The following is a 123,736-nucleotide window of genomic DNA, read 5'->3' as shown; positions in this document are numbered from 1 at the left end:
CCAGGGTTCTGTCTTAGGGCCTAATACTCTTCAACATCTTCATAAACAATTTAGGTGAGAGGATGGAAGAGGAATTCATCAAATTTGCAGATGACACCAATCTGGGAAGAACAGCCCACAGTTAGAAGGGAGATCTCTTCTTAAATACTGGGCCCTCTCCAACAAAATGCAAGCCAGTAGTGAGAAAAGTAAAGTTTTACACTTAGGTAAGATAAACCAAATCACAAGTATAGAAGAAATTGTATGTAGCTCAACAACGGTTAACTACGAAAGAGATATAGGAATCCTAGATATAGGAATCCTAGTCCTAGTAGAAGTGTGCTGTAGCTGCCAAAAAAAGCCAATGACAATGACAGATGTCCCTCTAAACCAGGTGTTCCCAGCTGGTCAGCTCATTGTTCTTTTTATGAAGTTTGGTTATTTATCAACCCTTAAGCATGTATTATATGAAAATAATTTAATAAAGTCTACTTTAATAATCTGAATAATAATATTAAGCCCTTGGGTGTTTTCATTTACTCTTGGAGGTCAATACTGATGTTTTGGAGAAGCTAATCTAACAGTTAAATATCTTGTGAATTGAGCTTCAACTTGATGATTAGATGAACATCGCCATGCTTTGGTATCATATGATGTCTGCTACCTCCATTTTTGGGATATTTTATATACAGTATTAACAATTTTTGAAAGACAATACATTAGTTTAAAATTCACAGAGCCAAAGGAAACCTGGCACACACACTCTGAAATAATTTCCAGAAATGATAACTTCATCCAAAATTCCTAAATTATTTTATTTTGCTTTGTAATGTAAAATGAAGGAGCTTGTCAATAATGAAACAAAACTGTCATCAAGCTTACACAAAGCTTTAGAATACCCAAAGACATAAAAAATACCTATTCTAAGGATCATATTTTTAAAAATAATCATAGCTGGGGTTTGCAATATTTTCTTTATGAATTTTCTGATGCAAAATTCTATGGATGTGAAACTGAGTTGTATATTATTATCTGTCGCCATATAATATATAATTGATATGCTATGGTATTAAAACAAATTTGTGTAAAACAATGGAGTTGTTTTGCATAAATTTATTCTAACATCAAAACAATTTTTAAAATTATTTTTGCAGTTTTTGTTTGTATACTATCAAATTATGTTGGGCTCTATGTATTTAAAAGCCCCAATTAACATTTCAGTATTCCTCCAAGCTATACATTTAAGAATGTATTATTACTAATAAGATTCCCCCCCCACAGCCATCAGTTACCCACAGTCATCTCAAAAACAGAAGCGTTATTATGAAATGAAAAATGGATAATTTTATTGTTTGGCAAAATAAAATGAAGTTATACAATTAGAATAGGAGTACCAAGGAACTAGCAGAGTAATTAATAGACATTCTCCAACTTTCCAGGAACTAGAGAATTAATGAGCCGAACCCCATGCCCTGCCCTTTTTGACACATGGCTAATGACTAGAAAAATTAACGGACCATACCAGTGGTGGGTTTCAAATTTTTTTACAACCTCTTGTATAGGTGTGGCCTGCTTTGTGGGAGTGGCTTGCTGACCATGTGACAGGGTGGGAGTGGCTTGCCAGCCATGTGACTGGGTGGGCGTGGCCAACCTGTAAAATGTGGTGAAACTCACTTAATAACGCTCTTGCTTAGCAATCCAAATGTTGGCTCAGAAACTCTGGCATTTGAAGCACACAAGTCTTAAAGCTGTCAAGTTACAAGACCCTTGCACCCCTAGCCCTTTAGAAAAAAAAACCAGGGGTGTTCAAACTTGACAGCTTTAAGACTTGTGGATTTCAACTCCCAGAATTCCTCCTCTCACTCTTCACCTTGATGATGTGTGGATGGGCGAAGGGAGGGAGCTGGAACTGGTTCTAAACAGCACTGTAGATTTGTGGAACCTCTTCTATAGAAGAGGTTAGAACTGGCAGGAACCCACCCCTGGACCATACTATACTCATCATTCTCCCTTAGATATTTTTTTTTACTTGAAACATCTAAACATTTCTTAAATTAAAAAAAGATTCTGATATAATTCTTTGGATCTATTAGAGCCATTCTGGAACCACTGGCCTTTACTTTCCACATCCTGTCCAGTTTCTCCTGCAAGTCCTGGTAATTTTCCAGTTTCTCATACTCCTTCCTGATGTTGATGTCACTTGACACCACTATATCTATCACCATTATTGTCTTCTGATCTTGGTCTTCAACCACAATATCTGATTGGCCAGTACCTGCTTGCCTGTCTGAATCTGGAGATCTCATAGGATTTAGGCCCTTTTATTTTCTACAGCCTTTTATGGGATCTCCCATTTAAATCCGGGGGGAGGGGAGGTTATCTAGCCAATATTCTGTGTAGATGTTCCTTACACAATGCCAGATATAGATATTTGCTCGCTGTTTATGCTGTTTCTGCCTGCATCTCAGGTTCATCCCAGATATTGATCCCTCAACCACTGGCAATGGCCAATACTGTCTGAAGACCATTTGACAATTGGAGGGAATAAAGAAGGATGGAGATAGACCAATATGGACTGAGAGGCCAGGTCAGGATGCAGGAGATCCTCAGGATCCAGGGCTTCCACTCAAAGCTACCAGCCATCAACACACCAATCAGCCAATAGGAAGGCACCACATAACAGCCCAAAGCACATATTCCAGTAGAGACAAATTCCATAAAGATGGGCTCCAGCATGAGTGCAAAAGACCCAAATTCAATCTTATATCATTATCCTGGGACACACATCTTCACCTTCATTTATGGCAAATCGTTTTATTTCCAATTCTGCAAAGCAAGCTGTCTTCAAGAGAGGACTTGGAAAGGAGGAGGACATAGCAAAGGTTACATAAAACGAATTTCAGAGGGGAAAAAAATTGATTTAAACCAGAATGAAGGTTTCATTATATTAAATAATTATAGAAATAGAAGATTCCGAGGACAAAAGAAATTTGATGAAGTGAGCTGCAGCTCATGAAAGCAGATGCGGACAAAATAAGTAGATATTCCATAACAAACTGACTGCAGGAAATTTTGAAATAACATTTCCCATGATGGAGAGTGAATAGAAAGAAACTATTTTTTAAACACTTTAAAAAAAAAGAAAGGGAAAAGACTGCACACACACACACACACACACACACACACACGTACAATGCAAAATTCTTGCAGGAGAAATATAATGTAAATGTATTATTTTCACTACTCAGGGGAAAGTCTTCATGTCATCAGCTTCCTTGCAGCAAAAAGAAAAGTGTTTCATAACTCCAAAGTAAAACAGTAGAAAGAGAAACATTCACAGGGTTCCATCTGAGTCAGTAACCGGAACCAAAGTTTATTCTTTCAAGCTTTGGGGCTCATGCTGGAGCCCATCATCATCAGAGAACTTCAGAATATATGCACTGTCTATTATACTTATATGGCCTATTTGTGTGTAAATTATTAATTAGGGTGTTGACATAAAGTCATTAATTGTTGTTTCCTTGTGCTGCCATGCCTAAGCTACTAAGTAGCTGATAGGCAGGTGATTAATCAGCATTTCTATTGACTTACAGAGATAAATCACATTTACACACCATTCAAAAGAGAATATAAAAAGCTAAGAAGGAAGCCAAAAGACAAGAATACATCAATTCTGGCCATCTATATCCAATAACCATGGATCAACACCAAACTATCTAGCAGAATATAATATCCTTATCAAGGTATCAAATAACAAAACAATACCCCCAACAATGTCAGGGCAAATTACTGTATAGAAATTGGGAGCAAACCAGTGGTGAAATTCAATTTTTTAAACTACTGCTTCTGTGGGCATGGCTTGTTGGGTGTGGCAGGGGAAGGATCCCCATTCCCTTCCCACTCCAGAGGGAAGTATATTGCAAAATCTCCATTCCCACCAGACTCTGGGGCCAGCCAGAGGTGGTATTTGCCAGTTCTCCAAACTATTCAAAATTTCTACTACTGGTTCTCCAGAACCTGTCAGAACCTGCTGGATTTCACTCCTGGATCAAACCCCTTACACATTAACATTGATGATGTTACCTAGTCAGCAAGTAAAGAATGAAGCTCAGGGTACCCAAGAGCACCATAGTTCAACCCTGAGCTATAGAAATTCTCTTCTATCAGATCTTATCCTGAAAATACAGAAATGAAGGAATCATGTTTCCTCTGGGGCAAATTGACTATTGTCTTTCTTTCTTTTTTCAACGTGTGTAATAATTAAATATTGATTTAATACTGAATTGGTCTAAATCCAGAGGTGGATTCAGTTTTTCCAGGATTGCCTTGGCATAGAGGTATCTCTCATTTCTGCTGCTTCTAGAGTTAATTGCATCAAACTTACCAATCAAAAAAATGGAAACATATTAGGAAGTACTTTTTGTTGTGATTTTTCCGAATGTCTTGCTCTCCTAATGGAATATGCCATTGGAACATATGCTGTATAACCAATGAAACTTGCCATCAGCAATGGTGAATATCTAGATCAGAGGTGTCAAACTCGCATCATCACATTGTCACATGATGTATCATGACTTCTCCCCCTTTGCTAAAATGGGGGTGGGCTTCACCAGCGTGTGTTGCATCTGGCCCGCAGGCTGCGAGTTTGACACCCGTGATCTAGATGCAGCCTTGGTAGGAAAAGGGAGGGAGGGAGGGAGGCAAAATAACATAACTGATTCATCCTAGAGAGCCCAGATTGCCAAGATTGAATGTGACAAACATATTTTCTCTAATAGCTTAGAGAGCACAATCACTAGGAACAAAGAGAGCCAGGAATGATGCCAAGCAGAATTGGCTGGCAGAGTGCAGGGAGATAACAATCATTGTTAAATAGTTGTAGGGCATACTAAAATATAATGCTTGCTCTCTTGGTCTATCTCCCTTTCTCTCAATCACATTTTCCTTCCTTCCTTCCTTCCTTCCTTCCTTCCTTCCTTCCTTCCTTCCTTCCTTCCTTCCTTCCTTCCTCCCTCCCTCCCTCCCTCCCTCCTTCCCTCCTTCCTTGCTTCCTCTCTAAATTTGCTTCCCCTGTTTGGATTTTGCTTGTCATTTTTATTGCTTTTTAAAATTCATTACATTCAACTAATTGAATAAGTGGTCTATCAAAAGAAATGGCCTATTTATGCCTTCAGGAAAAGAAGCTAGAGAATAATATTTTTTCAGATGTTGATTAATATCTGTGCTTAATACGGAGTTTTAGAAAAATTATTGCTCACAAATGTAATAATATAAAACTTGGTGCTGTTTTGCATGTAAAACTAATAGTACTATATCCAAAGTTAATTCAACAAACTATTTTTTAAAAATCCTTTAAAAAACCCATAACAATATTTTTAATCAATATTCTGCTGAATTTAGATCTAGTTACTATATTAATAACATTGCTAGTTTTTGCTTTCAACTGAGATTAGAATTTCCGTTGTTAAGCAAGAGAGTTGTTCAGTGAAACACACCCAATTTTATTACCTTTTTTTTTTTTGCCAAGGTTGTTAAGCAAATTATTTGCAGTTATTAAGTTAATAACATGATTGTTAAGCGAATCTGGCTTCCTACATTTTCTTTGCTAGTCAAAAACATCCTGGGCAGGCTGCAACTAGCAATCACGTGATCCTGGGACACTGCAACCATCTTAAACATATGCCAATTGCCAAATGGCCGAATTTTGATCACAGTTGTAACTCACTTTTTAAAACGTTGTTGTAACATTGAACGGTCACTAAACAAATGGTTGTAAGGCCAGCACTAACCTCTAATCAAATATGTGTCTTTAGAAGCCATACTAGACTGAAATCTTACTCAAGTTTGAGATTAAACCTTTTTGAAATTGGTCAGTCTTCTCCTGTCTCAGCAAGCAAAGGATCAGGTTGTGCTTGTGGGATTCCTTGCTGTGAGACTAACGGAGGAATTAAGGTTTATGAAATGATATTTCACTGTTAATGAGCTGTGGTGGCGCAGTGGTTATAATGCAGTACTGCAGGCTACTTCTGCTGACTGCTGGCTGCCTGCAATTTGGCAATTTGAATCTCAACAAGCTCAAGGTTGACTCAGGCTTCCGTCCTTCTGAGGTGAGTAAAATGAGGACCCAGATTCTTGGGGGCAATTTGCTGACTCTGTAAACCATTTAGAGTGGGCTGTGAAGTACTCTGTGAAGCAGTATATAAGTCTAAGTGTATTGCTAAGTGCTAAATCACATGTGTGAGTGGCCAGCTGCACAATAAGCAAGCTTTTCTTCAGCGGTTTCCCCAATGGATTTTTACCACTGTGCATTTAATTCATTTTTATTACACATGGAGGCATCAGTCCCTATTACTTACAGTTTTTACTAGGAGATAAAACAGAGTTATTGTGGTTCCAATCTTCTTTAGGATATGATGTGAAAAATTATAAATGAATTTATTTAGGTGGTGTTGGATAAGCTACTCATTCTTAAACAGTTGCCCATGATGGAATTTGGAAATTTGAAGGCATAAGAGCATTCATAATTAAAACAAATAAACCTTTAGCAAATGGTTTAGAGGGTGGATGCTAGAAGTAAGGTCTACCAACTTTCTACGTTTGGCAAAAGCTCAGTGGTGGGACTTGGTGTCCACCACATGAGCGCGTGCCTGCATCCTTACCTCTTGCAATGCCTCTGTGAGCCCCCACGATGCTCCAGCTGCTTGGCGGAGCATTGCGCAGGAGCCATGCACTCTGTGCATGTGCACGGAAGCACCAAAGAGCTCAAATACAGGTAAGGAGTTTGGGCAGGCGGGTGGGCCCTCTGGAGCACTGTACCAAAACGATACCCAGTGCTCCAGGCAGGCACCGGTATGCCCATACTGAGGCATACCACCTGCAACCCACCACTGCAACAGCTCAAGGTCTTCTAAGAAAAGGTTTCTTAATATAATTAATGGATCTCTTGGTATTAGCTGGCTCAGTAGATTAAAGTACTTTTTAGACAAGGTCATCACCTTTACTGATTAAATTGCAATGAAATCAATGACTTTGCTCAATAAATATTTTTCCATCTGTATGTTTTATTAGTTAATCTTTAAATAATTAATTGGTTGTATTAGTCATTCTTATTTAAAAGAAGATCTCTATATGGAGCAGTTTATTTATTTCCAAAATTATTTTAAGTCAACTGTCTTGCTGCCATTCTTATCATAATGGTGTAGAAATAGGCTTGGGATGATTATAAATGATTATAGTTTGATATTTTGATATATTTGATATATTACAAAACTTACTTAAACTCTTGTGTTCATAAATCTTCCTACCCTCTAAATATACTGATTGGGATCTATCAATTAATCACTGATTTCCTGCCTTGTTTCTGAGAATTCAAGATGGGTTTCCCAATTTTATTCTCATAATATTAACCCTGTGAATTAGATTTGTTTAAGTAAACTATTTGGCCCAAAGTCATGTCTTGAACTCCAGGGTTATATAGGATTTGAACTAGAATCTTCCTGGTCTAAGTTAAGCATAATAATCATTGCATTCCATAAAATCAATCTAAGGAAGCTGGAAATGGTTGATGTAGACATAAATGATCTATAGATGTTTCAAGAATGAAAGCCCTATATACTGAGATCAACTGACTGAAATAGCAGCTCAGAGAAATCATAATGAAACTAATTTACAATTAAGTTGTCAATTGTTTCAATCTGCATATATTTGTAGATATAGATATAGCCATAATTGAGAATCATGGCCTCTTCTCTTCTAAACATTTTATCTAACACATGGAGACATAGAACTTCTTAGTTTGCATTAATTAATTAATAATTAATGAATTATTAATTGGTTTGTATTATTGGTTTGTTCTAAGCATCTGAGTCCCTGAGTCTGAATCTTGTCAGTAGCTATGTTTGAAGGCATTCTCCGGTCTCCTGACAAGATTTCCATGCTGGAGAAAGGATATGGGGAATTGTTGGTTCATATGTCTGTGGTACCTCAAGTTAAAGGTTCTTGCAATTAATTTTTCAGAGAAGCCAATGAGACATATATCTTACTCAGAAAGATGTTTATAAAGCTTTGGACAGTAATCTGAAATCTGTAGATTAAATTTGGGTCCCTGAATCTTCTATTTGTGTCATCAAAAAAACCTTAGGAATTTGGCTGAATATCTCTGAAAAACAGCAGGGTGGTTCCTTTTTTCTAGGGAGGCATAGAAAAAAGAACTTCTGGAATTTTGGAAATCCCAGCTCTGTTATTTCAATTATTGAATTCTACCATTGCTTTGCCTGCTTCAATCTTTTACTGCCAAAAAGAAAGAAAATAAATGTTATCTATTCTTGCCTGGGGGTGGGGGGAGGGAAAGAAACTTGAAAACCATCATTGCTATGTGAAATCCACATTTCTTTAGAGTTTTCATTTGATTGGCTTTTTGTATCAATTTATCTTTCTTTTCTTCCTTTGTCACTTTACACTCTGCTTTTGTTTGTATTGTGGGAACACCTGAATTAAAAAAAATGTAAAACATTGCCAGCCCTTATTGCACCAATTAAGTAATATTAATAATAGAATTAACACAATATTCTAGCTGAACTTGAACTCGAATTGTAAAGGGATGTTGACAGCTAAGAGAGTGATAGCTATTAACCATCTGGTTTTTGTTGTTTTTAATATTCAGCTCTGTGAAAGTGTGACACTTTGTCTACTGCTTAACTACCTTGGAATTTACATGAATTACAGATCATTGTCTTCAAAAGAAAATATTACAAATTTGTTTCAGGAGTCCAATTCACCCTTAACAAACTTCTTGGAAGAAATAAATATGTATATACTGGAATGTGCATATTTAAGAGGATAAAGTCCTATTGCATTCCAGGTGGCTTAATTCAACTTAAGATGCCCATAAAAACACATGATATGAGTAATGGAAGTTCACTCATTTTTAAAAAGTTTTTTTAAAAGCAACAAGACTGTTCTACCCCAAAATCAATCTCAGAAAGAGATTCCAGTACTATAAATCCAGCAAAAATTGAATGCTCAGATTTATGGTTAGGTAGTAAAGAATGATATCAGAGTTTATCCTCCCTATTCAACCCATCACCTTGACAACTTGTTAATATTGTTTTCTTCTTTAAAAATAAGCAAAGTCTATAGTTTAATTATCTCAGAGTTTCAGGCCCCCACCTAGAGCAGTTCTAGTGGACTTCAACATAAGGTTAATGCTGGATAGGGAATTTTGGAAGCTGAAGTCCACACATCTTAAAATTGCTAAGTTTGAGAAAGTCTGACTTAGAACTTTTGATGTGTTCCCTAAAGCCCGGTCAAACAACTGTTATATTGTTATTTTTCAATAGGGCAAAAGGGACAAATCAATGAACTCAGGGAGAGTAATCATACTTCTTTGATTAGTTACATTTTAATTAAGTAAACATTTTTCTTTGGTCTAGCACTCACTTCATCTTTACTATCTCAAAAAATCTGAGTAGAATCAGATTTAATTAGTACTAATAAGATACAATCAGAAATTCCCAACTCTGAAGGTGAGTCTGGGAAGTTGTAAAAGAAGGCAAAGACAACCACTGTTACTCAGAAACTATATGAAATTATCAAACACAATTCACGATGCAAGGACAACCCACAGCTTCAGAGTGGCTGAATACCTGAGCTAAATGGTAGGGCAAAGATGCATGGATGCCTGAACAGATTGGCTGTGTTTGCACAGTGTGTTAATTGGGTCAGTTAAAGAATCTTGCATCTATATCTCATACAAACGAAACTGGACTAATTTCCATTTCACTTTGGCATGGCCTTAACATCTTATACAAACCCAACCCATGTGATCATTTTATGTTTTTGCTTCTTAGCTTCAAATTCCATCTATTGGGTTTCACTTACATAGTTGCACAGATGCAGACACAATACACATATCAGTTGTGTCCATTTATCCATGGAGAAGTGTTGTCCGCTTCCTGCCATCTAGTGGCTGTTGTTTAGACTACAACTTTGCTTTTTTATTTAAAAAGTTTTCTACACTAGCATTGATTATTCTCTGACAGCTGCAGAACTATATATAATTCTCTCAAGGTCTTCCCCTAATTCCTGCTTTTTGATTGCAATTTCATCCAAGTCCCAGTCTTGTTTAAAATTCACATTTTTTCTTGGCCAGTGCAGTATCTTTGATTAAATATATATATTTAATCTATATCTATATCTATATCTATATCTATATCTATATCTATATCTATATCTATATCTATATCTATATCTATATCTATATCTATATCTATATCTATATCTATATCTATATCTATATCTATATCTATATCTATCTATCTATCTATCTATCTATCTATCTATCTATCTATCTATCTATCTATCTATCAGCCATTTATAAGTTTAGCATCAGTACATTAAATGCATATGTGGGAATCAGGTCTACAACTTGTAGTTGGGTGTAAAGATAAGAAGCCAAGCTGAACTTCATTCCTGATGAAATTAGGGGCACATGATAATAGATTAAATATATATGATATTGAAGTATTAATTATGCCTCTTGAGCTTTGTTTGTATCAATGCACTCCCATCTGGTGCGGAGCATGGATTTCAATCCTGTAGTTCTCCACTGTTAACACTGAGAACTACAGAACATGAAATCCAAAACATATGAATGGGGGGCATGTTTTTAATGCAATATTCTGATTCAAAAACAAGAATTTCAAACCTACGAATGGAAACAAAAAGAATCCCAATTTCAAAGAAAGAATGGGTCTTGTCCATAAAGCAGTCTCTACATACAATTGAATTTTTCTATATTTCCAGTAAGCTAGAAAGTTTTGTTCAAGGTCTTAAAAAGGAATCTGACATTTAACAAGACAATATTGAAAGATGTTGAAGATGGAATTTTCTTCCTGCGGCAAGTTAGAGAGGAAGTTCTCGCCCTCAAAGCAGAATGGGACAATTTGCTGTGGCCAACTCACTGCAGTCAACTCACCACAGTCATCTTGCCATGGCCATCTTGCCATGGCAAATTGTCTTAGCCCCCCCTCCCCCAAAAGATGCCTTTAGGCTGTTTTTTTCCCCCCTTTTGGTTTAAGTATATAACTAGCATTGCCTTGGCTCTTACACTTCAGCTTTCATCAAGTACATTGGAACTAAGTTTTATTGAGGTCAATGGGACTTAGGTCCAAGAAAGTATGTCTAGAAATAAGATATGGACCTTAAAGGTTTGTTTTCAGAGTGGAACTAGAGTGAAGAAAGCTCAAGACTCTCTTCTGTGAAACCATAGAGTGCAAGGGAAATGGATGGTAGGATGACCGACTGGAGTTGGGAGCCTGTGGCCTAAATGCAGACCTCCTGGACTGTTATTTCAGACTCCAAATCAATGTTTGGCAATTTAAGTTATATGGACTTCAATTCCCAGAATTCCCCAGTCAGCAAGATTGAGAAATACTGCCTTAGACTTTCCCTAAACATATATTTCCAGTTGTCTGCTCCAAGTTGATACTATTTACTGTATGCTTTTTCATCCCAACTATAAAAGTCATGCATCTGTATCTCTGTGTATGTGTGAATATCTCTTGGATTTTGATACACTAATCTCATGCAACCCTAACCCTAACCCTAAGTGTGTGTGTCTGGGTATGTATGTAAATATAAAGCATATTTTACAGTACTCTCCTTCAAGAGTAGAAAGAAAAGTCATTTATATTCTCTACAAATTTCAAACAAAATCAAGAAATGTTTGATAGGTAATTCATAAGATAATGTAATATTAAATTTATCAGATATATGAATGATGGTCTGTGTGCTCTTCTTAATTGAAACTGGAGCTTTCCACCAGTATTTGCCCATGAAGATGAAGATTCAAAATCTGAATTCTACCTGTCTTAATCTTTTAATATGTTGCATATTTTGTATCTATATTTTGCCTTTCTCTAAGTTGCTTGAAGAAATAACATGTGGTCACCCCTCATTTTATCATTACCACATGGTTTTGAAAGACTTTAATGTGAAGTAGATGAAAATAATATAATGAGTGTCACATTGAATCGGCTCAAACCTGGCTACCTCTGGTTCTCTGGCTGAACATATCATTAAATCAAAAAAGTATATTGAAATTCATGATCTATATTTGATAGCTGACTCCAATTAGTTTATAATTTGCTCCACAGCTAAATTTGGCACAGTGGTAATTTGAATATGATAAGTGAACTTAGTCCCTTTTGCATTTCAGGTGTGTTTTATAGGCTTTTATTTTCACAGATGAATTTCCAACGTTGCCAAATAAAACATGAGCCATTCTTTGTATCAAAGTGGATGCTGTGAGATTTTAAAAAGAAGAGACTCATAAACTAGATCTCTTCCTAACAATAGTCCAGAACATACAGAGATCTTGATCATACTATGGAGGTGATACTTGCTTAATCCGGAACATACATAGATCTTGATCATGCTATGGAGGTGATACTTGCTTAGTCCGAAACAAACAGAGATCTTGATCATGCTATGGAGGTGATACTTGCGTAAGTTATATTTTATCAGTTAGTGTTATTGTGATTTGCATCCTTAGGACCATTAACACTGCTATTAATCTTTGTTCCCATGGCTAGTTAACTCTGCCTGGCGGGTGACATGTGATTGGGTCATGCAAATACATCTTTAAGTGCGGAAGGAGGCAGTCAGTGGTACTACACCCCACATCCCACCAAAGAACCATTGATGGGTCCAACATGCTGAATAATTTTCATCCAGACTCCAACCTTCTCTTCTTAGGGAAGGGTGCCCAGCTTGCAACTACAGTGGGTATTGGAGGAAATTGATTATTTGAAACTTTCAGTCATGTTTCAAGCCAAGACAGTGTAGAATGAATATATCTTCATATATATCTTCATGTATGTATGTATGTATGTATGTATGTATACATACATACATACATACATACATGCAGGAGCGGTCTTGGCAGTTCTCTCCTAATGACTGCAAGAAGGACTACAAAAACTGCTGTTGCTAAGTGGTAATCGGATATTTTGCCCAATCACTGCATTGCTTAGTGACATAAATCCCACACCCGATTAGGGTCATTAAACAAGAACTACCTGTACTTTTCTTTGGCCTCAGGAAGAACTAGGGTGGTGTTGACATGACTCTAGCAGTTTTTGATTTTTCAGGTATTTCAATATCCCAAGTCCTATTCATACACAATTAAGAAGAGTCCCATCACATCTGTTATGATGTGTGTTCATAATGGAAGTGACAAAATTCTATGTAAATGGACCACTGCATTGTATATACATATTGTGCCTGAGCTGTGCCTGAGCAGTTACTCCTAAGTGCTACAGATATTTTTTGTCTGAGGCATTAAAAATGTGGCTCTAAGGATCCATGATGGTGCCATTTCCAGTTGTTACCTTATCCATTATTTGATCTTTATTTATTTTTAAAAGGAAAATGTTGCAGAAGTCATGCTTTAGGGCAGGTCAGGCCAGGCACAACTTGTGATGTGGTCGGATCTGGCCTGCAGGACCGTTCAGGTTCACTCAGTGCGAAGAGGAAAGATCAGGCCAGAGAAGCTTCAGCCGGGGCTACCCAGTGCGAAGTGGAAAAATAAAGTCAGCGTAGCTTTGGCCCAGTCTACCCAATATGAAGAGGAAACATGCCAGCAGTTTGGGGAGTAGCATCAAGCTGACCAAACCCATCCAGTCGGCAACGCCCACCCTTGAGGTCAAACATAGTCCTGATGCATCTCTCAATGCAATTGAGTTTGACATCCTTGCTCTAGGGCATTGAAGCAAAAAGGAGGGACTAGAAGCTTTTGAAGACCAGGACAAGGAACTATTGTTGGATCAAGGGTTTCAAAATGAAGGAATCTGAATGAGAAAGATAGGTCTCTAGAATTCATGAGATTCATTTCTGGTTCTCATTTGATAGTTAGAAATGATATTGTATGCTGAACACTGAATTTAAAATATCTTCTATTATCCAAGCCAAATTTAAATTATTTTGATCTTTGCTGTATTATTATCTGTAAACTATTTACTTGCAATGTAAAACTGCTCTTAATGGAAATAAGTTTTATCTTGAAGTTTAAATTTGTAAATGAACATTTCATTCACATCTGTTAACTGTCCAATTTATGACTTAGAAAATTATCATCTCACAACTTGCTGCTCATATTTGTAATACTATATATTAGCTCAAAATCCACAGGGCCAAGGGGGACATGGTACATCTATTCAAACTATTTTCTGAAGCACCAAAAGACAAGACAAGAAACAATAGTTTAAAACTAACTAAAGAGAGAAGCAACCTAGAACTAGGGAGAAATTTCCTAATGGTAAGAGTAATTAACCAATGGAATAACTTGCCTTCAGAAGTTGTGATTGTAAAACTTTCAGGAAGATACTGGACAACCATTTGTCTGAAATGATATGGGGTCTCCTGCTTGAGCAGGGGGTTGGTCTAGAAGACCTCCAATCTCCCTTCCAACTCTTTATTATTTTATTCTATTCTATCTTCTCTGAAATAATTCCCAGGAATGGTAACTTCCTCTAAAATTCCTGAAATATTTTACTTTTATTTTATTTTTGTAATGTAAAATGAAGGAACTTATGTTAGCAATGAAACCAAACTAAATTGCCATCAAGCTTATACAAGGTTTTAGTATGCCCAAGAACATTGTTTGCTTATAGCATGCTTGTAAAAATTAAAGGCTGTTATTTGATACGTAATCTCTAAAAATTATTTGTCCCGTTGATTATTAAAATTTGTAAGTATGTTCAAGTCAAAGAATTCACCCATCTTTCAAATAGAAAATCCCTATGCTATAACCTCTTTCAATTATCCCTTTTTATTTTATGCATTATATGGTCATGCAGATACAAATTTGGCATATTGGTTTATTATCTCTGTTAAATGAAAGTCAGTCTATAGAAGAACAATCAAAACCAATTTATTTCCAGTGTTTTAAGTGGATATACACAGAAGCATGTACAGATCTGGATTTATTAACTCTTCATGCAGAATTATATTCTTGGTAAAAGAAATCAGTTCTATCCACATATCCAGGATCTACTATCTACACTTCTATGTTACAACATTTATATCAAAGCTGGTGTTTGAGGAAAAGATACACTCATAGTGTATTTACACTTAAGTTATTTATTTTACAGAAAGAGTAAAAATTCAAGTCACATAATACTCAAAAACTGTATTAAAATCAGAATATAAAACTCAAAAATCCAAATGGAATGCCTAAATGGAAGCTCTGTATCCATGTGTGTTAAATTTTGAAAAATGTAATGAAATGTCTTAACAATAAAATGCAGCAATTTATTTTATGTTTAACATAAATGTCTAAATGTAACAACTATTATGGCACCTTAACAAACCAAATGAACTTTTTTTTAAATTTAATTTTTGATGAGGCACTTGTTAACGACTAAACTCAAATAATTTTTTTCTTCCAACTAACAATGTCATAGTTGCATTAATGCATAGTGCATACTAACACTGGGGGCAGGGGCAACATAGAACAAGAGAGGGGTGGGGAGAGGAGAATTATTGAATTGTGATGGTGACCATTTAATGGTTTCAAAGGTACTGGCAGAATCAAGTTATATCCTCCTGGGCCCAGATAACTTATGAGGGTGAACATCATTGTTCATATATTGGTAGCTTTTCCCACTGGAGTGATTTAGAAATCCAAGTACTCGGTGAGTATTATAAACCAGGGTCCAGAAGAACTCTCAGAACTGGTATTATTACCTCCTGATTATAACTTTGCAGGAAAAGAGGACTCTGTTTTTGAGGAATCATCTAATTGGTTTACATTCTCCCTTTCAATCTCTACAATAAAATGCAGCAATTTGTTCTTTACAGTTAACATAAATATCTAAATATAACAACTATTATGGCACCTTAACAAATCAAATGAACTTAAAAAAAAATATTGATGAGGCACTTGTTAACGACTAAAATAAAAACAATTATTTTTTCTTCTGACTAATAATATTGTAGCTGCATTATGCATAGTGCACACTAACACTGTATGTGGGATGGGAAAACGCATACAGAACAACTGAGGAAAAGAAAAAAAGAAAATACGCTACTGAACTGTGGCGGTGGCTATTTAACTGTGTTAAAAGGACTAGTAGAATCGAGACATAATCTCTAAGGTCTCAGATAACTTATGAGGGTGAGCATCAACAGCCAGGCTGATGGACTTCATTCATAGTTTGGTGGCTTTTGCCACTGAAATGGTCTAGAGTACTGAGTACTCCATAGGTTTTATGTACCAGGCTTCAGAGGAAGAACTACCAGAAGAAGTGGTACTATCACCTCCTGATGATAACTCTGCAGAAAATGAGTATTCTGCCTTTGAGGAATCATCTAATTGGCTTACATTCACCTTTTCAGTTTTATTTATTTTAAGGTCTACTGGGTTACTCCGCAGACGCTCTTGTGCAACATACTCTGAAATGGGTGTGTACTGGGATGGGGATTTTGCCTTCAACCGATTTATTGTTGAAGTGTCTTTCTCCATGCTTGGGTATTTCTCTTGAGTTTTCCATGCGTTCAGAACACTTGAGTCCATCTGTCCTCCTAATGTGTGCCTTCGCCTGATGTTCTTTCTTTTGGAGCTTTCTGCAGGAGTTGACTTCTGATTGCTAATTCCAAGCATATCATCAGCAGATGATTTGAGACGCATTTTAAATCTGTCTGGAATCTTGAGTTTCCATGTAGGCTCCTGTTTGACAGGTTCACTTCTTGTTGATAGGGTTAGGCAGCTGTCTGTCTTTCCTTTCTTTATTTCCTCCTCATGTTTTGCATCCCTTAAGCCCTCACTCTCCATTTTGTACCTACCCAACTTTTTCCGAGATAGAGTATCACATTCAATAAGTTTGTATGAATTGAAAAGTCTGCGACTGTCTAACTTTGGTGTGGAAGTTCCTCCTGAACAACTTACTTCACTTTCTTCAGAGTTCCTCCTAAGGTTCTTTGACATGTCTTGAGTCTTCTCCCTAAATAGCCTATCCACAGAAGAACTTGCTGCAAAATCAGGAAAATCATTTTCACTGTCTGTTTCTATGGGGCGACCTTCACTGATCAATTCACTACTTTCATCATCGGCCTCTTCTCCTTTACTCTCCATCACCGAGCAAAGCACTTCAGTACCCAGCACAGTGGAATCTACACCAGCTAAATATGTGGACGATGTTGTGGAGTAACCTGAAGTGATGGAGCCAATATCAGTAGTTAAAAATTCACTGCGTTTATTTTCAGGGCCTCCTAATCTTTTACAGGAGACCTTTTGCAGAGAAGTTTGTGAACTGCAGCTGAGAGTAGTGCCTGAGTCCAAAATGGTTTCTTCCAACACAGAAGCAATCTGGAAATTAGGGAGTTTATGGGAATCTTTTTGTGTATTCCGCCAAGGGATGGGATTTGGGGATCTCCTGTATTTCTGAATATAAGATGCTGAGAGTTCTTCAGAGAACAAATTCTCTTTCCACAGCAACATTTCATCCTTGCTTGTTGCAGAAGGACTGTTAACACAGTCTTCCTTTTCTTTCGGAAATTCTGCTCCCTCTATTCCCCCTGCGGTTTCCTTCTCTATCTCCATTTTAGATGAGTCCTCTTTTGCTGAGTCACTGAAATGGAGCTCTGTGGGCTCCTTCATGAAAAAAACACTATCCCACTCATCTTCAGAGCTGCTGGGTTGAAGTTTGTCTTTTGCTTTTTTCCGCTTGCGACTGGTTGTGGCAAATATAGAGGACTTAAGTAGCTCTCTGCTGTATTGATTATTTCCAGATCCCCAAGAACCCTGTATAGAAAGAAACCCATTGTAAGCATCATAGTTGTGGTTCAAAATATTTTCTTACAAAATTGTATGTATACGAAACTAGATATATGCTATTATTACCTGTCACCGCTGAGTTGTTCTTCATAAAACTATTCTAGCACCCACCATAGCATATCAATTACATAGGTTATGGCTTCTCAACCTATGGCTTAGGACTCTTCAGGAAGTCTCATCCATTATAAATGTACTGTTATTATGAGCCTGATCAGCCTTGCATAGCCATAACTAGATTGCTATCAAAACCTGTTCTCTTTACTTTGCCTATACTAGTGCTTTTGGGTAGTTGCTGTGACATAGAGGATTTTTTTCTTTAAATGCAGTCATTTATTATATTTACAATTACAAATTATAATTTGTAAACGCACGGTGGCCTAAATGAAATGAATGTAGCACCCTTTTTTTTTGAAGCAGTGCCAAATTAAAAATAACCTTGCCAGTATATTTTTAAAATGCAGTTGATTATTCATCAAATACCAATTAACATTAATCAGGATTGCAATTTTGACTGAATGACTTTATTTTAATCGAAATTTGCAATTGTCTCAAACCAATTAACATTGATTCTGATCTATCACTCTTTTTTTTTTTTTACAAAACTCATTCTACACTGCTTTAGAAATATTTTATAATATATTCTATATTTTTAATACACAATTTGTGCAGACTCAATTTATAAAAGACTCATAAACTCATACCAAGAATAGAAATATCTGCATAATATCCTTTATGTTACATGCCACCAATTTATACTTTTCAATGTAAATCCATATAGCATTTCAGGACAACAGGATTTAACTTCTTAACCTCTTCTCCACAATCTATCTTTAAAATTAATAGTTGCCTCTAGTCATGCTAATGAAACAAGATTATGCATATTATGCTTATACACAGCAACATTAAAATGAATGACATTTTTCTTACCCTTAATTATTAGGTCCAAGAAGTACATAGGGTGACTCATTTAAGTTCATGTATGAAAACCAGAGCCCAATTCCAGGGCTCCAAGGGGTTTAATAGAAGCAAGGGAAGCCCTTTATTGTCAGAATCTATCAACAGCACATGAGAGATCTAGCATAAATGAGCATGTGAGCCCTCTCTCAACATTGTAGTGTATAGGCTTTTAAACCTTGTAAAAACACAGATGAATAGTTTACCTTAAATTTGAAAAAGTCACCAGTAGCTGAATCTATTGGAGAGAGAAAAAAAAATCAACACAGCACTTTAGTTAACATGGCACAAAGTTTTACTTTTACTCTAGACAATGCTGAAGTATGAAAGAAGACAAGCACAACAAAAGGTGAGAGCAAACAGATAACAGAAAAAATAAATAATCAGAACAGTGGATAGTAATTGCTCACAAAGATGCAAGCTGCACCACAGAAAGCCACCGCCATGAAAGGATGCTGTGAGTTGGAGGCAGAAATCAGCTCAATGACAGAAATGGCAAAAAAAGCCCTTTCTTCTAAATAAAACAGAAATACTAATATTTATTTAATGCTCTAAGCGCACAACCCTGCAAAACCGCAGCTGGGGGCCCTTTTCAGGACTGTACTCTGTACATTCAGGCAAATGAAATGTACTTTTAAAGCATTATCTTCGTGCCTTAAACTACTTTCGAAAACAATTATTAATATTCTTTTTTGCAGCTCTCGTTTGTATGCTGTCAAATTATATTGGGCTTTATAGAGTTAAAAGCCCCAGTTAACATTCCAGTGCTCCTCTGAGCTATTTGTTTAAGAATTTATCATTATCTAGATTTTTTTTCCACAGCCATCAGTTTTGTACTCATCTCAAAACAGAAGCGTTATTATGAAATGAAAAATGGATACCATAATTGTACTGTTCGGCAAAATAAAACAACGGAGGTTATACAATTAGAAAGGGGGTACGGAGGGGCTAGCAGAGTAACTAAAAGACATTCTCCAACTTGCCAGGAGAGTGACCCCACTGGAGAATTAATGAGCTGAACCCCATGCCATGCCCCTTTTGACACATGGCTAATGACTAGAAAAACCAGTGGACCATACCATGCTATTTCTCCTCAGGGTCTGCTTCAGAAGTAACAAGAAACAGCAGAAATACTTTTAAAAAGTAGCATTGATCTGTTCAAATACTCTTGAAAGGATAAATTTACAGTACAGATCAACTAGTCCTTTGTGCATTTACAAGAAACGGGGGTTTCTGCAGACAAGGCAGCTACAATGTGGGCAACAATCCTCCTTCTTCCTACAGTTCCAGTTGTCCATCAGTGACACCACAGAGTCCACTAGTGACATCACCGTGTGATAGACTCCTCCCACTTCTCCTATTTCAACAGTAGGATAGAGGGACTGTTTCAATAAAATGCTGAAAAAAGTTTTTTTATAAACTAAAACACAAGCTAGAGACAAAGGAATAACATTTGGGGTAAAAACATATTTAATGAGACAGTATGGTGGCAGTTTGCAGTAGTAGTACTTAGCTGAATATTAAGGTGGCAGTCATAAAGAAGAAAAAAGCATTTAGTAATGAACAAACATAATTAGTTGCAATATAGTTTGGAAAAATATACTTATTAGTCGAGCAAAATGAATTTCAAAATCTTGATTTTGCCTTCCCTAAGTTTAAAAAAATACTACCATCAGAACAGTGTGTAGAAGTTAAAGCTTTCTGCCTTCTTCTCAACGTCTTAGAAAGTAGTAGGTACCTTCTCCATATGTTAAAAAGTACATGGGTAACTATGGTCAATGATACACACTAGTGAACATGCTGTTCTCATGGTCTAAGAATTCTACTGTTTGCTGAGAAAGCATTCCAACCTACATCATGCAACATGCTCAATTTACTGCTGACCTTTAAATAATACACCCGTTCATGTAGATAAAGGGAGAAATCGAGTTTATTAGCAAAGAAAGAAAAAGAAGACCATTATAAGAGATCATCAGAAGAGGGAATTTTCTAACCTACAAACTGTCCAGGCAAGAGTTACCTGATACATCTCCAGGATATACTCCAATCCTTCCAATGTTGCTGAGTAAATGATCTATGCTTGGCACTGGCTGAGACTCTACTGTGTTTGCTTCCTGAACTCCTGTCTATAGTTAATAAACAAAGATTTCTTCATCATCAAGTCACAATCTGTGGTTCATCACGATTCAACAGTATTTAGAAAAATTAGTAACCTGAGAACTGAAAAGAATGTCAATCTTCCTATGTAACATTTAAGGAAAAAGAATAATACTCAAGCTGGCATATTAAATGGAGAAAAAAAAATCCCTGCAAGAGAAATTTACACCTTCATTTTATATACTATTTCCATTATTTCATGATAAAAACCATTGATATGTTTTGGTATGGTGAACAAATGATACTGTTAAAATACATTGGAGAGGGGCAGGAATCATATATTCATTTGTATGCTCTGAATTAAAACAGGAGAAGAATCCATTTAGTTAAGGTTAGTACTTACAAAAGGTTGTTCAGCATCATCTTCTGCGAAAAACCAGTCATGCTACAATTCAAAATAAAAGAAGTGAAAAACTCCCCAGAAATGAAAGAATTAAAATGCGGACATTGAAGAGATAAGGAGTAGTTTATGAAAAAATCAAAATCCAGGCTGGTCTAACTAAAGATAAAGTTCTGTCTGAAAATCTGTCTAGCAACATGAAATGAATTCACTTACTTTTTGGATGAGTGTTTCTACAATTCTGTATTGATCTGGCATATGAGTAACCATATTAGTCATGTTATCCTCAGATGTCCTCACAAGTGTTGGACCAAATACTATTGCCAGGTTTCTTGGTTCCATCTACAGGATAAATAAAATGAGTATATTTACAGCACATCATTGTACTTACATAAATGTATCTGTCTCTTTAAAAAGCAGAAGCATCTAACAGTAACAGCCAATTTTGCTAAATTAACCTGAAATTCCTCCTTAGAATGAGGATTATAGTACCCTTTTCCCCCCTGCAATAATCTTCAACCTGTAACTACAGATTGCTAACCATATAATGCTGTGGGTTCTGTGTACATCATCTGTCCATCCAATATGCGTGGAAAGAAAAGAAATCTACAAATAACGCTTTCCCACAAATGTTGCAGATCAAGGTGCACAACTTAAGAAAAAGAAAGCAAAAATAGTTTTCACCTATAAGACTTCTTTGTTTCCTTTATTTCTATGTGGGAAGCAACTCAATAAGAAAGATTTGTTTTTCTCTCAAGGATAATGGCAGCCCTTTGCTTCTTGTTTTTCCCCCTCATACATGCTTACACTATTGGTTTTCCTCTATGTTCACCATGCTAAGGCAGCCACAGAGCCAGTGAGCTGAGAAAGCAAATGCAGACTACAATCTTGACATACCAAATAATCTGGAGTATGCCTTATAACCAGAAAAAGAATTCTATTACCACAGCTCCTTAGGAGCAAGCACTGAATTTAGTTATCAGAAATATAAACTCCTGGTACAGATAAGCCAGTTACCTTGTTCTCTTCTGAATGTTCTGCTACACTTTTCAGATGGGCACAGAGAAATTTAAGTGTTTCAAAATGATGTTCAGGTAAATCATGGATCTGAAATGAATGGTATCATAATTTTATGATAACGTAAAATTTTAAAATAATCCCAAAACATAACAATGGTATCTGATCCAATCCCTGTCAAAAGCAACATACCAAGCTTTTCAATGTTTTTAGTCGTTCAACGGGATCTTCTTTTCTGTTGGCGTCTATGAAAGCTGAATACCTCTCTAATAAGAAAGAAAATAATTTTATTGCAGGACCTGCATTACATCCCCTCTGCAGGAAAAAGAGGACCAATTAAGCATAAACAATGAACTTGGGTCACCAGAGTAATACAATGTTTTGCTTACTCTAACTTATTTCAATCAATGTGAATAGCCTGAATCCTCTGTATAAGAGTTCGAAAATACGACTTTGCAAAACTACGGATATAAACTAATACTGTGGGATTAGAAAAACATGATATGATTTGCATTTTGTCAGTGAATTGACTGTGAGAGAATTCATGACTGTTACATGGTAACAAGGTCAGCCAATGGGAGCTGAAACACCTTGGAGCCTCGGCGTAATTTAGCCCTGTATCTCTTGAGTGCTGTGCTGAGAATTGAAACTAAAACTAGTTTATCTGAATTAAGTTCTGTGCTGAGAACCAAACTGGTCTGCTGCTCTGATCTGAAACTGAAGAACCACTTGTTGGTATTATATATTTACTTATATGTTATATTCTATATAAAGAGAAGTTAATTAATCCTGCTGAATCAGATTACCTGTGCATGCTTTCTGGATTTGATTTCTGCAACAAACTCTGATACATTTGTAAAGAAATGGAAATGGCTTTTATTTGACGTTTATATATCCTCATCTAATTGTTCCCAATTTGTTTTAATAATCCACACAACTGCTTCTCATCTTGCCACAGAGAAATTATTCCTTGTATGTTTTTTCTCATGCTGAAATATGTAACTAGAAAAACCCAGTAGTCCAAATATTGCATATTAGCCGCAAATGCACAGAAATGGGGCCATTAAAAGAAGGCAAGAAAGTACAGTTCTAACGTATTTTTAAAATTTAGTTCCCAACCATTAACTTCTGACATAATTTATGACTCATCTATTAAAATCCAGTTCTCTAGCCACATATTGCAATCCACTGGGCTTCAAGGTATTTTAGTTTTGTTTGACTTGTTCATAGAGATGGAAAATGGATGCACCCTACAGGTTAATATGTGACTGGGAGGACTGTATAGTATTTGAATTACTGGCTGCAACCTGCATATGAGAATACTTGAAAAAATATAATGAAAAGTCCAACAACTGGCAATTGCAGCAACATGGAACAGTTTATTCTGCTTAGCAATAGTTGTTCATAGTCTTAGGCAGAGATAGGTCATTATGCACCAGCTTCAATATTTATTTATTTTTATTTCATTTTAAAAATTTATATTGCCCCCTATTCGCACATGGTGACTCAAGGCGGCTTGCAAAGATATATTTTCTAGGCTAGGGATGGCTCACACCCTGGACTCACTGGATGTCACTTTTTTACCCTCCTACAGTCAGGAAGGAGATAGAGAAGCATAGCCAGCCATACAAACAGGCTAAAGAACAGTTTTTATCCATGGGCTGTCAGACTCCTGAATGCAAAATAACATCATAACTACATAGTACAATGGACTTGCAGGGCTGACGTAATGTGTAACATGTTCCCACTGATGCAATAGGACTGGGTATTTGTTAATATGGACTAGGGATTTTTTGTCTTCACTGTGAATTGTATTGTGTTGGGTGTGTGTGCACTGAGGAAGCTCAACCAATCTCATTGTACAATACAATACAATACAATAGCAGAGTTGGAAGGGACCTTGGAGGTCTTCTAATCCAGCCCCCTGCCTAGGCAGGAAACCCTATACCCTTTCAGACAAATGGGTATCCAACATCTTCTTAAAGACTTCCAGTGTTGTGGCATTCACAACTTCTGGAGGCAAGCTGTTCCACTGATTAATTGTTCTGTCAGGAAATTTCTCCTCAGTTCTAAGTTGCTTCTTTCCTTGATTAGTTTTCATCCATTGCTTCTTATTCTACCCTCAGGTGCCTTGGAGAATAGTTTGACTCTCTCTTCTTTGTGGTAACCCCTCAGATATTGGAACACTGCTATCATGTCTCCCCTAGTCCTTCTTTTCATTAAACTAAACATACCCAGTTCTTGCAACCGTTCTTCATATGTTTTAGTCTCCAGTCCCCTAATCATCTCTCTTGCTCTTCTCTGCACTCTGCACACTTTCTTCACATCTTTTCTACATCGTGGTGACCAAAACTGAATGCAGTATTCCAAGTGTGGTCTTACCAAGGCATTATAAAGAGGTATTAACACTTCACATGATCTTGATTCTATCCCTCTGTTGATGCAGCCTAGAACTGTGTTGGCCTTTTTGGCAGCTGCTGCACACTGCTGGCTCATATTTAAATGGTTGTCCACTAGGATTCCAAGATCCCTTTCACAGTTACTACTATTGAGGAAGGTACCACCTATACTCTACCTGTGCATTTTGTTTTTGTTGCCTAAATGTAGAACCTTACTCTTTTCACCATTGAATTTCATTTCATTAGATAGTGCCCAATGTTCAACTTTGTCAAGATCCTTGTGTATCTTTAGCTTATCTTCTGGAGTGTTGGCTATTCCTGCCAGCTTGGTGTCATCTGCAAATTTGATGAGTTCCCCATTTATTCCCTCATCCAAATCATTTATGAAGATGGTGAAGAGTACTGGGCCCAAAACAGAGCCTTGGGGTACTCCACTGCATACTTCCCTTCATGAAGATGTAGTTCCATTGAGGACTACATGTTGAGTGCGATTGGTCAGCCAGTTACGAATCCATCTGGAGGTGATGCTATCTAACCCATATTCTTCTACTTTATCTAGTAGTAGGTTATGGTCTACCTTATCAAATGCTTTACTGAAGTCCAAGTAAACTATATCAACGGCATTCCTCTGGTCCATTAATTTTGTCACATTATTTAAGAATGCAATAAGATTAGTCTGGCATGATCTGTTTTGACAAACCCATGTTGGCTTTTGGCTATTACTTTGCTTCTAGGTGTTCGCTAATTCGTTGCTTGATTATCTTTTCCAGAATCTTTCCTGGTATTGAGGTCAGGCTGATAGGACTGCAGTTTCCTGGATCTGTTTTTCCCCCTTTTTTGAAGATGGGAACCACATCAGCTCTTTTCCAGTCCTCTGGTAGTTCCCCGGTGCTCCAGGATCTCTGAAAGATATAGTTCAGTCGTTCTGAGATCTCATCTGCCAGTTCCTTCAGAACCCTGGGGTGGAATCCATCTGGTCCTGGTGATTTGAACTCGTCTAGGGTAGAGAGGTGCTCACTTACCATTTTCTTCCCTATTTCAACTTGTGTTCCTAATCTGATTTTTATGGTGCTCTTTTTGATAGGTTGGACTGTTTTATCCTTTTGTGTAAAGACAGATGCAAAACATGAGTTAAATAGTTCTGCTTTCTCCCTGTTTCTTGTCACCTTCTTGCCACTTTCTCCCAGCAATGGACCAATTGTTTCCTTAACCTTTTTCTTGCTTTTAACATGTTGGAAGCAGCTTTATTTTGTTATTTTTTACTTTTGTGGCAAGCCTTTCTTCATTGTGAGCCTTAGTTTTCCTTACTTTACCTTTACATGCTCAGGCTATTTGTTGATATTCTGCCTTAGTTATGTCCCCACCCCCTTTCCACTTTTTATACTTATCTTTTTTGTCTTTCAATTTGTCAGTGAGTTCTTTATGCAGCCATGCTGGTTTCTTTTGGGAGCTGTTATTTTTCTTCTTCATTGGTGTTGTGCTAGACTGGGCTTTTGTAATCTCATTTTTCAAAATTTCCCAAGCTTCTTGAGTTGTTTTCCCCTTGAGGATTCTCATCCATGGAATTTTTCCCAAGCTCTCTCTAAATTTATTGAAATTAGCTCTCTTAAAGTCCAAGACTCTAGTTTTACTTTGTTCTACTACTTGTGTTTGCATAATGTTGAATTCCAATATTGCAAGGTCACTTGTCCCCAGGGTTCCGTGGCTTCAACACCTTCTATCATTTCCTCTCTGTTAGTGAGAATTAAGTCCAATATGGCTGATCCCCTTGTTCCCTTCTCTACTTTTTGGGAAACAAAGTTGTCTGCAAGGTTTGTTAGGAACCTGTTAGATCTTCCACTTGGTACAGAGTTTGTTTCCCAGTTGATGTCAGGGTAGTTAAAATCCCCCACTACTATTGTGGTGTGCTTCCTACATACCTTAGTTAGCTGACTAGCAAAAAGTTCATCTACTTCCTCTGCTTGGTTGGCTGGCCTGTAGTATAGACCTATGGCAATGTCATTTCTCCCCCAACCTTTAATATTGACCCAAATGCATTCAAGATAGTTCTCATCATTGTTGTGCTCTATTTCTGTAGAGAGGTAATTATTTCTTATATATAGTGCAACTCCACTTCCTCTTTTATTTGGTCTATTTCTTTTAAATAATTAGATCCTTCTAGCTGTATGTTCCATTTGTCGGTTTCATCCCACCAAGTTTCTGTAATGGCAACAATATCGTATCTGCCCTCTTTTACTTGAATTTCTAATTCACCCTGTTTATTCTTTATACTCTGTGCATTGGTGTATAGACATTTGAGTCCATTTTGACTGACCCTGTGTTTACTGTCTACATAACCTGTGTTATGCCTGACTGCCCCTATTTTCTTGCCACTTGTATGATTCATGCACATGGTATTGCATTCACTATTAAATGCTTGGTTTTGCTTGACAGTGGGAGTGATAATCATACCCGCACAAACATCTGTGTTACATGCACTCATAACTCTATGAATTTTAGATTGCTGGGGGCAGAAATGTTCTGTATCAATTAATTCTTTGTCCCCGCTGTTCAGTTTAAATGTTTATCCAGAAAATCTGTGAATTTAATGCCAAGTAACTCATCCCTTTCTTGGATGGGTGCAAACCATCTCTTTTGTACAGTTTTTCATTGGACCAGCTGCAGACATCATGACTAATAAAATAATTACACCACTCCTTTAGCCACACATTAAACTCTGCTACACACTGGCCCTTCCCTTTTTGTTCCTTATATACTGGTAAAACCTCTGAAAAGATAAGCCTATAACCTATACTACTAAGTTCATACCCCAAACCCTGGAAATCATTCTTCACAGAAAGTACATCTTTTGGGGACAGATCATTTGTGCCAAGATGTATAATAGCATCAACATACAGTACATATGGTGCATAACAGTACATAAAGTATTATTATTATTATTATTATTATTATTATTATTATTATTATTATTATTAAGTAGAATAAAACCGGTGTTTTCTGCATAAGCCAATAATATATATCTCTGAGAAAATAACCTGTCTTTTTTAGAGAAGTGCAAAATAATCCTGGTATTTCTAAGCAATACTAAAATTAAGGAGAACAATGCTTAATTGAATTCTAATACAACTGTCTTCTAATTTAACTTATCACAGAAAAGTTATATCATGTGTTTTATTCAATAGTTTTCTTTTTTCTTTTCTACTTTGAATCAAAACTTACCATTAGTAAAGAGTGGTTCTGGAAGCTTTCGGAGAAAGGACTTCAATAAGCTACTTATGACATTCAGATCTCGCCATTTCTAAAAATTGAGCAGACAAAACATTGTCATTAAAAAGAAATACTACGAGAATTTAAAACAGAGAGGGCAGAACTCACATCATCTTGAAGATCAATGTCAGTCATTCCTTTGTTCAGTTCTTCTTGCATATTTGAGATGGCAACATTATTTCCTGGAACCCTATAAATACCAGTATATTGAAGACCTCGCTCTTCAACTAGTTTGCAGCATATTTCAACAATTCTTGGAATATACTGAAAAATCCAAAAGGGGAATGAAAGTTTGTGTTCACTATGTCTCTGGAAGAATATTTTTCAAAGAGATTATCAATATGCATGACTTCATTGTTGTTGTTTTTTAAAAAGAATACCTTATTGCTCTCTGCAGGGGGACAATCCACTAGTTTGACACCAAAAGTGCAAGCAGCAGATTGTTTCTTTTCAAATGTTCTTTTCATGATGCTTGGAATGTTTTTTCGCCATATACCTTTATCTTTTGGTGGGCTTGTCTCATCTTTTTCTTCAAGGAAGAACAAAAAGGAAAACAAGTCATTTAAAACCTTCAGAAAGCTAATGGAATATAACTGGATATAATGATCAAATGCACCATCAAAATATAGATGAGTATAAGATACTTAATACATTTAAATCTTGAAACAGACTAGAGTCTACGGCTTCTCCGCAATCAGGCCACAGGTTAACCACAACCTTAGCAACCGATGTCTAGCAATTATATTAACCATGAACAGAATCAAATTTGGTGGCATCTGTAATCTATATGAACAGTACATAAATCAAACAATTTACAATTTGTATATTGACACAATCAACAAAATGATATTTGTATGTGTATTTGTGTGCGTGTTCATGTTTATATGCAAGCGCTCATGCCTATGTACATATGTGTGTGTGTGTGTGTGTGTATACATTCACATACCGAGAAGAGAAAATATATAAACAAGGAAGAAGAAAAGAGTAAAAGACTAGAGTACAAATGAGTAAACAAGGACTTTACAAATCTCATGTAATTTTCCAGTGTATCATTACTTGATTTTTGAATGCCTGAATACATTATTCAGTCACTTGGTTGCGATGGGTGGCTGTAGAAATTGAATAAATAAATAAATGTCATTTTAAAAGCTTGAAAAATCACTATTAAACTCTTAAGCAAACCGTAAATATCAAGGAGCATGGTTAGCACATTATAAACCATAAAATGAAATTGTGTACAAAATTCTGTCCGTGCTATTAAATCTATTCTAATTTAGAAGTCTTGTAAAACTAAAATACAATGTGGTACAAATCCATGTATTGAATTGTAATTCAAGAAGGGGTTCTTATCTGTATTAAGATTCTTACATGTTAAGATTTACTTTTGAGATATATATTTTTGTGGGGAATATATTCTTTATTAACCTAGTATCCATACTTAAATATCTCTTCTGACTTTCAAGTAACTACCTAAGCATAATGCAATATTTTTATGAGACCTAATTCAAATACTTAGCAAAAGAGCATGCTATATTTATTACATTTAGATAAATAAGAAAACAATTAGATGTAAACAAGCAACCTTGTTTTATAAAACAGGCTGCATTGAAAATTGCTACAATGAAAAACAAAATTGTAGTTCTGAGTATAGTAATCAGAGAATGATGGTTTTATTCCTACCGATCCCACTGCCATTTCCACTTTCCTTGACAGAAGATTGCAAATATCTCCAAAGCTTCGTGACTTCATAACAAAACAGAAGATACTCTGTATTTATCAACTTTCTTTCCCAAAATGATATGGAATTATCACAACTACAACTATAAAAAGGATACCTTTTTATATAGGTATCCTTCCCTCCATTTGCCCTTTTTAGTCTATTTCATCCCACACTCTTTCCCACTCCCTTTTCAATTCTACCCCACAGGCATGCACATTTCAAATCATAATTTTCCAGATGGTTTCTGATCTGGAGTTTCCTTATAAACAAGGAATAATCGAAAGTTCCCAGTGAAAAAGGAGTTTCATCATTACTTATCAAAGCATAGGTTGTTTATTCAATGAACTTCTTTTAACAATCAATGAAACTCCAAACCCCATGACACTTAGTGTCCTCACCATCAGGCTTCCTTCAGTATAATAGGAAAACCTAAAGTAAGTAATAGTATTCTTATATTCAATATACAATACCTTTAGTAAGGAATTTCTTTTCTGATTCCTCCTTAGGAGAATGTGGACTCTGAGTTCTTTGCTCAGTTTTAGTGCCAAGGAATGTCTGTCTTTTAATTAGGCTCGGTCGGGATGGTTTTGAAAGTGGCTCAGTTTTGCCACTAGAAGCACTGAAAAAAAAATATTTAAAAGCAGGAAATCCATGTACTGACTAACTGAGCTCTCAAATGGTACTGTGGTGGCTTACCCCATAATTGTGCTGTATTCTTTAATCCTCCGGCTAATTAGATCCCTGCTTGAGACACCTGTGTCCTGCAAAATGAATAGAGAACTATTTTGGAATTTCTGCTTTGCACAACTCCATAAATGAAAACTTCACTAGCCATATTTAGGACAGGAGCAGGACATCCCTCAGATGTGTGCAAGGCACAAGGAAATGGCTACACAAGAAAGATGGGGAGATGCCCAGCAGGTACAACTGAATCCAACTGAATGCAGTGTATATAAGGAATATCAAGGGAAAGGTGCTAGAGAAGACAGGCATAAAAGAGAGTGGTGAGCAGATTAAGGCCCAGAAGAGAAGGAGACAGAGGACTGCACAACTTTTGGGCAAGTTATACCTTAAGGCTCTTCCTTGGCTGAAATCCTGTCAATCTAAATGAGCTGTATTTCATTTTATCTGAACCATAATCTACTTGGAATAGTGTGGCCAAATGTCAAAGGTGTAAATGATTCTTTTTGCTTCACACAGACTCTTAACAATATCACTTTTTCACATTTTAATGGATGTATTATTTCCCTGGTTTGAACACTGAAATCTCATGCAACTTTATAAAAAAGCCTGTGAGTTTATGGATTTTTAATAGCATTAGCTTGTATTTATTGCATGTCAGGTTTACTATATGGAATTGCATAATGGGTCTCGAAAACATGAGCTCTGCAAAATATAACAAGTAAGTAGAATAAATTCTTAACAAGAGCCCAACCTCCTCATTGCTGTTTTCTCGTATAGCCTTAATCCATGCCAGCATGTCATCTCTATTTTCAGCTTGAAACAGGTATTCACAGTCTGATGTAGTAAGTCGAAACACATGTTTCTTCTTGGTATCACTATATGAAATGTCTGTTAAACAAGCATTGATGTTGATGGGCTGTTCCTCCTCACAAAGCATAGGTGGTTCTTTTTTATCCTTGTATAAGTGCAATGAACACCCTCTGAGAATGACAAACATCTGTTTCCATGGCCTGATGCTCCCACCAACTCTCTAAAAAATAGGATCAAGAATAATATTTATTTAAGAAAACAAGAGTAGTGTGCCCAGTATTTTACACATTAAAATTTGTAAATTTCCTACATTGGTGAGGTGGGTGGTGTAGAAATTTGATAAATAGATAATAATAAAAAATCCTGCCACCAAGCAAGCAGCCATGGTGGTACAGTGGTTAAAAAGCAGCATTGCAGGCAAACTCTGCCTGCTGCTAGGAGTTTGATCTCGACTAGCTCAAAGTTGACTCAGCCTTCCATCCTTCTGAGGTTGGTAAAATGAGAACCTAGATTGTTGGGGGTAATTTGATGATATTTGCAAACTGTTCAGCGAGTGATTTAAAGCAGGGGTCCCCAACCCCGACCTGAGGACTGTAGCATGCCAGCAACTGGGCTGTGCAAACAAGCTAAACCCCATCCGCGGGGTGCAGGCAGCACACAAAACTACAGCCCTGAGGGTCTGTGGAAAAGGAACTGGTCCCTGGTGCCCAAAAGGTTGGAGGCCGATGCTTTAAGGCACTCTGAGCAGATATAATCTTTTTAATAGGTTAATTGTCATAGTGCCAATTGAATATTTTCTGAATCAAAAATGACAAATTAACAAGGAGTACAAATAAGAGAGGACTTGTTTTTATATCACTGAGAATTTTACATTCAGACAGGAAAAAAAAATCCTAATAATTAATCTGTGTCAGTAGCCCCAAAATATCAATAAGATAAGGAATGGAATTGCAGAGCATTGAGTTGCAAAGAATCATTTAATCGTGTTTAATGTTTATAAGTTTGTTTTAACAGTTCAAGAACAGGAAGATTGCAACAACTGTACCAGGTCTATGCAGATTAACGGGAAAGTTTGAAAAGTTGAATTTCTGCCAAAAGAAAAACAAGCAAGTTTCGAGTATTTTTCACAGGAAATGGAAAAACCTGCAGGCAACTAAAAACATTTGAATATGTATAAGACAGGTTTTACACTTAGCTGTGGTTTGAAAAAACTGTACCTTTCCCTTGTCTGTAACCATCTGCCGAAAATGAAGATACCCTTCTTTGGAGGTGTTACCAAAGACTTCTGAAGCAGATGCTTTTCTGAATCCTGCATTTTCTGAAGATGCTTGGCTATTTGGAATCTAAAGAAAACATAATCAAACTGGCTTCAGCATACTCTAATAAATTCAAGATCTCCCTCTGCTTTCCCTTCCATCTGTCAGGTGGAAATACAGACAACTAGCATGAAGTGGGACCTAACACTAATAGTAGCTGACTGGAATGGTGTACAATGGTGTACATTCCTTCTAGCAGATCAAAGGAACCTCAATGAATTACAGAAAAGGCCTGCCGTATATCTCAATCAGTTGGTTTTCTTTTAATACGCAAGGAAGTAGTAACAATTCTAAAGTTAACTACAGAGTGTGCCATCCTATCTGTAGCCAAAAAGGACTTTTTCATCAAATGCTAGCTAATTTTTTTAATTGGCAAAAGTCAGTAACATCTGTCCACTAAGCTTGGACATTAATTAAAAAAAAAAACCTCCACCATTAAACTTTAAGCCGTCTATATTCGCACACACCTAGGTGCAATTTAATGTTTAATCACACAATATTAATGTTATTTACACAGCAGATAAATATTGAAAATAAAGTAACTGACCTTAATTTCCTTTAAGCTCGGTGCATGCTTTATGGCCCTATAGATGTAAGGTAGATATTTTAGAGAACATTTTTATTGAAATTCCTAAATAAAACATCTAGTGATGCACATTTATATTTTTATAGGAATTCTTACCTTTTTCCTTCTTTATAATCATCAAGTCCTTCATCATAAGATTTGGACCTTTCATTTTTTGCAGGGAACTGATCATCTAGGACACTAGTTCTAATTGATTCTGTAAGCAAAGCAAACGCAAAAACCCCATATTTTAAAAATAAGCAGGTTTTGTTGAATTTAGCCAAAACAGCTTGAAACGCTATACCAACCATGGCCAGAAGACAGTTGACGTCGAATAAAAGGTACAAGAGCAGTACAACTCAAAGGAACAGCACTGGTGGTGGCCATTGCTCGTGAAGGAGGTGGTGAAATAACAGCAGAAGCTGGAATGTGGGTGATGTCCAGGTCAATACTAGGACTGGTCAGTTCATCTACAAAAAGTATACAGCAAATTAGTATAAAAAGAGTTGGCTCAATATGGGGAAAATAGGAGGGTCTTCAGGAGTATCCAGAATACATGTTGTTGTAGCATGATGTCCTGAAATATACTGAACATACTGTATATGAGAGCTGCTTGCAATTATAACAGTAGAAGTACCATTCCTTCTTCCTTTAAAGTTTAAGAATCTATTCATTAACAACTATATTATCATACGCAAAATATAAATGGTTGCATTTGCACAAGATTTGGACAAATATTGAATTGAACAAAGACTGAACTGAATCAATACAGTGTCATAAAAAAGCTTTTAATAATAGGGTCATCTATATTTTAAATAAAAGAAATTTGTCAAAATAATCAACCTTTTAGATAGATCAATCTTTTTAATAGAGAGAATGTCAACTGGTAGGCATAAAAATATTTCAAAATTAATGCAATAGTAAAATAAAGCTGTTTTAAAAGTTCGCCAAAAACAACAACCCTATTTATTATAATGAACCATCAGCAAAAGAAGGGAAATGCTATTATTACAGAAAATCTAAGTAAGAAGCTAAAATTACCTAATGCACCTTTTAAAATAATCAAATCCACAACATGATTTCTGAAATATCAACATCTGCTATGCTACATGCTGATTATAGCTTCTAGTAACTGGTGATATGATTTGTCATAGGCTGTACATAGCCAGCATCTTGTAGTTTCTATTGCCACCAGAGCTATCCTTCATATTCTAAAGCATAAATGTTCTGAAAGCTTCTCAGAGTTGTAGAAATTGCCAAAATCTAAAATAGTTCCACAGCCATTTGCAAACAGTGATTATTTTTATTGTATGAACAAATATGCACATATTGCATTGTGGTTTCAAAGCAATTGGTGGCTCTGATTTAAGGAGACGGGGTTTATAACTCAAGTTTTCTAGTTCGCACATGCATACACCAACTTGCAGACAAAAATGTCTAATCTTTTCTAACCTAGGTAGATTTAGTAATTCTATGATTCCTTGTGAGTGTGGTTTCACAATCTAAATTAAAATATTATTTTCTCTCTCATATACATACAGATGTAAAATGTTTCAAAACTGCTGCTTTGAAAGCTTAAAAGCATGAATTAGGTTATTTTATTTAAACAACTGTAATTTATCAATGCTGACTTTATTTCTCAGACTTTAAAAAGCAGGTCCCCAAAATATATCTATAAAAAAAGAAAAATTTCTTATTAAACTCTAAAATAGGTTCTTATTATATTTTCTCAACGTAAGCTTCTAGAAATAATAATGAAATGAGGCATATTTTTATGCTTCAAGCTTCATTCACATTCAATATCTTGACCAAGAAATGCTTTATTTGGAGCAAATCAAGTCATACTGTAGACTATGCTTTTGTATTGCAGTGTTTCTCAGAATAACAGCATTTCTTTTTAAAGAGGTATACGGAATCCTTAAAACCAAAGCTAGTTATATAAATCTGAAAGTAAAAAGGTTGATAAAAATTAGTTCTATTGTACCATCAGGCAGAGAAACATGTTTATAGCTCCATCAGCTGATAGGCAAGTTCTTGACCCCAAACACTGTCTATTTGTTCAAAATATACAAAGCAGTACTCCTGCAATGAGCTTCACATTAGCCCATCTGCAATGAAGTAGAATGTGAAGGATATAGCTGAGGAAGTCATAATATCCTAAGAGTTGTGTTATTTCATGGCCTCTTTTTCACTAGCCAATAATTTAGATGTCCATCTTTTAGATGTCCACCTTCAGTTTTTTACTAAGAAAAACTAATCAAATTATGTTGAACAGACTCTATTTTTGTTTCAGTATGTTGTGTGATATTCTGATAATGGTATATCACCAGCCATTAGACAAAATCTTCTAAAAATCATGAGAGTTAAAGGTCAGCTTTAAAAAGCCTCTTGATGTTTTAAAAGTTAAACCAAAATTTTATTGTGAGGTGGTCACAGAGTATCAAATTTCCAAATGAACTTTGTATCAGATTTTTTAAAATATGTATAATTCAATATTACAATTAGGGCAACTTCTCCATGCACCTTACCTCATAAAATCCAAGGGACTTCAGTCTGTCTTGCTGAAAAAGAAAACCTTTGAGAAGCTTAAAGGGGCTTCCAAAGTAGTTTACAGCATGGTAGTTTCTGCTCTCCAAAACCTTAAACCCCTATGGGATATTCTCCTATCTATTAGATATGAATATAACTATATATTGCTTATAAGTATCAGTCAGAGGTGACATGAGAAATGATTTTAAAACAATTATTCTGGCTCTAAATCCTCATATGCACTTTGTGCAATATTCAAGAAAGCAGGTTGCAAAACAGAAATAAGGCAAACTCCAAAGTCTTTGTAAAAGCAGCCCATCAGTGAAGTCAGGAATTTTTTTTTTGAAATGGCTACAGTATTTCAAAAGGCTTCAAACAAGAAGTCAAAATAATCAGCACAAATTATCAGTTACCCAATTAAGAAAATGTAGATGGTTGTGGTGTCCACATGCTGGAGAAAAAAAGTAAGACATTATTATTGTTTCAAATCTTTATGATTTAAAATGAATTTGAAGCAATTTAACAATCTTACATTACAATTAAGGATACTGAAAAACCATGCTACATATTAGCCATATTAGACCTCAAAAAGGGAAAACTGGGATCGTTCTTCACTGGTTTTCCTCTACTGTAGTTATAGTCTTATTTATGTATGTATATTAGCCTTGGACTAAAACAATTGAAAACCTGATCTGAGAATTTAAGGATCCTAGGAGGCACCGTGGAGTTTGAATTCATTTTTAAAATTATTGTTTAGAAAACTAACCTACATTGAATAAAACTCTGTATTCGTGCCAAAGGATTAAATGAAAGATCCAAATATGTATCAAATTCAAAGAAATAAAAATGGTTTTGCTCACCTATGAAAGGAATTGATGCCAAGGAATCATAAGGTGTGCAGGAACAAGAGGCTTTCCTTTCTTCTATTTTTCTTATATGAACTTCTCGCCGTGCATCATTGGGTAACCAACAAGTGGTCTCAGAGGCAGAGTCCTGACCATTTACAGCTAAAATATAGGACTGATGTCGCAAAAGTTGTGGAGTTTGATGGCCAGAAGATGACTTTTCCCGCAAAACCACTTCTTCGTTTGTCTCATCTGTTGCTTGAACTTCAGCCTGTTTTATAGCTTCAGTTTCAAAATTTTGAATCTTTTCTCTGACAGAAATATCTAAATTAACCAAGGTAGTTAAGTGCTCGTTAACTTGTGGGACAAAATTGACAGAAGCTGTATAGGAAACGGGGGAAAGATTAGACTTGCTTATGTCTAGTTTGGGATCTGGTGGACTTTCTGCTTGTTTACTTGATTGGTGAATTGGCAAGCCACTATAGTGCACATAATTAATTTCTCTTTGGTCTGTGGCTGTAGCACTATCCAGACTCTGATTAGAAGGAAATGATGGCTTTGCTGCATAACGTACATGGGTCTTCAAAGAACTATTTCTTGTGCTTCTAGTTGTTGAGCGAGGTGATCTATCCTGAAAAGTGGTTGTAGAGTTTGAGCCTCCAGTGGTTGGCAAATCCTTGGAAGGCTGCAGCAATTTTACATCAGTTGAATTTTTCTGGAATTGAGCAAAAGGTCCTAAGACTCGGTTGCTTATTTGTCTGCCACCTGAAGGATAAACACCAGGAGCCACAGAATAAGTTGAATCACTAAGGGACCCCTGAAACATACGTTGCCATGAAGCTTCATAATTACCTTGACGATCATTTTGATCAGTAAGTCCAGTACATTCATGTGTAATTTTTTTGGCTGTGCTTGAATCTGCAATAAAGTCCTCACTGTGAACATTTTCCACTACTTCACCTTGTCTGCCTAAATAGTTCCAGGAGCGTGCCCTATGACTTCGAGGGCTGATAACTGGTGAACTTAAAGTATCTTGCGAAGCACTTCTTGGCCACCTTTTGATTAATACACTATCCTTAACTCTTTCCTGGGATATACTCCTTTGCCGAACAGATAGAGACTGTGTGCTCCTATCATGAGAGGTGCTTCTGCAGCGTACCTGTGAGCCAATACAGAAATCTATTGAATGTGGAGATGTGCCTCTTAAACTATCTAACCTCTCCTGTATGGTTCTGAAACCATATTTGGGAAAGCGTTTGTTATCAATATATTCTTTGTAGGTTTTGTAAGTTTTCCAGTCTATATTACGATGGGCACTTGGAGAAGTATTGTGATTAATATTAACAGAGGGAGAATCTCCACCCTGAGCAGGAGAACTACAACCTGAAGCTCCTTCTGGCTCTCCTTCATAGTTTCCAGAATCATAGGCTGTTTCTGGGGAATCTGTTGGTTTTGTAAGTGGAGTCTGAGGAAGTACAATGGCAGTGGACATTGGAGAGGAAGGTGAAGTGGTTCGTTGTTTTGCTTTTAGAGAGGTTTGTTCCTTGAAACTGTATTTTATATCTTCTGTCTGATGTGATGGACTAGTATGATTTGTTCTAACTGATGAAAAGTCTACATCATTCTCGGAAGGCACAACAACTGTTCTTATGGTCTCGTTACAAACACATACAGCTGTATTAGATTTTGCAATATCGTTTGGAGATGGAGGCACTTGTATTTCCTTTCTGCAGGCCTTTTCAGGTTGTGCTAATGTTGGTACAGCTCTACTCTTTGATTGCTTTCCCAGTGATAAGTCAGGAGGTGCTTTCTCCATAGGTAATGGCAGGACAGAAGATGGATATATTAATCGAGGATAACTTATTGGTGGAGGCTCAGGTATGTAAAGAGCATCACCAGTGTAGGCTTCATTGCCTTTCTGGTAGGCATCCTGGGAATATGCCTGTGCACAGAAAATTTAAAAAGAAATTAAATCACTTTAAGTATTTAGTGGAAAACCATCACACTATTTCAGAGGCATGAACATGGTAAAGTTAAATTCCTTGACAGAAATGGACTTCCTATTTAAAAAGAGTGAAATAAGTGCTCTCTACTAAGGGTTGTTTCAATATATTTTTTTATAATTGTTTTCCATGGATAAAATGTGCATTAAAAGTCTCCAAAAAGAAGTATGTTCTCGTTATCTCCCCCCTCCCCCTCTCCCTCTGTGTGTGTGTCTGTGTGTGTGTGTGTGATGTGTATGTATCAAATTGTAGCAAGTACTGCAAGTGAAGAAGAAAAAGACAGATTATAAATATAAACTATTTTTCTGCCATGACATTTTAAAATTTCTTCTCCCTCCCCCCCGCTTTGATATTTTTTTATATCTAGAGGCTAGGTTCTATAAATATCGACAGGTTAAATTTGCAGTTTGTTGTCACATAGAAACAGCAAGAAGCCTCTGCATTTGATCCATTGGCTTTTCTAAAAGGCACAATTCCTGTATCTAACATGACTAGACAGTGGCAATGTCTTTGTTGCAGCCAACGCCCACCCTCCCTCTGAATAAACTTACATGTTACTTATATAAATTCCATACTCTTCACAGTAGTGCCATTTTTTAAACTCAAAGATATCCTGAACGTACATTATTGGTAAGCATTTTCAAGCACTCCTTAAGCATGAAACAGAGTCTGTCTTAAGGTGATTTTTTCTTATATACTTCATCATTTTCAGCTAATACTTTAAAAACATGATTCTTAAAAAAACATTTATCTTAAATTTTGCATTATTTCTTTTATATTACATTATTTGTATAGCTGTCAACAATAGCATATTTTCAAGGTCTGGCCAGAAATTGCAAACACTATTATTTTATACTTTGCTACGACTTTCTGAAGTAGTAATTTAAAAAAAAATATTAAGAATTGACAATGCAGGAATCCTTTCCTGATGCTTTTAAAATAAACAAACACAGCTTGTGTGTGATACTGTAATACAGCATTTCCTGCTCAAACCATAACATGCTCCATTCAGAGAAATCAACATGCCCTGCCTTAGCATTAGACAGGTTGTACAAGCCTAAATGCAATCATAAACATTAGATCAAGAGCAAGTGCTAAGGATGAAAAGGCGACCCGTTTAAAACACATAGCTTAATAAATTTTACAGCGAGCAGTAATTAAATGCAAACAAAGTATTAGAAGCATTTTCTAAAAAAATAATAATAATAATCCAAAATTCTAACACAGGCATACATTAAAGTGATAACAGGATAGCTATTACAATTGAGATTCAGCTAACCAGCAGATCTAGCTTGCTTTCAGCAACTTGCAGGCTTTAACAATCCAGCTCCTTGCAAATTTACGAAGAAACACATGCCTTACAAAAAATCAGAGAAATGGCTACAGTACACTCTTACCAGTGCTCTGATATCCTTTGAAAACTGCAGCTGGCACAAAACAGGAAAACATAGTAAAAGCTGCCTATATATGTAAAGATAGAATTATGTTGTCATATTGAAGCCGAATATACAGCAAGCTAAAAATACAGCTACACCGATTTCTCTGGAAGGTACCAAGACGTATGAGGTGCACTGGAGTGCACACAATAACTTCAGCCTCCTTGTGAGCATGTCAGTCTCAGGGTTTGTTTTTTAAATACCTGCTTCTTGCATTTATTCCCTAGCTTTCCAGAAAAAAAGAAGACATGTTTGTGCTGTGTGCTTCAGTGCATCTTTCGTGCTGCAAACGGAGCCCTCTGCTTGTGCCACAAGGCATCCCTTCTGCTACAGCAACATAACAGTCTTTCATCTCCTCTGAGCTGCTACCATCCCTGCTTCCAGATGACGAAACAAGGGCTTTATTATGCATTTTAAATCTGTGCACCCCTTCCTCTCATAAATCTGAACAGAGCCACAAGCTGTCAGCTGACTCTACATCTGACATTAGAAAGATGATTTCAGAATAATTTTCATTAAAAAAAACACTCCCACCATGTGATTATTTTCATTTTTTATATCTTTGCTGTTCCTTCCCTGACAAATTAGGAATTAGCTGTGTTTCAATTGTAAGGCATCTTTGCATGTATTAGTTATACCAGAAAATATACATTCTGCATTTATGTGTTTCTCAGAATAGGAAAGCAGATACACTGGAAAAATGCATCTAGAAAATTAAGCAATAGTGCATTCTAAGGAAACAACATACTGAGTGACATGCTAAAAGATGCCTATACTGCCTCCCTAGTCTAATGCAGGTTCAAATATTTATTCTTAAACCTGTGTCTTTGCAAAATTCTGAAAAACAGGCATTTAAAAAAGGTTGAAAAAAGGCATGAAGCTGTGAGGCTGATATAATCACCAGCTGCAAGCCATTTCCTGATTCATTTCCTATTAGCACAAAGGGGAATATATTAAAAAATAAAAAAATCTTTAAAATATTTAAGAAGATGTCACGTACATCTGGAGCTAAACATTTTGGAAATCAGGATCTTTTAGAGGAGGCAGTCATAAGAAATTTAGATAATTTGTAATTTAGGTAATTAATCAATAAGTTATTGATGATAATAACAAATTTTGATTATTTTTCTTAAAAACTCAAATATGGTCATTCATTATTTCAAAAGAAAACGTCATATACAGAAAAATATATAAATCAAAGTCAATGTTTTACAGTGATATCAAATACCAAGTTCCATGTATAGATACAGCCTTTATGTTTAGATGATAGAATTTGCAGAAATGGCAAAATTGGCCTGATCTAAGTAATACAACAAAACTGGAAATCTTTTGTAGATCTTTTGCTGATCCCCTCCCCCTTGGGATTTATAGATTTGCTGATTAAAAAGGTTTAATGTGGAATATATTTGTTAGTAACTGTTGCAGAAAAGTCACTTTTGTATATATCTTTCCTTTTTCCTGTACTACTTTTCATGGCTTTTTTGTCTTTTCCCCCCCTTAGTTTTACCTCATATAAATTCATATTTATCTTTTATTTCTAGGTAAATCTCCAATGGTTAAGGTACCAAGAGAGAAGTCAGACGACTGTGAGTTCTAATCCTGCCTTAGAAATAAAAGTGAGCTGGATGACTTTAGGCCAGTCACTCCCTTGAAATCTGATTCACTTCACAGTTGTGGAGAAAATAGGAGGAGAAATGAGTATTAAATATGTTTGCTGCCTTTCACTATTTATAACAATAATAAAAGTGTGATGAACATTCTAAACAACAATGCTCAACACTGAATAGACAGCCAAGATGTCACAAAGGTGCTTTTTTTTCAAGAGGCAACTGGACTTCTGATTTTTTTCTTTGAAGACATTTTGCTTCTCATCCAAGAAGCTTCTTCGGCTCCGACTGGGTGGTGGGGAATGGAGGGATTTATACCCCACCATCCAGTCAGAGCTGAAGAAGCTTCTTGGATGAGAAGCGAAACATCTTCAAAGAAAAAAACCAGACAATTCAGTTGCCCCTGGAAAAAAAATCACCTTTAGGACAACTATGATCTGGATGACTGAGAATCTCCATAGGCATACACCCAAGATATTGCATTGGAGTTTGGATTGGACAAATGTGTTAATCTTACCATAAACCGTGACCCGTCAAAAGCGCGGACGGCAAAAGCGCGATCGAAAAAATCGCGCCTTTGACGTCATCACAGCGCGACGAAAAAGATCGAAAAATTCAAATAAAAATTAATAAAAATTAAATTAAAGCAAGCCGATTCACATAAAGGTAAGGGTTAGGGTTAGGGTTAGGGTTAGGGTAAGGGTAAGGGTTCGGGTTAGCTTTAGAGCGTTAGCGTTAGCGTTAGGGTTAGGATAAGGGTTAGCGTTACGTTTTTCGTTACTTTAACGGTTAGGTTTAGGGTTAGGTTTAGGGTTAGGTTAAGAGTTAGGGTTAGGGTTAGGTTTAGGGTTAGGTTTGGGGGGGTTAGGGGAAGGTTTTAGCTTTATTTTTACATTTTTTCGATCTTTTTCGTCGCGCTGTGATGACGTCACAGCGCGCTTTTGTCGAGCGCGCTTTTGTCCTACGCGCTTTTGTGGTGGAACCACCATAAACAAGGGGATAATAGTGAAAAGTAACAGAATCAAGATGCCCTGTAGAAATAGCATCAAAAGTACGGATGAAGAAGATCACTACATATATCAGGGATCCTTCAAGGTGACTACACCAGATACACTGAATTCAAGAAAAAGTTTGGCACAGGTAATCCTCGAATTACAACCACAATAGAGTCCAAATTTATGTGGCTAAGCAGAACATTTGCTAAGTGAATTTTGCCACATTCTACAAATGTTCTTGCCATAGTTATTTGTGAATCACTGCAGTTGTTAAATTAGTAACATGGTTTATTAAGTGAATCTGGCTTCCCCATTGACTTTGCTTGTCATAAAGGAAATGACCCTAGGGCACTGCAAACATCATAAATACTAGCCAGCATCTGAATTTTGATGACATGACCATGGGGATGCTGCAATGGTTGTAAGTGTGAAAAATGGTCATAGGTCACTTTTTTCAGTGCCATTATAACTTTGAACAGTCATTAAATGAACTGTTGTATGTCAAGGACTACCTGTAATAAATACATCAGAAAGTAAAGAAGACCTTAAAGTCCAAACTAGGTGGCAGAAATACCATCAAGGTGATTAATACCTGGGCATTCTAGTCATTAGATGTACAATTGAAAAACTGGATTAGATTCAAAATATCAACTGGAAGCCTTGAATAGGAAGACCAGAAACAATAAATCATCCCCTTCATCCACATAGCAATGTTGACAGACCAAGGAGTATTGGTGGGGGGGTGAAATGTTGCCAGAACAGTGGAAGGAAAAAGGCCATTGGAAGACTATCTGAAGGACAGTGAAAAAGATTCGCTGAAGCTAGGACACCATGAAGGTTTACTGAATAGCAGAAACCAAACTGGCCTTTAAGAAAGACCAAATGAAGCCAGAAAAGAGACATGGCAGCACCAACTTTACATAGCCTGTTCATAAAAAGCCAACAGGCAAAGTAAATAACAACCAGATCCGCCAATGGCTAAGAGCAGGAAAGAAAGAGACAGCTAATTCTGACAGAATAAAACTAAGCCTTAAGGGGAAAAAAATGCATATAAAGCCAGAATTAAGACGACAGCAGCTGACAGAAAATGCCCTCTCTGCAAAGAAACGGAAGAAACAGTGGACCACATCATTAGCTGCTGCATGATTGCACAGGCTGATTACAAAGTAGCAACATAACAAAGTAGCAACAATGGTGAATTGGAATAGCTGCTAGAAATAGTGTTTTGTTGCAAGCAAGATCTGGTGAGAACACAAAGCAGACAAAGAAATAGAAAATAACGACACTTGAATTATTGTCACCAGTTTTAGACTGTGAATCTCACTGCACACACAAAACATTTGTTGATTAGAAAGGCAAAAAAAAGGGTCTGGACAGTGTTGTTGTAGCAATACCTGTAGAAGCAAAATAGAAGAGAAAGAACTGGAGAAAATCACAAAATACAAAGTCCTGCAAATAGAAACAGAATGGCTTGGCCAAAAAACAAACAAAACCCCAGTGATAGAACCAGTGATAAAAGAACTCTTGGGTGCAATTCCAAAACATCTGGAGCATCTGAACACAATCTGCATTGACCCAATAATTTTCGGTCAATTACAAAAGTCAGTTTTACTTGGAACAGCTCGTATCTTGCAATAATATCTTTAATATTATTCAACAAAAACATTTCCCAGGTGCATGGGAAAGACTCAATAGGCAGGCAAAAATGCAGAATCCAGTCTAAACAACTGACTGTGGACCAACCATAAAAGAAAAAATGTCATGAAATCACAAACTCTATTAGATATGATGTTACCAAATCCCATCAAGCCAAATCCCATGTTCACCATCCCTAAATATACAGGTAGTTCTCGACTTACAAGTTCATTTAATGACCTTTTGAAGTTATAACAGTCCTTTAAAAAGCGACTTATGACCATTCTTCACATTTACGACTGTTGCAGTATCACCCTGGTCATGTGAATATTTGGCTGCAACTGACTCATATTTATGAGGGTTGCAGTTTCCTGGGGTCATTGATCTTCTGACAAGCAAATTCAATGGAGAAGTGAGATTCACAATAACTGTGGTAAGAATGGTTGTAAACTGGAGCAAAATTCACTTAACAACTGTCTCGTTTAGCAACATAAATTTTGGGCTCAGTTGTAGCTGTACATTGAGGAACACCTGTAATGACTGTTGATGTCTGATGTTAACTCTAAGACTTTAATATATTGAAAATACAGTGGGCATAGGATTAGGTTGTGGATTATTAATGTTGTATGCCACCTGGAGTCACTATGTGTGAGTTGGATGGATACATAAATTTGTTAAATCAATCAATCATTACATTTTGAAACCTATATTTTGAAGCAAAATTTTGTATTTTGAATGTGTTTAAAACCAGCACTTATACATAGACTACCTAAATGCATAAAAATTGAACTTTTAAAATCTTTTTTAAACGTTAAAGACATATACTCGTGCAAAGTTTAGGTAGATGTTAGGTCAAATTGGTTGGATAAATAGAGTTGTGGGAATTCATAAACCATAGGCCTCTTTTGCATGGGGAGAAATGATTATTATTGACATATACATATTTTGTTTAGCTCTGTTCTCTCCCCCTCTTTTCTTTGGAACTTTTATTTTAATGTTGTGAATAAAATAAAAAAGTTATTGAAAAAAAGTTAGACCCATACTTTTGCAAAGTTTAACTTAAAGTAATCCATTAAAAAGCAAAGAGAGATAGAGAGAGAGAGAAAAAGAGTGAAAATTACAGCATTTCCTATTTTGAACCTTTCTGAGGGAAAATAAAAGGTAGTAAAAGCTTTGGACTCCTATGTACAAAATTACTTAAGGCTAATTCCACCACCCTAATTTTATTTTACTTTGAAATATTTTTGTAAACAGTAATGACTCAGGATGTTAGCATGACCCAGACTCTAAAAGCCTACATTATAAAAAATACTTCATCATTGTATGATGAATTGTTGACGTGAGCAAGAAGAACAAATTAAGGGGTACATAGAAACCACTCATTAAAAACCTTTCTGCAGACTTACCAGGCCCAAAGCTCTCCGGATCATCCTAAGTATTCTAACAAGCTGAATTGGCAACCTTCATATATTGTATTGAGGAAGACAAAAAAAAGCACTTTCAATTTGGCTCCAATTTTTGATAATGAGGAAAGATTTTTTATGATTCAGGCTTTCAATGTCTGGGTCATGATAACACTTCAATCTTTATACTTGTTTCAAAACTTAGAATAACAGATGGTAAAACAGTCTCCACTATACTTGAATAGGATGATTGATTCATGAGTGCAGAGTGTCTTGTCTTGTCTTCTAGGCCTTTCTTATGGAGGCCCAAGGATGGATTTTACATCAAAACAAATCAGCCTCCATGCTGCTTGAACAAAACTTCTGCTTCTGCCCCAAAGCTAGTTAAAACCAAGTTAGGCCAGAAGGTTTCTAGGCGTTAACTATAATGATAGGTGTTAACATAGTGATATTGTATTGTGTTTTGTTCATTGCTGTAGGTAACTAGGGTGGTTGTTGGTTGTTGGTAGGTTGGTTGTTTACTGGCAAAAGCAAACATAGAGCTAATAGACCAACATCTAAAGAGGGATTACTGACTACCACCACTTCTCTTCTTCTGTTGCTGGGTCATGGGACAAAACAAAGAGCAGATGAAGGAAAGGAAATTTCCAATATCACTTCTAACAAATGAAAGCCAAGCAAAAAGAAGTGGTTTACCTATTAGAAGTATAGTCATAATCTCAGTTTACATTAAATTTCAGCAAAATTTTATATTCAAATTCTGTAAGTATTTATCTATCAAAAAAGTGAAAGAATAATCTACCTGAAACTTTTTGTATGGTAAAATGGAAGGCAAATACGTTTTTCTTAGTTCAAGAGGAAAATAATCTCTTCAACAAGTTTCTATCTCTATTTTTCTGAAGATTATCAAATTATTTGCATCTTCTTATTACGGGTATTCTTCAATTTACGGCCATTTGTTTAGTGAACGTTTGAAATTACAACAACAGTGAAAAAAGTGACTTATGACCATTTTTTACACTTATGACTGTTGCAGCATTCCCATGATTACATGATCAACATTTGGATGTTTGGCATTATTTATAACAGTTGCAATGTCTTGGGGTCATGTGATTTGTTCTGCAACTTTCTGACAAGCAAAGTCAATGGGGACAGGTTCACTTAACAAGTTACTAATACGTTAGTAACTGAACAAACACAGTGATTCACTTAACAACTGTGTCAAAAAGTTTGAAAAATGAGGCAAAACTCACTTAATAACTGTCCTGCTTAGTAACAGAAATTTTGGGCTCAATTATGGTTATAAGTCGAGGACTACCTATACATTTTTTAGTATGCTTTTCAAGCTAATAACATTTATAGAATATTATGTAAACTTTATTGATTTAGTCATTCTACCATACCAAAGTATAAAACTAATATTAATAAACAAGTAGATAGAAAGAAAACAATAGGACTTGTTCACAATAAATCAGCACCCCAACAGTTAATCCCAAAGTGATCGAAACTTTATGTCCTCTTTGAAATAACTCTTGATATAACTAAGGCAGTTTTGCTAATGACATGTAGGTTCATGCAGTTTCTCCTGGGTACCCCAGTATTTTTTAGTTTTTAAATGAAATTAAATGAAAAATGTCCACTGTCTTCAATGGCTGGTGTTCTACAAATACACAGTCTTTCTTCAAATGGAACTCCATGAAATCCCCCATATCTTACCAGGGAGTCTAGTTGTTTGAAACAAGCTCTTTTGAGACATTGAGGAGTATCAGTTTTAAATGTTTCTTCTAATTGGGAGGGTAATTTGTGTTGAGCCAGCCACTACAAAGACTTAAAATATTTAAGTGATGCAATACAATATTGGGACAGTCACATTAGTGACACTTCCTTTGAACATTTTGCTGGCCTTTAGATCTAATTAGACTGGAAATTGGATAGAGAATCCATGTTGTGAGATGACACATCTGAAAGCAGAATGACTAATCTCAAGGTAGCATGTCATGCAACTATTCCTCAAAACAGGCTTGGTAGTCGATCTGGATCCATAGAAAGGATCTTCAGCCAGCAGTTGAATTATTATTAGCTGGGTTTATATAGGGAGTAAACCCAAACATGTGTTTACTGCTGAAGTTGGTATAGACTTATCCACCCGCAAGATGCATTTTAGTAGACTGCATCTGTTCCATAAGAAGGCAACATAATTTATATTCATTTCACTAAAATGAACTATAAGAAACACAAAACATTTTTTTTTACTAAAAACTAGTTCGTTTTTACCTATTTTTATAGCACTAAAATTGCAAATAAAATTAAATAGAATAGAATAGAATAAGATGGGTGGGTGATTATTTATAAATACAGAAATAGTGTTATTCAGAGCTTCATTACATCAAATGTGCTAATTAAAGACTTGAATCCCTTTTGCAGGAATGTAATGGAGACTTTGATTTTAGATTTTAGATCAGAAGTATAACTTACAAGTTGAAGAATGTCCTCATCTTTTGGCATAACACTGAGTTCCAAATCATCATCACTATGGAAAAAATAAATACACAACTTTATTATCAAGGAAATAAATTAAAATGCTAACAATTTGAGAAGCATATCTAGCTACAAAAATAGGAATGTTAATAACTTTAATAGTTACTCTCTTAAAAACCAGAAAATATAACAAAAACTCAGCACAAAGTATATTTATTTCTTTTAACACTATCTGGTATGAGTCACTGGCATTTTTTTCAAGCACAACCCATGCATCCATAATTCAAAATTACCTACATGCAGATAATTTATTATGCAAAAATAAATGATGAAACTAATGTATTCCTGCCACTTAGAAAAATAAATTTCATTATTTAATTAAATTAAAAGAAAAGAAAACATTTAGAATATCTCCTGTTCATACTGTAGTTTCCAGTGTAAACACAAGTAGTCCTTGACGTACGACCACAACTGAGTCCAGCAATTCTATTGCTAAATGACAAAGTTCTTAAGTGAGTTCTGCCCCATTTTATGGCCTTTCTTGCTTGCCATGCCACAGTTGTTAAGTGAATCACCACAGCTGCTAAGTTACTAACACAGTTAAGTGAATTTGGCTTCCCCACTGTCTTTGCTTCTCAGAAGGTCGTTAAAGGGGAACACATGACCCTGGGATACTGCAAGTGTCATATATATGAACCAGTTGCCAAGCATCCAAATTTAGATAAAATGACCATGGGAATGCTGCAACTGTCATAAGTGTGAAAAACAGTAATAAATCACTTTTTTCAGCGCTGTTGCCATTTTGAATGGTAAATAAATGGCTGTAAGTCGAGGACTACTTATATGAAGGCAGTAGGTAGGGGCAAATCCTATGAAAATGTACTTTGGTTGTTTCATCTTCAATCTCAGGGGTTTCGTTTCGTTTTATTGAGCTTGTATGCTGCCCACTCCCGAAGGACTCCGGGCGGCTTACAATAAAACAAGGGAAGGGGATAATACACAAGACAACATATTAAAATATACAACAATCACTATTTCCGAGGGGCTGGATATTTCAAAAGCCCCCTGGCCTGCTGGAGCAGCCAGGACTTAACGGCTTTGCGGAAGGCCGGGAGGGTAGTGAGGGTCCGGATCTCCATGGGGAGATCGTTCCAGAGGGCTGGAGCTGCAACAGAGAAGGCTCTCCCCCGGGGAGTCGCCAGCCGACACTGGCTGGCAGATGGGATCCGGAGAAGGCCTAACCTGTGTGATTTAATCGGTCTATGGGCAGGAGGCGGGAGGCGGTCTCTCAGATACCCAGGTCCGATGCCATGAAGGGCTTTATAGGTAACGACCAGCACCTTGAAATGGATCCGGAGACTAATGGGTAACCAGTGCAACTCGCGGAGGATAGGTGTGACGTGGGTGTACCTGGGTGCACCCACAATCGTTCGCGTGGCTGCGTTCTGGACCAGCTGGAGTCTTCGAACACTCTTCAAGGGCAGCCCCATGTAGAGTGCGTTACAATAATCCAGTCTTGAGGTCACGAGGGCGTGAGTGACTGTCTGAAGAGCCTTCCGATCCAGGTAGGGTCGCAATTGGTGCACCAGGCGAACCTGGGCAAAGGTCCCCCTGGTCACAGCTGACAAATGGTGTTCTAAGGTCAGCTGAGGATCCAGGAGGACTCCCAAATTGCGAAACCTCTCTGAGGGGCGTATAATTTCACCCCCCAGCCTGAGAGATGGAATATTTGGTCAATCTTTGGGAGGGAACATCAGTAGCCACTCGGTATTGTCTAGGTGAGCCGAGGTGGCGCAGTGGTTAAATGCAGCACTGCAGGCTACTGCTAGATCAGCAGTTCAGCGGTTCAAATCTCACCGGCTCAGGGTTGACTCAGCCTTCCATCCTTCCGAGGTGGGTAAAATGAGGACCCAGATTGTTGGGGGCAATATGCTGACTCTCTGTAAACCGCTTAGAGAGGGCTGAAAGCCCTATGAAGCGGTATATAAGTCTACTGCTATTGCTATTGGATTGAGTGCCAACTTATTTACTCCTATCCAGACCCTAACAACCTCCAGGCACTGGCACATCACTTCTACCGCTTCGCTGAGTTGGCACGGGGCGGACAGATACAGCTGTGTATCGTCCGCATATTTGTGGTACTTAATCCCGTGCCAGCGTATGACCTCACCCAGTGGCTTCATGTAGATGTTAAATAGGAGGGGGGACAGGACCGAACCCCTGCGGCACCCCATAATTGAGGGGCCTTGGGGTCGACCTCTGCCCTCCAACCAACACCGACTGCGACCTGTCTGAGAGGTAGGAGGAGAACCACCGGAGGATGGTGCCTCCCACTCCCACCTCTCGCAACCGTCGCAGAAGGATACCATGGTCGATGGTATCGAAGGCCGCTGAGAGGTCAAGGAGCACAAGGATAGAGGGGTGACCCCTATCCCTGGCTTGCCAGAGATCATCGATCAGCGCGACCAAAGCAGTTTCCGTGCTGTAACCAGGCCTGAAATCCGACTGAAAGGAGTCAAGATAATCGGTTTCATCCAAGGACCGTCAACAACCTTCCCAACAAAGTGCAGGTTGGAGACTCGACGATAGTTGCTCAAAATGGCTAGGTCCAGAGAAAGTTTCTTCAGGAGGGGTCTCACCACTGCATCCTTTAGGAGGAGTGGGAAAGTTCCCTCCCAGAGAGAGGTGTTGACTATCGTCTGGTTCCAGCCGCGTGTCACCTCCCTGCTGGTCGAGACCAGCCAGGAGGGGCACAGGTCCAGTATACAAGTGGAGGCACTCACTGCTCCCATGGCCTTGTCCACTTCCTCAGGAGAAGCAAGTTGAAACTCAATCCATAAAGTATCCTCAAGACCTTCCCCCGGTACCTCGGCTGGTACCGTGCAATTGGAGTCCAGCTCTGTCCGAATCCGAGCGACTTTATCCGTTAAATACTGAACAAATTCCTCAGCTCTACCTTGTAAAGGGTCATCCGCATCCCTCCCTTTCAAGAGGGAGCGGGTTATTCTAAACAAGGTGGCTGGGTGCGATTCAGCGGATGCAATAAGGGTGGCAAAATGCGAACATTTCGCTGCCCACATTGCCACGAGATAGGCTCTGATAAAGGCTCTCATCAGTGCTCGGTCTGACTCAGATTACTGGCTCTCCAGCGGCGCTCTAGGCGTCTCTTTTGGCGCTTCATCTCCCGGAGTTCCTCGGTGAACCAAGGAGCCCTCCTGGATCCGCTGCCTCAGAGAGGTCGCAAAGGCGCAATCCAGTTTAGATCCCCCGCCGCCGCTGTATTCCAGGCAGCGACTAAGGACTCCACCAGACTGCGGACGAGAGTGTCAGGTATTTCTCCAAGCGCCGCCTGAAATCCCATAGGGTCCATCAGGTGCCTGGGGCGGAACCACCTAATCGGTTCCTCCTCCCTACAGTGGGGGATTGGTTTCCGAAAGTCAAGCCTCAGTAGGAAGTGATCAGACCATGACAAGGGCAAGGTCGTAATGCCCTTCAACTCTAGATCACATCTCCACTGCTCCGAGAGGAATACGAGGTCAAGCGTGTGACCCGCCGAATGAGTCAAACCCCGAATTACTTGGGTCAAGTCCATGGCTCTCATGGAAGCCATGAATTCCTGCACCCCATCAGAGCATTCACCGAGAGTAGGCAGGTTGAAATCCCCCAGAACCATAAGCCTGGGGAACTCTACCGCCAACTCGGCTACTGACTCGAGGAGCGAGGGGAGGGCTGTTGCAACGCTGTTGGGAGGTAGGTACGTTAGCAACAGACCCACTTGACCTCCAAGGTCCAACTTTATCAGCAGGGACTCACACCCGACAAGCTCTGGAGCAGGGATCCTACGAGGAGCTAAAGACCCTTGGACGATGACAGCCACTCCCCCCCCCTTCCTGGGATCGCGGCTGATGAAGCATCTGAAAACCTTCTGGGCACATTTCAGTGAGGGAGACTCCTCCCTCCGGGCCCAGCCAGGTTTCAGTAATACATGCCAGGTCTGCCCCCTCATCTAAAATTAGGTCCCGGACGAGGGGAGCTTTGTGAACCACAGACCTGGCATTTAGCAACAGCAGCCGGAGACCAGGGCCCTGACAGTTCTCGCCATCTGGCCCTGGAGTGGAACTAGCAGGGCCGGAAGGAGGGATCTCTGTGACGTAGCGAACCCTCCTTCCCCGGTAATGGCTAGCCCTGAAGTTCCCGCCATACCTGCCCCTCCCCATCATGACCGGAATGCTCCAGTCCACTCCCGTACCCGTAGACCCTGTTTCCCCCCCTCCCCGTGGCCTCCGCTCTCTCCGGCAGGCCATGTATTTCAGACATTCTGGGACGGGGGATAGGCCTGGGCCCCCTACCACTTCTGCAATGGCACTCAGTGGAGGGGGCACCAGGTTGTTCCCCCAGTCCCCTCATGCATATACAATCACTCACGCATCCAGTCCCCACAAGTCAGTTAAAATTATAAAAATACAATGACAATAGGAATAAAAGTGGGCACAAGCATCAAACATACATCACATGCATACCACATACATATCCCATACAAAAGAAAAGAAAAGAAGAAGAAGAGGAGAAAAGGAAAGAAAGAGGGATTGCGCAGCTGTTAAGAAATGTGCAAGTTCAAGTAAAGTTTGCAGGTAAAACTCTTGGCCCGTGGGCCGGATGCGTCATGTTCTGACCATGCCCACCCCCAGTATAGCAAAGGGGGGGGGGAAGTTGTGATATGTCACGTGACAACATGACGCCGTGACTTTGACACTCCTATTCTAACTCCATGTGGAGTAATACGATTGCCAAGGAGCTCTTTTAATGATTCAGAGAGCTTTTCTGCTTGTCTTGCCACATTTCAAAACACCTGTTTCAAAAGAATTAATCAATTCCAGAAGCAGTATTATTACACATATAGATCAGACATAGGCAATATAAGAATATAAGGTAAAAAAGTAGTAGTAGGATTTTAGTTAAAATTGGCAGTTTAACAATTCCAACTGTCATCATAAACTGTCTCAATATAAATTACAATACAGGATATGTTCATTGACTATTGATTTGATTGATGCCACAATCTAAAATTTAACTTTCCAATATAATTTTTAAAGAAATCCGTTAAAATAAAATTTCCTAAATTTTCTTTTTGCAGAAGTTTTTTTAGCAATAAATCTGTGCAAATTAATTTCACTTCATTAGCATTTTCAATAGTTTTATGTTTTCAAATCTTTATAGAAATATTACAATTTGTTTTCTTAATGCTACTAATAATTTATGAATGCTTTAAAATGTTTAAATTAAGATATGAACTACTGAATGTAAATTAGATCAAGCATAATTAAGCCTAATTTTAAAAAAAGAATCCTATATAAAATGCTGATCAAACACATGATTTGATTTTAATTTCACATCTGCTGCATTAAATTGATTCATGTATAAAGAGGTTGAAGAAAAATGCAATGACAATGCTAGAGGAGAGGTATCCTACATGCTTTAATCAAAATTAGAATATACTTCGAAAAAGTAGAAAACAGTGTTACCAATTAACATCTAAATCCTGACTCTGTATCTTTTAATCCATGTTTGATTCATTATATTGTTTTACGAAATTCTCAAAATCACATAAGGAATTCAAAAATTTTACATATTCTAAAAAATTTGCACATGAGTCCAAAAGTAAATAACATATATATTTTTGCACTATAAAACTACAAAATAAATTTTGGAGCTTATAACAGAATATTTCTTAATACAAATGTTTCTAATACTTGCATGCGGACTTTTAACATTCAAAGAAATGGTTGTCAATGAAGGTTGGTTTTTTCCATTATCACAATGCAATTATGCAATTTCTTTTTTGGAATGGGAGGGTGCTAAAGAAGAGGCAGGAGCTTGTGGTCTTTTGATTGCTGTCAGACTGCTTTACCTTGACTTTTGGCAATTCTATTAGAGTTAATTGGAAAATGAGGATCAGCAACATCTGGAAGTTAATGATTCTGGTCTTGTTCCCACATCATGGTTAATTAGGCCAACTGGGAAGGTCATTGTGTCATTGGGCTCAAAAAAAATATCAACTGACCTAATAAATAAATCCCAGGTCCTAAGCACAAAATAGACCCACACTTACAAAGGACTAAATTAATTCCAGCTATCTAGACATGTTTTGGGAACACCAAATCCCAGTCAACTGCACTTTTCGGCTTATACAGACCTGCAAGAAATAGAGGTGGAAAGAACAGACTGAATTCAATCCCCCAAACAACTTGCCTGGCCATTCAGAAAGGGATTAATAATGAACCTTGCCAGTATTTCTAAGGAGAAGAGTCCATTGGTGGATTACCAAGCATTTTCTAAATGAACATGTAGATAATCCTTGTGTCTGGAGCAGTTGTTCAGCAGTCATTCAAAGTTATGATAGCTGGTATCCTTATAATTGCAGCCCTCACAGTGTCCTTGTAATCACAAGATTGAAATTTGAGCACTTGATAACTGGCTCATAATTCTGACAGGTGCAACATCTCAGAGTCACACGAGCATCACCTTCACTGGTAGCCTCCATCAAGCAGTCAATGGTGAAGTTAGCAGCGGGAGGGCGTCATAAATGGCAATCAAGTAATTGCAGGATACCATGCCTGTGTAGGATTCATCTAGTGATGGCAATTAGAACTGCCACAATTGCTATTGTAAATTGGCATGATCAGATGACATTGTACTTTAAAACTGTGTTGCTTAGTGACAGAATTCCTAGTCCCAATTGTGGTTGATAAGCAAGGATATATATTCCTGAAGAATGACTTTTGAACCAACTTGTGTGATTGTCCATTAGCAAATCAAACGTAAGAAAACTTGACTTGGCTAATGAATGACTGGATTAAGTATACTATGTGCTGAAATTCACTTTAGAATTATTTTCATTCTTGTAAATGTTATCAATACGCAAAGCAAGAATGGAAGAGAGAAAAATTAGATGTTTTAAACCATTCACCTTCATTTGTCAACCATTTGATTTTGAGGTTTAATTATAGTTCATTGTAACACAGAACAAAACATATTTCATAAGTCAGTCAATACTTTTTGAAGATATATTTATATGAAATGTTTTATATGAAAAATTCAAATTATATTTAAAAATAAATGGTTTACCTGTTCTGAATTAAAGAAATGACTTGAGAAAATGTCTTTCCTATGACACTTTCCCTATTCACTTTTATAATTCTGTCACCTACAGATTAAAAAAAGGAAACAAAGTCATTCTATTCTTGATTTAAAGCTGACACAAATGTTTTAACAAAAAAGGGGGGAAATTAAAAACAATTCTAATTTTCTAATTTTCTTCTTTACATCTACTATAACACCAGAACTAGGATGATGATTCATGCCATGACTCCGTTTCTGGACAACTCTACCTGGATGACTGAAAATCTTCGATACCATAACTAGGATTATTCTAATACTACCAGATATGTTATCATGGATGAAATATGCAAGTGTGGAACTCATTTATTATTCCAGATCTCATGGCATTTACAGAACATGGATCTCACAATATGGAAATATATAATAACTTCTTGACCTTTTCTAGCAATATATGAAGTGGGTTATGTTTTCAAAACTCATTAACTCTTAAAAATCCACCAACAAAAACTAGCCATAAATTATTAAAACTGCCTAAGAGGAATTATCTAGATATCACTCTTATCCAAGAATTGTTCTTTAATTGTTCAGTTAACTGAAAAAGATAATTCTATTCATGACATTCCATTAAGCCTCAATTTTAATGAGCTAATGGAGGTGAAGAAATTTCCACCATAGCCAAACGACCATTAAACTGTTAATGGTTATATGCACATGTAAAACATATAAAATGTATTTCATACATATAAAATGTCTGAGAGTCATCAAGACCTGCCAAACAATGAAATTTGGCATGAAGTTTAAATTTGCCTATTGAATAGTTATCTATAAAATCCTATACCAGCCAAATTCAGAGATATGATTACTATATAAAGAAAAGTGAAAGATACCTGTGGATAGTCCAGCTTCAAAAGCAGGCCCTCCTTCTCTAACTTGTTTAACAAATATTGTATCCACTGACTCAGGCTTCTTTCTTGTTTTCCCTAAAAGATAAGTGGAACATAAATATTGAGGCAATATTTTATAGATATATAGAAAATTCTCATAAAAAGCCATTTCATTACTGAAAAATTCAGTTTATTTGCATTTTGCAGATAATAATTATTCAAATTTTGAATTATTAGTTTCATTGTAGTATCTGGTGTTATAATTTTTTATCCACTTTTCCCACAAATTGTAATATGTGATAGACATCTAAATAGCTTAGTTTGGTGGTAATTATGAAGATTTTCTAAAACAGCTTAAATAACTTTGTGGATTGGTTTCTTGATGTTTACTTTTCATTAATATATGTATAGCTAGAAACCAATAACAATCTTGAACAGCTGGATATTTGCAGCCCTATTACTAATAGTAATAGTAGTAATAGCAGTAGTCTTTTCAACAAGGCACATAACAATAGAAGCACACCTAGATGAATAGTAAAGCTGAAAGACAGAAATTAACACACACATAGAAAAATACAAACTGTATTTTATAGTGATCTGTAATAGATGAAGTTAGATACTTCTAGAAAAGACTATTTTTCTTTTTAAAAATTATATCTAAGTTTTATTACCAAAAATAAATTATTTGCTAATTAAGAAAAACAAGTGTTGCTTATGGACGTCACTTAAGCATAAATAAAACAAAGTAAATTGCAATGTAGGGATAAGTAATCTCAGCTGCTAATATCTAGAGAAACAAAAACATATATAACTTTTTTGATAAATGTTTAATGAAGTGCTAAACGTGCAAATTCATTCATATTTCCATATATATTTTCTGTCCTCCAATGTAAAAAAAAAGAATAGTTCAGTCTTTCACTAGGTCAAGTTTTCCACTATTTATAGAACATATTAGGGAAAAAACATACAAAACTAAATCTTGGAGGGACTTTCAGATACTCCTTAATTTAGGAAATCAAAGAGGATAGATATATAGCAGTGAGATAGCAGTAAGATAGTAAATTATATACCAAACTGTAATGCAGAAAATACTGAAAAGTATCAGTAATACACTACTATAAACTAAACATAATTACCCTATTTTAAAATTCTATACTTTTGTATTCTCTAGGTATGGTACATAGCTTACCATGTTCCAAACTCTAATTGTAAAAATGAATATGTTCATATTTGGGAATTTATTTATTTATTTATCATGTTCCAATTTCTCCCCTTGTCCCATAAATCTAATCTAAATCTCAAGATAAGGTGCAATTTTGAGAAACAGTTGCAAGTAAACATTTTTTCTAATTTTACTGCTTTACTGTTTTATGACCATCAAATTAAGAAAATATGAATTTAAAAATGCAAGAAGACACTGCACATAAAAAGTTTGCCATACTGACCATATTAGAATATAAATATATTTGTCTGGCAGTTAAAACAACTGAAGAAAATGGACAATAAATGATAATCTCTATATATGATCCATTAACACCACCTAACATTTCTCCTCTGCATTTGCATAGAATTTCTGCATTCTCTAGAATACCCTCCAACATCTATAAAGTTGTGAGAACTTTTCTGGAATTTTGCACATACTTGGTTGCCCTAGCATTTAATCTTTACAAAGATTATGCTCCCATTCCATGTCTTTAAATTCATAAACCTCTCCCAAAAGAAATATTTTTAAAATACAAACCTCGAGCTACTTCAGTGAAGTCTACTTCAGTTCTTGAGCAAGGGAAAGTGATGCATGCATCAGGACCAGAAAATTCTGAACCCATCTTTAGAAATTTTTACTCAACCACCATCGTCCCACTCTGCTCCACCCATTCTCAAAGCTTACAATAAGAAGTAGCAGCAGCTTCCTTTAAAGGTTCAAAAGAAATAGGGTCTGGCTGACACAGCTGCAACTAATGATGAAATTTAAGGTCACGCCATGGCTAAATGGTGCTGATGCAACCTGTGAATTATTCAATTAACTCCTTTTTGCTTCCAGTCCTAATATATTAACACTTGTATGCCACAGAGTTTTTGAACATGAAGCAGCATGTAGATGATGGTAATAAATAAACAAATATGCCCAAAAGTTGATTGGTGCTTTTTCCTTCCACGTTCTACAACTGATTAAGCTTTTTGACACACTTATTCTTTTTAATCCAGAAGAAAATCCATCATGTACTAGCTATATTGCTATAAATCGGAAAAAGATTTCATGTCTAGACAAGAATGAAACTGATTGTGCATTTTGTTAAAATTATTTGCGAAAATGTCAACTCAAGCTGATTGAAATAACTCATTTTTCAATCTATGAAACATACTTTCAATATCACAGAGTGAAGGAAGAATAGTTCTTTTTCATTTCAATAAACTTTATTTACACTATCTCCATGATATGAGATGAAAAAATGGTGCTAATGAAATGCTTGGCTATTTTAAGTAAAATTCAATTTATAAAATTATTAGCAATGGTGATGTGTAATGGCTATACATATATATTACTTTTCCATCTGCTGATTCTAATATAGGCAAACAGGCAAATCTCAAAAGACTTCCAAAAAAAATAGGGTTCTCAGAATGTGAAATATTGGGGTGCTCCACAGTGACCTGAAAAATGTTTAATAATTTACGGTAAAGATTTAATGGAATAGCTACACTGCATTTTCTAAATAAGTATGAAGTGACTACAGCTGCAGCAAAAATGAGATTTAGTAGCTCAAATCGCCTGAAAAACATTCATTGATAGATGAAAATAAGGAAATTGAAATTGCAGTTGCTATGGATACCATTACACAAAATCAAAAGGCAAATGGTTAGAAAGAAGTAACAGAAAACACGATAAGTGCACAAAAATATCTTAGAAGAATTATATTCTCTACTTCATTTAAGATGCTTCTCAAAGAGGAAAAAAGCTATCTTATTTAATTGAAATGAAATTGAATGAATGTATGTGTTCAACTAGTCCTCAACATATGACCACAATTGAGCCCAGTATTTCTGTTGCTAAGTGAGACAGTTGTTAAGTGAGTTTTGTCCCACTTATGACATTTCTTGCCACAAGTGTTAAGTGAATCACTGCAGTGAGTAACATGGTTGGTAAGTGAATCGGGCTCCCCATTGACTTTGCTTGTCAGAAGATCGCAAAAGGTGATCACATCACAAAGGACACTGCAACTGTCATAAAATATGAACCAGTTGCCAGGGCTTGAATTTTGATCAAATGACTATGGGGTTGCTGCAACTGTGTAAATGAATGGATGTAAGTTGAAGACTGCATACATATATTTCCACTTAAATAAGGTAAGGCTTACCATATACCCAAATATCTTTATATCATCATGCTGAATTTTAATTATCTAGTGGTGTTCTCAATAGTTTTATTTATTTTATATCCTGTCTTTATTATTTTCATAAACAGCTCAGGGCACTGAGCATTTCTAATACTCTCTCCCCAAAATTTCTCAACAAGGCTCCTCAGTTTCTCAGCTCCTGTGAGCTGAGTTAGGTTAAAAGAATGATTAGTCCTAGGTCACCCAGTTGGCTTTCATGGCTACGTTGAAACTAGAACTCACAAACTCTGGGTTAGTTCATAATAAAGACTAAAAGTACACTATTTTGATTTTTATAATTATAACTGATGTAAAAAGAAATTAAAGATACCTGTATTCTAGAAAAATCAATAAGCATTCATCACAAAACACATAGAAGTATTCTAATAGCTCAACATTATCTTTGAATGAAAAAGTAGATACAGAAAAGATTTGACCCAACTCTCATTACATTAACATTTCACATTATCTAATAATGTGAGATTCAAATGATAGAAAAGGAAACCACATTTCACACAACTTCTGTTCAGTTATGGAACTTACTACCTCAAAATATATTATGACCTAGTTAGTTGTAAAAGTGAACTTGACAAATTCACTGAAAATAGTAACTACTTATCATAATAGTGATACATTGCATCCTAGTTTCAAAGGAAAAACTAGTCACACAATCCAGGACAAAAGTACCCATGTAAGGTGAATGATGCATATCAACAACTTCCTAATTTTAACAATCTTAGATGTAGACATTTTTAAAAATTTTCAGATATAAAACCCCACAGCACCTGATTCTATTTCAGGAAACCTTTGGAATTAACAGTGTCAGGTTTTATCAGTAAAAGGATGAGTCAATCTGGCTTCCACTAAGATCTGGCTGCAATTATTAAAATAAAATAACTACAGCGAGTCAGGCTTACCCATTATACTTTATAATTGAACAAAAGGCTTTATAATTGAACAAAATGTTAACTTTTCAGAATGCACTTGACAGAATTATTTTCCTCATTTATTGCTAGCCTATGTTCAGTCTAAATGGCCCATAAGAAAATTTCATTAAAATGTATTTGTTTTTATACATGAAACTATTTCTGGATCCAGAGCACGTTAATTATGCTTGGGTAAGTCAATACCAGAAATGAATCACAACCATTTATGTCTCACTGATTGGTAATCAAGCAATAAATCAACAATGATTGATGGCTCTGAAGCATAATTTTCTAAGTTAGCTCCACCTATTACTTTCAAAGCACTTGCTACTCAAGTTTTAAAGAATTTCATACTTTTACTCAACTAAGCCACTAGGTGGCTCCTGAGCACATAATTAAAGCATCATCATAGCGGCAATTTCACATATAAAAAACCTATCTATCCACTATGACAAGTATGCTTACACGAACATTGCCTACCTTATATCTTAGCTACTACATAAGGATGTAAAAACATAAACTTTCTAATGCTACTTTTATACGGCCATAGTGAGCATGGATTCTGAATTATTTATTCCTTCAAGATACAGAATTTTATGGTGTCTTTTCTATGTTTTAAAAGTTAACTTGTTCTTAAAATGTTTTTAATAAAACACTTATTGGGGTATACTATTCATACATCTATAATTGAGAAATCATTAAGTTTTATTTTACAATTTTACTTTTTAATTTATCTGAAAATGTATGGTTTCAACACATACGTAATTATGTATTTATACGCATGAGGGGATGTTCAAAAAGAGGAAGATTGAAAAACTCAGACGGATTCACAACCAGAAAATCAAATCCTACTCTTTTATTTATTTATTCATGTTATTATTAAAGCAGATCCTGGGGGAGGATCACTTTTATGAGCTGATAGTCAATTGGATGGCCCTACAAATAAAATAAATACATGATCCAATAAAGTGAAGTCCATGCATAGGAGAGGTTGTACACACAGTAACAAAATAAACAAGCAATTCACTCTCTTTCTGAGCTACTAAAATAAAGGAGGAATAAAAACATAATAATGAAGGAACCTAAATAATTAAAGTAGTCCTCAATTTATGAACAGAATGGATACTGCCAATTATAGTCATAAGTTGTGACAGTTGTAAAGCAGATCATCATGTGATCAACCTGAATTTTAAGAATGTTTTTGTTAAGCAACCATGATGACTGTTAAGTGAACCCATTGTTTGCTATGGGTACTTTTTGCCAAAACCTAAGCCAGGTTTTAGCAAAAATGCTGTAAATTGCGGAATTGTAGAAAGTATGGCTGTTGGACCATAAGAAAGATTGAGCACCAAAGAATGGAGGCCTTTGAACGATGCTGCTGGAGGTGACTCCTGCGAGTCCCTTGGACTGCAAGGCGATCAAACTGGTCAGTCCTAGAGGAGATCAACCCTGACTGCTCTTTAGAAGGCCAGATCCTGAAGATGAAACTCAAATACTTTGTCTACCTAATGAGAAGGAAGGACTCACTGGAGAAGAGCCTAATGCTGGGAAAGATTCAGGGCAAAAGCAGGAGGGAACGACAGAGAATGAGGTGGCTGGATGGAGTCACCGAAGCAGTAGGCATGATCTTAAATGGACTCCAGGGGATGGTAGAGGACAGGAAGGCCTGGAGGAACGTTGTCCATGGTTTTGCAATGGGTTGGACACGACTTTGCAACTAACAACAGAAAGTGAAGGTCAACAAATATAGTTAACTTTCATGAAGCTCTCTATACTCACTGCTAAATGACTAGATTTTTTTTAATGTACCCAATGGCCAATAAACACTGATTTGATCAATATTTGATATCAGTTCCTATCTTGCAACTACCATCCATTTCCCTTCATTTTAATTCTTTTTTTAATTTACTCCATTTTTGTCCCTTTCAATCTCTTGAACACATAGGCTTCCATCTTTTTAAACTGCCAATATTTATCTCATAGTTCATAAATGTAAAACTAGGATCTAAATTTCATTCCACCACCCCCCACTATGTACGGGGAAACCTAAGCTGCTATTTATTCCCCTTAAAATGCATAATAACAGGTTCTTTTAAGATAGCACATGCTGACATACTTCACTATTAATACATCCACTTGGGACAGACTTAAATACTGAAAATCATACAAAAAAGCAATACCCTCTCTGTCTTAGCCTCCATTTTCATCTGCTTCATTTTCTTCATAGATATGTTGTCAAGGATGCAATTTCCTAGTTCCAAATATAACCATCACAAACTGTTGCAATTAGATTGGGGTAATAAAGAAAGTAGCATCGAGTTCTCAGCAAAGGCTAAGAGAAACTTTTATTTTTTTCTCCCAGCAATCTGTTGCAATGTTTTAATGATATTGGATAACTTGGAAATTGTATTTTTTCCAGATATCTAAGATTCGTGCACAAGGCCTAGCTATTCACCAAGAGAGACAGGCAATTGTAGAAAAGATAAAGGACCTTTAAATCATCCTTAGAGATGTTTGCCCTACATCAGATCTGTTAGTTTGATAAACAAATTGATTTGAATTTTATCTATGTTACTATGGGTTTTTTTAAATGCTTTATTGTGTTTTTGTATGTGCTAAACCATAATGAATCCTGTGATCAGGCAGCATACAAATTAAATTAATATTAAGTTAAAAGTTATTATTTGTCCATGTGTACCACATAGGTGGGTAGTAGCGGAGACGGTTGACTCCACTCACCTACCTAGGCCCTTCCGTGCATATGCAGAAGCGTCGCGCATGTGCAAGCGAACTGGTAGTAAAAATTTGGAAACCCACCACTGGTGTATCAATATGTCACCAGTTTTAATTTATGGCATCAGTTAAAATTGGCTTCCATGGGCTTTTGTTAGTTTCTACTGATATGGATTTATTATCATATTTATGATTGCAAGAATTCAAAGAGGAAACCCTTGTAAGGGAAAGGGAGAGGTTGTCTCTAGATATCTTCAGTTATTTTATATCATTTCCTACCCAAGGCATTTCTGTATATGACTTAAAATGAAGAAAAATATGGATACATTTCTTCGTAAAGTGTATTGAAAAAACTATTGTCATCAAGGGATCAAGATGAATTCGGTATTGAACAAACTCTGAATTCTCATAATTGGACATAACTTGATCTAGTATAACTTCGGATAACTTCTTTAGAGAAATCCTTTTTCAAATCTGTCCTTATAAAAATATGTACTGTATTTTTGGAGTATAAGATGCATCAATATTTTGAAGAGGCAAATTAAAAAAAAAGTTTTTGCACTCTGCAGACCTCCACCAAAACGGCCCATTTGAAAATGGGCCCATTTTTTTGTCAAAAACAGGGCATGAATAGCCCTTAGGAGGCTTGTAGAGTGCTCCTGGGGGCTGGGGGGTGGGCGCAAAAATGAGCAAAAAATGGCCCATTTTTGCCCTCCCCAACCCCCAGGAACATTCTCGAAGGCTATTCACAGCCATTTTTACAAAGGGGCGGGGTTTTGGGGGGCCAAAAATGCTGTATTCGGTGTATAAGACACACCCAGATTTTCACCCTCATGTTGAGGGAAAAGGGTGCATCTTATACTCCGAAAAATATGGTAATAGCCTACTATATCCCATTAAGGTTGAGTCCATCTGGACAATTCATACTTATGAATAGCCTGCCTATTAGTAAAAATGGTGGACAGCATTCTTCCTTGAGCTGAAGCTGCACAATGTTTTCACGAACTGCTTAATATATTTACAATATATTAAACATATTATAAATATATTAATATATACTTATGTATGTTGTATATTATAATATGTGTGTGTGTGTGTGTGTGTGTGTGTGTGTGTGTGTGTATGTATATATATATATATATATATATATATATATATATATATATATATATATATATATATATATATATAGTATATTATAAACATATTAAAATGTATATTAATATGTACCCTGTTTTCAGCAGTTCGTGAAAACATTGTGTGGCTTCAGCAATTTGTTGGCTTACTTACATACAAATTCAAGTTAAAGATAGACTTGGGAACAAATCTCATTCTTAACCCAGGGACTGCCTATAAAATGTCTAACTCTACTTACATATAATATGCAGTCCTAATATTCCTATAATAATTTTGAATTTCATAATCATTGTAAGATATTTGTAATATCTACAGCTGAACATGACTAAAGCTTGTTGAAGGAAAAAAGTTGAAGACTTACGGAAATGTGGGTATTTTCCAGCCTGCTAACTACTCTAAATTCAGCAATTTTTAAGGGTATAGCTCTTTCATGAGCTGTATAACTTTCCAATTAGCATCTTTATATACAAATTAACATAAAATATTATGTAAATTATTTTTGAATAAAAGATAGAGGGAAAAATAAAGTTTTGCACATTCTTCAAATCACAATGGTTGTATGGATGGCTGAATTGTTTTTTTGTCTTTTAATACTAAATTTTACAAGAGGGAAAAGGGAAATACTTGGGAGACTATTTGGTAGACAGAAAATGCTACATGGCATATATACATTTACAAATTTCATATATAAATTAAATAACACTGTACCAATATTTCATACAAATATTCTAAGTATTCACAAAAATGTGGAAGTTAAATACAAGTGTCAAAGAGAAAACGTACCAGTTTTATTTCCATTCTCTTCATCCTGTAAAAGATGCAGAAAAAATCAGTCACTCTTTTTTTTCTTACAACCCTCTTATAACAACAAAAGGTTTTATTCATAATTCATTTCACTCACTTTTAAAGATATCTGAACAGCAGATTCTGGGGGGTAAACAATAAAATGTCTTAAGGTAAAACCAAAACCTATTGGTGATCTTCGTAAAGCTATCAGTTTGAGTCCGGGCCAAGATAAAGTTTCTTCATCTTCTGACAACGACCCTGTTTCACACTGCCCTTTTTCATCTTCATGTTTGGATACCTAGTAAGGAAAAAAAAGGGGGGCGGGGGGAGAAACCAGTTAAATGTCTTTAATTTCATGCAGTACATTATGCTTTTGGAAGCAGTTTTACTCAGGGAAGTGGACCTATGCAAAAGACTCTTATTGTTTTTCTTGTTTTATTCTGTTTTTAATTTTTGTTATTCTGTTGTATTCTGCTTGTTATAACAAGCTGTGCTTTGATTACCACATTTTGATTCATTTTATTAGTTCATTTTATAGTCATTTTATAATATAAATGAAACAGATATAAGAAAATTTTATAGCATTGTTTCTACCCTATTCTAAATGACATTATACCATAAAACTAAATTCTTACATTAGCTTTTTGTTCATAGTAAAGATTTGTCAACTGTCCTGGCTCAACTCTTAATTTTAAGATGTTTCACATACTATAATGACTTATATTGTCAAGATCTCGCTGTAGTCAATCAAGCAAAGAAAAAAATCCTTAAGTTCTTTTGTTCTCTCTTTACCCACCTTACGCTATCTATCCAATCTCATATTCCTTTATGTTTTTCAATACCCACACGTTCATTTTGCATGTTCCTCTCTTGTACGCCTTTATTCTTATTTGTAAAATCTTAAGCAAAATTGCTGCAATGGTTCAGTAACTTGAACAATCCTGTGTATTTTATTTTATTCTATTCTATCACTTTACAGGTTATCTTTTTACACTGAGCAGCTCACAATAAATCATGAAAACATTCACTCCATATAGTTTCACAGCTTCTTTTCCTATAGCTTAAACAGTCCAAAGGATAGTTAATATATAACTAACGCTTTGATAGTTTATAACTGGTCTTACTGATTCTTATAAAACATTTTCCAATGTTGTTGGTTCCTGAATTAGCTTTTCACTAAATCCTTCTCTCATTCTATAATAATGTTGGAAATGTTACATAATCTTTTCATCTTTTAAAAAATCTCACATGCCTTTTTAAGCCACTTTTATAATTACACATGAATTGTCCTACCTTAATTTTTAAAAAAATCCTATGAGATCTCTGTTCTTAAATATTTGCTTTTGTGTAACTTTTTGCTGTCCTTATTACATTCTTCATTATTTCAGATTTTGCATTTAGCACTTAGTACCATTGTGTGTGTGTGTGTGTTTTCTAGTAATTTGTTTAGAATTCCCCACTCCCTTCCACAACTATATGTGTATTAGGTGTATACACTTCTATAACATAACATTAGAGCTGTGATGGTGCAGTGGTTAGAATATAGTATTGCAGCCTACTTCTGCTGACTGCCTGCAATTTGCAGTTCAAATCTCACCAAGCTCAAGGTTGACTCAGACTTCCATCCTTCTGAGGTCGGTAAAATAGGGACTTAGATTGTTGGGGGCAATAGGATGACTTTATAAAATCACTTAAGAGAGTGCTGTAAAGCACTGTGAAGCAGTATATGTCTATTACTACTATTACTGTTCAGTATATCCACTATTTTAATATATATTTTTCTATAATTTGTTAGAAAAACCTTCTAAGTATCTCTGCTGTTCTGTTCCTTCACATAGACTCATGTCCTGAATAATATGCATGTCATCTGATTTGGATTCCAACTCATTATATCTTTTTTCGATTTCTCTGAAGTACAGAATGACGTTATCTAAGAGTAACATGGAAACATTTTAGTTTAATGCAACTTGATTATATATTGAACCAATTAATTTGATTTAAAAAGTTAAACCCTAGCATTCTGATAATTTTATCAAAGGTGCTGTACATTAAGTATATGCTGTCTTGATTCATGTTTCTAGTTAGTAATAGTCAGGGTCAAAGGATTTCCTTCATGGCATACTTCCAAGATTTCCAGGCATTTGGAAGGAAACACCTTGAATTGCAATGGAAACTATGGCAAGGTGTACTGTATAATAGTACAAAACTATTATATCTGAACCTCTCACACAAAGAAGCAAAAAGTTTAGACTTTGCCTTACAGAAGGATAGGTAAAATAGTTTTAAGGACGTTTAATTTAAGCTGATTATTATTTGAATCTGCTGATTCAAAAAACAAATATTCAAGAATCGGTATTATTTGAAGGCTCACTGAATATTCACTTAAATATTAAACAGTCTTTTTAAATGTATTTATGAATCCTCTCTACCCAAGAGAACATTTTTCCTCATATTTCAAAACAGGGCTGTGGGATAGGCTACCTGCAGAGGCAATAAGGGTGAAAAAGTGTCATTTTATTGCCCTTATCACCACTAGATAATCTTAACAGTAGCTTTGAGTTTGTCCCTTCTTAAATGCCAGGAGCATTCTATACATCTCTTATGCCATTTCATCTCCTTTCATCTCTTTTGTGAAGTATGGAGGATGATGGGACCCACAAGAAGGTAGATGTGAGCCAATCAACTAAGGCTTCAGCCAGGCAGTGCAGCAGACCAGTAGGACACTTTCCAAACTCTTTTTGAAACCCATCCAGGTCCATCAGTTGTGAGTGCAGATTGATCTAATAGATTTGATCCCTAGAGTGAATAGTGGTGCCAGAGAACCTCATAATAATCAGTGCATGATCTGACCATGATAAGGGGTGTTTGTGTGTTACCAAAAGCTATCCCACCTCCAGATCATATTTCCACTGCTCCATTAAGAAAGCTAGATCAACTGTACAGCTGTTGTCTTGTCTTGGGTCCTGGATGACATGGGATAGGCCCATGGTTGTCATAGTGACTATGAATTCCTGAGCTGCATCTGATCCCAGTCTTAAAGGGGGCACCACTTAAAGACCCTTAAGGCCCGAAAATGGAGCCAAGCAACTTAGACAGGGAGACTGCTATACAGCACAGAGAATCTGTACATAGCAACAATTCCAACTGATCTTAGAACCCAACAAAATGAACAGGATATGAATTTTACCAACCTGGGGAACAGCATCCTTGGAATGAAATGCTTTTAAAAGATGTTTAAAAGTTGGAGCAATGAAATAGATGACTTTGCAAAGCTTTCTCATTGTGGTGACAAAGTAACATTATCTAGTAACTATCCACCACCCCGAAAATCAAAAAAGCAGTTTTGATCTGAGATTAATGCGTTTACATGGTTACCATATTTATAATGGAGGGATAAAAAGCAACTAATTTTAGACATTGAGAAACCACTAAGAACATCCAAGCTTGTGTGCACAGGTTGATCTAAAGAAAGGAAGCTTAATATCCCTGGAACAGAAATATTAAAATTGGTTGTCAAAATATGTAAATAATCATTTAGTCTAAGTATTTTCATATTTCAGATACCATATTGTCTTCTATTACAAGAAGTGTGTTGCCATTTTTCGTTTCCCCTGTATAGGAAGCAGCTGATCCCAAATCCTAAAGATTTAATCTAACATATCTGTTTTAGACTGAGATCAGAGAAGATCATTCTATAGTACAATAGTAACACAACTCTTTGAAATTGCAAGATAACTGAAACTGCCTCTCTAAAACAGACGTAAAAGGATTGAAAGGTGAACAGTATCAACTCAGTGCTACTATCTTCAACTGCCTCTCACATTCATTCTTCATTAAAATGGCTACACCAAAGTCTGTGCTTTTGTGACCATGGAATTTAAAATGGCCATCAATGGTTCATTAACGATGTTCATCTTTATACTCTCCAGTTTTACTTGCACAGTCAATTCAAGATCTTTATCAAACCATAAGAATGATACAACTAAGTTTTGAGAAGGTAATATAAGGGAAATCTATATATAAACAATCATTGATGAAAGATAAAAGAGGTAATAACAACAGTGGCAGGCATTTTGTTGAGTCCAGGAGAGGAGTTCTGTCTATGAGAATTTTGATCAGTTGTCTCAGGCAGAATATACCCCCTCCCCACTTTTTTTTTGCACAAATGGACAAAGCTTACCCATTAGTTCCTATTGGAGCTTGCTTCTCTTCATAGGCCACAGTCAGGATGAATAAACTGTAAGGTTACCTTGATTAGCTTTTGTTTCCCCACTTCAAGGGAATATACATCACAACACAAAGGATCACCATGCCCAAGTGGGGATAGAATGTCTACTTGGACAATGGCCTTTGCCATTATATGAAAAAGAATGCCTCCCACTCTTTCTACAATGGAAGTAGCAATTTGTGCAAGAAAAAGGACAGAATAATTTTTTTAAAAAAACACCCCCACACAAGAGATGTCTAAGTAAAACAGGCCCAATACTTCTTTATGCCTTTGCACTGACTTCTTAAGCGTAACCAACTATTAATATTAATTAACTCAAGCTTCATGAGGTAACAATTAGAAAATAAATGCTTATATTACTGTCTGTAGTTATAGGGTAGGTTATAAAACCAAAATCTTGTACCATATCCCGAGCAGCACATGGGCATAGGCACAGTAATTTAAGCCACACTTTAGTGCAACTCATCAGCTTTGTCAAATTCAACTTAGATTGCTTGTCTCCCATCTACCCTCATATTTTTCATGAGGGATAGGCAACAATAATTCTCACCCTTAATGCAGAGATTACCAGCCTTCAGCCCTTAACATCCATCCTTTTAGTGCTTATGCATACACCAACACACAATCTGTTCTTTCCTTAAAGTTCAGTTTTGCACTTTAAAATTCAAATTTATTTTAAAAAATGTATAATTTGCTCTGAAGCAAAAACGAAGTTAACTTTAGTAACATCAGACTTCAGAGTTTCAGAATAAGAACAACTGCTGTTACATGAAATCCAAACTGTACTATCTCAGCTACTGACCTTCCTTGCATCTTATCTTGTTTATTTTAACTTATCTTATGTTTCTTATTTAATTGTGTAAATTATAAATAAATCATATACTACTTATTTCTTTCCAATGCAATAACAAATTATTATAATGCATACTTGTGGCAATCTGGACACTACGTAAATGAATTAATAATCAATTAGTAACTTTCCTTAAAATATAATTGCCAGTATATAACAGTTAGAACTTCAAACCTTGCATGCATGCATGTAAATTTGCTTCTCTCTATCTTATTCTTGAACTGAACTATCTTTTCCAAAAATTGCAACCTATCTTTAAGAAGAGTTCTCAATAATCACTTTAATAGTTAAAAATAAATTAGTTAAGGCAGAAAGCACACTAAATACTCAGCTCACAATCAATTACTAAAGATTATGTCATACTGTAAAGAATTGGAGATGGAGTGCAGAAAAAGAAAGGGGAAAGAGTTTAGTTTCCTCCTTTTGCATAATGTAATTTTTCTTGCTTTATAAACTACTAAATATAATGAACAAACCTGACCACTCCAAGCGCAATAGAGGTTACATATCAAATTCCAGTTGTGGTTGATCATGCAGTCTAAAATCCTGAACTGGGCCATGACTGCCTATAGCGCAAGCTGCATCTCTCCTCTGACTCAGCTTTTGCCTGTGTAGTACTCAGATCTGCAAGCTATGCAGTGAAGAGATTCAGAAAAGAGGGCTATCCCTCCCCCCTCCCTGCTGCCAAATCAGCAATATTGATAACTGCAGAGTGTATTTAGAATGCAAAATGGTAGTGCCATATTCCACATTGATACAAAAGGGAAAAGGGGAAATCCCTGAATGTTTTGAGGTCATAAACTCCAGTGTAGCTGAGATCTCTTTATGCTCTTTACAACTGAATATATTAGAACTACGTGTAAATTAAGGCTGCAGTTCTATACATAATGTACTGCTACTAGCCGAAAAAAATATCTGTAGTGCAGCTCAGGATTGAACTGAGGAATCCTCTCTGAGGTTGGATGTTTGCTTGCAGATGTTTCATTACCTAATTAAGTAACATCTTTAGTGGTAGTGAGTGTATGGCTTGCTTTGTTGGCGTACCCATGTTGATGGTGGTTTTCTCCTTGGCAGTTCCTTGCTTGGAGTATTAGTTTCTACATAATACTCTTACATTAATCCCTTCTTAGTGATGGATACCTTGAGGATGTGTCCTGTTTTTTTTTATTCATAGCTTATTTATTATCTGATTTGAATGATGTATAAATATGGTCTATCATTATGTGGTTTATCTGAATGCCAAGCTTCCAGAAATACCCTAGTGTTTTTTGGAATTAGCTCGGCCCAGGATGCTCATGATTTCCCAGTTGAAACCATGGTTGAATCTATCCATGTGTTGTGAGATTTAAGAGTTTTCATTATGTCTTCTGACTGGTAGGTTGGTTTCTTGCATGTGCTAATCTTCTGCCTGGTTATTACTGAGATGCTTTTGATGTACGGTAGTGTTATCTTTCATGGCTTGTCTTGGTTATGCCAAAATGGCTTGACTAGCTAGACACTTTTTGATAAAGTTGTGTGGGTATCCATTTTTGGGAAGATGTACAGGTGATGTTTCTTTTTAATGGTTACTGCAATTTGTGCTCATCTGAATAATGGTCTCACATAGCTCCTCTTGTTGGAAATTGAGTTGTTACCTTGATAATGGAGCAATTGGATAGTGTGGATTGCATTTTGATAGATCCATGCTTTTCACTTGCCATCACTGAGAGAGTGAGCTTCCTTTACTTGTTCCAGTTCCTGGCAGTTCAAAACCATGTAAATGCAAGTAGATAAATAGTTACCACTTTTGGGAAGGCAACAGTATTTGATGCGATTTTGGCTTATTGTCATGCTGGCCACCTGACCACAGAACTGTCTTTGGAAAATGCTGGCTCTTCAGCTGTGAATCAGAGATGACTGGCAGTAGAAATCTTTACTTTTCTTACCTTTTTAACAAAAGGACGAGTTCTTTCATTCAAAAGGCAAGTTGCACTGCTTTGCAAATTAAAATATAGTCAATTTAAAAAATATTTTGTTGAAGAATACAGATATGTTCCTAAATGAGCCCAAAATTTATGTTGCCAAGCGAGACAATTATTACTGTATTTCTTGGACTATAATATGCACCGGTGTATAAGACGCACCAAGATTTCAAAGAGGCAAGTAAGGAAAAAAAGTTTTTGTAGTCCCCGGCCCCCAGAAGCACTCTGCAGGCTTCAGCAGGGCTGAGGGAAGGCAAAAACGTCCCTGTTTTTGTGGAAAATGGGCCGTTTTTGCCTTCCTCCAGCCCTGCTGAAGTCTGCAGAATGCTGCTGGGGCCTGGGGGAAGACAAAAACATCTCCAATTTTGCAAAAAAATACCATTTTTTCATCCAATTTTTGCAAAAATGGGATGAGGGGCAGGGCTTTGGGAGGCCAAAAATGGCTGTGTTTGGTACATAAGATGCACCAACATTTCCACGCTCTTTTTTGGAGGGGGGAAGGTCCATCTTATACTCCTAAAAATATGGTGAGTGAATTTTGCCTCATTGTATGATCTTTCTTGCCACAAATGTTAAGTGAATCATTTCAATTGTTAAGTTAGTAACACAGTTGTTAAGTGAATTCTGGCTTCCCCATTGACTTTGCTTGTCAGAAAGTGACAAAAGGTGATCACGTGTCTCCGGGACACAGCAACTGTCATAAGTATGATCCAGTTGCGAAGAATTTTGATTACATGACCAGGCTACAATGGTCATGTGTGAAAGATGATCATAAGTCAATTATAACTTTGAATAGTTACTAAATGAACTTTTATAAGTCAAGAACTATCTGTACTAATGTTTAATGTTTCTAAAAAAAATCAGAAAAAAGTTCAGTGTAGAGCTACTATTGAATAACTTATTCTAACATCTACATTTTATACAGACTTTTATAGACGGTATAGTTTTTTTGATCTTTCAGAACACCCCAAAGTGGACAGGACTAAACATCTTTTAGATGCATTTGTGGAGTTAAGGTGTAAAACAGGTGTCTAAACATAGCTGCTACTAAAGAAATTCATTTTAATCATAAATCTCCCAAAACACCTCTGAAAATTGTTCCTGATTGCATTCACTTTTGGAGTATGGCCTTTCATATGCAACATAAAAAGGCAATGGAATTTGTACACTCAAATAGGCTGTATTGGAAGAAAAACCGTAACTTTCTGCTTTCGATGTTAGTTTTCACAAATTGTTGCAATAGCATTTCTTTGCCTTGGCAATTATGTTTGCATAAGTGAATCATAGGTACTTCTCCTTTCATGAAGAGCATTTATTTTGACACTGACAGATACCCCAACTGTCAGCATCAAGCATTGTTGAGAGATAATGATACCTATAACAGTCTGCTTTTGCCTGTTTAAATCTAACTTCATAGTCACTTCCAACATGGCAAGTGCTTTCAATGAGGTGCTTTCCTAAAGTACTCCTTTAGAAATAAAGACCATAAACTGCATTCCTATTTAAAGTTCTTTATGCAGTAGTAATATCATAGATAGCTGAAAATAAATGATGAAGCTGGGCTTGATTTTTGAAAATGATACAGCAGGATGATATCACTTAAAAATCTGCTTTTTATTTCAGCAAAAGTGAAGATTAGTAAAGGTGGAATTATTCTTCCATTTTTTTCACACACAAAAAATACCCCACTAAATAAGTCAATGGGATACTAAAATTATTGGAAGGTTCCATTTTTTTGCCATTTTCCCCTTTTATTTTTCAACTGCTATAAGAACCGCAATCAAGCCAAGAATGTACATATGACAAATACTGCTGCATATTACAAATAAAACAACACTGATATCTGTAGCTCTTAAGAGGAACAGATTGAGGCTCTCCCATTAATAAGTGTAGTTTTGCAGTCCCTTAAGACTCCCAGGAATGGCAGACATCCTACTTGAGCAAGATCAAAAAGTCACTGCCTCCATTAAAATACCTAGGCTATGTTTGCCTTCTCTACCTGAATTGTTATAAACACAGATTGACAACGACTTCAGGATTTTGTTATTTATCTTTTCAAACCAGAGAATACAGTCTTGAACATATCTGAACATTACAGATCTCATCTGCTACAGGAAAAATTTTTACTAGTTGTTTCCAACTTCAGTACAAAAAAGGAGGCACAGGTACTGGTGAAACAGGTTATCCCTCTAAATGAAAGTCAAGAGTTCAGCAGGGAAAGCCATGGATTTGGATATAGGTTTAATAATACTAAGAGAGGACCCACGAATTAATCACACCCAACTAACTTACTGTCAATTTTATTGAGACTATTATATGAATAAGTAATTCTCGATCCAATTCAGCATATGCAAATTATTTTACTTCTATATACATTGAATTCAGAGGCTATGTAGCATTTTGCAACATTATATAGGCTAAAACAGGATGCCATTTCCAATGTTTACGACTTTAGAAAGATTGGAAGAATAGTCTAAGGAAAGAAAAAATAGTAAATGAGATTAACAAAGATGAAAGGTCTAGGAGAAACCTCTTAAAGAAGAGAAACAGCCTATGCTTGTTTCATTATTTTACTGGAATCCAAAATATTCAAATGTTACGATGATATTTTCGGATCATGAAAAAGTTATGAAAGACCTACAATCATAATTTCTGGATATCAATACTTTATACCCACACATACTGACAAGCAACAAAACAATTTACTGAGTAAGACAAAAAAAATACCAAAGCTCAACTGTATTATTTGTCCTTGCATTATAAATATATTTTATTACTACTATTTTAACATATTTTCATTCCCTACTAAGCTTGGACTTAATTAGTTAAATTCTCAAACATACAAAACCAAGTTTTTGGTATCTCTTTGCACCCAGAAATGTTGATATTATGCTCAGATTTACACAAACATATTAAGAGACAATAAGCATGTGATGTTAGGAAATCTTGCAAACAACTGAATGTGATCAATAATCTATAAAATGAGAGAGTGAAAATGGAATCCCAGCAGTCATGAGATGACTAATCTATAAATTGTTGACAATGGAACCAATTAACTATCAATTTGTTCTGCTGCTGTTTGAACAATGTCTTTCTCCCTCTTTTCAAAATGCTCAAAGATAAAAGCTTAGCTGCTTTGCTTCAGTAACCTCCTAAGTAAAATTTGTTCTATATATAAAATTATTCATGTTTTTTCACAGATAAATAAATTCGGAGTAAATCAAGCAGGATATAGAATTAATAGAAATCCAGATAAAAACCAAGCAGTAACTAAGTTAAAGAGAAATAATAGCATCTGCAAACTTCATTTACATATATAAGCAAACTTCAGTACCTTTTTTTTTTATTCAGAGATGATTGGGATTCTATATGTATTATGGTATCATTATTCAAAAGCTTGTAACTGATTCAAAATGATTGGGATTCTATATGTATTATGGTATCATTATTCAAAAGCTTGTAACTGATTCAAAATGTATACAGTTTGATTAGTATAGCCTATAGGGTCTACTGGTTCACTTGCCTTGGATTACCATGAGTTTCTATTAAAACAGGAATGAAAAATATGTGTTCAATATAATAGTGTTTAGTTTGCAAATCCTTTTGAATTTTGAATCAAGGCCAAGAATGATATTGACCATTTGTCTCCTTTTGGAGAAACTTAGGGAGTTGGGGATGGACGGCACAATTCTGTGCTGGTTACCTTTTTCCTCTGAGGCCACTATTAATATTAGCAGGAAGCAAGAGGTCCATCTCTCAGCTCCTGCTTAGTAGGATGCTGCAGGATTCAGTGCTTTCCTTTTTAACATTTACATGAAACTGCTGGGTGAGATCATCCAGCCTAATAGGATGAAGTATCATCAGTATGTTGATGATACCCAGTTATATATCTCTATCCCAGGTGAAGTGAATGATGCTGTAGACATTCTTTCACAGTGCCTGGGGGCTGGATGAAGAACAACAACTGAATCCTGGTAAGAAGGAGTGGCTGAGGGTAGGCCCCTCTGCCTCTGGACGTTTATTTGATCTTGGATAGGGTTACATTATTTTGGACATACCCAGTGTGTAATTTGGAGTCCTCCTGGACTCAGTTCTTAGTCAAAGAGCAAGTGGCTGCCATGGATTTACTCATCTCCAATATGTGCACAGTATCCCCTTTTCTGGATAGAGCCACTCATGCATGGCACGACAAAACCATGCTCCACTAAAGCGCGGCCGATTAAACCGCATCACTGACGTCATCAGCAGCGCAACAACAGCGACCGCGGAGAAAAAAGGGCGCTTTAAAAAGCGCTTTGAAAGCAAGCCGATTCAAGTTAAGGTAAGGGTTAGGGTTAGGTTAAGGGTTAGGTTTAGGGCTAGGTTAAAGGGTTAGGGTTAGGTTTAGCATTAGGTTAAGGGTTAGGGTTAGGTTTAGGGTTAGGTTAAGGGTTAGGTTTAGGGTTAGGTTTAGGGGGGTTAGGTTTAGGTTTAGGGGTTAATTTTAGCTTTAGCGTTCACAGCGTGCTTTTTTCGTCGTGCTGTGATGACGTCAGGTACGCGGTTTCGTCGAGCGCGCTTTAGTCGAACACATTTTTGTGGTGGAACCCCACTCATGACCTAGACAGCTCTTACTTGGACTATTGCAATAAATTCTACATGGGACTTTCCTTGAAAAGTATCTGGAAGCTTCAACTGATATACAATGTGGCTCTATGGGCAATTTGGGACACCCAAAGAATGACGCATATTTGTTGCATGAGCTGCATTGGGTGCCAGTCTGCTTCCTGATCCAATTCAAAGTATTATGAACTCCAAAAACCTACATTTTATGCAACCATATTACATACAGAACTGTCTTTGTCCTATTAAATCAGCCCAACCTACACAGCCAGGCAGGGAAGGTGTGTTGCGTGCCCCATCAGCCAAAGAATTCTGACTGACAGGATTCAGGAAGTGAACCTTCTCTGCTATTTCCCCCATCCTGTAGAATACACCCCACTCCACCCCGGAGAGGTGAAGCATGCCTGTTGGCCTTCCAGAAAGGCATAAAAATATGACTCTGCAGTCCTTGCTTGGGGTGAACAGAGGGACACATAGCCATTGGGTTGGTTAACACCCTGAACTTTCTCCCCATCTTTTAATTAATTTTTTAAATTAAATTTTAATTGTCCTTGCATCTTTTAAATTTTTATATATTGTTTTTTATTTTTAATATTTTATTTGTACACTGACCAGAGTCCCTCTGTGAGGGAGATGAGTGGCTTCAAAATCAGAAAAATAGATAGACAGACAGAGATAGCCTGTAATGGAACGTAGTGGGTGATCTTGGCAGAATGAAGGGAAGAGATGCTGTCTAGGAAACTATCAGACAGAAAAGGGATGATCGCCAGTGGCTTGATAGTTAGAGAAATTCAAACTTATGTTTGAATTGCATTTTGTAGAGGACAATAATTAATAATATTAGTAAATTCAGCCTGTGCTTTGCAACTACAGAGATCATTAGCTGCCACTGGAACTTAGCAGATTTCTACTTAAAAAGCATTAGAAAGTATGTATTATAAAACCATAGAACTGTGGAGTGTGAAAGGAGTGCGCCCCACCCACCTGTGCATGAGCGCACGACTCTCCTGTGCAAGTGCAGGCTCTGGAGGCGAAAAATAGCCCAATAGCCCAACCAAAAGTTCGGGAACAAACTTTCGGTTGACCTGTTGGACATGTTTTTCTCTCTCCCCAGGCTCCAGAAGCTTTCCTGAAGCCTGGAGACAGCAAAAATGGCCTCCCCCCGCCCTCCAGAAGGCTGAATATAACATGTGGTCAACACACACATGTTACACACAGCGCTGCAGCTGACGGCTGGCCTGCCATCTATGTGCCATAGATTTGCCATCACAGATCTAGCGTAACTCTGCACTGTGCAGGAAAAAGCAAACCTTCTTTGAAAGGTTGCTATCCAGCCTCATCTTAAACATATCTACATTTGGAGAACCCAGAATCAGTAGGTAAACTGTTCCTATAGAAAAATAATCATCCTATAAACCAGACCAATCCTAAACTGTGTTCAATTGACACTATTATAGGACTTTAAAAAGTCCTTTTCCAAATGCAAATCTAATCCCGCTTGTACAAATGCTGAACAATCAAGATCTCTTCTTTCTATAATTTTGTTCTTCTATATTTAAAATACTGTAAAATGCATGTGAATTGTGTCGTCAGTATACTTACAACAGTGAATATCACATAATTACCTATATGGGATAACTTACAACAAATGGCCACTCTTAGCCACCTGTGCCTGCCCACTCTGCCTCCAATAAAAGCCTCTCTTGTCCAGCTACTAAGATCTGTAGAAAAGATCTTTTTAAAAATGCTCCTCTGTCAGAGGCTCATCTTTCGAAAGCACAAGAGAGGTCTTCTCCGGGTTTTTCCCAGGCTATAGAAGTGCCTGAGAAATGGCTTTTGCCTGTCATGCTCAGCATTCAGGAAATATTTAACAATATATCCCTTTCACTAGACTCTTAATGATTAATATTTTAATTTCTTTTTTTCTCATTAATTTCAATCTATGTTTTTAACTATATATAAATTTTCTTAAAGCCATCATGGACTTTTATCAGAGTAGAAAGATGGCATTACAGTAAAACAAATACAATAGTATCCTATTTCTGTAAGATAACTTACGCTAATTAGAATAAAACAGGCCTTTTTAAAAATGAAAACCTGGGAACCTGTTGAGCATTACAGTAATGTTGGTTTCTAACTCCCATCAGACCTAACACATTAGCGTCCAAAGTTAGGAATTATGAGAATTGTCAACCTGTCAAGATGCAATATTATAGACATAGAGATGAGTACAGAAATTGATCATTAACACTAACAACACTAATAAGACAAAAGCTGCAGATTTTATTTAGCTCAAGGCAGTGTTTTCTGTTTATATCTCTCATAATATAAATTAGCCTCAAACTTCCATCTGATGATGTTTATGTTAAGGCTTCAGTCATCTTTCTATGATTTATTTAGTTAGGGAATTTATATTGCTGCCTAGTCATACATGGTGAGAAGGGGGAAACTAATATAATTCTTCTGTTTAATGTTTTATTAAATATTAATTTATAATAAATATTAGTATTTCATGACATATTAAATATTTTCAAGCGGTGCAAGTCAGAGTGCAGAGAAGAGCAAGAAAGATGATTAGGGGACTGGAGACTAAAACATATGAGGAACGGTTGCAGGAACTGGGTATGTCTAGTTTAATGAAAAGAAGGACTAGGGGAGACATGATAGCAGTGTTGCAATATCTCAGGGGCTGCCACAAAGAAGAGAGAGTCAAGCTATTCTCCAAAGCACCTAAGGGCAGAACAAGAAGCAATGGGTGGAAACTAATCAAGGAGAGAAGCAACTTAGAACTGAGGAGAAATTTCCTGACAGTTAGAACAATTAATCAGTGGAACAGCTTGCCTCCAGAAATTGTGAATGCCTCAACACTGGATGTCTTTAAGAAGATGTTGGATAGCCATTTGTCTGAAATGATATAGGATTTCCTGCCTAGGCAGGGGGTTGGACTAGAAGACCTCCAAGGTTCCTTCCAACTCTGTTATTGTATTGTATCGTATTGTATTGTAAGTCAGTCCTTGCATAGTGTAAGCTACAATTTGCCATATTACATTCATCATAACCTTAATTCATAGATAACTGCTAGCAGGCTAGGCAGAATATAAGTTTAATAAATAAATACAACCACAATTGAGCCCACATTTTTGGTTGCTAAGTGAGACATTTGTTAAGGGAGTTTTCTCCCATTTTATGACCTTTCTTGCCACAGTTGTTAAATGAACCTCTTCCTCATTGACTTTGCTTAGCAAAAGGTTGCAAAACGTGACCTTAGGATACAGCAGCGGTCATAGGTATGAACCAGTTGCCAAGCATCTGAATTTTGATCATATGATTATGGAGCTGATACAAAGGTTGTAAGTGTGAAACATGGTCATAAATCATTTTTTCTAGTGCCATTGTAACTTAGAAAGGTCACTAAATGGACAGTTGTAAGTTGAGGACTATCTTAAATAAATAAACAACCCCCCCCCCATCCATTTTAATCCCTGGTAGATTCTATATGCCAGCATGACTCCTATAGTTTCCAAAGAAACATTACAATAATTTAAAAGTAGCAATGAATGACATGTTTAAATAATAATAGCAAGGTACATAAAGGCAAAACCAAAAAGCTCTCTTAAGTAGTTCCATATTGCAAACTTCATAAAGGAAAGCAAGATCTGTGTTACTCCAAAGGCTTCCAATAAGAAATACTGCCATATATAAGGATTATTATTTTCACATTTGACATCTGAAATTTCTAAAACTATTCTCTGATGTTGTCCCTTCCTCTAGGGTTGAATATAAGAAGAAACATTATCATTTGACACCTTCACAAGTAGTCCTCATTTAATTACCACAATTGGGCCTTGAATGCTAGTCATAAATCATTGGTCATATGACCAGACTGGATTATACTGTTTTTATGACACTCATAAGGTTAGTCACCTAGTCATTAAGTAAACCATATTGTTGCTAAGCAAATCTTTCTGCTCTCACCCCCAGCAAATAAATGTATTTGACCGTGGGACATTACAAGTGGTTGTATGTGCGAGCTGGTTGCCAAACACCCGAAATGCAATCAGTCATAACTTCAAGGATGATTTTTGAATCTGTTGTAATTTTGAACAACCAATTGTTAAGCAAGAATTATCTATGAAATTTTAGAAGACAAGGATATTGCTATTATTATAAGTTAGAAAATCTAATGAGCATCTTAGTCTGATAAGACTCTGGAAGAAAACCCAAAATGCATTTTTTTTCCCATTTAGACTTAGTCTTAGACTTAGACTTTTATGATTTTTTTATGATTTTATTAAAATTTATATGCCGCCCTTTTCCCTGAGGGGACTCAGGGCGGCTTACAACCATTAGGGAGGGGGTACAATACAAAATAAACAATATGTAAACAAGATAAGTAGTAAAAACACGACATGCATTCTACATTCAACACTCGGGTGGGGCAATTGAGGGCTTATCCCCAGGCCTGTTGGGAGAGCCAGGTCTTAAGGGCTGCGCGGAAGGCCTGGACGGTGGTGAGGGTGCGTATCTCGACGGGGAGATCGTTCCACAGGGTTGGAGCTGCAACAGAAAAGGCTCTCCTCCGTGTAGTCGCCAGTCGACATTGACTGGCGGATGGAATTCGGAGGAGGCCCAGTCTGTGCGATCTAATTGGTCGGAGGGAGGTAATCGGCAGAAGGCGGTCTCTCAAGTACCCAGATCCACTACCATGGAGTGCTTTAAAGGTGGTCATCAGTACTCTGAAGCGCACCCGGAGACTGACAGGTAGCCAGTGCAGCTCGCGGAGGATGGGTGTAACGTGGGCGAACCGCGGTGTGCCCACTATCACTCGCGCGGCTGCATTCTGGACTGACTGCAGTCGCCGGATGCACCTCAGGGGCAACCCCATGTAGAGCACATTGCAGTATTCCAGCCTAGAGATCACAAGGGCTCGAGTGACTGTTGTGAGAGCCTCCCGATTCAGGTAGGGTCGTAACTGGCGGACCAGGCGAACCTGGGCAAATGCCCCCCTGGTCACAGCTGACAGGTGATGATCGAGAGTCAGCTGTGGATCCAGGAGGACTCCTAAGTTACGAACCCTATCTGAGGGGTATAAAATTTGACCCCCCAGCCTGATAGGTGGAACATTAGCCGAATTATTGGGAGGGAAACACAACAGCCACTCGGTCTTGTCCGGGTTGAGTACCAGTTTGTTAGCACTCATCCAGTTCCTAACGGCCTCTAACTTTAGACTAACTTTATTGTCACCTTTAATATACACTAATTGGCATACACTAAATGAACTTTCATTGCATACAGCTCTCAAAGGGTCACCACCTCCAATTACATAAATTTCCTGTGCATACACTTTCTAGTTTATTATTTTATCCAACCAAACTATTCTCCAGAATAATATTTATCTGTGACACACAGATTGAGACAAAATTCCCAAAACTGTTTTTTACAACTATACACCTGTAGCTATATAATAGTTAGGATATATTACCCAATTTGCCCCTCCTCTGACCAAGAATATTTAGAATAGGTAAAACATTCAGTAATGCTAAATCACATTGATAGAGATTCAGAAAAGAGTAAAATATCATTGAGCTATCCTCCAATTAGCTGCTAAGATTGCATAAACAAATGCTTACTTTAGCTATCTTTCCCATAATTATAAGACATGAGAAGAATAAGATGACTATATTATACATATGATTCGGAGAGTATACTTGGACCACAGGTAGGCATTAAACTAATTCAGGAACTGCATATAATTAGAATGGGTTTTAAAAAAAAGAAAAAAGAAAAAAAATAGCATATGCTCAAGAATTGTAGCACTGGTGTGGTCCATCACATCTACTAGTTACCAAGCTATCATCAACAAAGTAGAACCATTCTAAGATCAGTTCCAACTTCAATATATTTGGGCAAAGTTAAATCTATACAGTCCAGTGCATATACTTGGAAGACCAAAAGTATCATAGGAGAATTCCCTCTACAAATGTCTATACATAAACGTATATTTAACAAAGCATCTATAAATTGGATTACTGACTAGCTGCAATCAAGAGGCAAAAGCAAAAAACAAAATTTGGAAAAAACAATTCAAGAAACAAGAAAAACCTATTTTTCCATTACATGAATTATAATGAATTACATGAAATATAATTATGTCAATATATAGTGGCAATATGTAGAAAAGATTATTTTGCTATCCCACAAAATTATTTTGTCATCACTGCTTTTTGAATTTCACAGTTGCTGTTGTGATGAGCAATGTCATTATCTGGATAATAAGAACGTGTTTAATAAGTCTAAAGCTTTAGGGTACTGAATCTGGACTTTTGTGTGGGCAGAAATGAAAAACTGGAGCAACTGAAGAGGGAAAAGAGCATTGCTGTCTGAGCAAAAACCAGACTTTTTTTCTCTTGAGGAAGAAGATGTTTTGCTTCTCATTCAAAAATCTTTCTTGGATTCTTTATTTCTTGGATGAGAAGCGAAATGTCTTCGTCTTCCTCAAACAGTCCAATTGTCTTTTGAAAAAGCACCTTTGAGACAACTATGACCTGGATGACTGAGAATCTCCACAGACATTCAGCCTTCTAGCAGTTAACCACAGACAAGAGCTTCAAGATGCCCATGGCAGCCTTTTCTAACCCAAGAGCCACACTAGAGGCACAAAATTTCATGGATTCCAGATAAATACCTTTGATTTAATTTAATTCAAATACAATGAATATGATCATTTCACTGTATTTAATAATCCCCCCCCCCCCCATGTCTCAGTAAAATTACAGTTTGGCAATAGCTTTTGTAAGGTTTCTATAGTCAAATGTAAAGCTTAGTGGTTGTGATGCAGCTCTTGGTCTTAGGTTGCACGCCCATTTTATAATCACATTAACTTTCCTCATATGATTTAATAATACTGTTTATTAAAGCAAACAAATAATATGCCCACAGGTGCTTCTTTGTCACAGCTGGCTTTCCTTAGAAATTAAAGAGTCAAAGACTAAAGCTTACCTATTGAAAATATTATTTCATTACCACTTATGTTTAAAACATGAACTAGTTATAACATCAGACAACACCCCTCAAAATCCATTTCCATTACTTATTAGAAAATAATTATCATTTTAACATCTGGCTTCAAAAATGTGTGTAGAACTATATTATCTTTACAAGATCTTTACCAAACTGCTGCAAAAGGAGTAAACATTATCAGACTGGAACTATAAACTCAGTCAAAAAACTAGAATGCTTTTGTCTATTAACTACATTTCCAAATGTCTTGTTATTAAAAATATGTCCTCCCAAAATAAATGTGTATGCGCTAAAAATGTTGCACTTCGATGTACATTTACTTGGGAAGAAGTCCCACTGAACTCAGGAGGACTTGATTCTGAGTAAACATTGTAGAGACTTGGGCTGAAAGTTTTAAATTTGCCAAAATCCACTTAAAATATGCAGTCCAGGAAATATAATCAGCTCCACAGGGGCACATCACTCTTTCAGCAAATCCAAGTGAGGAATGTACAGTGCAAAGTTAGTTTAGAAGTAGAGCCAGGGCTCATTTGATTGCTGGAGAACTCAGTACAGAAAGAAACTATTTGAGTTATTGCACAACCCTACCTTTAAACCAGCTTTAAAATGACAGAAATATATTCCAACTAGTAATGGAAATATTTGTTTACCAAAAGCATCTTTCCAGTATGGTAATGATTCTAGTCTATATCCTATTTGCTGTGCTCAATACGGCACGTAGAGAACCTGTCATATAACTTGCATATTAAGTAGACATAAATGCAATAACTATTTCAAGAATCATCCAGCCAGCACAGGCGATTTGTAATTGGACTAGATTCCAAAGTGACATCTAATTTATTGCTCAGCAACCAGGCAAAAGAAATTAAAAACAAGACTTCTATTTTTAAGAAGTTAAAATAGTGAAAATGTGCAAGTTTAAAGTCTTACATAGAACTGCCCAAATTCAGTAATAAATATGCAAGGTTTTACTATAGTCAAATTATTACTTAGTCTTCCCCCAGAAATGGATTAGAATTCACATAACATCAACTTTACTTGAACCGTGAAAAGTGAACCTATTTATTATCCTGATTGTACTGGAGAAATATAATGGAAAAGGCTAAGTTCAGAATATATCCAGGAGTTCTCCAGGAGTTCTCAAACTAGGAAGTGGGCAGAGGAATCATGGTACATATACCCAAAGCTACAATTATGATAGAATTCTCTTCTATTGGCCTGAACAGTGGAAAAGGAAGCAACTACTGTAAGTAAGGATGTTCTATAGCTGTTTAGAACAATTAGCAAGAACTGATTCAAAATATAAGAGAGACTGTATCAAAATACATAAATCCACATTTTATAAGTTACACAAAAATAGGCATGCTTTTTCTTCTCCTTAAAATTGGCTTTAAGGGTTTTATAGTTTATTTACTATGAAAAGGAAAAAATATAATTTTTTTTAGTTTAGGAAATTATGAAAGTTTACTGCATCTTTATTCTGAAATATAGATTAAAATATAATTATTAAAAATGGCATATTTTCTTGCTCAACTCTAAATCCAACAAAATCATGAGTACTGTAATTACAATTTATATATTGTTTTAGGGGATCATGGCAAAACTCATGATACATATGCCAATAGATATTGGAAATCTGATTCCAAGAAAATCTCATTTGAAAGAAAGGTGTAAAATAAAAAGGTCAAGAAGACTGATTTGTTAAGAGAGGAGCAAATATTTGTATAAATAGTCTTTGGGGTATGACCATTTGTTCAGTGATTGTTTAAAGCTACAATGGTGCTCAACAAATGACGGTTTTAACCAATCCTTGAAGTTCCAGCTGTCCCAGGACCCCCACAATCATGATCTGGGTGCTTGACAATCCATTAATTTATTAATCCTTGCATCACCTTGTGATACTGTCACTGCCATTTACAGCTTTCCACAAAGTTAATGGGGAAGCTTGCAGAAAGATGTAGTCCTAAGTGTTAATTGATTGTCAAGCACCCAGATCATGATTGTGGGGGTGCTGGGACAGCTGGAACTTCAAGGTTTGGTTAAAACTATCATTTGTTGAGCACCTTTGTAGCTTGGAAAGCTTTCAGTAATGTGTAATATAGTATCTTTACATAACTGAACTGGAGCTCTATAATGAAGCACCTCAAAGGTTCAGGGTTGTGGGATTTCTAACCACATTTTGAAGTTTAAACCATTATCCAGCAGCTGTGGCTATCAATTCCCTGCCCCTTTCACCTTCTGGTAACCAAAACATCCAGTTCCCATTATATGCTACTGATAGCTTACAGTATATCTATAAAATGAATACAGTAAGAAGTAGTTTGACTTCATAGAACAATAGGGTTGAAAGGATTCTCAGATAATAACTGATAGATGAAAAGCCAGCTTCTGTTTAAAGATTTCCACTGAAGCAGACTGATCCTCCTGGCATCCATGCTAAAGCTATTTCTTTATAGTTTTAATCCATTCTCCTCTCCTCTGAGGTGGAGGGGGGGAAGTCTGGACCAGTGGTGGGTTCCTATTGTTTTGGACTGGTTCAGCTGCTGGAACCAGCAACTGCCACGCTCCCGAACCGGTTCCCTGGGTGGTGCCATAGGCACCGCCATCTTGTTTTTCACTTCTGCACATGTGCAGAACAATTTTAATTGCATTGTGCATGCATGCACAGCATGCACACAAGCAAACCAGCAGTAATGCCTGCCGGAACCCACCCCTGGCATGGACCCTCTTCTGTATGTTCTTCTCATATTTGAAGACTGCTATGAGCTCAACATAACTGAAAATTTTAACCATACCTTTTTGGGCCAGGCTCCCAAATTTCTCACCCTCATGGTACTACTTTCTTTCTGATCAATTTTAGAATATTATATTATTCTTTTTCAAATTTCATCTTTTTACGGTAAATCTTTTTCGCTCTTCTCAGAGGTATTAGACAACCAGTGACGTGCAGTCAGGGGAGGCAGAGCCTCACCACTGTCATCATGAAAAGAAAAAAAAATGTAAAAGGAAAAAGGCTGAGCTAGTTGCTGCCAGAGTCACGGTGGATGAATCTGCTTAGTGCTTAACTGTTTTAAAAAGCCTCTAAAAAAGCGCCCTCTACAGAAGGTGGCAGGAGAACCATGTGCCTCATTTAGTCTGACTTTATGATCTCTCGAACAGAGTTAAGCAAGGGTTAAAAGCCGAAAAATTCCTTATGTAGATGAGGCATGTGGTTCTCTTGCCTCCTCCTGTAGAGGACATTTTTAGAGGCTTTTTTAAACAGATAAGCAGAGTCATCCATTGGGGACTCTGGCAGTAGCTAGCCCAGCTTGACCTCAGCAGCTCTTGCCTTTTTCCTTTTACATTTTTACATTTTCATGATGGCAGGCAAGAGCAGAGTTGAAATCCTCTGTGAAACAGCTAGAAAAGGTATGTGGGTCGGAGGGAGGGGGAGGAATTCAAAATTAATGTAATTTGTAAGTAATTGTAAATAATTTGTTTGTGTGTGTGTGCTTGTGTTGTGTTTCTCTCAATTTGAGAGTTTGTTTGAGAGTGAAGAGAGGGAAGGGGATAGGAGTCGGAGAGGCAGGGAGGGCAGCCCGCTAGCTTTCTTTCTCTGTGTCCACGGCAGCTCACCAGCAGAGGCGGGTCTTTTGCCCGCCTCTGCTGGCGGACTGCCGCTTTCTTTTGCCCAGAGGTGGGCAGTTCAGGTGGGCTGGCAGGCTGGCGCTTTCTTTCTTTTGCCCAGAGGCTCAAGCAGGTGAAAAGTTGTCAGAGCTCAAGCAGGTGAAAGAAAGAAAATGCCTTAGAGAGTGGGGTGTCAGGGGAGAGGAGAGAATGCCTGAGCATTCTCTCCTCTCCCCCGACACCCCACTCTCTAAAGCGCTTTCTTTCGCCCGCCTGTCAGAGCTCAGGTGGGCGAAAGAAAGTGATTGCCTCACCAGCCATAAACCTCACCGCACGTCACTGTAGCCAACCTACCAATCTTCAGTATTATGTCATAAGTTAACTGATGAGCATCTCTTTAATTCCCTCCCCAAAGTAAGTGGGTTACCATTTGGTCATGAACAAGATGATAAGTAAAAGAAGAGCCAGTTTAGTCTAATGGTTAAGGTAGCAATCCAAAAACTGGGAGACCATGGCTGGAGTCTGGAGTCCAGCCATAGGCATAAAAGTCAGTTGGATGACACTTTGGATCACTCAGTCTCTCTCAGTTGAATCCACTTCATAGGGTTGTTGAGAAATAGAGGAGGAAGGAATATTAGATGTATTTATCACCTTGAGTTATTTATAAAAGCAATATAGACAGGAGTTTTATGGTACCTCACACAAAACTTTCCTCTAAACCGAAGCCATTAACAATCACTCTTTTGAATTTTGAATCTGTTCAATACAGTAAGGACTAGTTGATGTCTTATTTTTTTTAAAAGGAATCTAACCAGAGAGATTTTGCCCAAATCCAGATCTATTATGTCTAATGCACTTTCAAAGATTTCTATTCTGATTTTTAAAACTGTAGGAGGTGGAAAAAAGATTCATTAAACTGAGAAATCAACCTATCCTTCTCCCCAATAGCTCTAAACATTCAACAGGTTATATTACGTAACAAATAAGTATTCGAGGAAATGTTTGGTGTAAGAAAATATGCATGAATCTGACAGAGTGTTTAAAATAATGAGTTGCTAGTTTTATGATCTAACAGATTAAAGTTCACTTCTTAAATAATTTAGTTTAATCAACCTGGAGCTGATGACAGTGATTCATCTCATTACTCTATGTTAGAGGTGAAAGGGCCTCTTGCTGTTTGACACAGTCTGGGTGAGGTCTTGATAAGCTAGGTGTGCCAACATTAACAATAGAGCCTGCATAGCTATTCATCCATAAAATATGTAAAAATCTGAATAGATTATGGCCTAGAATTTGCAGATATAACATCACCAAATTTTCCAAAAATGCTGACATACTTTGCAATACTGAAGATATGATATTACTGAGGGTAAAGGTAAATTGTGTTTTACTTGGACATTCAAAATCACTGAATTCTTCAAGAAAAATCATGGTCTCTGGGCAATATAGAGGGTAAAAATGTAAATTTATTTTTATACTCTGTTTTTGTTTGATCCAATTTAACTAGTATTGAGATGGCTTCCAAGTGCAATATTTGATATTTTAAAAGCAACCACATTTATAGCTAGTTCTTTACTTATTCCAAGTAAAAATGGATGTTGTTGCCTTTTAACTAGACCACATGTATATATTAGGCATAAAATATGATAGATTCACAAATCAAACATAGTAGCACTTTTAACTGTTAATTTCATATGTTGTTTGTTTTGTATCCCACCTTCATTATTTTTTACAAATAAATCAAGGTGGCAGACATATCCAACACACCTTCTTCCTTCTATATCTCCCAAACAACAACCCTGTGAGGTAGAACAAGGGGAGACAAAAAGATTGACCTAAAGTCAACAATTGCCAAGTTCTTGTTCTGTGAATAGTAAATTCACTGAAATTATTACATCAGCATAAAAACTAAAATATGCCATTTAACATGAAACCTACTTGATCTCTGAAATAATTAGCTCCATTCTGAACAAAATAAGCTTTTGATTAATCATCTAAATTACATACTTTTAAATGTCAATAACTCTTGTATTCAATATTCTTGAATAATATCTATAAAAGGGAAGGCCTCCCATGTTTTATTCAAGGTGCTTCAGGGAAACTAATTTATTTTTTTATTTTTTTATAACTGCTTTTATGTTGCTTTAACTGGCAAATCTAAGAAGTTAAAGCTAGTGTAGCTATAAGCCTGGTACCCGCAGCACCAAGTAGATGTACAGGCCAGCGCTAACAGTCCAAAGGTGGCAATGGGCGAGATGGCACAGGAAGCACGGCTCCACTGATGGCTGCTCGCAAAGGGGCCCTGGCAGCCTGGAAGTCCAGAAGGGCAGCTGAGAGCAGCGCTCCCAAGAGCGCTACAAACAGCCCCCATGGGGCCAGCAGCAACAGTGGCAGCCATTTGGTGGCTAGGATGGGGCCCACCGCAGCCGAGAAGTGTCCCAGCAGCACTGGGGTAAAAGGCAGGTTAGGTGAAAAACACCCTGCCGACCAGGCACTGAAGTGCTGCTGGTGCCGCTGCAAAAAGAAATGCAGGGTAAGAAAAATAGTTTGTGGGACTACTTAAAAAAAAAAAAGTTCTGACCTGCCAACTTCTCACGAAAAAAAACAAACATCTCCTGAAGTTGGAAGGTCTGAACTATTATGTTTACCGTACTCCCACAGACTACCAGTAGTTTTCTTGCCCTATAGGTGGCGGTGGAGAACGGAGCTGTAAAGCAGGTTAATGAAGAGATGTGGCTGCCCTGTGGGTGTGAGAGGGTGAGGGACCATCAGCCTACATGAGCATGCCGCCTCTTCTGCTGGCCATGCCCATCCCCTGGTGGTTATTTTTGGGGTAGGGCTTACATTAGGTCCAATCCAAAAAATCAGGCCAAGGCTTATTTTCAGGGTGAATCTTATTTTCAGGAAAATGCAGTATAATTAAACCTTCAACAAATTATACAATAATCATACACAATAATAAGCATCATATGAAACTTACAGTCAGTTGTATCTTTTAATGATGCTCTTTAAATTCTATTTTTGTAATATTTTTATTACACTATAGAATATAAATAAAAGCCTTATATAGTAACGGTAATGATTAAAATGATATAGGCAGTCCTTGAGTTACAACCATAACTGGAACCATAATTTCTATTGTTAAGCAAAGTTTTGTTAAATGCCCTGTGCCTGATTTTATGACTTTTTTTGCCATGATTGTTAAGCAAATAACTAAAGTTAAGTGAATCATACGATCATTAAGTAAGTCTGGCTTCCCCATGACTTTGCTCATTGGAAGCTGTCTGAGAAGATCACGTGATCTTGGGATGTTGCAATGATCATAATGCATGCTGGTTGCCAAGCACCCAAATTTTGATCATGTGCTTACAGGGATGCCACAATAATAATTGGGGATGCCACTGTGATCATAGTGAGGACTGGTTATAAGTCATTTTTCAGTGTAACTTTGAATGGTCACTAAATGAATGGTTATAAATCAAGGACTAGCTGTATTTAAAATTTCTATCAATGTAAAATATGATTTCTGATATGTAAATGGCAGAGCATTGCTTAAATTGTATAACTGATCCTGAATATAATATTGAGAAACTGAAAGGTATATTCCAGAGATAGATTCCTACTGGTTCGGCCGAATAGATAATAACTTGGCTGGACATGTGACCGTACCACCATCTTTATTTTCTGTTCTGCACATGCATTGAAAAAATGCATTCCCCCCCCCCCATTTTTTAATGGTGTGCGCATGCCAGACCCAGAGAGGTCCCAGAGATGGGCTGGGTTTTTTGCAAAAACAGAGGCATTCTTGTCTTTCCCACTCTCCAGAAGCACGCTTCAGGCTTCAGCAGGGTTGGGGGAAGGGAAAAATTCTCCTGTTTTTGCAAAAAAATGAACCATTTTTTGCAAAAGGAGGCATTTTTGCTTTCCCCAGCCCCTAGAAGCACTCTGCAGGCTTCAGCAGGACTGGGGAAAGGCAAAAATGCCTCTGTTTTTGCACAAAAATGGCCCATTTTATGCCCTTTTTTCACAAAAATGGGGGTGCTTTTTTTCCTTCCACCAGCCCTGCTGAAGCCTGCAGAGTGTTCCTGGGGGCTGGGAAAGGCAAACACTTTTTTTCCCCTTACTGGGTAGTTTGAAAGTGCTTCCTTAGCTCTAGCAAGACTGGAGCCCACCCCCCATCAAAACTTTGTGCCACCGTTTCAGTTTGCATGGCTTGGTAAGGGGGTCATGTGACTGAGTGTGCATGAGTGATGTCAAGTTGGCCATGCCCACTCAGTCACTTGCCCCATCTAGCCACACCCACTGAACTGGTAGTAAAAAAATTTGAAACCCACCCCTGGAATACTCAATTAGTTTATAAAATGAAAAAGAGGGGGGGGGGGCTGAATATTAAATATTTATTAGTGCTTAGCAGTTCTTTTTCACTTTCTCTTTTAATATAAATTACAATACAGTGGTATTAAGCTCAAAGATCCAAAAGCCAGGTTTTTTTACACCTTTCTGAATATTAACTTTGAGAATGCTATTCTTGTTTCAAGTTCTACAGGATGGGAACTCTTAACAGAGAACATTGGAGTATAGTACCTAATTAGTACAAATGTAAACATAACAAGCATAAACCCAAGAACACCAAATAAATAACAAAATAAGGGGAAATAAATATTTCCCCCCCTCAAATCTCCACAGAAAAATCAGTAAGAAATATTAAAGCTTTAATCTGGGTGAAGGTGAAATCTGATATGAAAAAAATTCTGTAACAAGGACATCTCATTAGTAAAATAAACCAATAGAGAGTGAACTTTTTCGCAGCTATCCATTTCACCCTTAAAAGCTACATAGTAGGGTAGTATTTGTTTAAGCACAGCTTTGGGAATAATTGCTGTCTAAAAGAGACAGAAAAATTATTACCAATCAAATATTGAAAAATCCAGTGCTGAAGCATAATTTTATTTCCAACACCTCATGATTATCAAAGTAATTTGAAGTACACAGTAGTTATTTGATAATTGACTATAAGTCAATTAAAAGTCCAATTGGAAAAAATCAAAGGCTATATCTCAGATATTTCAGAGATGTATTGGCCAATATAATTATAATATTCAATGAATTAATCATTTGGTTTAGATCAGGTGTTCCAGTCTAGTACCCTTAAAGCTGACATTCTGGATGCAAGATCCAAGGGCTGCGTGACAGGATGACCTCCTGTTATTTGCCATAGCTGCTGTCCACTTAGCAGTTTGAAAGCATGCAAATGTGAGTAGATAAATAGGTACCATTTTGGTGGGAAGGTAACACCATTCCGTGCATCCTTGGCATATGCCACATGACCACGGAAATGTCTTCGGACAATGCTGGCTCTTCGGCTGTGAATCAGAGATGAGCATCGTCCCCTAGAATCGGACACAAATGGACAGGGGAAACCTTTATCTTTACCTTTCCCATATTATATACTTAACAGAACAATTATACTTGTACCTTTGGATAAATATACCTATTTATAATGCAACGCCTCTCCTGTTCCTATAATAAAAAAACCATTAACACTTTGGTTAAATATGCACATAAGTGATATCTTCAATCACTAGCATTTTAAGCTGCTAGTAAGACATAAATCATGATGCTCCTTAATAAACTTCCACATTAACCTCCAACTGATGACATCATTATGAAAAGAGTAAATATAAAAAGAATCAGACTTTGGAGGAACACAGTAAAAAGACATATTTGTGAATAAGACATTAGTTAGCAAACGTCAATGTATACATAAAGAGCACCAACAGTTTGGTATAATGCTTAAACGGTGCCCTAAAAACCAGAAGGGCTTAAACCAATCAACCTAGCCTGGGTGTCAGCAACCCGCGGCTCCACAGCCACATGCAGCTCTTTCGTCCCCCTGCTGTGGCTCCCTGTTGGCTGAACCCATCAATGACTGGCCCCGCCCCTTGCTCTCCTCTCCCAGTCACTCCTCACCTGGCCTGAGAAGGATTGACAGCAGTGGATGGAGACTTGCTTCATATTCCAGAGTGAGAGTGAAGAGCCCCTGTACTTGCTAGGTTTCGCGGGCACTTCTTCTGGTCCGTGTGGGTGCTACTTGAACCTTGGTCACTTGGGAGATGCCCAATTTGCTCTCTGACCCGAGACACTGGCTCAGCTTGGCTGCGGCCAATGCGGTTGCTCTCACTGCCTCCACGGCCTGCCTGCTGCTCTTGCAGAGCCTTGCACAGCAGAGTTAAATTTGGTGTGCTTCACAATGGAGGAGATGGTGTTCCCTCCATTACAATGTGGAGCATCTGCTGCAGCTGGGCCGGGCCAGGGAAGAGAGTAAGTCATACATCTTCCCAAACACCTGCAAGATCAGGTAGCACCAACATGGGCCAGAAGAAGCGCCCGTAAGACCTAGCAAGTACAGGGATGCTTCGATCCTGCTCAGGAATATGGAGGGAGTCTCCATCCCCCACCGTCACACTTACCTTCTCAGGCCAGGCAAAGACTGACTGGGAGGGGAGAGCGAGGGGTGGGGCCAACTAGTGGTGGGTTCAGCCGACAGGGAGCCACAGCGGGGGGATGAAAACAGCTTCATTTATCTGGGAATCTGAAATGACTCTGATTTAAACCTTATGGTAAAAAGCACCCAAAGAAGAAAGAACAACAGCAGCAAAAACAAAATACCCACTCACCTGTTTTTGGAAATGATTCAAAAGGGAACACACACACACACACACACCACACAAACACGAGAAGAGAGGGAGAGAGATGAGAGACACACACAGAGAGCGATGAGAGAGACAAAGAGACAGAGAAAGATGAGAGAGAGAGAGATGGAGAGGGAGAAAGAGAGGGAGGGGGAGAGAGGGAGGGAGGGAGGGGGAGAGAGAGAGATCTGTTTCCCACAGAAAAGAAAACACCAGGAGCCACAAACCTGCGTGGCTGGGGAGGGGCCATGTGACTGGGTGGGAGTGATGTTGAGTTGGCCTGCCCATCCAGATATTATGGCTCCCGGTATTTTCTTTTCTGTGGGAAATGGGTCCAAATAGCTCTGAGTGTTTAAGGTAGCAGACCCCTGATCTAGCCAGTCAACCTACCACATGGGGTTGCTATTGTGAAGAAAACAAGAGAGAGCAGTATTAGTTATACTTGCTGCCTTGAATTATACATAAAAGATGGGGAAAATATTGTTTATACAAACAATTTATTAATATTGTCGTAGACTTCAGATACAAGTATATCCTATGTATAGCAAGTCTGATTTATCATTATCCAGAAAGCTGTCAGTATTCGCAGTATACTTGCTAGAAATTCATCTAAAATGACATACCAATCCCATTTAGTGTTTAATATTCAAACTGAGGGGGCATGGTGGCCTAGTGGTTAAGATGCTAGGTTTGTAGACTGGAAGGTCAGCAGTTTGAGACGCAAGCACCACGGGGTGAGCTCCCGTTCTTGCTCCAGTTCCTGCCAACCTAGCAGTTTGAAAGCATGTAAAAGCAAGTGTATTAAATAGGTACCATTTTGGTGGGATGGTAACAGGGTTCTGGGCACTTTGGCATATAGTCATGCCAGCCACATGACAACAGAAGTGCCTTCGGAAATGGAGATGAGACAGGAAATCTTTACATTATTATTATTGTTGTTATTGTTGTTGTTGTTACTGTTATTATTCAAACAGAAAGCCAATTGTTAATCCTTGCCTCTGCAGATTTGCTGTTTCAGTATTAATTAAGCATCATTCAAAACAAACTTGAACTTTCTTCACATGTAAAATTATATCTGCACCTTGAGTGAAACGCACTACAAAAAGAAATGCCATACTTCTGAAATTTATCAAAGTGATGAGCAAATTAAGGCAACTAAGGCTAAAGCTTAAAGTTTCAATACACATCAGAGAACTAGCCTTTTGCTGAAATTGAGTAGCATTTTAATTTATACAGAATTACTAAAACGTGTTCACAGTGGCCTCTGCAAGAAACCATAAGTGATGTCAAACTTGGGGGTGCATCATCATACAGATGGCACTATCACATATTTGTATTGCTATATATGATGCAAGAACATAAATTACAATGTTTGTGTGATTATTTAATGTGGTTTTTTTTCTTCATCTGCCTCCTAGTGCTCTTGCTGTGTGGATAGGCATGCGCACTCAGAATAGAAAGGCATCAGGAGCAGTTCAAAATGACAGATGGTTTGGCAACTTTTTTCAGTGAGTGCAAAATTTAAAAAAAATCTAACTATGTTACTGAGAAACTAAAAAAAATGTTAATTAACCCAAAATTGGCCTTTTAAGGACAAAATACTAAGTCATGAATTAACATAAATCCTACCATTCTGTCGTGTGCAGTCTCAAGGAAGAATATGAAATCTTTATTTCAATTTCCAAGTTATGCAGATTTTTTTGTTATGCCTGAACCTAATTCTCTTTAGTTTACAAGTCAATGCTAGTATATTCTATCTGGAATCCCAAACAAAAGAACCTTCAATTTCCAAGATGCTGCCATTCAAACTGATCACAATGCCTGAAATGCCACTCAACACATGCTCAAATTGCAGTAAACAAGTTTCATTATAGATAAGAGAATCACAGAGTTGGAAGGTATCTTGGGAGATTTCATACCCTTCTCAAGCAGAAAACCCTATACCAAACTGAAAACTTTTCTTATATTTTATTTATAGTGGGCCATTCCAAGATCGTGAATATTTTCTTAGGGAACCTCACCCAATATATGTGAACCGTACTGCAGTACAGTTTCAATTTGTAAGAATACTTCTATATTTTCTGGATATAATTTGTCCACTCACATTTAGTCCATAATTATATTTAGTGAATATTCAAGAGTATCTATGATTTCTTTGAGTTAAACAGTAAGGAGTAATAGGTTGAATCCCATCAGTATATTATTTATGTAGGTAGTCTTCAATTTGTGGTTGATCGTTTAACAGCTGTTCAAAGTTACAGCAGCCCCCCCCCCTCCCCAAGAGCTACTCACAATCTGGTCCCAAAGTTCTGGCCACTCTAATGCCCCCATATTTGTTTTTATAACCAAATGCAGGATCACTGCAGCACCACCCACCTATCTTCCCACCCTCATAGGGTCCTTGAAAACATTTCCCTCCCTCATCAGCTCCCCGCTTGTGTTAGGCCTGATTCATTCCCCCACTAGGCCTCACATACTTCTCTTCACTTACCTGTTGAAGAGATACTAAGTTTTCTATAGCTCTGGAATGAGTTGCTTTGGCATAATTCCAGAATCATGCTGCACGGGCAAGGGACAAACTGCTCCTTTTTGCTGTGTTAACATGGCTTGCATTGTGCTACAGAAGCTTTTCAGCTTTCAGAAGCTTGCTGCAGCATGGAAAAACAAAAAGTTGTGGTTTGATGCTAATGCTTTTTTTTTTTTTTTACTGCAACAAAGGGAGTCGGAAATCAATGTTTCTTCTTTTCTTTTCCCCAGTTTTTCCTCACCCTTTTCTCTCCCTTTCTCCCCCCACTATGTCTTTCCATTTACTTTTATATTTTATTTTATAACCTAATAAAAATTTAAACTTTAGAAGTTTGCTGAAGCATTGTTCAGCCTAGTTAAAGTAGCAAAATGGAGCAATTTGTGTTGCGGCGGCTATTTTTCCTTGCTCACAAGCAGGTGGGACAAAACAGCAATTGCTTCCTGCTGGACAACCAGGGACAAACTGCTGCATTTTTCTGCCTTAACCAGTTGTGCAAGCCTGCAGATGTTTTCTGTAGTGTTCAGAAGCTCTCTACAACGCAGTGCAACCTCATTAAGGTAGCAAAATGAATTCATTTGTCCCAAGGCTGCATGGGGTAATTCTGGAAATAGGGGTGCAATTTAGCCAGTGGAAGCATAGCAGCTGCTTCTCAAGTTGCCCCAAGCCACTGAGGGACAAAGCAGGCCGTTACTTTGCTAACACAGTCGGCACAGCCTTTTAAGGCCCAGAAGTTTCTGAAAGACTATGCAGATTGCATTAACAAAGTAGAATGAGTTGTTTTGTCCCTCAGCACGCAACATTATTCTGGAAGCAGCCGCCATTTCTCCAACAGTCGAATTGCATTCTGGTAGCTGTAAATATCACTGCCGCTTTGGAATTGTGCCGCATGGCCCTATGTTGAAACGAGCAACTCCAGGACTCTGGAAGGCCTCGGAGCCTTTCAAAAGGTAAGCCAGAAGGGGGTTATTTGGTCTGGTGGAAATCAGGCCTGAGGCTTGGGGAGATCCAGTGGGAGTGGGAAAAGGCCTGTGGGTGAAGTGGGCAGAAAGCAGAGCACAGGATGTCTTGAGTGAGAAGCCCACGGACGACTGGTACAAGCGGGTCTGGGCCTGGATCAGGTCTCCCTGCCCTTGAGACACTCCATGCTCCACTTAATGACTTGCACGTTCTTTTAACGATTCACTGGAAAGAGCAGGGATGGGGGAGTCATTAAATGAAACATTTCACTTAACACCAATCATGACATACACCCGTAATGGGCAGGCTCCGCTACAATTGTATCTTGAGAATTACCTGTATTACCCACTCCAAAACACCAGATCATCTCATGTAAATGTTGACGATCCCTGGAGATAAGATGAATCCCTGTGGGCAGGGATGCTATATAATAGCTCTACAACACTATCTACATATAGTAGCCCCCACAATAGGATCTTCTGAATAAAGCCCAATGGGAAGAACCAATTCCATTATAAAATTGCATCTTAAGTCCCTAAAAATACTATTACTGATGGTTCTGAATTTTACTAGAGTCCCTTTTTTCCATATATGATAGGCACCACATCCCCGATTTAAATCATTTGAAATATCTTTCAGTTATTTTGGAAACTATGAAACTATCACTTTTTTATTAACTTTTCCAAAAACAGCTAAAACTGGCTTATAGTTAGATGTCCTGAATCAGGGAAGAAATTTTTAAGTGAAATCTTCTAGTCTGCTGTGGAGGTCAAAGAAAAAGTTAGCCACCAATTTTTCCACCTACCCTGTCCACATACTTGAGGTCAATAGGCTGAGAAAAAAAATCAAAGCAACAGGACAAGTGGTGGTTGAAGTTAAGTTTCTATATTCTCCCCTAACACTGGAGTCCACGCTAAGGCAAATATAATTAATTCTGCCCACATAGATTATTCTATATTCTATTCTCAAATATTTTGATGGACGTTATGTTTCAAATGTAACACATTAAAACTACACTGCATTATTCTATGTTGAGGGATCTGAAGCAGTAAAGTTGCTAAACAGTTTAGAACTGTTTACAGCTGTATTAAAAAATAACTGTGAAAGTGTTCAAAAAGTAACTTGCAAACAACCTTCACATTAACAAACTCCACAGGCCTGTAAGGCAAGCTGAAGTAAGATGATAAGCACAACCACAGTTTAACTTAGTGACAGCTTCACTTAATGAATGACTTGCCAGTAATTATGGTTACTAAACAAAATCTATTGTAATCACTTTCACTGTCCCTACTGCGGCACAATAAGAATTTAAGACTCTCCATAACATTTGCGCAGCATGCCTATTTATGAAATGATAAGGTAAAAGTAAACATTGATTTCAACATTCACTTTGTTTGACATGCCATCCTGAGGGTCTGAAATAAATATAACATTCCCTGCGAAGATGCCTCCTTGGATACGGAAGGCTTTTTTAGGAAAAGAAATGTTGACGAGGCTTGTGGACTTGTGGACATGATCAAATAATACTTTTTAATTATGGTGAACTTACCCTCAAACCCAAAGAGGAGCAGAAATTAAAAGGACTTCTCTGCCATTGGCTTACATATTTACAATTGAATGAAAGATTTAAATTAAGTGAACATTCAAAATTAAAAAGGATTGAAAAAAGTGGTTTATGATGGTTTTCACACTTATGATGGTTGCAGCATCCCCATGGCCACATAATCAAAATTCAGATGTTTGGCAACTGACTCACATGTCAATTGCAATATCCTGGGTTCATGTGATCACCTTATGTGACCTTCTGACAAGCAAAGTCAATGGGGAAGCTGGATTCACTTGACAAATTGTATTACTAACTTAAAAGCTGCAGTGATACACTTAACAACTGTGGCCAGAAAGGTCATAAAATGGGGCAAAGTTCATTTAACAAATGTTTCACTTAACAACATAAATGTTGGGCTCAATTGTGGTTGTTAAGTTGAAACTATTTTTATTATATGGTAATGATGAACATATTATTGCTAAGGTTTATAAATTGTTATTGAAATTGAATTTGGAGAATGAATATGTATGATTCAAAGGGAAAATAATTTTGGACATAATTTAATGGTTGAACAATGGGAAACATGTAAAGAAAGGATTCAAAATTCACATTAAATTATAATTTAAAATTTTTCTACTGTTGGTATGCAACACTAGATAAATTGTCAAAAATGCACAAAGCACCTTCAAATGAATGTTGGGAATGTAAATGTAAAGAAGAAAATTTTTATCATTTATAGTGTACTTGTGCTAAAGCAAAGAAATATTGGAATAGGATTCACATCTAGATTATTAAAGTGAATACAAAGTAAAACCAGAGACTTTTCTTTTAGGCTTAATGGACAAAGATCTTGAAAAAAAAGATTGGAACTTTAATGTTACATATGCTGATAACAGCAAGAATGTTCTATGCACAAAAGTGGAATGATATGTTAATTCCCACAATGGATGATTGGCTGCAAAGAGTTAGTAGAAATAACTAAATTGACTGGTCTAATTAAAGAAAAGGATACAATCAATTTTCTTTCTATTTGGAAATTGCTTCTGGATTTTGTGCTTGAGGTAGAAAAAATTTTTTTTTTGATTTTGGATTGGCTATTATAGAAATAGTATACCACATTTTTGGGAGTATAACCCTAACCCTAACCCAAAGACTGTGGAAATGTTGGTGCATCTTATACATCAAATACAGCCACTTTTGGCCTCTCAAAGCCCGCCCCTGCATCCCATTTTTGCGAAAATGGGCCGTTTTTAACAAAAATTGAGCCATTTTTGCCTTCCTCCAGCCCCCAGCAGCACTCTGCAGGCTTCAGCAGGGCCGAGGGAAGGCAAAAATGTCCCCACTTTTGTGAAAAACAGGTGAAAAACAAGCTGTTTTTTGCAAAAATGGAGGCATTTTTGCCTGCTCCCTGCAGCACTCTGCAGGCTTCAACAGGACTGAGGGAAGGTAAAAACACCTCAGTTTTTGTGGAAAATGATCTGTTTTTCCGTCCATTTTTCACAAAAACAGGGGCATTTTTGCCTTTCCTCAGCCCTGCTGAAACCTGCAGAGTGCTCCTGGGGGCCGGGGAGGACCAAACCTTTTTTTCTTACTTACCTCTTTGAAATATTGGTGTGTCTTATAGACCTGTGCGTCTTATAGTCTGAAAAATACAGTATATTATTTTGTAAAAGGAAAAACTTGAAGCTGTATGTTCTTACATTATTGTACTTCCCTCCAAAAAAGTTGGAAGTCAATGCATTTTCTTTTCCCTTGTACCCTATACTTTTTTCTCTTCTCTTTTTCTTCCCTTACTTTCCTATTATTTTTATTTTTCTTTGTGAATCAGTTTGTGCAAGGATGCTTCTTCCCCACTCCCTCCAAGCCCCTTTATGTTCCAGAGAGCAGCCAGCCAAAGACAGCATGACACACAAATATTACGGGAAAATCCTTAAGCACATTAACAAAATTATCTGGTTCCATTAAACACCACTTTAACCAGTACCTACACTGTTTTATACCAACACTGTTACACTGTTCTTATACCAACAATCTAAAATTGACCTAGGAAACTGGGTAACAATGACAACAGTCACACAGAGATCTACCATCTTAAGATGTTAGATATAGCATCTTAATATATTGTATATAAGTGTGTGTGTGTGTGTGTGTGTGTGTGTGTGTGTCTTTGTACTAATACCATAGCTCTCAGAGAGGGCTCTCATCTTTATGGTGAACTTGCCCAGTCAGGAGCAGCTGAGGACAAGAAATCCTGACTGCTCCTGACTGGGCAAGATTACCAAAAAGACCACCTTAGCTTGTTCAAAAAGAGATGTTATACAGCATCTTTACACCCAGATGGTACCTTTTCTGGACACCCCAAAATAGCATCATCCATCCAAAACTGGCAAACTGTCAGATGTCACATCTGTTCAAAAATATGAATTCTGTACAGATCAGAGTAAGTCCACCTCTCAAATTTTCATTCCTAATTTACCTATACCATGGATTAACCGGTTCCACCACAAAACCGCGATGCCTTATCCGTGCCGACATAAGTGCGGAGGGAAATCTGCGGCGTCCGAAGCGCTAAGAAAAACACGACCCTACCGCTGTGACAACAGCGTGGCGACAGAAGGGCGTTCTACATGCTTTGTTCTTTGCCTCCAAAGGTAGCCCTCCTCCTCCAGCTGACAGCGGCAGTGGGCACGGGGCAAAGCGGGCTGCCCAACGGCAGCAGCCCACGGGGAGGGTCCAGCTCAGCCACGGGGGGCAGCAGGAAACCCGCGGGGGGGCCAAGCAGGGCCGGCGGCGGCGGAGGATGCGGCAGCGACGGCGGTTGAGGCTCTCTCGGGGCCAGCGAAGCGGGCTTGCCCGGCGGAGGCAGGCCGCCCTCTTCTTCCTTAACGCCACCGCCGCCCGCCCTGCCTCTTCCTCTGGGGGAGGATGCGGCAGCGGCGGCGGCTGAGGCTCTCCCGTGGCCGGCGAAGCGGGCTTGCCTGGTGGCGGCGGCCGCCCGTCCAAGGAGATGTTGTTGAGGAAGAAGAAGGCGGCCTGCCTCCGCCGGCCCCGGGAGAGCCTCAGCCGCCGTTGCCGCATCCAACTCTGCCACCGGCGTCGGCGGCCCCACTCGGGCCCCCCGCGGGCTTCCTGCTGCCCCCCGCGGCTGAGCTGGACCCTTCCCGCGGGCTGCTGCTGCTGGGCAGCCCACTTTCAGTATTTCAGTATTTATTAATACTTATAGGCCGCCCTTTTCCCTGAGGGGACTCAGGGCGGCTTACATAAAATGAAGGGGGGGGGGGTATACAGACAATAGACACAAATAATACATAGAAGTAAAATAGTAAGCAACATTCATTCATCATTCGGGTGGGGACAGCCCGCTTTGCCCCGTGCCTGCTGCTGCTGTCAGCTGGAGGAGGAGGGCTACCTTTGGAGGCAAAGAATGAAGTCCTTCTGTCGCCGCGCTGTTGTCGTGGCGGTGATGACACGCGGTGATGACGTCGCGGCTTTAGCAACGCAGTTTAATCACCGCTATTTTGCGTAGCGCGGTTTTGTCGTGCCACGGGATTAACCTGGAGAGAACAGCTATAAAGGATTAACTCCATCCTATCATCTCACTCAGACAGGTCTTCAGGGTACATGTCACATTCATGCTTCATTTGGAAATAAATCCAGGATATAAGTTGGTTAACCAATAGTTGACCTGGGAACAAAGAATAAGGTTTTTAACCCTTTATCATTTTGACTTTTTTCAAGTTGCAGCTTAAATAAATAATTGGGACCAGCCTTGGTGAGGCTTTAGAAATACAAACTCACTCGAACGATTTTTTAATACTCACAAATTAGAAACAACCATGTTCAAGCTCATGTCCTCTGTATTCCCTATATTTCTCTATTAATAAGATTGCAATCTATTTATGAACATGTACCTTACTAAATCCAGAGAGAGAGCAAATTCCGAGTAAATACACATATGATCAATTTGAAAATCTTTAGCCTTGTGTATATGTTTGAGTATGTATGTTATACAGATATAAATCATTCACATACACACAAACACACACACGCATCTATATTAGAGTACAATATTGAAATGAAAAAGAATTAACACATAATTCCTCATACTGTAAGATGCATTCAACACTTGAATAAAAGACCCCATAGCGAGGTTCGAGGTTCGAGGTTCATTTTATTTATATGCCGCCCTATTCCCAGCGGGACTCAGGGCGGCGCACAAACCCAAGGAGGGGGGAGGGAAAAACACAAAAACTACAAAAAGAACAGGGCATTTAAAACAACCAACAGCCACCCAATTCGAGAGGGGAAGGGAACTCATCGACCCCAGGCCTGCTGACACAGCCAGGTTTTAACGGCTTTTCGGAAGGCCTGGAGAGAGGTGAGGGTCCGAATCTCTGCGGGTAGCTCGTTCCAAAGGGCCGGAGCCGCCACAGAGAAGGCCCTCCCCCGGGTAGTGGTCAGATGACATTGGCTAGTAGATGGAACCCGGAGGAGGGCTAATCTGTGTGATCTAATGGGTCTTTGGGAGGTAATTGGCAGCAAGGAAAGATTGAAGGCAAAGGAGGTCCAAAAGAAGAACATCATGGCTTCAAAATCTAAGAGACTGGTTTAGACAAAACTCAAAAGCACTTTTTTGTGTGGCTGTTGATAAAAATAGAGTCGCTAACATGATTGCCAACGTCCAATGATGGATATGGCACAATAAGAAGATAGCAATCCCTAAAGACATTCATAAATCATTCATTTGAAGCAACAATTCCTACAACAAAGGCAAAACTCCATGAATACAATTTGATTTTATTGTATCATTGATTTCTTAACAAATTGATAATAGATATTATTTCAAAAGTGCTATTATTTTGTTCAGGTGGACTACAATTCCTTTCTTAAAACTTATTCTCATCATATGCATCTTATTGCCTGCAATAATTACTATGGGATTGTGTTTGAAGGCAAGAATCACATATATAATAGTAAGCCATGAAGTTTAAACTTTATGACAGTTACATTCATAAATAAAATATTGTTGATCCATAATGTTTTAAGAAGCTGCCACACACTGAGCAGACTACATTATAGGACCATAATATTTGCATAACAATATTCAGATACATACATCTATATGCATCAATACTCAGAAGTACTTTTGTTCTATATATTTGATACATATAGATGTATGTGTATGTACACTACTTCTTTTGATATTGTGAACAGATGCCAAAAAAATTAAAATAAAATAAAATTAAAAACTACATAAGGGACAAAATCAATATTAGGAAAAATTAGACAGTCCTATTAATATTTTGCAATATAAATGAGCAATTTATATTAAACTAAAGGTTTATAATACAAAGTAAAGGCATGATTAAATTCTCATTTCATTTTAAGTTGGTTATGGCCAGTACAGTTATTTCTATTAGAAAACAGTTTATAATCAGCTTTTAAATATGTATGTAGCAACTGTTATCATTTTCAATATGTGGGAAAATGATAATATTTTCTTTTGGATCTTTCAAATCTGTTTTTTTTTTCTGTACAAACAAATCTCTAAACGAAAATATGTCTTTGTACAGTGAAAAGCAAACATATTTGCTACCTGTTCATATTCAACAAGTGACTCCAAGGAATAAAAGCAGCAAAACCATAGTGCCCTATTTGTTGAAACATATCATTATCATCAAAATAAAACCAGTTCAAGTATTATACTGCCTAATTATCAACTCATTGTTCATCAATAGAACAACTGCATAGTCTGAGAAGACCCCCGTTTTCCTTTCTCTAGCTGGAACTACTTATGATTCAGTATTCACTTCTAAAGGAGAAAACAAAACCAGAACCACAGTTAGTATCAATGAAAGAAAACAAAATTAAAACATATTATTTCAAATTATGCATTGAGTGTCTACTTCATAATTACTCTATCAGTATAAAGTTGCTAAAGTTAATTCATTCAAAATGCATTCCAAAAGCTCTATTTGTCATTTATGTTCATATATATCACCAAAACCATATATTCAAACATTATGTAAATTTTTAGAACTATCTGCACAGATCATTTCAGTTATTGTGGATGTCAATTATAGTTTTCTTCAGCTGTGCCTCAATTAAAATTTATAGTATATTCTAGTAAAAAAAAGTTACATTCCATCTCAAAGAGACTCCATTTTTAACTTTAGGTACAGAACGTGATTTCCTGAACCAAATATGGGACATTTTTTTAAAAAAAAAAGATGGTTATTTTTATCAAATACATCACGAGAAATATGATTATGGATTAAAAAAAATATTTTCCTTATTCTGAACAAATATTAAAAATAACGCTGCAAGATACAAATCTAATAAAGTTTGGTGGAAAGGTGTACCACTCTGTCAGTGCTTGGGCACATCAGTAGGGATTATTATTGTTAATAAAACAAACAATATATCAAGATAGAATATATTCATCTCTGTCCCCCAAATAAAATATAAGGACTGATATTCAGTTCCAAAAAGGACCCCAAAAAAGCATTCCATTAATTTCCATTAAACTTGAAGTTGCCTTTTAAAAAACAGAAGCTAGTTCCATTAATTGGTATCACTTTGCTTATTTTGTATGCCGCAACTGCAAGGGATTAATTATGGTTTACCATACTAATGATAGAAAGATTGTATAAATAGTGCCTGGTCCGCAACTTCTACTTAGTGGAAGAGTTATTGAGAAATAAAATCTAAGTCAAGCAGCCCTTTTCTCTCTCATTTCCTAATAATATTTTCGGACATAAATAGCATGAGGCTGGAGAATTAAGAATCTAATCCATTACCCCTTTGTAAAAAAAAAAAGGGGGGGGGAGTAAAAGCATTTGAAAGGCTAAGCCTTAAATATAAACAGTGACAGTTCCCCCCCCCCCCCGTAATAATTTTCTATGTAGCACTTACCCAGCCCAGGTATTATAGTGAAAGCAACTCTTTTTAAGAATGAGCTTACAATACCATAACACCGTTTGGCACTTTTACATTAAAGCACAAGGTAAACCAAGGACAAAACATTAGAAGGTGTTTTAAAGCTACCTTCCTAAACTAACTCGATATTTAAAAAGTGAAAATTACATTTCTCAAGAAGACATTCACAATAAATCAGCTCCACAGGCTTCCCTAATACACTAAAATAAATGCACACAATTCATAATCAAAGCTCAAAGCTTTACATGTGGGAGATAAAACGTTCATGCACCATATGCTTTCACACTCCGCATCCACAGAGACACCACACAATATTCTGGCATGCCAATCCAAAACACACTCCGGTGGCATTTCTAAGTAAAAAAAAAAGAATCACTTGTGATACTTACGGCTGGCAAAGATCTAATATTTCTATGTGCCACTAACAGGGATCCTGGGATTCAGGGTTGGAATCGTTGGCTTTCTAAGGACAAGCCTGCTAATTGGAAAGTGGCAATTCCACGGTTTTGCCCAAGAGAAATACACACCTTTTTCAATGTGAGATCCATGGACCAGCATCCCCAGCAGCAGAGCCGGGATGGTGGGTGGGAGAGAGAGCCCCGGGAAGCTGCTTGGAGCAGGCTCTCGTGAAAAAGAAGGGAAGGAAATATGTGTGTACTGTACACACACAGAGGCACCAGAGGGAGGGAAAAACAGAACAGTGTCATTCAAGGGCTTCACGAGAGAGAGTGAGGTGGGGGGGAGAGAGAGAAAAACCCCGGGGAAGACTGCACCGCCCCCTCTCTCCCTCCTATCAGATCAATGGGACAAAGAGAAAGGGGGGGGGGAAGAGGCAGAGAAAGGAAAGTCTGGGGGCTGCCTTTTCTAAAAGGGTTTCCCAGAGAGGGCGGGCGAAGGGCTGGAATCAGCCAGAGCTCCGTCCCTTTATCAACAAGGGGAGGTCCCGCTGTGGCATCCCCCCCCCCCCGCAAGCCCCAAAGGAGTAAACGGGGAGAGGCGACCGAGGAAAAAAGTAGAGCCGATCTCTCGCCCCGGGGCCTCCGCGTCCTGTCAGGACCAGGAACCCATCCAGCCTTCCGAAAGCAGGGAGGAAAGGGGAGCGGAGCCGCCTCGGCTAGAAACTTTTTCCCTTTTCCTTTTTCCCGCCCCTTTTCGCCGTCTTTCTCCCTCCCCGCCTCATTCGAGGGTCGGGCGGCCCGAGAGCAGCAACACACGCCGCTCCAACGACTCCGGGACGGGGAGGCAGGAAGCAGGCAGGCCCGCAGGGATGGGGCGGCCATTAAAGCCGCTCCAATCCGAGCCTTTCCCCGCGCGCGGCGGCTGCAACCGAACCGCCCCCGCCGTGGCTTCCCACATAAACACCGTGGTGGCGCTCGCCTCAACCTTTGCCCGCCGCCCCACAGCTGGGATCGGGTTCAGACTCCCCCCCACCCCAGACCGTCCCGCCGCCCGCCTTGCCTGCCTGCCCGCCCGGCGTCTTACCTGGCTGCATTTCTCGGGAACTTCGGGTGATCTTTTTCCCCAGAGTGGCCCCACTGCCCAACGGCTCGCCATTATTTCAGACTCCGGTTACAATGGAAGAAGGGGGAGGAAAAAAAAATCAACATGGGGTGTTTGTCTGTGTGTATGGGGATGGGTGGGTTTGTAGCGCGGCAAAAAACAGGCTCCCGAGGGAGGAAATGGGGCGGTAGGCAAAAGGAAAACACGGCTGTCCACATGCACCAAGGAAAAGGGGTGCAGCCACTCCCACCTGGAAGAAAAAAAGAGGGACAGCGCTCAAGCTGCAAAAAAGACCCGTCTCTGCCTTTTGGGGAAAAAGAGCAAAAGGGAAAAAATGTTTTTTAAAAGAGCGCTGTCCAGCACGCAAATTCTAAGCAAGCCTCGCCTTCACAATGGGGTCCGGGAGGAAAGGGATTCTTGTCCAAAAAGCCCTGCAAGGAAAAATAAAGGGGAGCGCAGAGAAAGAGCCTGCTGGACTTTCTCAACCGGTCGCCCCGGCGAGAAGAAAAAGGGAAAGAAAAAGAAATGGGAAGGGGATGTGTCAGTGGCCCGGGCAAAAGCCGCCGCCGCCGCCGCCGCCGCCGCCTGCTCCCGCTGCCGCCCGTCCCTTGTTAGGCTAATTGCATTGGCTCGTCATCTTCCTCTTCCTCCTCCTTTGCAAAGCCCGAGCGCAGGGACGAGAGGGCGGAGAGGAGCAGAGGCGCTTGCCGCTGCCTCCTTCGGGCGCGCACGCACGCATACACCCGTGTCTGAAGCATTGAGAAAAGTGGGGAGGAGGACACCCATATATACGAGTTGTCCAAGGACAGGGAAATAAATCAAGATTCCCGCCCCCTCCCCGTGACCGACATTTCCTTCTCAAGCGACGGAGGAGCGCAAGGTCCGGGCCAGGTTGGCGAGGGGACCGGATGCTCCTTTGGAGAAGCTCAGGAATTCGAAAACTTTTCTGCCCGATCCTGCCAGGCATGTGACACGGAAGTCTTGCCTACTGCATACGCTTTTGGCACACACTTTGAACCGGCCCAGGCCGATTGCAACCTGAAGCGGGGAGAGGGGTGGGGGGGAGCCATCGATCAGGGAAGGCTTCGCTCGCCTCCTTGAATCCAATCAGGGGTCCAAATTGCCCTTCTCAGGTATGCTACCCAGCGCGCAGCTCTGAGTCTTGCCGCCTTTCTACAAATGAGGGTTGCTTTTCGATGAGTCGTTCACCGCCGGTTAGCTTCAAAGTTTGAATCCCTTCCCGGGGAAAAATAGTGTAAATACCTCCACTCTTTCCAGCTGTGCAGCACCTTGGCAAAACTGCCTAACACCTCGCCTGACTACATTTTCCAAACGGAAGTCACCTCTCCCTGCCCGGGGGAGTCCTAACTCTGTTTTTAAATTCTATAAACGTGCCTCACAGCGAGTAAGCCTAAGGCTGCCAGGAAAGGGCACTTGTTTTTAACACGGAGGAAAAAGACAGGGATCAAAACTTCTTAATAAAGAAGAAATAAGCTACTGGTTTTATTTTACTTTTTTAAAAAAGTAAACAAAGCACTTACATTGCCCTGCTGCCCTAGGTAATTTGCAGGAATGCCAGCTGCACCCAGGTCTGCTCTAGCTGTCAGCCACGCAATAGGTGCTTTATGTGCTGCTGAAAGAGGGAAGTAGGGAGACAATATAAAATATATATATTTAAAAATATAAACCTATTTCCAACATAAAGCAACAATTTCTCTTCTGGGAGGAGAAAGACAGAAAACTGCAAGGCAAATTATATGCCCATCTATTGTTTGCCGGACACTACACACATTTTCAGCTAATCTGTTTGACAGAGCAAGACAAACCAGGTGAATTTATGTAACTCCCCCCTCCCCACCATTAAAAATCTAGTCAAGAGCGCTCCAGCTTAACAATTCAGAAAGCAACACCACATGTTGGAGTTACGGGGTCCTCCCAATTATTTTTCAGAGTTCCTGTGTCCTAAGCTAAGAAAAGAGCAGAACTGGATAACTCCTCAAACCAAAGTTGATTAAAAATATGTAAAAACAAACTTCTATGAAAACCATGCCTAATTCAGTATTTTATTTTCCACCTTCCTCTAATTCTTACATATATTCAAAAGCACTCACAATGGGTGATAATTGTTCATCTAAATATACTGTATTTAAGTCTGCCTCCAGACTTAATCAAAGATCACTTTTTAAAGATTTTAACATTGTGAAAGGAGTGGAGAATAGAGAGATGCTTTACAATGTCAGATTCACCTCATAACTTAATGACTACGGTGCATTTGCTTGCAAACTTTAATTGAAAACTGTGAGAATGATTTTTACTTGTGCTACATTTCATAGCCGGCGTGTGTGCGTGTGTGTATCTGAATTTCAATAAATTTATCTTTTCAAAGATGGAAAAAGTTTGCATTTAAATACAAAGTGGCAAATATTAGCACATTTTATTGACTAGAATCCACAAACGTCTGAAGAACATGAGGTAGAAGGTCACATAATACAGCAATGAAATGTAAATGTAGTTCAGTAATTATTTTAATGAATAGAGAGAGTATAAGTTCCGGATTGATATCCCACCTTTTGTTATGGAGCTCAAGATGGCAACCATAGTTGTCTGGCTGCCATAAACAGCTGCCCTATAGCTGCCATGGGGAACTAGTCTAATCTAGTGGTTACAGCTAAAAACCAGTAGACTGTGAGTTCTAGTTTAGTTTCCTTTATTGGTATGCCGCCCTTTTCCCTGGGGGGACTCAGGGCAGCTCACAATTCAAAAAAGGGGGGAGGGAGACAAACAGTAGACAATACAACATGTTTAAAAAAAAGAGCACAACAGTCACACAGTTTGGGTGGGGCTACAATCTTAACCCCAGGCCAGCCGGGACAGCCAGATCTTTAAAGCGGCACGGAAGGACTGGAGGGTGGTGAGGGTCCGAATCTCCACGGGGAGTTTGTTCCAAAGGGTCGGAGCAGCCACCGAGAAGGCTCTCCTCCGGGTAGTCTGCACTGGCTGGAAGATGGAATTCGGAGGAGGCCTAATCGATGCGATCGTATCGGTCTAGTGGAGGTAATTGGCAGTAGGCGGTCTCTCTAGTTCCACCTTAGGAATGAAAGCCTAGTCAGTCACTCTCTCTCAGTCTAACCCACCTCACAAGGTTGTGGGAAAATAGAAGGAAAAGGAGTATTATGTACATTCACCACATTGAGTTACTTATAAAGTAATAAAGACTGGATAAAAATTTAAAGAATAAATAAAATCAATAAAAAAAATCATTGCTCTCCTATTTTCCCCAGAATAGTCTTTAAGGTTGGTTGGTCTCTGTGTGAGAGTAACTGGTTCAGTGAGTGGCTGGGGATAGACGTGAATCTAGGCCTTTGTTATGCAAGTTCAACACCTTATTTGCCACCATCACCTCCTGCGTGTATTCAAAAGCACACCGAGTATTAATTGGTGGTATTTAGTCATCTAAACGTAGCTGAATGAATTATACCTATAATAATGGGGCCATCATTCTTTGTTATTATTTCCTGTTCAAAGTATGTTAAGACTGGAATTTCATCTTCAAGGTCTTTGTTGAAAAATTGCAGCTTTCAGTTCAGCAGATAAACGACCAAAGGTATGTAATTCATGTATTATTTTCAAAACAGACTGACATTTTTGCCCAAAATAGAAGCGCATTGATGGTCACAACAGCACATATCTTACTGGGAAATGTACAGTGCATAAGCCTGGTAAAAGTTGCCAAAATACATTAGGGAGAAGATTTGCATCTGGACTTGCTAAAGAGTCTCTCCACAATATTTCTGTAGCTTGGTAGCCTTTTGGTTTTGACTAGCTGACTTAATTTAAGAGCTAGAATCAGTAATATTGTCAGCATTCAAAAGCTAGTAGAAAAACATTCAGCTTCTTGCACTCTGCTGTCCTTCTGTAATTTACTTTTCTGAAATGGGCATTTTTGGACAAAAGCTTGATTTGCTAATTTCTTGACCTGAGAAAAACATATTATTTAGAAATGGGAATTTCCATACAGTCAGCATTTGTACTATATAGTTCCACACAAATCAATTTGAAACGCACCCACAACCATCTTCCTTTCTACTTACCTGGAACTGTAGGTAGAAAGTCTGGAGTTAATTGTGAAGTTCTGGAAAACATTGCAAATGATTGTATTATAATCAATTACTACTATCAATATGCTTGTTTTGCAAGCATTTAAAATTTAATTTAATTGTCATACATTGTACTTGTTGCATTTTAGGTTCATCATTTCTTGTCTTCTATACTTCTACATAGAGACTCAGTGGCTAAGATGCTGAGCTTGTCGATCAGAAAGGTTGGCAGTTCGGCAGTTTGAATCCCTAGGGCCACATAACAGAGTAAGCTCCCATTACTTATCCCAGCTTCTGCCAATCTAGCAGTTCGAAAGCATGTAAAAATGCAAATAGAAAAATAAGAACTACCTTTGGTGGGAAGGTAACAGCGTTCTGGCCATCTTCAGCATTTAGTCATGCAGGTCACATGACCACAAAGACATCTTCAGACAGCACTGGCTCTTTGGCTTTGAAATGGAGATGAGCATCGCCCCCTAGAGTTGGGAACAACTAGCACTTATGTGCGAGGGGAACCTTTACCTTATACTTATATATAGATAATAAAACTTCTAAAATATAAGAGTGTGAACTCTAGTTCTAAAAAGGTGTATCATTATGAATTATGAATCTTGCAACAAGATTCCTTATGTTTCTTGAACAAACTAATAGTAACCTTCTGAATACTGCAACCATATGCAAGAATATACAAGTGTATAATATATTTGCTTGCAGGGTCACTGCTCCATTCACATTTTATGCATATCTATGCACAGTCACTCTAAAACATATATTTTTCATGTTATATGTATTTGGTAGCTACTTTTCCTACTTTGCACATTATATATCCTAACATCTATTTTTGTAATTTTTCTAATATATACATTTTTCGAACCCAGATTTATGTGCCTGTGTACTTCAGTTCATCTCTGCATTAAGTAGTATAAAATTGCTAAATACATATACATTTCATTTATAATTCTCAGTGATGACTGATAGATTTAAAAAAGTAGAACAGTAGCTCATTATGTTGGATGGGGACACAATAACCCAGTGTTTTCCTGTCTTGGCAACTTCCAGGCGTGTGGACTTCAACTCCCAGAATTCTTACAATTGAATATCATATGAAGGGACAAACAATACCTGGAAGTAATCTTTCTCTTTTATGTCCACCTCCTAAAAAGGGAGATAGCTGTTTTGGAGATATCCCTATCTGGATTTTGCATATGACATCAGTCAAGATCCAAAAGGGGGAGTATTGGCAAAGCAATTGTCATCCAGGAATCCTTTACAGCTTTGGGGAATGTTTCTCCATAGGCTGCCAGATGTGAAACCTGTTCATTAAGTTGAATTATAGGGGTCAGTTGAATTGTATCTAATCAGTCCAACCTACTTGCTACACAGCAATCTCCGTGTCTGAGTTCCTTGATTCCATGTCAGAGTTGGTGATGAAGTTTTTCAGACTTGTACTCTTGAGACATTTCAATTTGCCTTCTCTAGGACTGAGATCTGAGGTGGCTCGGGAGTTAGTGGACACTATGATGACCATGAGCCTATCCCAGATCATCCAGAATCCAAGAAGTGACAATGGCTCCATGCCTGATTTGGTGTTCCTGTTGAATCAGTTGCTATGTGACCTGAAATTGTGGGACCAATCAGTGTTTAACTTGCCATGTCATACTTTGATTTTCATGGGATTCTCTGCCCACTTCTCAGCGACTGATAGTTCCAGATGGGTTTCAGGAGTTGAAAGTTGTTTTTACTAGTTTGCTGACTGTCCATCTGAAACATTAGTCATTGCTTGGAATAGGGGGGCAGCCAAGCCTTTAGATCAGATCATGCCCCTGTGACTTCTCTCTTCTCATGGAGCTCATCCCATGGCTGTCTTAACAGCATTATAGGTCCCGGGCAAGGCAGCACACGACAACTACTCATAGGAATAAAAAATGTAAATAGTCAATAAAATTAAACATATATTTATTTTACTGGCACTTCCAACAAAATCGGTGGTGAAACATTAAAAACATGTTGTGCAGCAACAACTAATCAACAGGTTAAACATTTGAACAATGCATAAGGCTTTTAAAACATAATAATACTCAATAAGCCATACAGTTGCTGCATTTATATGATACAAGATGCACTGAAGGGTTAACATACACAGATTAGTATGGGACCCATATGCTCGTGGCAAGTGCACATCAGGCCCATGCATTCAGACAGCCCTGGCTTATCCTTCCCCACAGCTCATGGAGGATTGAGGCAGATGAAAAGAAAGGGGAGACACCTAGAACATGCCTTGTGCTCTATGAAGGAAAACCTGATTGAACATGAGTTAGAGCTGTGATTAAGGCCTACCTTGTGGTGATATGGGTGACAAAGCATCAGTACCTCTCTGCTGTTATTGGACAGAGGTGTATTGATATCATGCTGCCCTATTTTGGATGACACTTGCCCTCTTTGTACAGTAGAGGGGTTCTGGAGAACTTCTAGCAGAAATATGAAAGACTTTGTTCAATATCTATTGGAAAAAATAGCTTAAATTAACTCAGAGTTAGATGCTGATTTTGTTGCAAGTCTGGAAAAGTACCACATGGAGGAGTTTTGGACAGTTATCAAGGAACAGTTTGGACTTTTTGGACTTGAGAAAGTGGGCATGGTCTTAAGGCCACCTGCTCTTTAGATCTATAACCTTCCTGAACCTGTTAAAGTGGCCTGAAAAGAATAATGGCTGTAAGATATTGTGGCAGTGAACTCTTTCTGGAGTTAGGGGTATTCTTTTACCTCTTCAAGAAGTCTTGAAGCCCATTTATATTTTGTTTTCTCAGTGTAAGAAGAAATTCTGTTCCATTCCAATCCAGGTTTTCAAAGACCACAGGATAACTATTTGTAGTGGAAGAAAAGTTTATTTGACAGAAAAACAAAGAATTAACAATGAAAGTTGGGCATAAATAGAGAGGCCCATCTTTTGTTTTAGAAAGTGTGCAGATATACCTTGTCTGTCAAAAAGTGTGCTGAGAGGAAATGCGTCTTTTCACCCTGCGGGGTTTTTACAATCTTTACCCTTTGTGATTCCAAATGGTGACCTTGGATAATGGGTGTGAAGCCTATTGTAGGTGTGAGGAATTTTTATATCTTGAGATTTTAGATTAATCAAGTTGTTGTTATTTGCCACTTTCCTAAGAAAAATATACTATAAAAACCTGGTTTTGAGGGTTGGCTTGGGGCCCCAAGGGAGCAATCATCTCTGGAGGTGGTTGATGAAGTAAGAAGAACTTATCCTTGTGAGATTTGTTGCCTTGGTTCTAACATTTTATGTAGCTTTTTAAAAATTTTAATTGCTTTTATATTTCTGTTTTTATCCAGAGTCATCTTATTTCTGAGAGCGGTGGCATATAATAAATAATAACAGTAACAATCCCCCAAGGATGCACTCTTTTGACAAATAAAAAAGTTAGAAGTGAATACATCACATCTGTGAAGAAAATCTTAAAGTCCAAGCTCAGTGGAGAATATGGCACTTTGGCAATTAATACCTAGGCAATGCCAGCCATTAGACACACTGTTAGAATAGTGGACTGGATTTTAGCAGAATTAAAAGCACTGAATAGGAAGACCAGAAAAATGTATCAGACCTGAAAAAGCTTCTTGGATGAAAAGCTAAATATTTTCACAGAAAAAGAAAACAAGAAAGTCCACTTGCTTTTTGGAAAAATTGCCTTTGGTATTAGGTAAAGGTAAAGGTTCCCCTCACACATATGTGCATATGTTCCCAATTCTAGGGGGCAGTGCTCATCTCCATTTCAAAGCCGAAGAGCCAAGGTTGTCTGAAGGCATCTCTGTGGTCATGTGGCCGGCGTGACTAAACGCCAAGGTGCATGGAACGCTGTTACCTTTCCACCAAAGGTGGTCCCTAGTTATTACTTGCATTTTTACTTGCTTTTGAACTGCTAGGTTGGCAGAAGCTGGGATAAGTAACAGGAGCTCACTTCATTATGTGGCACTACGGATTCGAATTGCCAAACTGCTGACCTTTCTGACCGACAAGTTCAGTATCTTAGCCACTTATATCTCTTTGGTATTACATGAACATTAAAAAAAAAAAAAACAGGAGGCAAAGCAGATAATAAAAAAGAACTGGAAATGGCTAAGAGCAGGAAAGTTGAAAGAAGAGTCAGAGAAGCTGATCTTGGATGCATAAGAACAAGTCTAAAAACAAATGCATGGAAATCCGGAATTGAAAAGAGAGCAATAGAGAACCAATACCGTAAAGAAGCTAAAGAAACGATGGACCACTTGGTTAGCTGCTGCAAGCTTTTTAGACAGACCAACTACAAACAACAGCATGACAAAGTAGCAACAATGGTGCACTGGAAGATTTGCATCCAATGGTGCACTGGAAGAAATACCATTTGCCTGTGAGCAAGAATTGATGGGTCCATAAAATAGATAATAGAAAATGAAGAAGTTAAGGTACTGTGGAATTTGAGAATTCAAACGGACAGACACTTGCCACATAACACACAATTATCAATAAGAATGACAGAGAAATCTGGATAGTGGGTGTGGCAATACCTGAAGAAAACAGAATAGAAGACAAAAAAAGCAAAACCTGGACATTACACAGTTGCAGATACCCTCATTTGGCCAAATTAAATGACCAGCCACATCTCTGAACTTAGTATCCTTTGTCCTACTGTCTGGGGTTTGCTAATAAGTTAGGGCTAGGCAAGGTTAATCAAGGGCATGGATGGGAAGGATGGCATGGTAGTTTTTCTTCCTACAGTCAGTGAAACTGTAACAAGCATCAAACAGATAAAGAAAAACACTAATAATTCTGCATTTTTTCCAATGTGTATCTGGCAGTCATACTATATCAGGCCATTACACATAGAGAGAGGGGGGTAGGAAACAATGAATTTGTGTCCCGCTTCTGTATGATTGTATCCACAAGAAGTACAAGCATAGGAATCCCACATCTCTCCAACTAAAGTAAAATAAATTCTAGATTTTTTTTCTTTAGAATTTAGTATTTGGTAAGGTAAAAGAAACCCATAATCCTAAATAAACAAGGAAGAAAGAAATACTGTAAATAATGGTACTTCAAATAAGTAAAAATTGCTTTGAAAAATCAAATATTGTAAAATGTTTTCGTTTATTAAAAATAATCCAATGTCCTTAAAACAACCAGGGATTTTTTACTTTTCTTTTTAATACATAGCAGTTATCTATGGGATTATTTAAACATTTTCTTATTAACATAAAATAACATATAACCAAATCCAAAGAACAGTTCTCACCCCACCTGACTACAGGTAGTTCTTGATTTATAACTACATTTCGGACTAGAATTTCGATTGCTAAGCAAGGCAGTTGCTAAAGAAGTGTTCAATTTTACAACCTTTTGTTCACAGTTTGAATTACTGAAGTTGTTACATGAATCCAACTTCCTCAATTGACTTTGCTTGTCAAAAGCTGGCTCCATAGGTTATAAATGGTGATCGTATGACTTCAGAACTCTGCAGTCATACTAAATTCATGCTAGTTGCCAAGCATCTGAACTTTGATCCCGTGACTTTGGGAATGTTGCAATGATTATAAGTATGAGACTGGTTATACATCTTTTTTTTTCAGTGCCACTGTAATTTTGAATGGCTGCTAAACAAACAGTTGTAGATTGAGAACTACCTATCGTGTTTTTCCATAAATAAGACAGGGTCTTATTTTCTTGTGACCCCCAAAATAAGTGCTTGGCCTTATTTTGGGGGAAGTCTTATTATTTTTGAGGTGCAGGAGGTCAGTGAGCATGGTCACCTCATGGCTGCTGCTGTGTTGCAATATTTTTGGAGTAAGCTTATTTTTTGGGAGGGCTTATTTTAGCGCATGAGCTCAAAACTAGTTTGGGCTTATTATCAGGGGAGGTCTTATTTTTGGGGAAACAGGTTAAACTCAAGAAAAACCATCCTTTGTCTTATCCTAAATAGTGTTAGACAATGATAGTGTATTTCTGGTATATAAGTTTTGGGAAGCAGTCAGTCATTTCTGTTTTCCAGGAGATGAGCAGTCATCTTTTAACTGCGGATACATTGCTTGGAACCATTCATTTAATACCTGAAGGTTAAGGAGAAATTTATTTTTTAAATAAAGCAGGAAGAAGATTATCTTGACTTAGGGTAGAAGAGAATAAAATCAAAGCCAATGAGAATTGCATTAAATTATTTTTCAAACCCAAGAAAGAAATTAAGGATAATTCTTGTTTTATAAAATGGGGTGATCTGTGAATCACACACAGATTAATAAGAATTTCATGAATATGATTGTTGATGATCATCCAAATTTGCAACAATTGTTTAACAAACACGAGTACTTCACTATCTTCAGAATAATTTCTATTTTTTCCTTAATTAAGCTACCAGATCTTTGCTAGGGCAGAGGTGTCAAACTCGAGGCCCACGGGCCAGATGTGGCCCATAGGATGCTTAGATATGGCCCATGGGGTCGTCCTGGAAACAGCAAAGGTCCGCGGTGCCTCTGCCAGCAAAAATGGCATGCAGCACCCCCAAGTTCCATTTTCAGAGGGCAGAGGGTTGGAGGGGGGCATTACTAACAAGAGGGTTTCAGGAGGCTGTCGTAGCCAAAAATGGAGCTCACGAGGACCATGGGCAGCCCTCCCGAGCTCCATTTTCTCTGGCAGAGGGTTGCAAGAGGCTGTCGCTGCCAAAAAGAACTAAGGAGCCTGTTTTCACTGGTAGAGTGCTCGGGCCGCCACAGGTGCCCCACACAAATGGCCACACCCACCCTGGCCATGCCCTCCCCAGCCCCCTGGGGTCAAACACAACCCTGATGCAGCCCTCAATGAAATAGAGTTTGACATCCCTGATCTAGGGTCAACTGGACTTTTGCAGCTCAGATCTGATATCTTTAATATCGAACAGTATACTAAATTAAACTTATTCAAAACACATTTTTGTTTGTTTTTTTCCAACTCAGATGTTGGGAAGAAATTAACATGAAGGAACTTAACGTTGTATCTATGAGTTAGCTCTAGAAAAATTGAACAGACTGGGACCAAATTTACTGTGAAGGAAAGGATAAGCCAGTGAAAGAATCATTATATTTGAAAATGGGTCAGATCCAATTAGGGAAAATATTCTAGGAAAATATCCCAACTGCATCTCCATGGGAGAAAGTTAGGTAGTTGCTTGGAATGTTGCTGACTCTTCCATTCCAAGTTCTGTTTCCCCTGCTTGTGTAACCCAGAGCAGTGGATATGCAGTTTCCCTGTGCCTGCACACTTATGTCTACACACAGATATGCAATATGAGGCAAACCCTCATAAGGGATGCAAAAAGAAAATTGCAAAAAAGAAAATGCACTGTCCTCTGGTGACAACTATTGATGACTATTGAAAGGATTGGAAAGAATTCCAAAGCATTTGTGCCTCTTGGCTTTTTGTACATTTTTATAAGTGGCAATTGAATCTATGATGATTCACTTAACAATTGCATTGATTTTCTTAGTACCGTAATTGTGGCAAAAAATGGTTGTAAAATTGGGTGTGACTCACTTAACTACCTTGCTTAGCAACATAAATTCTGGTCCCAATTGTAAATCAAATCTACTTGTATCTTGTATCCCTCAGTTAATCACTAACATTAAGATCAGGTTTGTATCACATGCTGATTCTTAATGTGGTCATTTGTTTTTAGATCAGAATGTGATATAAGCCCATTCTAGTTATGTAAGCATAGCCTTTGAATAATCCTAGCCATTTATTTATGTCCGCTCATTTTAATTAGAATTATTTCCTAATATCCATGTTAGGATTTTTATTCCTCATAAAGTATAGGACATGGTGGCTCAATGGGATGTGGTGGCTCGGTTATTAAGATGCTGAGCATGTCGATCAGAAAGATTAGAGTTGGTATTCAGCAGGTTCTGACCAGTTCTGAAGAAGTGGTAGCGGAAATTTTGAGTGGTTTGGAAAAGCAGTAAATACCACCTCTGACTGGCCCCAACCCCATCTATTCTCTGCCTCCCAAGTCCCAGCTGATTGGGAGGAAATGGGGATTTTGCAGTATCCTTCCCCTGCCACACCCACCAAGCTACATACCCCAAGCCACCCCTACAGACCTGGTAGTAAAAACTTTTGAATCCTACCACTGGAAAGGTCGGCAGTTTGAATCCCTAGCACCGCGTAATGGAGTGAGCTCCCATTACTTTTCCCAGCTTCTGCCAACCTAGCAGTTCAAAAGCATGTAAAAATGCAAGTAGAAAAATAGGAACCACCTTTGATGGGAAGGTAACAGCGTTCCATGCACCTTCAGCATTTAGTCATGCCGGCCACATGACCACAAAGACATCTTCAGACAGCACTGGCTCTTTGCCTTTGAAACGGAGATGAGCACCGCCCCTTAGACTCAGGAACGACTAGCACATATGTGTGAGGGGAACCTTTACCTTAAACTACAGGAAAATTACAGGCCAGAATGCATACATTGGAAAAGGACAGTATTTAGCTCTGCAATCTTTCTTTGTTCTTCTATGAACTTCAAGGTAGACCAATTGGGTCAATTGCAAAACCTTGCTAAGGTCATATATACTAACTATATTCATACACATCAACCCACACATTGTTGATTTAATCCTACTGTTTGCCTTGGCACAACATACTAAATTGTAGATAAGTCCATTGTCTGGGTTCACAAAGTACACTACAACTAGCCAACCTAGTGTATTATATAAAACTAATCAGTGTTATACAACTCAAGAAAATTAATCGGGCTGAGCAAACCATAGTTTCATTAACCATGACAATACAGCCAATGTTTAAGGGAATAGAATAAGTTACTGTAAAAGTAGGAAAGAAGTAGTATAAATTATCCACCCTAGAACTTGTTTTCAGAATCTAAGCAGTACTCATCAATTGCTATTCACTCCTGCTGGACTTTGAGCAAATATTAGTAAGAGATCTTGATTACAACTCAGCAACCGAGACAAGAATTAACAAGAAAAAGCACTCTAATTTTCTTAGCCCTTAGTCTTGTTGCCTTTGTGTAATTAAAACTTTTCTTTAAAAAAAATCTCATAATGGTAGTACCCACTTTCAGTGAGATATGGGTAATTGCTGGATTGTAGCTTACCATGACTAGGGGTAACTAGAGGTGACATGATAGAAGTATTGGAGTACTGCTATTTGAGCACCAATATTTGAGATGCTGTCACAGAAAAGAGGGGCCAAAATAATTTTCAAAGAACTTGGGGGGGGGTAGGACAAGAAGTAACAAGTACTTTAAAGAGAGATTCATCTTAGAACTAAAGAGAATTTTCCTCGGGGTGAAATCCAACAGGTTCTGACAGGTTCTGGAGAACCGATAATGGAAATTTTGAGTAGTTCAGAGAACCGGCAAATGCCTCCTCTGGCTGGCCCCAGAGGCGGGTGGGAATGGAGATTTTGCATTATCCTTCCCCTGGAATGGGGTGGGAATGGAAATTTTGCAGTATCCTTCCCCTGCCACACCCACCAAGCCACACCATGCCTACCAAGCCACGCCCACAGAACCAGTAGTAAAAAAAATTTGAATTTCACCACTGATTTTCCTGTCAATGGGAACAAATCAGTGGAATGACTTGCCTCCAGAAATTGTGGATGCTCCATTGCTACAGGTTTTCATTTTTATTTTCATTTTATTTATTTGATTTGTCAATCGTTTATCTTGAATAGGTATAAGAATAAACATGAGTATTAATGAAATGGGTATGAATAAATGGGGACAGTAGGATGGGGACGGTAGGCACGATGGTACACTTATGCACGCCCCTTACAGACCTCTTAGGAATGGGGTGAGGTCAATAGTAGACAGTTTAAGGTTACAGTTATAGGGGTTTGAGATGTAACAACAGAGTCAGGTAGTGCATTCCAGGCATTGACCACTCTGTTCTGAAGTTGTATTTTCTGCAATCAAGTTTGGAGCAGTTTACATTGAGTTTGTATCTGTTGTGTGCTCTTGTATTGAATTGTACTGAAGAGATTGGACAGCCAATTCCAATCTCGAACAGAGGGTTGGAATAGAAGATCTCCAAAAGCTCTTGCAACTCTGTTAGATTGTATTCTGTGTGAAAAACAAATGTTTTCATTGGCATAAAATATAACCAATGCTTGCCTTGTAAAGACCCTTGAACTGAGCTCAGTTTCTTGGAATTAAAAGCATACATCCTTATTGTTTTCTTAGTAAGAATGACATTGTGTTTTTCCATTGTTTGTCTACAATTTTATGGTTTCTTGTCTCTCAACTAAGTAATAAGCAAATCCAATTCTGTGTAGCTTCTTAAGAACAGTATCTGGCAGTGGTGAAATTGAATTTTTTTAACTACTGGTTCTGTGGGCGTGGCTTGGTGGAGGTGGCAGAGGAAGGATATTGCAAAATCTCCATTCCCACCCCACTTTGGGGCAGCCAGAAGTAGTATTTGCCAGTTCCCTGAACTACTCAAATTTTCCACTACCGGTTCTCCAGAACTTGTCAGAATGTGCTGAATTTCACCCATGGTTTCTGGCCATTAAAGATTACCATGTGCTGTGAGATACAGAAGTACAAAATTCCTTAAAGATCTTCAATCCCAAGTCAGAATTGTCTGAAGAAAGACAACTTTGGAATTTTGAAGGATGGAGGTATCTTTTTGAAATGCTAATTTCAGTCATTAGTGGAATGTCAGCCACTTATAACCCCATCTGCAAAAGAAATAATATAAAAAAATAACATTAGTACATTACAAGAACACCCTGTCATCACAGCTTCTCATCTTCACTGTCAGTGTTTAGGACAGCTGAATAAAATGTCCCCACTAGCACAATTCTATATTGATTTTATGATACTTAATATGTCAACATGCATAAATAAAAGAGCCATGGGCTTGGACTGGCACTTAGATCACACACTGAAAACTACAATGAAATATCCCAAGACCCTAATGAGCCCTGTTTCATGTAGAAACATTTAACTGGGACAGAAAAAGAAGTTCATTATATGCAAACAGTTAGATCTAACACAGAGACAAACTTATAGAGGAGACTAGGGAAAAAACATTCTAGGAACTCCTATTTATGTTCTTTTCTTGTATTATCTACCACCTCTTCCAGACAAACAACTGCACAGAGATTGTATCTAATGTAGGCAACAATTGATACCCAAACCTAACCCTTTTTTCTGCTTCTTAAAAATCAAAAGTGAAAGGTATGATTTGTAGAGTGGACTAATGGCCAGATCTTAGTTTTGAGAAATTGTTGCCTATATAAAATAGTTGTTACAGTGCAACTTTTCTTTGGCTAGAGGCAGGGGTGAAATGCTACTGATTTGGTTTGCCTGAACTGGTAGTAAAAAAAAGTTACAGGTTCACCAGAACTGGTAGTAAAAAAAATGCTAGTGGTTCAGGCAAACCGGTAGATCAGCTGTGACAAGCAATTTATATTGGCTAGAAAGAATTTCCTGCTTTCTAGCTAATTTAAATGATGTGGCACAGCACATTTCCCCCCCCCCCTGCTGTTCTACTTACCTTTGAGGCATGTTCGGTAGCCGACCCTCCTGGACATCATCACATCCGTTTTTATGCTCTGTGCATGCGAGAAGGTCCTGTGCATGCATGGAGGTGGCGCATGCACCCACATTAGCAAACCGGTAGTGAAGATTCACCCATCGTTAGAGGATGTTAAGATATAGAAAGCGAAACCATTCCTGTAGTTGCAAGATTGATTGGAGGTGGAACCTCTACAATGCAAGTTGTGGCAAGATAAGGAGCTGCAGGTGAGAGAATTTAGCTGGTGGGGAAGTCCCTTCTTCCTCCTTAGCCATTGTAAAGAGACAAACTGCCGGAGAATGGGGACAGAGCCACTAACATTAGCTTCTCTCTAACTCGAAGTCTGGAGGGACAACACTTAAGACAATATAGGGATTCTTTTTTGCAGCACCCTGCTTTCTCAGCCAGCTATCCTGAATCCATGCCCCAATATTCATCCTGTGGTATCTCTGCATTTCATCATCCAATTTTAGGTGATTGAACCAGCCTGCTGGCCTCCTCTTTCTTCTCTAGTTAGATTAGCCCATTGAATTATTTTTGCCCTAGATTGCCAGATGGAGAACTGGGCTAATTTTACTTGCATGGTGGAATTGTAAATAAAGAAACTGGCAAGGATTCGTATTGATGATGATATCGAGTTGGGTAATCAGATATCTGCAAATAAATAACCAAGTTCAGAGAGCTCCAAGGATTTCATAGCTAGCAGAGGTGCATAATCTTGAGAACAGCA

The 123,736-nt window shown here is 37.8% G+C and overlaps 1 protein-coding gene across 1 annotated transcript; it reads right to left on the bottom strand.

The window, feature by feature from the left end:
• Window positions 1-14,889: 14,889 nt before the first annotated feature.
• Window positions 14,890-108,186, bottom strand: ARHGAP21 (Rho GTPase activating protein 21). Its single transcript, XM_087712609.1, has 25 exons — window positions 107,342-108,186; window positions 92,472-92,588; window positions 65,047-65,229; window positions 64,929-64,953; window positions 55,982-56,074; window positions 55,101-55,179; window positions 47,973-48,027; window positions 36,434-38,360; window positions 33,353-33,514; window positions 33,162-33,261; window positions 33,027-33,063; window positions 32,381-32,506; window positions 31,105-31,383; window positions 30,366-30,430; window positions 30,140-30,288; window positions 28,330-28,478; window positions 28,058-28,213; window positions 27,902-27,980; window positions 22,476-22,549; window positions 22,284-22,373; window positions 21,483-21,608; window positions 21,270-21,311; window positions 20,790-20,895; window positions 18,976-19,007; window positions 14,890-17,782 (listed from the first exon to the last, which is right to left on the bottom strand). The coding sequence occupies exons 1-25, from the start codon at window positions 107,411-107,413 to the stop codon at window positions 16,223-16,225; spliced, it is 5,883 nt and encodes a 1,960-aa protein (XP_087568735.1). The 5' UTR covers window positions 107,414-108,186; the 3' UTR covers window positions 14,890-16,222.
• Window positions 108,187-123,736: the final 15,550 nt, after the last annotated feature.

This window comes from Thamnophis sirtalis, unplaced genomic scaffold, assembly GCF_051295495.1.
Source record: "Thamnophis sirtalis isolate CommonGarterSnake01/CBP01778 unplaced genomic scaffold, rThaSir2_p1.2 scaffold_4, whole genome shotgun sequence".
NCBI classification, from domain to species: domain Eukaryota; kingdom Metazoa; phylum Chordata; class Lepidosauria; order Squamata; family Natricidae; genus Thamnophis; species Thamnophis sirtalis.
Note: the sequence above shows the minus strand (reverse complement) of the source record. Positions and strands in the feature narration are given on the sequence as shown.

Bases quoted from the DNA above. Each gene is read 5' to 3' on its own strand.
- ARHGAP21 (XM_087712609.1), bottom strand. From the start codon at position 107,413: ATGGCGAGCCGTTGGGCAGTGGGGCCACTCTGGGGAAAAAGATCACCC. The intron at 92,589-107,341 runs GTAAGACGCCGG...GTCCGATTCTAG, and splicing joins TTCCCGAGAAATGCAGCCAG to GGGACGATGCTCATCTCTGA. The intron at 33,262-33,352 runs GTTGGTATAGCG...CTTTGCTTACAG, and splicing joins TCAACTGTCTTCTGGCCATG to AATCAATTAGAACTAGTGTC.